The sequence below is a fragment of the Ranitomeya variabilis genome, chromosome 2, assembly GCF_051348905.1.
Source record: "Ranitomeya variabilis isolate aRanVar5 chromosome 2, aRanVar5.hap1, whole genome shotgun sequence".
NCBI classification, from domain to species: domain Eukaryota; kingdom Metazoa; phylum Chordata; class Amphibia; order Anura; family Dendrobatidae; genus Ranitomeya; species Ranitomeya variabilis.
In genome coordinates, this window is record NC_135233.1 from 186,453,937 (window position 1) to 186,598,115 (window position 144,179).

The 144,179-nt window shown below is 46.1% G+C and overlaps 1 protein-coding gene across 2 annotated transcripts; it reads right to left on the bottom strand.

The window, feature by feature from the left end:
* Positions 1 to 35,222: 35,222 nt before the first annotated feature.
* On the bottom strand, positions 35,223 to 110,292 carry GLA (galactosidase alpha). Of its 2 annotated transcripts, XM_077283313.1 has the most exons (7): positions 110,077 to 110,290; positions 80,694 to 80,868; positions 53,532 to 53,709; positions 48,593 to 48,684; positions 40,378 to 40,539; positions 38,950 to 39,147; positions 35,223 to 37,242 (listed from the first exon to the last, which is right to left on the bottom strand). In XM_077283313.1, the coding sequence occupies exons 1-7, from the start codon at positions 110,232 to 110,234 to the stop codon at positions 36,970 to 36,972; spliced, it is 1,236 nt and encodes a 411-aa protein (XP_077139428.1). In that variant the 5' UTR covers positions 110,235 to 110,290; the 3' UTR covers positions 35,223 to 36,969. The 2 variants fall into 2 exon arrangements, with proteins under 2 accessions (XP_077139428.1, XP_077139429.1); XM_077283314.1 differs by lacking the exon at positions 40,378 to 40,539 and having other exon boundaries at positions 110,077 to 110,292.
* Between the last annotated feature and the right edge of the window lie 33,887 nt (positions 110,293 to 144,179).

Genomic DNA, 144,179 nt, shown 5'->3' on the forward strand with positions numbered 1-144,179 from the left:
ATTTGGGAGAATGAGGGTTCTATTTCCACCAACAACTCAGGGAAACGGTTATCATAAATCTGAAGCCCCTGAACCTAGTAATCAAGTACTGACGATTCAAGATGGAGTCTACCAAATCAGCAATCCCGCTCATCGGAAAGAATTGAGTGATGGCTACAATAGATCTGAAGGATGCCTATTATCATGTGCCAGTGCCTCCAGACCACAGGAAGTTCCTCAGATTTGCAGTTTCCCATGGTCACCAGGTCAGCCATTAACCGTTCAGTGTCCTACCGTTCGGCATTTCATCAGCGCCACGGGTATTTACCAAGATTATGGCAGAAGCGGTAATCTTCATCTGACGTCAGGGGGTTTGCATCATCCCATACCTAGATGATTTTCTCATTATCTCTGTCCATCCATCTTCTGAATCTAGATGTGGCGAGATCCCTGGAAATCCTGGAATCTATGGGCTGGATTCCGAATTTGGAGAAATCGGATCTTCACCCTTAAGGAAGAAATTCCTGGAAATTCTGTTGTGATTCAGTGAAGAGAACATCATCCTTGCACAAGGATCGTCAGCTCAATCTGGTTCAGAGCATCTCCTGGTTCAGAACCCAGAGGGCTCTTACCCAGAGGGACTCTGTCTTTCCTGGGATCACTGACGTCATGCATCCAGGCAGTCTCCTGGGCTCAAGCCCATACACGAGTCCTTCAGTCCCATGTTCTGTTGTACACGCGAAAGCACCAAAAAGCGCTGACCAAAAGTTTCCCTTCCCGGTCATGTGAAGGCTTCTCTTTCATGGTGGCTAAACTACCGAAACCTTCGGCAGGGAGTCAGCTGGGAACTTTTAATTTTTATGCCCTTAAATCGGAGAGCTATGTCATACAAAATAGTTAATAAATAACAGTTCCCACATGTCTACTTTACATCAGCACAATTTTGGAGACAAAACTTTTTGTTAGGAAGTTATAAGAGTTAAGTTGACCAGTGATTTCTCATTTTTACAGCAAAATTTACAAAACCATTTTTTTTAGGGACCACATCACATTTGAAGTCACTTTGAGGGGTGTACATGACAGAAAATACCCAAAACTGACACCATTCTAAAAACTTCACACCTCAAGGTACTCAAAACCACATTCAAGAAGGTAATTAACCCTTTACGTGCTTCACAGGAACTAAAGCAATGTGGAAGGAAAAAATGAACATTTTACTTTTTTCACAAACATTTTACTTCAGAAACATTTTTTTTATTTTCACAAATGTAAAAAGAGAAATGAACCACAAAATTTCTTGTGCAATTTCTCCTGAACACGCCGATACACCACTGTTTGGGAGCACGGCAGGGCTCCGAAGGGAAGGAGCACCATTTGAATTTTCAATGCAGAATTGGCTGCTATTGAGATCAGACGCCATGTCGCGTATGGAGAGCCCCTGATGTGCCTAAACAGTGGAATCCCCCCACACATGACCCCATTTTGGAAACTAGACCACCCAAGGAACTTATCTAGATGTGTGGTGAGCACTTTGAACCCTCAAGTTTTTCACTAAAGTTTATAATGTAGAGCCTTGAAAATAAAACTTTTTTCCACAAAAATGATTTTAGCCCCCAATTTTTTATTTTCCCAAGGGTATCTGGAGAAATTAGACCCCAAAAGTTGTGCAACTTGTCCTCAGTACGCTTTTACCGACTGCTGGGGGGGAACCACTGTTTGGGCGCATGGCCGGGCTCGGAAGGGAAGGAGCGCTGTTTTGGAATGCAGACTTTGATGGAATAGTCTGTGCGCATCATGTTGCATTTGCAGAGCCCCTGATGTGCCTAAACAGTAGAAACCCACCACAAGTGACCCCACTTGGCAAACCAGACCCCTCCAAGGAACTTTTCTAGATGTGTTGTGAGAACTTTGAAAACCCAAGTGTTTCACGAAAGTTTATAATGCAAAACCATGAAAAAAATCATTTTCCACAAAAATGATTTTTTTAGCCCCCAATTTTTAATTTTCACAAGGGTAACAGGAGAAATTGGACACCAAAAGTTGTTGTGCAATTTCTCCTGAGTATGCTGATATCACATATATGGGGGTAAACCACTGTTTTGGGCAGACGGCAGAGCTCGGAAGGGAAGGAGGACCGTTTGACTTTTTCAATGCAGAATTGGCTGGAATTGAGATTGTACACCATGTCCCGTTTGGAGAGCCCCTGATGTGACAAAACAGTGGAAACCCCCCAATTCTAACTCAAAATAAACCCCAACACACCCCTAACCCTAATCTCAACCCTAACCACAAACCTAACCCTAAAACACCTCTAATCCCAACCGTAATCCTAACCCCAACTCTAGCCCCAATCCTAACTTTAGCCCTAACTTTAACTTTAGCCCAGCTCTAACCCTAATGGGAAAATGGAAATATATACATTTTTTTTATTTTATTATTTTTCCCTAAGGGGGTGATTAAAGGGGGGTCTGTGATAGACCCTATCACAGTGATCAAAATGAACCAATAGGAAAAATCTATTGTTGCCAGGTGCCGGCCAGTATATCTCTGCGGGAGCACTGCACATGTGTCCGCCATTTTCTTACCGGAAGAAGACGTTGGCTGCTGTGGGGGGAAGCAGCAGGATCCAGGGACACCGGGGGATTTGGGAACTCTATTTCTCTCTCCTCTGATGTGCGATCACATCAGAGGAGAGAGAAATTTAATTGGGAAATATGACTTTTTTTTTTTGTTTTGCCTGAAGAAGGGAATCCCAAAAGGACAGTTCCTTCGGTAAAGAAGTAACTGCAGCTCAGAAATGGAATTCCGGAAACAGGTAAGAGATCTCTCTGACCGGTTTAAAAAGAGGGGCTATCCACAGAGAGCCATCTCAGGGACCTTTCAATACGCCCTCCATCAAGACAGAAAAAGTCTCACGAAGAAGGTATGTGAACCATCCCGTCCCCTCTCACTTATCACCACATTTAATAACCAATGGTCGGATATTCGGGAAGTGCTAACCAACAACTGGGACATTCTTCTCAGTGACAAGAGGATCCTTAACCTGGTCTCAGGCTCTCCCCAGTTGGTGGCCAGGAGGACCAGAAACCTGCGAGATGACCTTTGTCATAGTCACTATGTACGGCCCAGTATCAGATTAAATAGGGGGACCAGGATGTTTGGATCATATCCATGTGGCAACTAACGTTTGCGAATTCATGATCGCACAAGATGGTTACTCTGTTTCTACGTTATCCTTTCAGATTCGGCCTAAAGAGTTTTTCAACTGTAGATCACAGAGCGTAGTATATGCCATTTTTTGTGGTTGCCCAAAAATATACGTTGGACAGACCACGCAAGAAATCAGGAGGAGAATGCAGCAACCCTTATCAAATATCTCAACAGCATGCAAAGATCGTGAAAAAGACAAGACTATCCTCTGTGGCAGAGCACATTTTGGACTTTCATGATGGTAGACCCACGGGTTTCAAGGTCATGGAACTTGAAAGGGCTCAGATAAATATCAGAGTTGGTAACATTGTAAACTGTCTACTCCGCTGTGAAACCAAGTGGATCTATAATCTTCAATGTTTGGCCCCTAAAGGCCCGAATGAAGAGTTTCTTTTTACAGGGTATTATAAACAACTATAATTGCTCACAGCGGTTTTGGCTGCCATGTATTTCACTCCTTTTTGGGTATTGCCCCATTTAGTGTTTATTTCCAAAAGGCCTTATTGTGGTTTCTGCTTTCTCCCTTCCCTATTTTCTTCAATAGGCTTCACTATTCATGTCTATCTTATTGTTTTTTGGGGGAGACTTTTTCCCTCTATATTCGTTTGGACTCATTATGGGCTTGAAAAACCTCCATTCCTTCCTTTGTTAATATACAGGTCCTTCTCAAAAAATTAGCATATAGCGTTAAATTTCATTATTTACCATAATGTAATGATTACAATTAAACTTTCATATATTATAGATTCATTATCCACCAACTGAAATTTGTCAGGTCTTTTATTGTTTTAATACTGATGATTTTGGCCTACAACTCCTGATAACCCAAAAAACCTGTCTCAATAAATTAGCATATTTCACCCGTCCAATCAAATAAGTGTTTTTTAATACCAAGCAAAAAAACCATCAAATAATAATGTTCAGTTATGCACTCAATACTTTGTCGGGAATCCTTTAGCAGAAATGACTGCTTCAATGCGGCGTGGCATGGAGGCAATCAGCCTGTGACACTGCTGAGATGTTATGGAGGCCCAGGATGCTTCAATAGCGGCCTTAAGCTCATCCAGAGTGTTGGGTCTTGCGTCTCTCAACTTTCTCTTCACAATATCCCACAGATTCTCTATGGGGTTCAGGTCAGGAGAGTTGGCAGGCCAATTGAGCACAGTAATACCATGGTCACTAAACCATTTACCAGTGGTTTTGGCACTGTGAGCAGGTGCCAGGTCGTGCTGAAAAATGAAATCTTCATCTCCATAAAGCATTTCAGCCGAGGGAAGCATGAAGTGCTCCAAAATCTCCTGATAGCTAGCTGCATTGACCCTGCCCTTGATGAAACACAGTGGACCAAAACCAGCAGCTGACATGGCACCCCACACCATCACTGACTGTGGGTACTTGACACTGGACTTCAGGCATTTTGGCATTTCCTTCTCCCCAGTCTTCCTCCAGACTCTGGCACCTTGATTTCCGAATGACATGCAAAATTTGCTTTCATCAGAAAAAAGTACTTGGGACCACTTAGCAACAGTCCAGTGCTGCTTCTCTGTAGCCCAGGTCAGGCGCTTCTGCCGCTGTTTATGGTTCAAAAGTGGCTTTACCTGGGGAATGCGGCACCTGTAGCCCATTTCCTGCACACGCCTTTCCACACCAGACTCAGTCCACTGCTTCCTCAGGTTCCCCAAGGTCTGGAATCGGTCCTTCTCCACAATCTTCCTCAGGGTCCGGTCACCTCTTCTCGTTGTACAGCGTTTTCTGCCACATTGTTTCCTTCCAACAGACTTACCATTGAGGTGCCTTGATACAGCACTCTGGGAACAGCCTATTTGTTGAGAAATTTATTTCTGGGTCTTACCCTCTTGCTTGAGGGTGTCAATGATGGCCTTCTTGACATCTGTCAGGTCGCTAGTCTTACCCATGATGGGGGTTTTGAGTAATGAACCAGGCAGGGAGTTTTTAAAAGCCTCAGGTATCTTTTGCATGTGTTTAGAGTTAATTAGTTGATTCAGAAGATTAGGGTAATAGGTCATTTAGAGAACCTTTTCTTGATATGCTAATTTATTGAGACAGGTTTTTTGGGTTATCAGGAGTTGTAGGCCAAAATCATCAGTATTAAAACAATAAAAGACCTGACAAATTTCAGTTGGTGGATAATGAATCTATAATATATGAAAGTTTAATTGTAATCATTACATTATGGTAAATAATGAAATTTAACACTATATGCTAATTTTTTGAGAAGGACCTGTATAAGGTTCATGACTATCTCTGTTTTTGCATCGGTGGTCAGATTCTGGTGGGCCTGATATTTAATGCGCTGTGAGCACGTTAGCCATGCATCTTTGGATAGTTCGTGCAACTGGGCACACGATCTGGTCTATCCGTATTCTCTATACTGTTTCCCCCTTATGGGGACTAGATTCTCCTTCAGACATATGGCTCTCCTACTCTCGCCACTCCGTTGATTCCACTGAACGTTAGAGGAATGGAAAACTAAAACATTGTTGATTGTAAAACCAGAATAAAGAATAAAGTTTGTTTTTTATGCCTCCATCTTACATTTTGTGTGAGCATCTTGTAGCCCACATGTTGCATATCGTAAAACACTTTATGGAGCCTTTGCAACTTGGGTCTCCTATTACGAATTATTTGGGGTATATTTTTCTAGCATTGGGCATATTTTCTTGTTTTTTTCTTTCTTGTTTATGTATTCGGTTTGTTATTTTTCATCTCAAATATTTATTATTTCCATTTTTTCTTTTATTTTTTATTTTATATTTTTTTATTTAATAATTTTTGTTTGCTTTTTATATGTGCAAAAATATATTTTTTTCATTTTTTTTTCAGTTTTTTCTTTTTCATTTTTGCTTTCATGGTTTTTTATATATTTTTTCTTCATTATGCATATTACCCAAAGCTTTTTTTTCAGGGGTAAATTTTGTGAATACAAGATTTTGTCATCTACCATGGTGCGCAAGCGTGGGTGAATGTGTCATCCTTCTTGCTGTAGGGCAAAACCTCAGGTTTCCAGGTGTATTAGGTAACCAGTTCTTATATTTGCGCTTGCACCATCTTGCTTTTCCTTTAAGACTACCTCTAGCACATTTGTGCTATTGGACGCTTAATACTTAAAATTGTGCTACTCCACTGCCATCTTTATCCAGCGCTTTGGCTTGCACACGTGCCGGGCACCACCTCTGACCCAGCACTCTTACCCGCGCATGCGCCGGACATCTTCGTTTGGCCATCTTGCTCCTCTCAACCTCTTCGGCCCAGTGCCCTTACCCGCGCGTTCGCCAGACATCTGTTTGGCCATCTTGCTCCTCTCAGCAGTGCTGTGAGTCCTCCATTTGGCCTCGGCCGTACTGCACCTTGGCACGAGGTGACTTCAAGGTCCACGACGCCGGCCCACACAGCTGTTTGCGGTTCAAGCTACTTAGGTATGCTATTTATATGTGTTGTATTTGTCCACATCATCACACCTGCTCCTGACGAAGCCACGTTGGTGGCGATACGCGTTGGGATCCAGTGCCCCCCGACCTCTGACACACACCTTACTGGTCATGCTCTCTAGGTACTTATCTTCCATCTTTGGGGGTCAGCATGTTCTCCAGCCTTATTTAAGGCTTTAGGCAATCTTTATGGCATTGTAAGCCTCAAACTCTGATCCTTTTGTGCCACACATTGATATGTAAGTAGGTTTTTACTGTACCTGCTCTTTTTACACATTGCACCTGGCACTTGCTAGAGTCTGAGCAACCATATTGACATCATCTGCAGCTGATGATTCAGACTTAGCATTTATTTTCACTGTGAGTTCTGGCACAGGATCCTGCGCTTCTTTGATGGTTGGGAAGACTAGTGCCCTCTTTCTTTCTTCCATGCCTGGGCAAGATCTGCTATATGATTGTTGATGTCATATTATTTATGCAGTGTACTGGTGTGTACTTGGGTTCGTGTCCAGCGGGTTGACCCTATTATGGGGATGTACAGTATATCTGGTTTTAAATGTTTTTAAATTTTAAAACTTAATTTTTGTATACATTTTTGGTGGTCCTGGTTTCTAGCATGTCTTCCTTCCAGTAAGGAGTGTCACCGAAAATTTTAATAATGCGAGGGTGACAGGAAACGAAGCGCAACATAAAGTCAGCCAATAATGCCAGACTGCTATCAGTCCTCACCAACAGGACAACTGACCATGCTGTCCTCCTCCTCCCTGTCCTCAGGCCATCCACACTGAACAGACGGTATGACAGCTGTGCTTGTAGTACCGTCTATATCACATGAAAGTAGCTCCTGTTCTTCCTCCTCTTCCTTATTGTCTACCAATCCACATTGGGATGACATGAGGCTGGGCTGAGTGTAATCACCCTGTATGGTTCCTTTTCCATGTCCTCGTGGTCCACCTGCAATGCATCCTCTTTAATTGTGAGCAGAGAGGTTTTCAGAATGCAGAGAAGCGGGATGGATGGTGACATTAATTATGGCGTTATCGCCGCTCACCATCTTGGTGCAGTCCTCAAAGTTTTTGAGGATGGTACATATGTTTGACATCCATGTCCACTCCTGATAATAATTTTTATTTATATAGCATCAACATATTCTGCAGCACTTTACATTATAGAGGGGACTTGTACAGAAAATAGACATTACAGCATAACAATAAACACAGATCAAAACAGATACCAAGAGGAATGAGGGCCCTGCTCGCAAGCTTACAAACTATGAGGAAAAAGGGGAGACACGAGAGGTGGATGGTAACAATTGCTTTCGTTGTTCGGACCAGCCATAGTGTAAGAATAGGGTGTTCATGTAAAGCTGAATGAACCAGATAACAGACTAAATATGTAACAGTACAGACACAGAGGGCTATTAAATGCATAAAGCATCTGAGAACATGATGCGAGGAACCTGATTATGGTTTAAGTTGTTTGAATGGGCCACACAGGGATAGTTAGGTTAATGCGTTGAGACTGTAGGCCTGAGGTCTTATGTGTGGAGTCTCATTTCGAGCGCAAGCAGACGAGAAATGTGAGAATTTAGTACTTTGGCCTGTGGGACGTTGGCTGCGTATTTCCACTTGCATTCCAATGACTGAGGTATAGACAACTGAAGGCTGCGCTGGGACAAGGACGTGGACTGGCTTGATGGTGCTGGTTGACTGTGGGCAACAACAGGTACAGGACACGAGGCATCTTCACATGCACCGTGGACTGGGGATTGGCTTCTACACAAAACAGTGGAAGAAGCAGTGGTGTCACCTGCAGAGTGTTCCTGGAGCCTGGGGTTTGGTCCACAAAGTCGGGTGCTTTGCTGCCATGTGCCTGATCATGCTGGTGGTGGTCAGGCTCGTAGTTTTGCTACCCCTGCTAATGCGGGCATGGCAGGTACTGAAAATGGCCTGTTTGAGGTTATCGTCAGTCTTTAAAAAATAACCAGACTCGGGAAGATCTAACAGTTGGAATGGCAACTTCCATCATGTTGGTGTTATGGGGAATGGATGCATGCCATCTGTCTGCGGCCACCACACTGCTTCTTCCTGCCTGGTGGGGTGCTATGCCTCCTTCCCCATGTGTGCCGCTGTCCTTGCTGTGCATGTCCTCCTGCCAGGTTGAGTCAGTTACTATGTCATCCACCACCTTGTCTTCCACATCCGCACCCTTCTCCACCTCCTGACTTTCTGGCAATTGTGTCTCATCATCGTCCACCTCTTGTGACACTTTCCCACCATAGCCTTCATGTGACCGTGGCTGGTCAAATTTTTGGGCATCGCTACATGCAATCTCATCTTGCCCCACTTCAAGTAGACCATCCAAGAGTCCGGAATCTTTAAAGGGAAAAGTGAACAGCTCTTCGGAGTGTCCAAGTGTGGGATCAGTTGTCTCAGGGCACTCGGCATGGTGGGAGGAAGGAGGATCAGGGTGAGTAATATGCAGTCCATATTCACGGCTACTCAGCTCAGACTTGACCGTGTGGAAGACGTGGTGGTGACTAAGTGACTGGAAGCATTATCCCCTATCCAACCAACAACCATTTCACCCTGCTCTGGCTTCATTAGTGGTGTGCTGCGGTCCCCTAGAAACTGGGACAGGAAGGTTGAGCAAGAAGATGTGGGTCTTTGTTGTGGCCCACTTTCAGATTGGCCACGGCCTCGTCCTCTGCATGCACCATCAGCATCACTAAACCCATAATCCTAATTAATTAGGAAATAAGCACTTCACTATGCAATATACCACATTTTCTACCAATACTGGTACAAAGTGACTATCAGCATCACGTCCACTTCCCCGTCCCTTGCCTTTCCCATTTTAAATGGACTACTGAAATATTTTAAAAGTTCAATACAAATTGACTAATTTTGAGAAAACTTATGTGTGATCAGTATGCCTGAAAAGCAAGTATTTGGAGACCACAGATAGACCGGGCGTCTGACTGAGATAACAGACTTTTTCAATATGTGGCTTGAATTTTGCTCAAATAATTTTAACCACAAAATACTGTATACACCAAGGGTAGCAGACAAAAAAAAACTGGAATGTATTGTTGTATTTTGGAGATGTGTTCTCGGAGCAGGGGAGCCAAAAACTCCTTCCCCATCATTCTTATGATTATGCCATTAATCTCGTTCCTGGTGCCAAGCTGCCCAAGAACATGCTCTATAATATCTCTGGTCCAGAGAGACAGGCCATGAAGGACTATATCATGAAAGCCTGGCTAGGGGTCATTTCAGACCATCCTCATCCACCATTGCCGCAGGATTCTTTTTCGTAAAGAAATAAGATGGGGGTTACGCCCTTGCCTGGATTTCCATGAACTCAATACAATCACTGTCCATGATCCTTATCTGCTCCCTCTCATTCCAGACCTCTTCAATAGTGATGAGCGAGTATACTCGTTACTCAGGTTTCCCCCGAGCATTCTTGGGGGGGGGTCTCCAATTATTTGGATGTGCTTGGAGATTTAGTTTTCGTCACCGCAGCTGCATGATTTGCGACTGCTAGACAGCTTGAATACATGTGGGGGTTGCCTATTTGTTAAGGAATTCCCACATGTGTTCAGCCTGTCTAGTAGTCGCAAATCATGCAGCTGCGGCGAGGAAAACTAAATCTCCAAGCACATCCAAATACTCGGAGAGCACCCGAGCATGCTCGAAACCCGAGTAACGAGTATACTCGCTCATCACTGCTCTTTAATCAAATTACAATATACAAACAAAGGTTGCACTCTATCATGCTAAGGCATGTCAATGTGAAATATATGAAATATAAATAGCAATACGGCTTTTGAATATTAGGAAAAAAATTTGGAGATGCTTAGCATAAAATTTGGCCAAATTATATCTGTCCATCAACCATCATCAAGGTGGTCTCAAAAACTGATGGGTACCTGTGTGTGTGAACACCTCTCTTAGGCCGGTGTCATACACAAGGTATAAAAAAATCGATCCATTTTTGATACGCAGAAATGTTCATGAACAGTGATCCATATGTCATCCTTATGCAATGCGAGGATGCGATTTTTTTTCTCAAAAAAGTATACATGTGACATCCATATGGCGAGATTTTCTCGCTGGCTTGCAAAATGTACATATAATGGATTCATGGGCTAAAATATTTGTGAAAACATATATACAGTTATATACACTGTGTTCCAAATTATTATGCACAAAGAGTTTAGGAGTGATAAGGTTAGAATTTTTTTGTTTGTCATTTAAACTCATTGATGGTGATGTGTGTCAGGGCTCTTTATATCACTGAAAGCAATTGCAGATACCTGTGCAAATTAGTTTGGCAGGTGTGTCCAAATAAAGGCAAGACTACTTAAGAAGGCTGTTCCACATTATTAAGCAGCCTACATTTTTGCCAAAATTAAAAAGAAAAAGGATGTGTCGGCTGCTGAGAAGCAACAAATTGTGGAGTATTTAGGTCAAGGCATGACTACAATCAACATTGCCAAGACACTTCATCGTGATCATCGCACAATCAAGAAGTATGTAGCCGATTCCCAGCACACACGTGTGCGTGCTGATAAGGAAAAATTGAGGACTCTTTCCAACAGGCAATTGCGTAAGGTTAAAAGAGCAGCTGCAAAAATCCCTTGTCATAGCAGCAGACAAGTTTTTGACGCTGCTGGTGCCTCCAACGTCCCCAGAACAACAAGATGCAGGGTCCTTCAGAGGTTTGCAGCTGTACATAAGCCATCCTGTCGACCACCTCTATCCACTGCACACAAGCAGAAACAGCTCCAGTGGGCCAAATGATGCATGAAGACTGACTTCCAAACTGTTTTGTTCACCGATGAGTGCCGTGCAACGGTCGATGGTCCAGATGGATGGAGTGGAGGATGGCTGGTTGATGGACACCCCATGAAAACACGGCTAAGGCGCCAACAAGGAGGAGGTGGAGTAATGTTTTGGGCTGGAATCATGGGGAGAGAGATTGTCGGCCCCTTTATAATCCCTGAAGGGGTAAAGATGAACTCCATAATCTATGTGGAGTTTCTAAAAACACTTCCTGCCATGGTTCAAGAGGAAGAACCGTGCTTTCCGCAGCAAGATCATTTTCATGCATAATAATGCACCATCTCATGCTGCAAAAAACACATCTGCATCTCTGGCTGCTATGGGCATAAAAGAGGACAAACTTATGGTGTGGCCACCATCTTCCCCTGGCCTCAACCCCATTGAGAACCTCTGGAGCATCATCAAAAGGAGTGTCTATGATGGCGGGAGGCAGTTCACATCTAAGCAACAGCTCTGGGAGGGTATTCGGTCCACATGCAAAACAATTGAAGCAGAAACCATCCAAAAACTGACAAATTCAATGGACGAGAGAATTCAGAAGCTTCTTTCGAACAAGGGGTCCTATGTGCAAATGTAACATCACCTAGAATAAAGTTTTCACTTGAAAACTGTTTGATTTCATTTTGTAATAAGCTGATAATGCTTATAACTTCACAACTGACCATTTTTTTGTTCAAAATAAAATAAAAAAGGTTGAAAACTCTGCTGTGCATAATAATTTGGAACATGCATTTTGAGTGTTTATTTATTTTTTTTTTAAAGATACTGTTTTCATAGGCAGTTTGTTCCAAAACATTGCAATTATACTAGAATAGTAGATGACTGGAAAATAACAATAAATTGAAGAAAGAGCAGCATCCGTATCCAGGTGAAGAAATACAAAAGTCTTTATTCTGCCATTACATGATGCAACGTTTCGGCCAGCAACCGGCCTTTGTCAAAGGCCGGTTGCTGGCCGAAACGCTGCATCATGTAATGGCAGAATAAAGACTTTTGTATTTCTTCACCTGGATACGGATGCTGCTCTTTCTTCAATTTTTTGTGAGTATTGGTCCAGTTGGATTCATGGACTTTGGAACACAGTGTATTTTTTATTTTTTTTTTCCTCCATACAGAGCTAGATAGCGGAATAGCCGGTAATTCAGTTGTCGGCTTTTGTTAAATCATTACCGAACCCAACAGGATATGAGACATGGTTTACATACAGTAAACCGTTGCATATCCATTAGATTTTTATATTTCCCTCACCAATAATGTTATTGTGTGTAAAATTTTGGAGCTGTAGGTGTTAAAGGGTTAATTCATGGAAAAAAACTGGAGTGGGCTCATGCGCAATTTTCTCTGCTAGAGGGAAAGCCAGTGATTGAGGGCAGATATTAATAGCCTAGAGAGGGACCATGGTCATTGCCCTCCCCTGGCTAAAAATATCTGCCCCCAGCCACCCCAGCATGCTTAGCATAAAATTTGGCCACCTTGACTATGGTTGATGGAAAGATATAATTTGGCCAAATTTTATGCTAAGCTTCTCAAATTTTTTTTCCTAATAATCAAAAGCCGTATTGCTATTAATATAAAAACTCAGAAACGCGTTGAATAAAGATCACTTTTTAACAATACATTTGGACTACATGATTCAGCAGCGCATAATTTGACCACGTTCTCCTACATTATACAGTATTTCATATTGACATGCCTTAGCATGATAGAGTGCAACCATTTTTTGTATATTGCACATGGAGGTAGCTCCTCCTGGTATGCACCTATTCACACTAGTCTGGATGTGCCAGTTTTTTTATTTAATCAAATTGTAGGCGTAAAATGGTTCTCTAAAGGCCCCGTCACACACAGCGACGCTGCAGTGATACAGACAACGATGCTGATCGCTGCAGCGTCGCTGTTTTGTCGCTGTGTGGTCGCTGGGGAGCTGTCACACAGACAGCTCTCTCCAGCGACCAACGATCAGGGGAACGACTTCGGCATCGTTGAAACTGTCTTCAACGATGCCGAAGTCCCCCTGCAGCACCCGGGTAACCAGGGTAAACATCGGGTTACTAAGCGCAGGGCCGCGCTTAGTAACCCGATGTTTACCCTGGTTACCAAAAAAAACAAACAGTACATACTCACCATCTGATGTCCGTCAGGTCCCTTGCCGTCTGCTTCCTGCTCTGACTGAGTGCCGCCGTACAGTGAGAGCAGAGCGCAGCGGTGACGTCACCGCTGTGCTGTACTTTCACTTTCACTTTGCGGCGCTCAGTCAGTGTGGAAAGCAGACGGCAAGGGACCTGACGGACATCAGATGGTGAGTATGTACTGTTTTTTTTTTTTTTTTACATTTACGCTGGTAACCAGGGTAAACATCGGGTTACTAAGCGCGGCCCTGCCCTTAAGGCCCCGTCTCACATAGCGAGATCGCTAGCGAGATCGCTGCTGAGTCACAAGTTTTGTGACGCAACAGCGACCTCAGTAGCGATCTCGCTATGTGTGACACGTACCAGCGATCAGGCCCCTGCTGCGAGATCGCTGGTCGTGTCGGAATGGCCTGGGCCGTTTTTTGATCGTTGAGGTCCCGCTGACATCGCTGAATCGGTGTGTGTGACACCGATCCAGCGATGTCTTCACTGGTAACCAGGGTAAACATCGGGTTACTGAGCGCAGGGCCGCGCTTAGTAACCCGATGTTTACCCTGGTTACCAGCGTAAATGTAAAAAAAACCAAACACTACATACTCACCATCTGATGTCCGTCAGGTCCCTCGCCGTCTGCTTCTTGCTCTGACTGAGTGCCGCCGTAAAGTGAGAGCACAGCACAGCAGTGACGTCACCGCTGCGCTCTGCTCTCACTGTACGGCGGCACTCAGTCAGAGCAGGAAGCAGACGGCGAGGGACCTGACGGACATCAGATGGTGAGTATGTACTGTTTTTTTTTTTTTGGTAACCAGGGTAAACATCGGGTTACTAAGCGCGGCCCTGCGCTTAGTAACCCGATGTTTACCCTGGTTACCCGGGTGCTGCAGGGAGACATCGGCATCGTTGAAGACAGTTTCAATGATTCCAAAGTCGTTCCCCTGATCGTTGGTCGCTGGAGAGAGCTGTCTGTGTGACAGCTCCCCAGCGACCACACAGCGACAAAACAGCGACGCTGCAGCGATCAGCATCGTTGTCTGTATCGCTGCAGCGTCGCTGTGTGTGACGGGACCTTTAAGTTGGACTTCAGGATGGCTTATAATCTCATCCGCATTAAAGAGGGGGATTAGTGGAAAACGGAGTTCAATACATCTGAAGGACACTGAGAATCTGGTCATGCCTTTTGGGTTAACGAACGCATCCGCCGCTGTTCCCAGAGAACCTGGGCAATAGTTGTAGCCCAATCATTAACCGTGGTAATGGCTTCTACCCATTTGGAAAATACATCCACCACCTGGGCGTAACTGCAGTTATGACTTCCTGTTGGTAATGGACCGAACAGTGGACCCTCGGCTGGCGAAACACGCTGCAGCACTGGCTTCAATGCCGATCCCATTGGGTTAACCTGAGCACATGCCAGGCATTGTTGGGTGACTTCCTCATTCGTTTTGGATATACCAGACCAGTATAGTTTGTGCCTCAGGAGGGACAGTAGCTTGTCTCGGTCAAGGTGTCCAAGCAATTATTGGTTTAGTCTCGTCAGCTCTGCCTGCAGATGTTGTGGTGCTACCAGCAGAGGAAGTTGTTGTGTACCGGTATCATAACACAGTATCCCCTGACTTATTGCCTAGGGATGCTGTGGAGCTGTGATGTGTGTCATTAGAAGAGGAGCTTTAGCCTGTTCCTGCTCAAATGACACAGGTCTATCTTTGAGTCAGACCTGTCTCACTGCAATCTGGAATGCAGGAATCTGTTCAGTACTTGGTTCCCGCCGAAGGACCCCGGATACTGCTGCAAACTTGGCCAATTCATTAACCTTGATGCTCCCTAAGGTCAAAGAAAAAAGATGGTTACACCCTTGCCTGGATTTCCGTGAACTCAATGCGATCACTGTCCATGATCCTTTTCCGCTCCTCTCATTCCACACCTCTTTAATCAAATTGTAGGGGCAAAATGTTTCTCTAAAATGGACCTCAGGGGGCGCATAATCTCATCCACATTAAAGAGGGGGATGAGTGGAAAACTGCATTCAATACGCCTGAGGGGCACTATGAGAATCTGGTGATGCCCTGGTGATGGGTTGACGAACGCGCCCGTCTTTTAGCACTTTATGAATTACATCTTAAGTCACATGGTAGGCAGATTCGTTATCTATCTGCATGACATGCTAATTTATTCACCTGACCTTGAGTCTCACCAGGTACATGTCAGGCAGGTCTTAGGGTATGTGCACACGTTGCGGATTCCATTGCGGATTTTTCCGAGTGGATTCTGCAGAATCCGCAGGTAAAATGACCTGTGTTTTACCTGCGGGTTTTCCGTGGATTTACTGCAGATTTTGTGCGAATTTCACCTGCGTTTTGACACCCTGCGGATTCCTATAAAGGAATAGGTGTAAAACGCTGTTGAATCCACACAAAGAATTGACATGCTGCGGAAAATAATCTGCAATGTTTCCGCACGGAATTTTCCGCAGCATGTGCACAGCAGATTTGGTTTTCCATAGCTTTACATGCTACTGTAAAACACATAGAAAACTGCTGCAAATCCGCAGCATCAAATCCGCAACGTGTGCACATACCCTTACATATACTCCGTGTCAATAAATTATATGTCAAACCTGAGAAGTATATATTCTCGGTTGAGGAGATTCCGGTCTCAGGAGCATCTCTCAAAATTAGAATATCATCAAAAAGTTAATTTATTTCAGTTTTTCAATACAAAAAGTGAAATTCATATGTTATATAGAGTCATTACAAATGTTTATTTCTATTTATGTTGATGATTATGGCTTACAGCCAATGAAAACCCAAATGTCATCTCAGTAAATTAGAATACTTTATAACAGCAGCTTGAAAAAATAAAAATCCAAAATGTTGGCCTTCTGAAATGTATGTTCAGTAAACGCACCCAATGCTTGGTTGGGGCTCATTTTGCATCAATTACTGTATCAAAGCAGCGCTGCATGGAGGCGATCAGCCTGTGGCACTGCTGAGGTGTTATGAAGCCCAGATTGCTTTGATAGCAGCCTTCAGCTCGTCTGCACTGCTGGGTCTGGTGTCTCTCATCTTCCTCTTGACAATAACGCATAGATTCTTTATGGGGTTAAGGTCAGGTGAATTTGCTGGCCAATTAAGCACAGTGATACTGTTGTTTTTAAACCAGGAATTGGTACTTTTGGCAGTGTGGACAGGTGCCAAGTCCTGCTGGAGAATTAAATTTCCATCTCCAAAAAGCTTGTCGGCAGAGGGAAGCATGAAGTGCTCTAAAATTTCCTGGTCGACGGCTGTGCTGACTTTGGTCTTGATAAAACACAGTGAACCTACACCAGCAGATGACATGGCTCCCAAAACTATTACTGATTGGGGACCTATGTGATCTGCTGGTATAGGTACCCTGTGTTTTATTAAGACCAAAGTCAGCGCAGCCGTCTACGAGGGAATTTTAGAGCACTTCATGCTTCCCTCTGCAGACAAGTTTTTTTTTGTCAAGAGGAAGATGAGTCACCAGACCCAACAAATCAGACGAGCAGAAGGCTGCTATCAAAGCAACCTGGGCTTCCATAACACCTCAGCAGGGCCACAGGCTGATCGCTTCCATTCCACGCCGCATTGATGCAGTAAATGATGCTAAATGAACCCAAACCAAGTACTGAGTGCATTTACTGAACATGCATTTCAGTAGGCCAATATTTCGGATTTTAAAATCATTTTTTCAAGCTGCTGTTATAAAGTATTCCAATTTACCGAGATAATGACTTTTGAGTTTTCATTGGCTGTAAGCCATAATCATCAACATTAACAGAAACAATCACTTGAAATAGATCACTCTGCATGTAATGACTCTAATATATGAGTAAGCATGCAATGATACTAATATGTTTCACTTTGTGTATTGAAAAACTGAAATACATTTTTTGATGATATTCTAATTTTGTGAGATGCACCTGTATGTGTTGTCTTCCACAGGTTTTTGCATGGATCCGATAAAAGTCAGGGCGCTATTGTATGTGTTTGTTGGTGACTTAGTGTGGTTGTCCTCTAGGAACATTAAGCTGAAGGTTCCGTCTTGGAAACTGGGTCCCAGGTTTTTTGGTCCTTATAAGACCGTAGCCATCGTCAATCCCGTAGCATTTTGCCTTGCTTTACCGCTTACTTTTACGATCCATAATGTACTTCATCGTTCTCCCCTCAAAAAATATGTTGCATCTTCTGTATCTTCACCTCTACCACCATCTCCTGTCATTGTCGATGGTAATTTAGAGTTTCAGATTGCAAAGATTTTGAATTCTTGTCTTGTTCATTGGTCGCTTCAGTATCTGGTATATTGAAATGGGCACGGTCCTAAGGAGAGGATGTGGGTACCTGCATCTGATGTTCATGCGGCCAGAGTGGTCCAGGTTTTTCACGTGGCACACCCTGACAAGCCTGGTCCTGGGGTTCTGGAGGTCTCTCGTAGAAGAGGAGGTACTGTCACGGGGTTACCGCAACAGTGTGGAACCAGAAGACCGCAGTGTCTGATTGCTCCTACTTTGGCTCCAGGTTTTCATGGGCCTTGGGCGAAAGAGTCCCGGTGAGCTCCTTTAACCCCTTTCTGACCTCGGACGGGATAGTACGTCCGAGGTCAGATACCCCGCTTTGATGCAGGGCTCCGGCGGTGAGCCCGCATCAAAACCGGGACATGTCAGCTGTTTTGTACAGCTGACATGTGCCCGCAATAGCGGCGGGTGAAATCGCGATTCACCTGCCGCTATTAACTAGTTAAATGCTGCTGTCAAACGCAGACAGCGGCATTTAACCGGCACTTCCCCCGTCACATGATCGGGGTCGGCGATGCTTCTGCAGAGTAACCATAGAGGTCCTTTAGACCTCTATGGTTACTGATCCCCGGTAGCTGTGAGCGCCACCCTGTGGTCGGCGCTCATAGCACACCTGCATTTCTGCTGCATAGCAGCGATCTGATAATCGCTGCTATGTAGCTGAGCCGATCGTGTTGTGCCAGCTTCTTGCCTCCCATGGAGGCTATTGAAGCATGGCAAAAGTAAAAAAAAAAAAGTAAAAAAAATGTGAAAAAAAAAAATAAAAAATAAAAGTTTAAATCACCCCCCTTTCGCCCCAATTCAAAATAAATCAATAATAAAAAAAATCAAACCTACACATATTTGGTATCGCCGCGTTCAGAATCGCCCGATCTAACAATAAAAAAAAAGGATTAACCTGATCGCTAAAGGGGCGTAGCGATAAAAAAATTTGAAACGCCAGAATTACGTTTTTTTGGTCGCCGCAACATTGCATTAAAATGCAATAACGGGCGATCAAAAGAACGTATCTGCACCAAAATGCTATCATTAAAAACGCCAGCTCAGCACGCCAAAAATAAGCCCTCACCCGACCCCAGATCATGAAAAATGGAGACGCTACGGGTATCGGAAAATGGCGCAATTTTTTTTTTTTTTAGCAAAGTTTGGAATTTTTTTTCACCACTTAGATAAAAGAGAACCTAGACATGTTAGGTGTCTATGAACTTGTACTGACCTGGAGAATCATAACGGCAGGTCAGTTTTAGCATTTATTGAAGCTAGTAAAAGAGCTAATCAAAAAACTAGTGTGGGATTGCACTTTTTTTGCAATTTCACCGCACTTGGAATTGTTTTCCTGTTTTCTAGTACACGACATGGTAAAACCAATGATATCATTCAAAAGTACAACTCTTCCTCCCAAAAATAAGCCCTCACATGGCCATATTGATGGAAAAATAAAAAAGTTATGGCTCTGGGAAGGAGGGGAATGAAAAACGAACACGGAAAAACGGAAAATCCCAAGGTCTTGAAGGGGTTAACTATCGTTATGACCCCAGCCTTTTTTTTTAAATTCTCAGATTTAAATATATATGGGAAGTTTTTTGGGGGGACTATCATTTACCTTGAATTTCGACTCTTGGATGCAAATTATATCACCTTGTTTTTTAATAATTTCTTCCCATAGGGAAAATCTTTTTTGAGAGCTATTTAATCCCCTTACATTATAGGTTAGTATTTTAATACTCATAGTAGGGGAAGGTTAACCAGTGTGATAAAAGATTTTTAATTATATTTATGTCTGTTAACCTGTTTGGCTAGTGTTATAGGAACCTGTAAAAAAAAATCTGTAAAGAGAAACTTATTAATAAAACTCATCTCTAAAGTTATCTAATCAAAACAACAGAACTTACCGTATATACTCGAGTATAAGCCAAGATTTTCAGCCCACTTTTTTGGGCTGAAAGTCCCCCTCTCGGCTTATACTCGAGTCATACCCAGGGGTCGGCAGGGGAGGGGGAGCGGGGGCTGTCTAAAAATACTCACCTAGTCCAGGCGCGGTCCCTGCAGGTCCCTGGCTTCCCCGGCGCCGGCAGCAGCAGCTTCAGCTTCTTCCTGTACTGAGCGGTCACATGGTACCGCTCATTATGGCAATGAATATGCGGCTCCACCTCCCATAGAGGTGGAGCCGCATATTCATTACTGTATTGAGCGGTAACGGTGACCGCTTAGTACAGGATGAAGCTGCGGCGTCGGGGAAGCAGGGACTGCACAGCGCCAGGACCAGGTGAGTATGCGGGGAGGGGAGCGCTGCGCTGCGCGATAATCACCTTTCCTCGTTCAGGGCGCCGCTCTGTCTTCAGCAGTGACGCTCAGGTCAGAGGGCGCGATGACGTGGTTAGTGCGCACCCTCTGCTGAACGTCAGTGCTGAGCATGGAGTGGCGTCGGAACGAGGTGCACTGCAGGTGACTATTGAAAGTGCCGGGGGCCTGAGCGACGGAGAAGTGAGTATGTAATTTATTTTTTTATTGCAGCAAATGGGGCAAGTGTCTGTATGGAGCATCTATGGGGCCATAATGTTTGTGCAGCACTATATGGGGCCATAATGTTTGTGCAGCACCATATGGGGCCCTGTTTGTGCAGCACCATATGGGGCCCTGTTTGTGCAGCACCATATGGGGCCATAATGTTTGTGCAGCACCATATGGGGCCATAATGTTTGTGCAGCACTATATGGGGCCATAATGTTTGTGCAGCACTATATGGGGGCCATAACGTTTGTGCAGCACTATATGGGGCAAGTGTCTGTATGGGGCCATAATTAACGTTTGTAGGGCACTATGGTATATGGGGCAAGTGTCTGTATGGAGCATCTTATAGGGCCATAATAAAGGTTTGTGCAGCACTATATGGGGCAAATATCTTTATGGAGCATCTTATGGGGCCATAATCAGCATTTGTGCAGCATTATATTGGGCAAATGTGTCTATGGAGCATCTTATGGGGCCTTTATAACCTTTATGGAGCATTATATGGGGCTCCTGATTCAATATGGATATTCAAAAACACTTAACCTACTGATGTCTCAATTAATTTTACTTTTATTGGTATCTATTTTTACTTTTGACATTTACCAGTAGCTGCTGCATTTCCCATCCTAGGCTTATACTCGAGTCATTAAGTTTTCCCAGTTTTCTGTGGCAAAATTAGGGGGGTTTGCTTATACTCGGGTTGGCTTATACTCGAGTATATACGGTATATTTAAAGCTTAAAAGTCCTCTTGAAGGAATCCTTGAAAAGGATTCTACTTCACCTGTGGGGAAAAGTCTGTGGAAATAAAGTTCTTAAAGGAAACTTTATTTAGAAGAAAATGTAATGTAATATATGTAATATATGTAATATCTCAAATATAACCATTAAAAAAAAAAACAACTTGTTAATAATAGCAGAATAGGAAGGTAATTCAAGTAATTTTATTAGGATCTGAAGAGGGACCGATTTTTGTCTGAACATTATTACCAATTGAGGTTAGAAAGTCAGATCCATTTTTTGGGGGTGAGAAGTGGTATTGTTTTACCTTTAAAGAGGACTAGACGTTTTAAGGGGAAACCTCATTTATAGGGGATCTCCTTGTCTCTCAAAGCTGCCGTAATTGGTTTGAATGCTTTTCTACCATCTACAGTAGCTTTAGAGAGATCCGTGAAGAGTTTCAGGTGTTGGTAGCGTACCAGGAATTTCTTCTCTGTTTTAATGTAATTTTGAACTTTTTCTTTTACATGAAAGTAGTGAAAGCGTAAGATAGTATCCCTAGGGAACTCTGCCGGTATATTAGACTGTTTTTGGAGACGATGTATTCTTTCAAGAGTTAAATCTTGATCAGAAAGAGTGGAACAAATTTTTTTAAATACGGTCTTGACATGGCCAGTAAGTTTATGATTTGATACATTTTCTGGAATTCCTCTTATTTTGAGATTTTTTCTTCTATTTCTATCTTCGAGGTCTGCCATTTTTAATTTTAATTTTTGCAATTCTGAAACAATATCTTGATTATCATTTGTTAATTTTTTTTAAATATTTTTTTCCACTTCAATCCTTTTATCATGTTGTTCAAATTTTTTATTAGATAAATCAAAGGTACGCTATTTTGAAAAATTAAAAATTGTTTTTCTAATTTAATGGATAGATCTTCTCCAATTATTTTAGCTAAATTAGACAGGTATTTTTCAATGGTATCTTTATCTGTAATAGGAAAGTCAAAGAAAGTTGTTGACTTTTTTAAAGCCAGGTTTATCTGGACTTATATTAGAGGAGTAATTCTCCTGAATCTTCTCCCGGAGAATCAAATTTTTCACCCCAACTGCCCGGATCTTTCCTTTTTGATTTTGAGACGTGTTAATGGATTCAGTATCTTTAATGGACAATGTGGATTCTGTATGATTATTCTTTTTTCCTAAAGAGGATGTTTGAGAAGATTGAAAGGATGTTTGAATATCCTATTTTTATAGGAGACCTGGACTTTAAAGGACTTAAAAGTATTTACGGAGTCCTCAGATGGATGACAAATAGTACCCTTGTTTTTAAAAGACTTGTTTGAGGTGGAGGAAGTAGATTTATTTTTAGTAATGTTAGAATTCATAGTGAAGGTAGATTCCCCTACTTAGAGTAGGCTCAAACAAAAAAAGTGAGTTTGAAAAATAAAAAAATAAGACTCAAAACAGAATAGTAGTTTTTGTAACTGACATAGGCCAACTATTAGGTAAAATTAGATTATTTCTGAAATTCAAAGAAGAGGCTTAAAATAGACAAAGACTTAGTAGTATGTTATAACAGCTTATTTAAAATCTGTATTAGGGCATGTGCACACGTTCAGGATTTTTCGCGATAAAAACGCATTTAAAATGCATACATATGCATCCTATCATTTAGAATGCATTCCGCAATTTTTGTGCACATGATGCGTTTTTTTTTCTGTGAAAAAAACTCATCGCTGTAAAACAAGCAGCATGTTCAATTCATTTTGCGGATTTTTCGCGTTTTTCACGCTATTTAATGCATTGGGAAAGCTCCGGAAAAAAACACGCAAAAAACGCATGAGGATTTCTGGCAGAAATGTCCAGGATTTCTTGCAGAAATTTCCTGACAAAAACCGAACGTGTGCACATACCCTTATTGTCTATGTATTTATTTAACTCTGCGACCTAAATTTATATTTTATACCTAAAGCTTATATCTGAATTAAATCCTTTAAATGAGTGAATAACCACTTTCAAAAATTGTTATTTTTAGAATAATTTTGTGTCAAAACCAAAGACACTAATATTTAATATGACTTATTATAAAACTAATAAAAATTCTGTTATCAGCCACTTTGTACTTTAGCCTTAAATATCTATTTAGGCATTGAGCGTTAGAGGCTAAGGCCTCTTTCACACTTCAGTTTTTTGGCGTCAGTCTAAAACCGCCATTTTCCTCAAATAACGGATCCGTTTTTATTTTCGACGGATCCGGTTTTTTCCCCATAGACTTGCATTAACGACGGATTGTGACGGATGGTCATCCGTTCTATCCGTCATGCGACGGATCCGTCGAAATTTGGCGGACGTTGTCTAGACATCGACGGACTTTGTAACGTTTTTTGTCGCCGCCTAATTAACGGTCCGCGACGGATCCGTCGCGTCCGTTATTTTATAGAATGGGCGCCTATGGACGACGGATCCGTCACGATCCGTTTTTTGGCGGATCCGTCGCCCCAATCCGTTTTTTTCAACTGAGCATGCTCCAAAAAGTTGATACTTTTCCTAGACAACCCCAAAACTATATAAACAGGACAGGTGAGCCTCATTTTTCAATGTGCCATGAAGAGAGAACACAGATCCTGCCAGCAAGAGAGAATACAGATCCCGCCAGCAAGAGAGATCCCGCCAGCAAGAGACATCCTGCCAGCGAGAGAGATCCCAGCAAGAGAGATCCTGCCAGCAAGAGACATCCTGCCAGCAAGAGACATCCTGCCAGCAAGAGACATCCTGCCAGCAAGAGAGATCCCAGCAAGAGAGATCCTGCCAGCAAAAGACATCCTGCCAGCAAGAGAGACCCTGCCAGAGACTGCTATGTGAGTACTGCCATCCAGCGTGTGTGTGTATGCCTGCCTTGCATGTGTTTTATTTTTCATACTGTGCTGGTATTTTTAATGGCTGTGCTGTGACGTGTGTGTGTATGCCGTGTGATGTGTGCCCGACCGCCTGCCTGCCTGACATGTGTTTTATTTTTCATACTGTGCTGGTATTTTTAATGGCTGTGCTGTGACGTGTGTGCGTGTGTGTGTGTTTGTAAATGCTGTGTGATGTGTTCTGCATTTTTTTGGTGATTTTTCATACATTAACATACTGTACTGGTATTTCAAATAAAGAGCAGTGTAGCTCCTACTGTCCAAACAAAAAAAAAAGAAAAAAAAAATTTGGAATAAAAATTACACAAAACTGTCCGTAGTATGATTTCAAGATAAATTTAAAACTGGTCTACATTCAATAAAGGTGTTTGAGGTTCTATATCTAAATGCAGAATGCAAACCTTTGGTATACAAAATGTTATCTGGTTATAACTAGGGTAACCATAATTATCATTTTTGGGTATTGGTATTTTAACTTTGAATGAGGGAATTTTTTTTATAAGGTTGAAACTGTCTCTGAAAGAAAGAGCTGAAGATCCTGTGGTGACGTCATCACTATCATAGGGCTTTCAGCATTTATCAGCTCCGCCTCCTGATCACATGACGATGAGGTCACATCAGGTCCTTCAGCTCTCAGCAGCTCAGTCCTGGTTGTGTGCAGCTCGTGTTTATCTGGTATCAACCAGCAGCAGATTTCTGGTTCCTGCTGTTCTGGTGAGATGTGGAGAGAGGGGCAGAATGTGGAGATGGATGGGCAGAATGCGGAGTCAGATGGGCAGAATGCGGAGACTGATGGGGCAGAATGTGGAGATGGATGGGGCAGGATGTGGAGATGGATGGGGCAGGATGTGGATTTGGGTGGAAAATATTTTGGCGGGGGGGCCCCATTTGGAAGTTCGCACCGGGGCCCATAACTTTGTAGTTACGCCACTTTATAGTAGCTTAGAACTGTCTTTATACTCGCAGATTCTAGGGACCAAGACGACGCAGGCAGACCCCCCAAAGTTTTGAAAACATGTAAGTATAAAGTCCCGAAAAGCTGCGTCTATCCTTTTGTATAGTAGCTTAGAACTCTCTTTATACTTGCAGATTCTAGGGACCAAGACAAACTCAGGCAGAATAACAATGTCTTCATCTGAGAGCCCCCCCTCACATCGTCAGCCACCTGAGGTTTTTTTTTTTTTATTCCTAAATTTTTTTTGGTACATCTCTGGTAATGTTTTTGAACCCTATATGTATTTATTCTGTTTTCACAGGAAGATGATGGAGGAGCAGCAGCAGCAGAGGAGCAGCTTCATGAAGGAGACGGGCAGGGTGGAGAAATGAGAGGAGCGGGAGCGCATAGTGTAAGTTTTGCAGATACAGATCCTCACATAAAACACACTACACTCAACACAAACATTCAGCACAGCACACACACGGTACATATGCTTCCATCCAAGCACATAATTTATTTCTTATTTATTTTTTTTTTATTAGTCTTCACAATCCGGGGCTCGACGTAGAGTTCCTCAGAGCACCTACCATAGCCGTCGGAATGCTAGGTGCGGCAGTCACCGAAGAGTAAGTTCCTTTTTTGGTTTGGTGTTTAGCAAACTGTAAAATTCATGTGTTATAATCTTTCCCTTTTTATTCTTTTTTTTTTTTTGTTAAAAGGCTTCACAGCGTGCTCCCGAACAGGATGAGGAAGAGGACGAGGGCATAGACGTGGACACCCTCATCCAAGCGGTCCAAAGTCGGGAGCCGCCATGCTGACCAGTACGTCACCCGACGGCTATGGGAGGAAGTGTGCAATGCTGTCATTGATAACTGGGAGGAACTCAATGCTGGGGCCCAGGATCTAGCACGTAAGTATTCACAGTTCATTAACGTGTGTTAGCATGATTTAATGTGTTGTATAGTAACCTTTTTTTGATTTCTCTTTCCAGGTAACAGGGTAATCGTGCGGTGGCGGTCACTGAGGGATCGCTTTAAGAGGGAGTTCAATAAGGAGATGCAGGCCCCGAGTGGATCTAGAGGACGCAGGAGCAGGTATAAGCATTCCAGAGCCCTGTCGTTCCTCCGCTGCTGAGCAGAAGGTAAATATTCAACACCACAAGTTTTCAGTCAAACTGTTAAAATGTGTAACCTTCTATTTTTTTTTTGGCAGCAAGGGCAATTGTAATATCAAGATACTAATTTTTTTGTTTGTTTCTTCTTTAACAGTACTGTCAGCAGCACTCGGGAGCCTGCATCAGAGTTGCACCCCTCTGGAGCGATCCCTCAGGGGTCCGCCACCGGGGACCACGTCGACCCTTCTGTGTCTGCACCTTCCCTTTTGTGTGATCCCTCGGCCCCATCCACCAGCGCTGGAGCAGCAGGGTGGACTTCGTCACTTGAAGCTGCAGGTGATGAGATGGAGTTCCCTTTACCCCACCCCTCTGACACTGCCGCAACATCTAGACCACCTTTGGGGTCAGGACGGCAGCGCCAGAGAGGTCAGGAAAGGAGCTATGCGCCTGAATTTTTGCATTTGAATGCAGCCTTCCAGAATGCCATCAAGCTTTTGGGTGAGCAAACGTCTGCTGGGTACAATATGCTTCACAAATGCATATTGGAACTCAGCAGTCGTCTGGATAGGCTGCAGTCAGATGCAAACCAGTCACCAAGACACTGCTTTTTTCAGTCAGTCCTCAGGCACATGGAGAATCTAACTCCTGACCTGCAGATGCATGTGATGCAAGGCTGCCACACTGCTCTAGCGCAGGCGATGTCCCAAGCCCCTCCACCCACCCTTCATGTTTCAACACCTTTCCCCTCTCAAGTCGCCGTCTATCCTCCCGTCCGTCCTCCTCCCGTCCATCCTTCTCCCGTCCATCCTCCTCCCGTCCATCCTACTCCTTCGCCATACCTTTCTTCCCCCCTCAGTATTTCCCAGTTCCTACCTTCCCCTTTCCATTCTTCCCCTTTAACTTCACCGTTCCCACCCCCACCAACACCTTCACCATACCTCACACAGACCACATCTGTACCTCAACTCCCTTCCCAACCTCATGTTTTCACCAGCCATTCCACTTCTGTTCCTCCCCGTGATGTCCTGTCCCCCCCTATCGACGTGGCCCGCCCTGTCAGCCCCTCCGCTACTATCTCCACCCCAAATTATGAGAACCTTTAAAAACTGTATGTAAATAAATAAAACTTTTTGTGGTTTAAAAACAATTTTGTCTGTTTTTTTTTTTAAAAAACTGTATTAAAACCACCAAGGTTATGGTAATAGTAAACATTACAAAATGTTTAAAGGGTACCGGTACAAAACATACAAAATACAGCAAGGTTAACCAAACAAAAAAATGGTATTTTTACAAGTTTGAAAAACATTTTTTTTAAACCATTTGATACTGCCAGTCAACTGATCCTGCAGGAGACATGAAATAGTCTGCAAAATTGTCCCGCATTCTGGAGACTGCTACAGGACTGCGAAAAGTTGTGTTGTGGTAGTCCGGCAAGGTGCTTTCTGAAACATTATCCTCCAGGGAAACATGTTCTTTTGATAAAACAAAATTGTGAAGTACCACGCAGGCCTTCACCACATCATCGACAGTTTCAGTCTGCAGTTTAATGGCAGTTAGTAGCACTCTCCATTTGGCAGTTAGGATGCCAAAAGCACATTCCACTACTCTGCGTGCTCTGGTTAAACGGTAATTGAAAATTTTCTTCCTCTGGGTCAGTCCACTACTTCCAAAGGGTTTAAGCAAATGTGGGGAAAGCTGGAAAGCGTCATCACCAACGCAAACAAATGGTAAAGGTGGACCGGTGGTTCCAGGGAGAGGTCTAGGGGGCGGAAAATCAAATGTCTCTCCATACAACCGACGCCCCATTGGTGAACTTTTAAAAATCTGTGAGTCATTTGCGCGTCCATACGCACCGATATCCACAGCGATGAACTTACAGTGTGCGTCGGCTATGGCCATCAAAACAATTGAAAAATATTTCTTATAATTGTAGAATTCTGATCCAGAGCCAGAAGGTTTGACGATCCTTATATGTTTCCCATCAACTGCGCCGACACAATTTGGGAACTGGCATATTTGTAGAAAATTTTGGGCAATCTCCAGCCACCTCTCCTGTGATGGCTCTGGAATATATTCCGCTTGTAAGCACTCCCACAGTGCCCGGCAGGTATCTCTGATGATCCCGGAAATGGTGGATATCCCAAGCCTAAATTGAAAATGTAGCGATGAGAACGACTCTCCAGTTGCAAGGAATCTGTTAACAAAACGAAAAGACAATAATTAATAAAAACTTCAAAAAACATAATTAAAGTTATAAGTCTGATGAATGAGAATAATTTAAAAAAAAGTAACTTACCGAATAGTCACCATGAGACGCTCCGCTGGTGATATGGAGAAGCGCATCTGGGTGTCTCGTCTCCGTATAGAATCTTCCACATGACCCAATAAAATTTCAAAATTTTCAGCCTTCATCCACACATAGTTGAAGAACTTCTGAGGGTTTTCCCTAAGTTCAAGGTAAAGTGTTGAATAAACACCACGGGTCATGCGTTGGGCTGTGATGGGATGGATCCACAGCCTTCTCTTCCGCCGCTGCCGCAGGATCCGCAGGCTTTCCTCCTTGTCCCGAACGATGACTGCCAACTGATTTGCCTCAAAAGTAAAATCCGCACATATCTTCGCTATGTTTGCCAGTACTTGCTCCATCGCTGCCACTTTCTCTAATAAACCCTTTCAAAGATGTGATGTAAATACACAGTATATATAGTTTTCCAGTAGTTTCCAGTAGCCAATCACATTGAGATCCTCCCCTTCTAAAAAACGGATCAGTCAAAAAACGGATCCAACGGATGGGAAAACGGTCGTGACGGTTCCGTTTTTGTGACGGATCAGTATAACTGATCCGTCAAAAAAACGGATCCGTCGGAACCGTTTTCACAACAATTTTGACGGATCCGTCGATCCGTCACGATGTCGGAGGTGACTGACGCCAAACAACTGAAGTGTGAAAGAGGCCTAATCCTAACAATTCTTTATCGGGCGGCAGCCGGTAATCAGCTAATCGCAATGGCTAAGCTAGGAGTGGGGGGAGGAGAAGAGACTCGGTGAGGCTAGCGGTCACGGGAATAGATTACCTAGGTCACCTCTCCCCTTCTCACCCTCTCTTGATCTTTATTGCTGATGCTTCAAGGAAAGGCACAGGAGAACATGATCCGCTGATTCACCATGCACTAAAGTAGTTACAGTGTCCGACGCTTCATCAAACTACAAGAAGCCGGCCGGTGTTTTCCAGTCAGCTGATGTGAGACGCTCAGCTGTCCAAGCAGGGCTTCGGTCCCACTGTTTTCAGGCTGCAGCACCACTAGATAGTGGATAGCAGCCAGAGATCAGCTATTGCCGCGCAAAGAGCTGATCACAATGAAAAAGATAGGGAGCGGTCCAATGACAGCAGATCTTCTCTTCTCTTTCTCACCTCGTCTCAATGCTCCGGCTTTGCTGCAGTCTCTCTGACAGGAAATCTTCTCCTCACTGAATGGCAGACACCTCCGCAGGGTTGCTGATCCTCCGCACACACAGGAATGCCGGCAGAAGCTCTCCCGCACTTCACTAACAGCTGATCAGAGACTACGGGGATCTCGGCTGGATATATCTTCCTTGATTTTCATTAAAATAATGGGTCACTCCTGTCACACAAAGCTATCATCTTTATTATCAGCAGAAGTGAAGTCCTGTAAAATGGTGGCTGTCAGTTAGCGATCAGCTGTTACTTCATACACCCGCAATGTCTATGTGACGCACTTTGTAAAATCTGATATCTCAGGAAAAAATAGACCGATTTTGATGAAATTAGCCTTAAAATGATCCTGGGACTTAGTATAACATCTCAGAACAAAAGTAAAAATGAATAAACACACTTTTAATCACGTTGCAAAAGAGGTGCCTTAGATCAGATATGAGGTAACCAACAAAAGCCTATAACTTAGGCTTCTTTCACACTTCAGTTGTTTGGCGTCAGTCTGCTCCGACAGTGACGGATCCGTCACAATTGTTGAGAAAACGGTTCTAACAGATCCGTTTTTTTGACGGATCCATTACTTGGGGGTTGTCTGGGAAAAGTATCTACTTTTTGGAGCATGCGCAATTGAAAAAGCGGATTGGGGCGACGGATGCGCCGAAATGACGGTCACGACGGATCCGTCGCCCATAGGCGGCCATTCTATGGAATGGCGGACGTGACGGATCCTTCGTGAACCGCCATTTCGGCGCAGACAAAGAACGTTATAATGTCCGTCAATGTCTAGACAACGTCCGCCAAATTTCGACGGATCCGTCGCATGGCGGATGGAACGGACGACCATCCGCCACAATCCGTCGCTAATGCATGTCTATGGGAAAATAGCGGATCCGCCAAAAAAAAATGTCGGAGCTGCTATTTGAGGAAAATGGCGGTTTCCGACTGATGCCAAAAGACTGAAGTGTGAAAGAGGCCTTAGGCAAAAACTAACCGATTTCAATAAAAATTGTCTCAAACTGATCCTGAATCATTAAGTAATAAGTCCAGAATAAAAAAGATGAATAACAAAATCTTCTTGTTGCGTTGTAGTAGCGTTGTTATGGTTTCCTTCAGAGCTCACTGAACCTGCGTCCTACGCCATTCAGGTCCAGGCCACGCTCCCCATGTGTGCATTATCTTAACCCCTTAACCCCTTTCTGCCATTGGACGTACTATTCCGTCCATGTGGGGTGGGCCCTAATTCCCAAGGACGGAATAGTACGTCCAGCACGATCGGCCGCGCTCACGGGGGGAGCGCGGCCGATCGCGGCCGGGTGTCAGCTGCCTATCGCAGCTGACATCCGGCACTATGTGCCAGGAGCGGTCACGGACCGCCCCCGGCACATTAACCCCCGGCACACCGCGATCAAACATGATCGCGGTGAGCCGGCGGTACAGGGAAGCATCGCGCAGGGAGGGGGCTCCCTGCGGGCTTCCCTGAGACTCCCGGAGCAACGCGATGTGATCGCGTTGCTGCGAGGGTCTCCTACCTCCTATCCCTGCAGGCCCCGGATCCAAAATGGCCGCGGGGCTGCATCCGGGTCCTGCAGGGATTACTTCCGGGTGCCGTGCAGGTGCTTGTAAGCCTGCACGGCTGTAAGTGAGATTGGTGATCTGAGAGTGCTGTGCACGCTGTCAGATCACCGATCTGTAATGTCCCCCCTGGGACAAAGTAAAAAAGTAAAAAAAAAAATTCCCACATGTGTAAAAAAAAAAAAAGAAAAGAAAAAATTCCTAAATAAAGAAAAAAAAAAATATATTATTCCCATAAATACATTCCTTTATCTAAATAAAAAAAAAATCAAACAATAAAAGTACACATATTTAGTATCAGTATCGCCGCGTCCGTAACGACCCCACCTATAAAACTATATCACTAGTTAACCCCTTCAGTGAACACCGTAAAAAAAAACAACAAAAAACCGAGGCTAAAAACAACGCTTTATTCTCATACCGCCAAACAAAAAGTAGAATAACACGCGATCAAAAAGACAGATATAAATAACCATGGTACCGCTGCAAACGTCATCTTGTCCCGCAAAAAACGAGCTGCCATAAAGAATCATCAGCGAAAAAATAAAAAAGTTATAGTCCTCAGAATAAAGCGATGCCAAAATAATTATTTTTTCTATAAAATAGTTTTTATCGTATAAAAGCGCCAAAACATAAAAAAAATGATAGAAATGAGGTATCGCTGTAATCGTACTGACCCGAAGAATAAAACTGCTTTATCAATTTTACCAAATGCGGAACGGTAAAAACGCCTCCCCCAAAAGAAATTCATGAATAGCTGGTTTTTGGTCATTCTGCCTCACAAAAATCGGAATAAAAAGCGATCAAAAAATCTCCCGTGCCCGAGCATGTTACCAATAAAAACGTCAACTCGTTCCGCAAAAAACAAGACCTCACATGACTCTGTGGACTCAAATATGGAAAAATTATAGCTCTCAAAATGTGGTAACGCAAAAAATATTTTTTGCAATAAAAAGCTTCTTTCAGTGTGTGACGGCTGCCAATCATAAAAATCCGCTAAAAAACCCGCTATAAAAGTAAATCAAACCCCCCTTCATCACCCCCTTAGTTAGGGAAAAAAAAAAAAAATTTAAAAAATGTATTTATTTCCATTTTACCATTAGGGTTAGGGCTAGAGCTAGGGTTAGGGTTGGGGCTAGGGTTGGGGCTAGGGTTAGGGTTAGGGTTGGGGCTAGGGTTGGGGCTAGGGTTAAGGCTACAGTTAGGGTTGGGGCTAAAGTTAGGGTTAGGATTACATCTACGGTTGGGAATAGGGTTGGGATTAGGGTTAGGGGTGTGTCTGGGTTAGAGGTGTGGTTAGGGTTACCGTTGGGATTAGGGTTAGGGGTGTGTTTGGATTAGGGTTTCAGTTATAATTGGGGGGTTTCCACTGTTTAGGCATATCAGGGGCTCTCCAAACGCGACATGGCGTCCGATCTCAATTTCAGCCAATTCTGCGTTGAAAAAGTAAAACAGTGCTCCTTCCCTTCCGAGCTCTCCCGTGCGCCCAAACAGGGGTTTACCCCAACATATGAGGTATCAGCGTACTCGGAACACATTGGAGAACAACTTTTGGGGTCCAATTTCTCCTGTTACCCTTGGGAAAATACAAAACTGGGGGCTAAAAAATAATTTTTGTGGGAAAAAAAATATTTTTTATTTGCATGGCTCTGCGTTATAAACTGTAGTGAAACAATTGGGGGTTCAAAGCTCTCAACACATCTAGATGAGTTCCTTAGGGGGTCTACTTTCCAAAATGGTGTCACTTGTGGGGGGTTTCTATTGTTTAGGTACATTAGGGCCTCTGCAAACGCAATGTGACGCCTGCAGACCATTCCATCTAAGTCTGCATTCCAAATGGCGCTCCTTCCCTTCCGAGCCCTCCCATGCGCCCAAACGGTGGTTCCCCTCCACATATGGGGTATCAGCGTACTCAGGACAAATTGGACAACAACTTTTGGGGTCCAATTTCTCCTGTTACCCTCGGGAAAATACAAAACTGGGGGCTAAAAAATAATTTTTGTGGGAAAAAAATGTTTGTTTTATTTTTACGGCTCTGCATTATAAACTTCTGTGAAGCAGTTGGTGGGTCAAAGTGCTCACTACACCTCTAGATAAGTTCCTTAGGGGGGTCTACTTTCCAAAATGGTGTCACTTGTGGGGGGTTTCAATGTTTAGACACATTAGTGGCTCTCCAAACGCAACATGGCGTCCCACCTCAATTCCTGTCAATTTTGCATTGAAAAGTCAAACGGCGCTCCTTCCCTTCCGAGCTCTGTCATGCGCCCAAACAGTGGTTTACCCCCACATATGGGGTATCAGCGTACTCAGGACAAATTGTACAACAACTTTTGGGGTCCAATTTCTTCTCTTACCCTTGGGAAAATAAAAAATTGGGGGCGAAAAGATCATTTTTTGTGAAAAAAATATGATTTTTTATCTTTACGGTTCTGCATTATAAACTTCTGTGAAGTACTTGGTGAGTCAAAGTGCTCACCACACCTCTAGATAAGCTCCTTAGGGGGTCTACTTTCCAAAATGGTGTCACTTGTGGGGGGTTTCAATGTTTAGGCATATCAGGGGCTCTCCAAACGCAACATGGCGTCCCATCTCAATTCCAGTCAATTTTGCATTGAAAAGTCAAATGGCGCTCCTTCGCTTCCGAGCTCTGTCATGCGCCCAAACAGCGGTTTACCCCCACATATGGGGTATCGGCGTACTCAGGACAAATTGTACAACATCTTTTGGGGTCCATTTTCTCCTGTTACCCTTGGTAAAATAAAACAAATTGGAGCTGAAGTAAATTTTGTGTGAAAAAAAAGTTAAATGCTCATTTTTATTTAAACATTCCAAAAATTCCTGTGAAACACCTTAAGGGTTAATAAACTTCTTGAATGTGGTTTTGAGCACCTTGAGGGGTGCAGTTTTTAGAATGGTGTCACACTTGGGTATTTTCTATCATATAGACCCCTCAAAATGACTTCAAATGAGATGTGGTCCCTAAAAAAAAATGGTGTTGTGAAAATGAGAAATTGCTGGTCAAATTTTAACCCTTATAACTCCCTAACAAAAAAAAATTTTGGTTCCAAAATTGTGCTGATGTAAAGTAGACATGTGGGAAATGTTACTTATTAAGTATTTTGTGTGACATATCACTGTGATTTAATTGCATAAAAATTCAAAGTTGGAAAATTGCAAAATTTTCAAAATTTTCGCCAAATTTCCGTTTTTTTCACAAATAAACGCAGGTAATATCAAAGAAATTTTACCACTATCATGAAGTACAATATGTCACGAGAAAACAGTGTCAGAATCACCGGGATCCGTTGAAGCGTTCCAGAGTTATAACCTCATAAAGGGACAGTGGTCAGAATTGTAAAAATTGGCCCGGTCCATAACGTGCAAACCACCCTTGGGGGTGAAGGGGTTAATGACCGCCAATACGTCTTTTAACTGACCTGAGATATAAGAGAATAGCCTCCCCATACAGGTGACAATCCCGCAGCTGTCGGCTGTACACTATAGCTGAAAACTTGCTGCATCAGCCCCGATCAGTGTTTGCACCATCCAAATCTGTTTAACCCCTTAGATGCTGCTGTCAATAGTGACTACATCATTATAAATGGTTAACAGAGTGTGGGGGCTTCCTCTTTATCCAAATTGGTGCCCTCAGATCATGATTGTGTGGTCCAGATGTTTGCCATGGCAATTCATGACCAAATAGTGGCCTTAGAGTCTGACTGCTGTAGTAATCTGTTCAGAAGTTAGCAGCATTTAGGTGGTAATAATACACATTTTCATTTCTGTCATACAACTTTGCATTAATTCCTGTAAAGCACCTGAAGGGTTAATAAACCCGACTGCAGTTTTCAATATGCCAGGGGGTACTGTTTTTAAAATGGTATCACCTTTGGGGGTTTCCCAATGTATGAGACCCCTAAAGTCACTTCAAACATGGATAAGTCCCTAAAAAAATAAATTTAGTAAATTTCCTTGAAGAAATGAAAAATTACTGGTACATTTTTTAAACCTCCTAAAATGCTAACAAAATAAAATAACATTTTACAAATTGTCCTGATGTAAAGCCGACATGTGGGAAATGTTATTTATTAATGTTTTGCCGTGGTATGACCATCTGGATTAAAGGGATAAACATTCAAATTTTGAAAATTGCACATTTTTTATCATTTTTCTCAAATTTTTGATATTTTTTATAAATAAACACAAAACATATTGACCTAAATTTACCATTATCATAAAGTATAATGTGTCATGAAAAAACAATCTCAAAATCACTGGGATTTGTTGAAGCGTTGCAGACTTATGAGCACATAAAGTGACACTGGTCAGATTTCAAAAATTTGGCTCCGTCACATGTAGGTCTGATCCGAAGAATGGAGGATAGTCATGCGTGTTACAATTCTTTGCTTTTGCTTACTTCAGTTTATGCACAATTCATTTGGCAGCATACAGGCAGAAAATCAGTCTGACTGCATAAACCCCAACACGGAGAGAAGAGACGAGGAGATCTGACGGATTTGGAACATTTTTATGAAATCATTCAGCTTAAGGACTTTTAGTGATGAATTTTTTTAAGTTGCTTAACTTTGCATTTAGGAAGCAAATGAATAATAAAAGAAAATTTTGTGTGACGGTGTACAGCAGAGGTGTCAAACTGCATTCCTCGAGGACCGCCAACAGGTCATGTTTTCAGGATTTCCTTGTATTGCACAGGTGATAATTTAATCACCAGCACAGAATGATTCCAGCACCTTGTGGAATGCTAAGGAAATCCTGAAAACATGACCTGTTGGCGGCCCTCGAGGAATGCAGTTTGACACCTCTGGTGTACAGTACATAGCCTGTAAAGAGGACGTATTATTTGCTAAATAAATTGAGTGAAATACCTTGTAAAAGTCCCTGAGCTCCCCTGATTCTAACGCTCTTTTCCGTTTTCTGCTGCGACGCTGCATTGCAGAGATATTCACATTTGTTGCTTTTGCTGTGCAGTAAGTGAAATCTCTGATCGTTTTTCAACTGGGTGTTTCTTCAGAGTCTTCTCTGGCAGGGTGTGCTTTTACCCCTCCCTCCCAAAAGCGGTCAACACTGCTCGGCAGCTGATCTAGCAGTCTCAGGTACGGCTGTGCTGTGATTTGACGTGTCTGGGAGGGAGGGGTGAAGGCTATGGAGAAATGCTCAGTAGCACTACAAGCAGAGATGTCACACACTGCGCTCTAAAAGCGTCAAATGTGAATATCTCTGCAATGGAGCAACACAGGACAAAACGGAAAAGAGTAGCAAAAGATTTTTACAATCCATTTGAAAGCACCCTGTCATTTCCTCAAATGCTTTTAACCAGCAGATATAGGGTAATCTGCGAGTAAACAGCGATACAATGCTGTCCTTCCGCCGTACTGAGAATGAACTTTATTCCTCCTGGGAGCCGCTGGCTTTCAGTCATAGACATGTGCCAGAATAGCTGCAGTCATCGCTCACAGCACTGTTAACAGCAGCTATAAGCATGCGGCGGCACACTAGACAGCTTGCTGTGCACATATGTGTTGATGACAGAGCTGTCAATCAAACTACAGTGGAGTTCTTACAGCCACCACTCATTGTGTCTGTCACCACTCCGGCCACACCTCTATGACTAAAAGCCTTCAGCGACTGGGAGGAACAAAATTCATTTTTCCAAGGTAGGCGCGTTTTTAATAAGGTGGCTGGAAAGCACTGTAACGCTATTAACCTGAAGATTAACCCCTTATCTGTAGGTGAATCGCATCTGAGGACATGACAGGTTCCTTTTAATTTATTTTTAAAGCAGGTGCCAGGTCCTCTTTATACAGTTGGACCTTTATTCACCCTCAACAATACGGTGCCCGAAGGGTTCACTGATAGCTGTATGACGAAAGTTGCATTAAAGCTCCCGTACTCGTATCGTGTGGGGAGCAGCTGCGTCACGTAACACTTGTCTTTACAAGCTAGTCCTTTCCAGAGCACGCCGCGTGACAAGGTGAACCGGCGAGCACCGCCTATCTCTTGGCGATTCGTCACAGACACTGCCACAGATCCTCCAGTAAGGGGCTTTTCCCACAATTCAAAGTTATCCACCTGGAAGAAGACATTTATATTAAGTTCCATTATTGAAAAAAATGCTAAATGTCTAATAAATGTTAAAAACAGCACACTCCATTCACACAACATCTGTGAGGCATGTGTGCCTGCCAGTGAGCCTTCTGTGAGGCAAGCCTGCCAGCGAGCCTTCGGTGAGGCAAGCTGCCAGCGAGCCTTCGGTGAGGCAAGCCTGCCAGCGAGCCTTCTGTGAGGCAAGCCTGCCAGCGATCCTTCGGTGAGGCAAGCCTGCCAGCGAGCCTTCTGTGAGGCAAGCCTGCCAGCGAGCCTTCTGTGAGGCACGCCCGCCAGCGAGCCTTCTGTGAGGCACGCCTGCCAGCGAGCCTTCTGTGAGGCACGCCCGCCAGCGAGCCTTCTGTGAGGCACGCCCGCCAGCGAGCCTTCTGTGAAGCACGCCCGCCAGCGAGCCTTCTGTGAGGCACGCCCGCCAGCGAGCCTTCTGTGGGGCACGCCCCCCAGCGAGCCTTCTGTGAGGCACGCCCGCCAGCGAGCCTTCTGTGAGGCACGCCCGCCAGAGAGCCTTCTGTGAGGCACGCCCGCCAGAGAGCCTTCTGTGAGGCACGCCCGCCAGAGAGCCTTCTGTGAGGCACGCCCGCCAGAGAGCCTTCTGTGAGGCACGCCCGCCAGAGAGCCTTCTGTGAGGCACGCCCGCCAGAGAGCCTTCTGTGAGGCACGCCCGCCAGAGAGCCTTCTGTGAGGCACGCCCGCCAGAGAGCCTTCCGTGAGGCATGCCCGCCAGAGAGCCTTCCGTGAGGCACGCCCGCCAGTGAGCCTTCTGTGAGATGATGCATGTGACTCTGTAGTGCAGAAGCTTTTCCCCTTATTTACTACGATACAGACGGTGGACCCAGGATCGCTTGCCCTCGGCCATTATTAGGACTCCCGGAGGGGCGGCTGGCTCAGTTTCTTTGGTGGTGCATGCTCGCTGAGAAATCTTCCGATTTATAGAGTGTGTTCTATACCAAATGTTTTGCTTTTTTTTTTCTTGCAGAAATAAAAGTTTTGTAGACAAAAGGTGTAGAAACACTTTGTAGAGCTAGGAGCTAATTATGTTAGATGGATGTTCCACTTCATACAAATAATCACTAATTCACTGGATGCTGATAATGTTAAGGCCCCATACACAGAGAGAGCTGCCGGTCATACAATACGCTGATAGAACGCTCTACCGACAGTCGTCTCTCCCGTACATAGACGTGCACATGTCCTCTCTATGAGAAAGCTGAAGGCAGACATCTCTGCTGGCAGTGGATCTCCAGGACACCAAGTGACCAGCATTTAGAAATCGGACATGCCTGATCTATATCGTCTCCGACAATCTATTGGCTAGTGCTCCCATATCAAATGAATTGGCCGAACATTAGATTGGCGTCAGTCCAGTCACTCAGGTCCCCATCAATCTCCCAAAGGGACGTTCTGTGTCCACAACCAAGGGGCGCTGAATAAAGCACTGGCCATACATTGCCCTGACGTATTACTGCCCTACAACGTGACTGGAGCAGCAGGACACTTGTGCGACTCGCAGCGATCTATTCAACCCCTCATTGGATGGAAGGGGCTTGCTGATAATCTGTATAAATCAGAAAACCCCTAGAAATGAAGTAAACAATGTAGTCCTATTAATCTGGTTTATATAATAACTGATGAGCACAGGTTGGTCTCACAGCGCGCTCCATGCTACATTACCTTCAGCACTCTGTATCCCTGAGCACCCAGGGGGTCTTGGTTAATTGCAATCACCTCCTGGTTTTGCAGAAGGGCTTTGGATCTCGGATTGATATCTCGCAAATCATTAGACATTAGTAATGGAGCCGCCATGACAGACCAGAGAGCCATTTGTGTGACTTCTTGCTCCCAACTTAAGCCAAAGTTACCGATCACAAGCTGCAAAATAACAAAAAAAGAAATCGTTATGAAGACAACACAATGATGAAAGGGAGAACAAGTCAGGTTGTAATGAGGAGATGTAGATGAAAAGATATCGGACATTTACAGAGATTTTCAGATTATTTCTGCTGTATTGTGGCAGCAATTTTTATAAAAGGGCCGACATGAAATGTATCATTTATGGTCAGTTTTTAAGCATATTAGTATCTCAGTAACCTGAAGCTAGTTGATTGGAAATCTGTCAGCAGGATTTCCCCTTCCCAAACTATTTATACAGCATGTGCATGTCACTCTGAGTCCAGAAACACCTTTACATGGCCGGTCTGTGCCTCCATTACGGAGAAATCTGTATTTGAATCAATATGCAAATGAGAACAATGTGCTTTTGACACGTGGAAGCACTTCCCAATCCTCTGTCACTCTAGCTCTATTTCACGCTGAGTGCCGTCTCCTCCTACTTGACTACTACTACTTGATCATTAGTTGTGTGGCTTCAAGCAAACGAGTGAACAGGCAAGAAGGAAGAGGCAGCGGCGGCGGCACCGAGTGTAAAATAAAGCCAGAGTAAGGCTAGTTTCACAATAGCGTTTATCCAGGCTGCGGACTTCCTCCGTGAAGCCCCACCCACTGCCGCACCTCTTCATTCACCTCCGCCTACGGCTGCATGTGGCGTACGCACCCTATCTTTAACATTGGGTACGCAGGCCATGCCGCCGTATGCCGATGCCGCCGCATGCGTCGTTTAGACAGTGCGACGACCTGCACCGAACGCAACATGTTGCAGTTTCGTGCAGATGCCGCACCATCAAAACGACGCATGCGGCGGCATCCGCATACAGCGGCATGGCCTGCGTACCCAACGTTAAAGATAGGGTCCGCATGCCACCGTAGGCGGAGATGAACGAAGAGGCACGGCAGTGGGCGGGGCTTCACGGAGGAAGTCCACATCCCTCTGCAGCCCGGATAAACGCTAGTGTGAAACCAGCCTAAAAGAGGCTTGGGAAGTGCTTCCACAAGTTGAAAGCACTTTAGCCTCATTTACATATTGATTCAAAGTAATGGACCTTCTAGGTAACGGTTTGCAGGACTGGTCTTAGTAACAGCTACATGCACATATGAATATATGGGGGAGGCGACATCCTGCTGACTGGTTCCTTGAAGGAACAAGAAATAGATTCTGGGAGATCTGAAGAGAGTGAATTACTTAATAAGCCGCTATGTGCTGACCATGTCGGGGTCGTTCCAGGCTCCCGGCCCGGCGGCAGGAACAAGCTCCTCCTGTAAAGCTGCAGTGAAATCCATCACAAACTTCACACTTGTCCAAGAGTCCTGAATATCATCAAAATTTCTCCAGGAGTTACAGTACTCAGCGACTTCAGTGTAATTCACCTACAGGGCAGAAAAGTGGAAGAATGGAAACTAATTCTGCAAACGATGGTGAGGGGTGCATGTGATCATCACTCAGGCTGATAAGGGAATGGCCGCTCCTCCTTACCAAAGAAGGTCCTAGCACCTCATACCTGGAAAACGAATATACGCAGCAAAGAAATCCAAGACGCAAGGATGGATGAATCACAAAGCAAAATAGTCGTTATTGTGTATATGCAAATTACGACGTAGTCGACCACCACACCGACAAAGCCACCCGCCACAATGACAACACTGCCTGCCTCAACGGCAATATTGCCTGCCACAATGACACCGCCTGCCTCAATGACAACACTCTAATAGACGTGTGCACAGCTCAATAGCGTGGTGCCAAGCAGGGCTGTGGAGTCGGAGTCGTGGAGTCGGAGTTAGTTTTGGTTGGAGTCGGAGTCGGTAGAAATGTACCGACTCCAGCTTTAAAAAAAATGTATTAATATTTCATAATTGAACTTTCATATGAATTTTATAAATGTTACTCAAATATATATATGTTCTATCAAACTATGAACAAGTGATAAGCAGTTCTGCTGGAGATAGAGACATTTCTTAGGGTACCGTCACACATTGAAATTTCCATCGCTACGACGTTACGATTCGTGACGTTCTAGCGATATCGTTACGATATCGCAGTGTCTGACACGCAGCAGCGATCAGGGACCCTGCTGAGAATCGTACGTCGTAGCAGATCGTATGGAACTTTCTTTCGTCGCTTGATTACCCGCTGACATCGCTGGATCGTTGTGTGTGACAGCGATCCAGCGATGTCTTCGCTTGTAACCAGGGTAAACATCGGGTAACTAAGCGCAGGGCCGCGCTTAGTAACCCGATGTTTACCCTGGTTACAAGCGTAAACGTAAAAAAACAAACCGTACATACTCACCCGTCGGTGTCCTTCAGGTCCCTTGCAGTCTGCTTCCTGCTCTGAGTGCCGGCCGGAAAGTGAGAGCTGAGCGCAGCGGTGCTGCGATCTGCTCTCACTGTACGGCTGCACTCAGAGCAGGAAGCAGACTGCAAGGGACCTGAAGGACACCGACGGGTGAGCATGTACTGTTTGTTTTTTTACGTTTACGCTTGTAACCAGGGTAAACATCGGGTTACTAAGCGCGGCCCTGCGCTTAGTTACCCGATGTTTACCCTGGTTACCCGGGGACTTCGGCATCGCTCCAGCGCCGTGATTGCAACGTGTGACCGCAGTCTACGACGCTGGAGCGATGATCATACGATCGCTGCGACGTCACGGATCGTGCCGTCGCAGCGATGAAAATTTCAATGTGTGACGGTACCCTTACTTCTTGTGTGTCACTGTTCTCCACTGCCCTTATCTAATCTTATACTTGGTTAACCTCATGGTGCCCCAACCCCCCTGCTTACAATGTATGAAACTGAAAGTGAAAATGTGTTGCAAATTCTTAGTAGTAAAGCTCCTCCTCTAGACTAGATGTTTACTAGGTGTGCGTCTTCCAAGCATCTCACAGCTGCTACTCAGAAGAGGAAGACTGTAAGAAGTATTGTCCTTTCAACAAACTTTGCATCAGTTAACAGTGAGTACATGAGGAATAACAGTATTACTGACCACTATATCAGTTGTACGACCTGGCAATAATTTTGTACAATTGTTTTTAGGAAAAACAATTGTCATTTGGATTGTGAATGCAGAATTAAAAACCTGAGAATGTCAAAGAAGTGTCACATTAAATCAGCTGTATTTGAACATTTCACCATCACTCAAGATAGAAAACATTATGTCTGTCAGTGTATGACAAATGATCCAGACGAAAATAAATGCTGTGAAGCCAAGATCAGTGCATATTCAGGCAAAGATAAAAATGCTCCTACCAGAGCTTCTAATCTAAAGAGACATTTACAGCGCTTTCATCCAGAAGTACTGGTGGATCAGAAAGACTGCATCCAAACCAATGAACTAGTGCCCAGCTCTTCCAGCCAAACAAAGGAGCAGAGAACTTTGCAGCCATCAGTTGCAAGATATTTTGTCAGTGACAAAGTTACTGTGACAATGACAGTAGATACATTTAAAAAAACAGATCAGAGCTTGTTGTAAAGGATAGTGTGCCTATTTCATTATTTTCAAGACCAGCTTTTATGTGTCTGAATGGGGAAATGGCCCGCAAGCTTGGTGTTTCTCTGGAGAGAGAGTATTAGAAAATTAGTAATCGAAGAAGCTTTTAAACAAAAGGAAGAACTTAAAAAAAACTCTCAAGGGACGCTTTCTGTTTCTTAAAATGGATGCCTGCACACGTCACAGAGTGAACTATTTTGCCATCAATGTCCGATTTGTTTGTGACAAAAATGAAATAGTTACCAAGACATTGGCAGTAAAAGACACCAAAGCTCATCACACCAGGGAGTTTCTCCAGGTCTTGGTGGAAAAGGTTCTGCAAGACTATGAACTTAAAAAAGAGCAAGTTCTTTCTGTCGTAACTGACAATGCTTCAAATATGATAAGTACTATTAAGCTAATGAATGAGAGTAATGATGGTGACCAGCAGCTAGAAGAACATTCTGGGTCCACAGACACAAATGTTTGAAATAGAGGAACACAGTATTGTAACTGAGGAGCAAACTGAAGTTGCTTCAGCTGAACAGCAACATGATAGTTTAGATGATCTTGTTGAAACTGTGTCAATACGTTCTTTCATTCATCACATGCGCTGTGTTGTGCATACGCAACAGCTGGCTATAAGAGACAGTCTGCAAGAAGGACATGCTGCTGCACTGATTGGCAAGGTGAGAAAATTGGCTAGTGTTGCCAGAACCCCTAAAATTGACTCAATTTTGAAGAGACGTGCTAGAAAAGGGGCAATTATTGATCAAGCCACACGATGGGGCAGTACTTAATGATTCAGCGCTTGGTTGAACTGAAAACCTTTCTTGTAGACATGGCTAACCCTCAACGAACGCTAAATGAAAGTCAGTGGAATCAGGTGACTGAGCTGGAAAAATTGCTAGAGCACCCATTTACAGTGACTAAAAAATTACAAGCAGAGGACTTAACTCCAGGTATTTTCTTAAAGGAGTGGAGAAACTGATGTTTCGCCTGTCCCAAAGAGGAGGGTTAATTGCAAGTGGCATTGCTACATCAATGAAACGGAGAGAGGAGCTACTATTACAAAATAACATTCTTTTGGCAGCTGTTTATGTAGACCCAATGCATCGGATTCTTCTAGATGGTCAACAGCTAACTAAAGGAAAAGAAGCTCTGTTTGAAATAGCAGTAAGGATGAAAGGGTTGCAGAACAGTCAGGAGGAACAAGAAGAATTTGGTCGTCCTGCCACATCTTCACCCTCATCAACTGATGAAGAATTTAATTTAAAAAAATATTTGGATCACAAGGACCGTGCAAAGCGTTCCCGCATAGAACCATTGTATTTCAGATACTAATAACAATTATCTTAGTTCACCCGTCATCGTGGGTGTAAATACTCACCCCCTCTACCACTCACAGTATGGTACGTATTTTTGTCCACAGTGTCCATCATCTTTCACGACTGTGTCCGGATTCACTTCTCCACAATTTTCTTTTTCCCATTGAACTTCGTTATTGCCATGCAATATTTGTATATACTTTATTTTATGTATTTTTCCATTTTTCCATTTATTAATTTTGTAATATCATATGTATTCACAGTAACCGATGAAGGTCGCTGTTTATGACCGAAACGTTTTACTGTTACTGTATTACCGCTTGGAATGGAATAAAACCACTTGCATAGAAACAGTTGAGTGCCAGGTTCTTGTTATATATGTCAACGACAACACTGTCAGCCACAATGACAACACTGCCTGCCTCAACAACAATATTGCCCGCCACAATGACACCGCCTGCCTCAACGACAACACTGCCTGCCACAACAACACCGCCTGCCTCAATGACAACATTGCCCGCCACAATTACACCGCCTGCCTCAACGACAACACTGCCCGCCACAATGACAATGCTGCATGCCTCAACATTGCCCGCCACAATGACACCGCCTGCCTCAACGACAACATTGCCCGCCACAATGACACCGCCTGCCTCAACGACAACACTGCCCGCCACAATGACACCGCCTGCCACACCGACAACACTGCCCGCCACAATGCCACCGCCTGACACACCGACAACACTGCCCGCCACAATGACAACATCGCCTGCCACACCGACAACACTGCCCGCCACAATGACAACACTGCCCGCCACAATGACAACATCGCCTGCCACACCGACAACACTGCCCGCCACAATGACGTCGACCACCACACCAATGCTGCCCGCGACAATGAGGTCTCGCCCGCCAAACCCATAAAGCTACCCACCTCAACAACAACGCTGCCAGTCACAACGACATAGTTGATTTAGGTCTCGTTCCTCAGTGGTCTTTACTGTCTGCACAAATCCCCTATACAATGTAAACTGCTGCGAGATACAATGGCATGTAAAAGTTTGGGCACCCTTGAAGATTTGTGTGCTCAGATAACTGACCAAGGTTTCAGACCTTAATTAGCTTGTTAGGGGTATGACTTGTTTACTATCATTGTTAGGAAAGGCCAGGTGTTCAAAATCTCCCAGCTTTATAGAAACCCAGCCTCCTCTAACCTTGTGCCACAAAACAGCAGCCATGTGTTCTCCTAAACAGCTGCCTGGCACTCTGAACATGAAAATGGTGGAGGCCACAAAGCAGGAGAAGGCTATAAGAATATAGCAAAGCATTTTCAACTTGCCCTTTCCTCAGGTCGAAATGTAATTAAGAAATGTCCGTTACCAGGAACAGTGTAGGTCAAGATAAGGTCTGGAAGACCAAGCTGTGATACTTGCAAAAGGGGGTGCTTCTAGGTACTAATGTTGCAGGGTACACAAACTTTTGCATCGGCTCATTTTCCTTTTTGTAATTTTGAGTGATATATTTTTGTTTGCTTAAAATACAAAGAAAATGCGTCAACTTTAACTTTAGGTCTTTTAGAGATCATTTCATCTTCAACTTACTTAACTGTTAACTAGAACAGTAATTTTGATCAGAGGTGCCCAAACATTTACATGCTGCTGTATGTTGGCATTATAGAAATTAGAAATGATCATCACAACGCCAAAGTTCTTGAGGTGTAATATCAATAAATGGCCACACAAGGGCAGCAAACTCTAATCTAATACAGTGCACTACAGGAGGAGAGTGAACAAGCCTGCACTGAACATAGGGATGAGCCGGCAAAATAACATCTGCATATTGCAGCTCGTAACGATATAGACACATACAGATACAATTACACACACCCTGTGACAGATCGGCTCACTCGGAGGTATACACAGGTACACTGTTTCTTTAAATCAAACTGGCTTACTATACACACGCGGCATAAACCAGTGCAAAGTGAAAAATAAACACGGCCCTTTGCCCAAAACAGGAAAAGAAAACAACATGGTGTACAGTATCTTCGGATGCTCAGGATAAAACAACTGAGTTCAGTACAGTTTAACAAAAACACTTCTCTAGGCCTGCTGGCTCCAGACTGAATACTGAATGACTCAGAAGGCTGACTATTTACCTTCTAATCCCAAGTCTGGGGAGGAGGCATTGTCAACAGCTGCCCACCCACTGTTCAGTTGTTCACTAAAAACCTAGCCCTTAAAATGGCCAATTAACCCCTCTCAGCACTTAGCATGCTGGAGCAAACTTCTAGGTTTCAGATCACTGAAGCAAATATTGATCACTGACCAACTGGGAAGAACTCTGGCTCTCACAGACCTGTTAGTTTTTCTAGAAGTCTCCTATTCTGCACTCATTACCTGTAGTAATTGCACCCAAGCAGAGCTCCGCCTGCGATTGTTAGCCTGTTAAATGCTGCTGTCAACCTCTGACAGGCATTTAACTCCCGCCAACAAGCGAGCGTGTGCTTACTTCCGCCAGTCAGCGTGCCCGTGATGTGATTGTGGGTCGCCAATGGGTTGTTATGGCACATGGCAGCCGGTACCTTCATAACTGTCATTACGGAGCTCCTTTGTCCGGGCTTCACAGGAGACCGTGATTTCTGCTATGTGCAGAGATGCTTAAGTTATTTGCTAAATAACTTTTGTAAATAAATAAGTTCAAATCACCCGTCTTTCCCGCCAGTGAAAATAAAGATATGAAAAATAAAATACACATTTGGTATCGCCGTGTTTCATCAAAGTCAGATCCATCAAAATCTAAACACAATTAACCCGATCGGTAAACACCGTAAACGGCAAAAATTAAAGAATGCCAAAATTAAATTTTTTTAGTTGCTACAATTCCACAAAAAATGCTGCAAACAGTCATATCTATCCCAAAATGGTACTAATAAAAACGTCATCTCGCCCCGAAAAAAAAATAAACAGTCATACAGCTTCATTGGTCAAAAAACAAAAATGTTCCAGGTCTCGGAAAATGGTGAAAGCGCCCCAAATTTTTTTTTTGCAAACTTCAGATTTTTTTTTTCACCACTAAAATACCATATATACTCGTATATAAGCCGAGATTTTCAGCACATTTTTTTGTGCTGAAAATGCCCCCCTCTGCTTATACACGAGTCATTGCCAGACAGCCGGCGGGGTAGGGGAGCAGGAGCCGGCGGCTGTGACATCATACTCACCCTCCTCGTGCGATCCTGCACGTCCCTGCATCTCCATTGTCCGGCGCCGGCTGCTCTCCTCTCTTCTGCTCAGCGGTCATGTGGTACCGCTCATTAAGTTAATGAATATGTATGCATCTCCACTCCCATAGGCGTGGAGCGCATATTCATTACCTTAATGAGTGGTGCCACATGACCGCTGAGCAGAAGAGAGGAGAGATGCCGGCACTGGACAATGGAGATGCAGGGACGTGCAGGACCACGTGAGGAGGGTGAGTATGATGGGGGAGGACGCAGGGCCATGCATACAAGGGGGAGGACGGGGGAGGACGCCGAGCCTTGCATAGAAGGGGGAGAGCATCTAGCCATGCATACAAGGGGGAGGAAGGGGAGGACACCCAGCCATGCATACAAGGGGGAGGAAGGGGAGGACGCCAAGCATTGCATGCAAGGGGGAGGACGCCAAGCATTGCATGCAAGGGGAGGACGGGGGAGGATGCCGTGCCATGCATAGAAGGGAGAGGACGCCGAGCATTGCATACAAGGGGGAGGACGCCGAGCCTTGCATAGAAGGGGGAGGACTCCCAGCCATGCATAGAAGGGGGAGGACGCCTAGCCATGCATAGAAGGGGGAGGACGTCGAGCATTGCATACAACGGGGAGGACGCCGAGCCATGCATAGAAGGGGGGAGGACACCGACCCATGCATAGAAGGGGGAGGACACCGACCCATGCATAGAAGGGGGAGGACGCCGAGCATTGCATACAAGGGGGAGGACGCCGAGCCATGCATAGAAGGGGGGAGGACGCCCAGCCATGCATAGAATTAGGAGACCAAGGGAGCCACACATAGCAGGACAGGGATGAGGGGAAAATGCATACCTGGCTTATACTCGAGTAAATAAGCTTACCCAGTTTTCCGTGTCAAAATTAGGTGTCTTGGCATATACTGGGGGTCGGCTTATACTCAAGTATATACGGTAATAAAAAACTGGACATGTTTGGTATCCCCGTAATCGTACTGATGAGAACCATATCACATGGTCATTTTTACCACAAAATGTACACCGTAAAAACAATTCCCAAAAAACAATGTCAGAATTGTGTTTCTTTTACAATTTCACTGCATTTTGAATTTTTTTCGAGTACATTATGTGGTAAAATGAATGGGGTTGTTAAAAATTACAACTTGTCCCACAAAAACGAGCCCTCATACATCTATGTGGAAGCAAAAATAAAAGAGTTATGGCTCTGGGAAGAAGGGGAGGAAAAAACGGAAACGATAAAGCGAACATGAATGGGAGGCCCACGTTGCCCGTCACGTCCTTAATCCACCACTGCCATCACTGACAGCTATGGCTTCCATATCTCACGCAGGCTGTGTCACATTAGAGGAGACATCTTTCTTTTGCATTATTTTTCACATACCTTTGTTAAACGACGAGCATAAAATGGCCACTCACAAGAATACATTATATTTCTCCCTGTACGGTTCAATGCTATGGACATGCGGCGGTAACCTGCAAAAATATAAGAAAAAGGCACTGGTTGGTTATAACCCCACAGCAGAAGCTTCATGTGACAGGTAAGAAACACAGAGCTGGAGAAAGTACAGTGTTCAGTGAGTCCCTATGTCCGGGGCCATGTCCTAGCGACATAATCCTGTTCCAGCATCGGTCACTGCAGAGCCGCACAATAACGACATTCTGCTCCACATCTGCTATCTGGGGGCTAGAAGGCGGAAATCTCCAATACCTTGTCTGGTCAAAGGGGCGTCATCTCCCCCGAATCAATCGTCTCGCTGATCATATTATATTGCCCCGGTGAGCGTGTGACATGCTGCCAATCATGCTCCTCATGACCATGGGATGTGGTATTAGGATTAGTGAGACGATTGGTCTGAAGAAAGAAAACAAACCCTCAAATAGTTGCAATGATTTGCATATCTCTGGCCAAAATAAGGCTTATGGAAATGAAACAGAAAACAAATGAAAGGAGCTTGTTGGAAGCAACAAGGGGGCTTGGCATGTGGGACACGGGGAATCCAGTAAAATGAAGCTCCAGCTCAAAAAAATGGTAGGAGAAAGCTGATGGCAAAGATGGCACCCACTGCAGAGGGGAGTGAAGTATCAGAATCAGCACAGTCCCCGGACATATTAGATTGGTAGGCACTTCACCAAAATCAGTTATAAAAAGAAATCGGTTTTTTTAATCATAAATCCAATAGCTCATGTGAAAGTGTGAAACTGTGTAATATATCTTATCAGAGAAATCTGCTTCTTTCTCATTCTGGACTGATCATTTATACTCAATACATGAGTAAAATCTGCCTCAGTGAATACAGATGTTTCCATTACTGAGACAATAGATTCCAGTTGTTGCTTATAAAAAATTCTATGGAGACTACTGTTTCAGGAGAACTTGCAGAAGTATGTCCCCGTCTCTCTCCAGCTCCTCACACCTCAGGAGACCATGCAGCAGAATGTCTGTCTCCAGCTCCTCTCACCTCAGGAGAACTTGTATAGCTTAACCCCTTCCCGACATCTGACGGTATAGTACGTCACATGTCGGGACCCCCGCTTTGATGTGCGCTCCGGCGGTGAGCGCACATCAAAGCCGGGACATGTCAGCTGTTTTGAACAGCTGACATGTGCCCGCAATAGGCGCGAGCAGAATCGCGATCTGCGCGCGCCTATTAACTAGTTAAATGCCGCTGTCAAACGCAGACAGCGGCATTTAACTACCGCATCCGGCCGTGCGGCCGGATATGAGCGCATCGCCGACCCCCGTCACATGATCGGGGGTCGGCGATGCTCCTCCATTGTAACCATAGAGGTCCTTGAGACCTCTATGGTTACTGATTGCCGGTGGCTGTGAGCGCCCCCCTGTGGTCGGCGCTCACAGCACACCTGCAAATCTGCTGTGTAGCAGCGATCTTATGATCACTGCTGCATAGCAGAGCCGATCGGGCTGTGCCTGCTTCTAGCCTCCCATGGAGGCTATAGAAGCATGGCAAAAGTAAAAAAAAAAAGTTTTTAAAAATGTGAAAAAAATAAAAAAAATATAAAAGTTTAAATCACCCCCCTTTCGCCCCAATCAAAATAAATCAATAAAAAAAAAACCCAACCTACACATATTTGGTATCGCCGCGTTCAGAATCGCCCGATCAATAAAAAAAAAGCATTAACCTGATCACTAAATGGCGTAATGAGAAAAAAATTAGAAACGCCAGATTTACGTTTTTTTGGTCGCCACGACATTGCATTAAAATGCAATAACGGGCGATCAAAAGAACGTATCTGCACCAAAATGCTATAATTAAAAACGCCAGCTCGGCACGCAAAAAATAAGCCCTCAGCCGACCCCAGATCACGAAAAATGGAGACGCTACGAGTATCGGAAAATGGCGCAAGTTTGTTTTGTTTTTTGCAAAGTTTGGAATTTTTTTTCACCACTTAGGTGAAAAATAACCTAGTCATGTTAGGTGTCTATGAACTCGTAGTGACCTGGAGAATCATAATGGCAGGTCAGTTTTAGCATTTAGTGAACCTAGCAAAATAGGCAAGCAAAAAACAAGTGTGGGATTGCACTTTTTTTTGCAATTTCACTGCACTTGGAATTTTTTTCCCGTTTTCTAGTACACGACATGCTAAAACCAATGATGTCGTTCAAAAGTACAACTCGTCCCGCAAAAAATAAGCCCTCACATGGCCAAATTGACGGAAAAATAAAAAAGTTATGGCTCTGGGAAGGAGGGGAGCGAAAAACGAAAACGGAAAAAGCTCCGGGGGTGAAGGGGTTAATGTCTGTGTTGGCCTCTAGCTCCTTCCACCTCAGGAGAACTTGAAGAAGGATGTCTGTGTCTGCCTCTAGCTCCTCCCACATGAGGAAAATTGGAGCAGGATGTCTGTCGGCCCCTAGCTCCTCCCCCCTCAGGAAAACTTGCAGCAAAATGTCTGTGTCAACCTCTAGCTCTTCCCACCTCAGAAGAACTTGCAGCAGAATGTCTGTGTTGGCGTCCAGCTCCTCCTTGCAGCAGGATATCTGTGTCGGCCTCTAGCTCCTCCCACCTCAGGAGGACTTGCAGCAGGATATCTGTGTTGGCCTCTAGATCCTCTTACCTCAGGAGAACTTGCAGAAGGATGTCTGTCTGTGTCTGCCTCTAGCTCTTCCCACCTCAGAAGAACTTGCAGCAGGATGTCTGTGTCGGCATCTATCTCCTCCCACCTCAGGAGAACTTGCAGAAGGATGTCTGTGTCGGCCTCTATCTCCTCCCACCTCAGGAGAACTTGCAGCAGGATGCCTGTGTCAGCTTCTAGCTCCTCCTACCTCAGAAGAACTTGCAGAAGGAAGGATGTCTGTGTCAGCTTCTAGCTCCTCCTACCTCAGAAGAACTTGCAGAAGGAAGGATGTCTGTGTCGGCCTCTAGCTCCATCTACCTCAGAAGAACTTGCAGAAGGAAGGATGTCTGTGTCGGCCTCTATCTCCTCCCACCTCAGAAGAACTTGTAGCAGGATGCCTGTGTTGGCCTCTAGCTCCATCTACCTCAGAAGAACTTGCAGAAAGATGTCTGTGTTGGCCTCTATCTCCTCCCACCTCAGGAGAACTTGCAGAAAGATGTCTGTGTTGGCCTCTATCTCCTCCCACCTCAGGAGAACTTGCAGAAAGATGTCTGTGTTGGCCTCTATCTCCTCCCACCTCAGGAGAACTTGCAGAAAGATGTCTGTGTTGGCCTCTATCTCCTCCCACCTCAGGAGAACTTGCAGAAGGATGTCTGTGTTGGCCTCTAGCTCCTCATCCCCTTATCATAACATTTTATAATCACCAGTGCTCTCCTAACTCAATAAAGTGAACATCTTTTATCAATGTATACAGGTTTTACCCAGGAACTGAGGGGGAAAGATAAGTCCCAGAGGAGAAAGAAGCAAAGTTCTCTCATCAAATAAATTCCAGTTTTGCATTTTCATGTGCACTATTAATTTATGAAATAACAATTATGAGGATGGTTAAGGCTAGTGCACACAGAGCATTTGTTTTCAAAATGGTTTTTCATGCATAAAAAAGATGCGTTTTACACTACCAACAAAATGAATCAGATTTCTGACATTTCATGCATATGCTGTTTTTTCCTTGCGCATTTTAAACCATGTGACTCTTTAGTAAATTCTGTGTGTTTGCAGTCTTTTTACTCACTGAAATGAAAGCATAAAAAAAGTAAAAACGCATTAAAAATGCAAGTATTGTATGCTGTATTTTTCCCCACAAAGACACGTTTTTAGTGCAAATACTCCTTCATCCGACGTGTCTGGGGATGAGACCACGCTTTTACTGGTTCTCGACCTGTCACTGGAATTATTTTTCATTTACATGGATTAAAACCTTGTGCAATTGCTACCGCTCTGCTTGGGAATCGCTTTCCTTCATTCTGTCCCGAAGTTGTGCCCCAGGTAATAAAGAAGCAGATCCTCTGTGTGCGTTTGCTTTTCCTCCCTTGTTCTGTGCTTCTTTATGATCTGGGGCAGAACTTTACAATGCACGGGAATAAAAGGAAAACTCAATCAGCAGAACAGCGGCAATTTCAGGGGGCCCAGTTCACATTCACAACCCCAGTGCAGGCTTCTCTTTACAGCCCCTTTTACAGTCTCTTTTACCGGCGGACATCCTGAAGAATTTGTCGTCTACAACATTAAAATGATTCAATATTTCCGCTCTGTCGCCGTCTAGAACATTAGAATGATACAATATTTCCGCTCTCACCGTCGTCTAGAACATTAGAATAATATAATATTTCCGCTCTCTCACCGTCTAGAACATTAGAATGATACAATATTTCCGCTCTCTCGCCATCTTCTAGAACATTAGAATGATACAATATTTCCCCTCTCACCGTCGTCTAGAACATTAGAATGATACAATATTTCCCCTCTCACCGTCGTCTAGAACATTAGAATGATACAATATTTCCGCTGTCTCACTGTCTTCTAGAACATTAGAATGATACAATATTTCCCCTCTCACCGTCTTCTAGAACATTAGAATAATACAATATTTCTGCTCTCTCACCGTCTTCTAGAACATTAGAATGATACAATATTTCCGCTCTCACCGTCATCCAGAACATTAGAATGATACAATATTTCCCCTCTCACGTCATCCAGAACATTAGAATGATACAATATTTCCCCTCTCACCCTCGTCTAGAACATTAGAATGATACAATATTTCCGCTCTCTCACCGTCTTCTAGAACATTAGAATACTACAATATTTCTGCTCTCACCGTCGTCTAGAACATTAGAATGATACAATATTTCCTCTCTCTCACTGTCGTCTAGAACATTAAAATGATGCAATATTTCCGCTCTCACCGTCTTCTAGCTGCTCCAGACTCCCATAATTACAACCATCAAATTTGAGCAGATCGACTCCCCAGTCAGCGAAGGTTTGTGCGTCCAGCTCATAAAAGCCCTGGCTCCCTGGATATCCAGCGCACGTCTGTTTCCCCACATCCTGGTATATTCCCAGCAGTAATCCACGAGCATGGACCTAGGGGAATGACGACAAGCAGAGTGGTCTCTGAACATCTTACAAACTACGGTATGTCTCTTGCAATATAAAATAAAAGTTGTCGAATTGTGGAAATCACTGGATAAACAGACATGTTACTGATAAGTAAATGATGAAAGAATGGAAACATTTTCATAACATGTCAATTTATCCAGTCTGGAGTCTGGGCCTCCTGCAGTAATCCCGACACGTCCAGCCTCGGCTGCTGTCACTGAGGTCATTAATTGTCATCTGAGGAAGGTCCTCCTACTGAATGCACTTGGCCATATCATCAAGATCTGCTGCTGGCAGCTCCTGTGTGATCACTGACCAATGACATCCTATATCAATGGAAGAAACGTCCAGATGCGCTGCAGCCACGGAAACTCATTTAATGCTGAGCTATCAAAGTACCTCAAAAGACTAGAGGGATCCAGCCCGGCTGCCATATATTATGCCACTTCACACCATAATCCCAGGAGAAGGACAATATAGTCATCGATTCTGTACGGCAACTGAAATGAGATGTAACATACAGAGCTCAAGGCATCAAACCGTGCCTCACAAACCACCAGAAGGCGTATGTACAACAGTGGGTTAGGAGCCAGACATCCAGCTACAGGTGCTCCATTGATCTCATGCCTAGCGCTCTCCAAGGCTAGCTGGAAAATGGCCTGGAGACCACATGGCTACCACCATGCAGAGTACTCCATAAGGGAATGTCAACGTATCCCAGCTGCAGTTTTTCAACATGAGAATGCCAGACCATATGTTGGTTCTGCTACTGCGAGCAGCCTGTATAGCTTATACGTGCTTGCATGGCTGCAGCTCCTCTGGACTTGTCTCCATCGAGCACATGGAGGACGTCATTGGTCGGGGATTACACAGGAGCTGTCGGCAGAGGATCTTGATGATTTCCCCAAGTGCATTCAGCAGCCGAACATAAATAACCTCACTGATGGCAGCCAGGGTGTGTTATTGCATAGAAACTTGATTTCAGCTCACCCAGTTGCTCTATGCCCATCCACCTGAGGCTCAGACACCGGCCTCGCCCTGGCCTCACATCAAGGAAAATAGAAAAAATTGGAGTCCGGCTCAACATGACTGGATTTTCCTTTTGTTTTTTCAAGAGAAATTATAGCGCATACTAATTTCCCCCACTGTGTATATAATATATGAATGTCTACACTGAATAGAATAAAAGGCCTTATATTCAATTTATGTATATAAATATATGGAATAGAAGCTTTGTAACATCATTTATTTTATTTTTGTTAGCCATTAAGAAGGATCATAACTACAAGATTATCTTGTTTTCCACACAGAGCAGTAAGGAGTAAAAAAAACAAGTAAAACAAACCAGAATGTTTTATACTACCTTCCTCACAGTACCCCCCTTTTACACGGATGACGGCCTCAAACCCTTTACCATTTTCTCTAGGAGCTTCACTGGATCGTCACCTGGAATGTTTTCCAACAGTCTGGAAGGAGTCCTGAGAGGTGCTGAGAAGTGATGAGAGAGCATGCTGGGATAAGGTGTTATCCGAGCACGTGCGTGTGCTAACCGCGTGTCTTGAACGTGCTCGAAAAATAGGTTTGAGTCCCCACGACTGCATGTCTCGCGGCTGTTATACAGGTTTAAAACAAAAAAAACATTAAAACAACCAGGTTGTTGTAATGCTTTTTGTTTTAATCATGTTCAAATAAATTTGGATTTTAACTGTTCGGAGAGCCAGCTATCCATCCTTTTCCTTCAGCTTGTTTGCTGTGCTCACCAACAGGATCAGTCCCCCCAGGTACATATCGACAACCTCTACTCACAACCTCAACCTCAGTCCTCCGTGTTGTGATTCCCAGTCCCCCCTCTTTCCTCTGTGCTGGGTAATCCCACTAAAGTACAGACCATATGGGATGGCATTTGGTTACAAAACACTGGGTAGACATCCTGGGTAATCCCACTAAGAACAGACCACATGGGATGGCACATTGTTACAGAATGCTGGGTAGACATGCTGGGTAATCCCACTAAGCACAGACCAGATGGGATGGCATGTGGTTACAGAACACTGGGTAGACATCCTGGGTAATCGCACTAAGTACAGACCACATGGGATGGCATGTGGTTACAGAATGCTGGGTAGACTTGGGGGCAATCCCACTAAGCACATGTTATGATCCGGTGACCTTGGAGCCGCATGAAACTTTCTCTGGAGTAGGTGGAAACTATACTGACCGCAGATCCTGAACTAACACCGCAACTAGAAGTAGCCGTGGGGTGTGCCTAACAAACCCTAGACACCTCGACACAGCCGGAGGACTAAATACCCCTATAGATGGAAATAGGAATACTACCTTGCCTCAGAGCAGAACCCCAAAGGATAGGCAGCCCCCACGAATATTGACTGTGAGTAGGAGAAGAAAAGACACACGCAGGCAGAAAACAAGATTTAGCAAAAGAGGCCACTCTAGCTAAATAGGAAAGGATAGGACAGAATACTAAGCGGTCAGTATTAAAACCCTTCCAAAAATATCCACAGCAGATAATACAAAAAGTTCCACAATCTAACTAAAGACATGGAATGTATATCTGCCACTCCAGAGAATCCAACAAGACTGAGAAAATACTGACACAATCTAAGCTGGACAAGAAAACACAAAAGAATAGCACTGAATCATGAAGCACACAGCATGTGTGCCACAGAAAAAAAAACAGACACTTATCTTTGCTGATTTGGCAGAAAGGCAGGAGGAACCAGGGAGAGGTCCAACACCTCCCAACAACAATTGATAACTGGCAAGGACTAATGGATCCTGCACACCTAAATACCCCAGTCAGAACTGCAATCAGCAGAAACACCTGACCAGGACTGCAACTCAGGGACAACTGCATTACCACCTACCACCACCGGAGGGAACCCAAAAGCAGAATTCACAACAGTACCCCCCCTTGAGGAGGGGTCACCGAACCCTCACCAGCGCCCCCAGGCCGATCAGGACGAGCCAGATGAAAGGCACGGACCAAATCAGCAGCATGGACATCAGAAGCAAAAACCCAAGAATGATCCTCCTGGCCATAACCCTTCCATTTGACAAGGTACTGAAGCCTCCGCCTCGAAAAACGAGAATCCAAAATCTTCTCAACCACATACTCCAACTCCCCATCAACCAACACAGGGGCCGGAGGATCAACAGAGGGAACAACGGGCACCACATATTTCCGCAATAAAGATCTATGGAAGACATTATGGATAGCAAAAGAGGTCGGAAGCGCCAATCGAAAAGACACCGGATTAATAATCCCAGAAATCCTATAAGGACTAATAAACCGAAGCTTAAACTTAGGGGAAGAAACCTTCATAGGAACATGACGGGAAGACAACCAAACCAGATCCCCAACCCGAAGCCGGGAACCAACACACCGACGACAGTTAGCAAAACGTTGAGCCTCCTCCTGAGACAACACCAAATTGTCCACCACATGAGCCCAAATCTGCTGCAACCTGTCAACCACAGAATCCACACCAGGACAGTCAGAAGGCTCAACCTGCCCAGAAGAAAAACGAGGATGAAAACCAAAATTACAAAAGAAAGGCGAAACCAAAGTAGCTGAACTAGCCCGATTATTAAGGGCAAACTCGGCCAATGGCAAAAATGCCACCCAATCATCCTGATCAGCAGACACAAAGCATCTCAAATAGGTCTCCAAGGTCTGATTAGTTCGCTCGGTCTGGCCATTTGTCTGAGGATGAAATGCAGAAGAAAAAGACAAATCAATGCCCAGCCTAGCACAAAAGGCCCGCCAAAACCTGGGAACCTCTGTCGGACACAATATTCTCCGGAATACCATGCAAACGAACCACATGCTGAAAAAACAACGGAACCAAATCTGAAGAGGAAGGCAATTTAGGCAAAGGCACCAAATGAACCATCTTAGAAAACTGGTCACAAACAACCCAGATAACCGACATCCTCTGGGAAACCGGAAGATCAGAAATAAAATTCATAGAAATATGCGTCCAGGGCCTCTCAGGGACCGGCAATGGCAAAAGTAACCCACTAGCACGGGAACAACAAGTCCCACAGGACTGCACAAAAGAACGCACATCACGTGACAAGGAAGGCCACCAAAAGGACCTACCAACCAAATCTCTGGTACCAAAAATACCAGGATGACCAGCCAACACGGAACAGTGAACCTCAGAAATCACTCTACTAGTCCATCTGTCTGGAACAAACAATTTCCCCACAGGACAGCGGTCAGGTCTGTCAGCCTGAAATTCCTGAAGAACCCGCCGTAAATCAGGGGAAATGGCAGAAAGGACCACCCCTTCTTTCAGAATGCCGACCGGTTCAAGGACCTCAGGAGAATCAGGCAAAAAACTCCTAGAAAGGGCATCAGCCTTAATATTCTTAGAACCCGGAAGATACGAAACCACAAAATCAAAACGGGAAAAAAACAAGGACCATCGAGCCTGTCTAGGACTCAGCCGTTTGGCAGACTCGAGGTAAATCAGATTCTTATGATCAGTCAGGACCACAATACGATGCTTAGCTCCCTCAAGCCAATGTCGCCACTCCTCAAACGCCCACTTCATAGCCAACAACTCCCGATTGCCGACATCATAATTGCGTTCCGCAGGCGAAAACTTGCGGGAGAAGAAGGCACACTGTTTCATCAAGGAACCCACAGAATCCCTCTGAGACAAAACGGCCCCTGCCCCAATCTCAGAGGCATCAATCTCAACCTGAAACGGAAGGGAAACATCCGGTTGGCGCAACACCGGAGCAGAAGTAAATCGGCGTTTAAGCTCCTGAAAGGCAGAGACAGCCGCAGAGGACCAATTCGCCACATCAGCGCCTTTCTTCGTCAAATCGGTCAAGGGTTTAACCACGCTGGAGAAATTAGCAATGAAACGGCTATAAAAATTTGCAAAACCCAAAAATTTCTGAAGGCTCTTCACGGATGTGGGTTGAATCCAATCATAAATGGCCTGAACCTTAACCGGATCCATCTCCATAGATGAGGGAGAAAAAATGAAGCCCAAAAAAGAAACCTTCTGCACCCCAAAGAGGCACTTAGACCCCTTCACAAACAAAGCATTGTCATGAAGGATCTGAAATACCATCCTGACCTGTTCCACATGAGACTCCCAATCATCGGAAAAAATCTAAATATTGTCCAAATATACAATCAAGAATTTATCAATATAAGTCCGGAAGATATCATGCATGAAGGATTGACAAACCGATGGAGCATTAGTGAGCCCGAATGGCATCACAAGGTATTCAAAATGGCCTTCGGGCGTATTAAACGCAGTTTTCCATTCATCACCCTGTTTAATACGAACAAGATTATATGCCCCCCGAAGGTCAATCTTAGTAAACCAACTAGCCCCCTTAATCCTAGCAAACAAATCAGAAAGCAAAGGTAAAGGGTATTGAAACTTGACCGTGATCTTATTCAAGAGGCGATAATCAATACAAGGTCTCAAGGAGCCATCCTTCTTAGCAACAAAAAAAATCCCGCTCCCAACGGTGAAGAAGATGGCCGAATATGCCCTTTCTCCAAAGACTCCTTAACATAACTCCGCATGGCAGTATGTTCAGGCACAGACAGGTTGAAAAGTCGGCCCTTAGGAAACGTACTGCCTGGAATCAAGTCAATCGCACAATCACAGTCCCTGTGCGGTGGAAGGGAACTGGACTTGGGATCATCGAATACATCCTGAAAATCAGACAAAAACTCTGGAATTTCAGAAGAGGAAGAAGAGGAGATTGACAGCAAAGGAACATCATTATGAACCCCCTGACAACCCCAACTAGTCACAGACATAGACTTCCAATCCAACACAGGATTATGTACCTGCAACCATGGAAAACCCAGCACGATAACATCATGCAAATTATGCAACACCAGAAATCGACAATCTTCCTGATGGGCTGGCGCCATGTGCATGGTCACCTGTGTCCAAAACTGAGGCTTATTTTTAGCCAAAGGTGTAGCATCAATCCCCCTTAAAGGAATAGGGTTCTGCAAAGGCTGCAAGGGAAAACCACAACGCCTGGCAAACTCAAAATCCATTAAGTTCAAGGCGGCGCCTGAATCCACAAACGCCATGACAGAAAATTATGACAATGAGCAGATCAAGGACACCGATAACAGAAATTTAGGTTGTACAGTACTGATGGTAAATGAACTAGCGATCCTTTTTGTCCGCTTAGGGCAGACTGAAATGACATGAGAAGCGTCGCCACAATAATAACACAACCTATTCTGACGTCTGAGTCCTTGTCGTTCTGTCCTAAACAGAATCCTATCACACTGCATTGGCTCAGGAATTGGCTCCGAGGACGACGCCACAGCGCGCACAGTTCTACGCTCCCGCAAACGCCGATCTGAATGGCCAGAGACATAGAATCACTCAGACCGGAAGGCGTGGGAAACCCCACCATAACATCTTTAACGGATTCAGAAAGACCCTTTCTGAAAATTGCCGCCAAAGCATCATCATTCCATTTAGTCAACACAGACCATTTTCTAAATTTCTGACAATACAATTCTGCCGCCTCTTGACCCTGAGACAGGGCCAACAAGGTCTTCTCCGCTTGATCCACAGAATTCGGTTCATCATATACAGGTCCTTCTCAAAAAATTAGCATATAGTGTTAAAATTTCATTATTTACCATAATGTAATGATTACAATTAAACTTTCATATACTATAGATTCATTATCCACCAACTGAAATTTGTCAGGTCTTTTATTGTTTTAATACTGATGATTTTGGCATACAACTCCTGATAACCCAAAAAACCTGTCTCAATAAATTAGCATATCAAGAAAAGGTTCTCTAAATGACCTATTACCCTAATCTTCTGAATCAACTAATTAACTCTAAACACATGCAAAAGATACCTGAGGCTTTTAAAAACTCCCTGCCTGGTTCATTACTCAAAACCCCCATCATGGGTAAGACTAGCGACCTGACAGATGTCAAGGAGGCCATCATTGACACCCTCAAGCAAGAGGGTAAGACCCAGAAAGAAATTTCTCAACAAATAGGCTGTTCCCAGAGTGCTGTATCAAGGCACCTCAATGGTAAGTCTGTTGGAAGGAAACAATGTGGCAGAAAACGCTGTACAACGAGAAGAGGTGACCGGACCCTGAGGAAGATTGTGGAGAAGGACCGATTCCAGACCTTGGGGAACCTGAGGAAGCAGTGGACTGAGTCTGGTGTGGAAACATCCAGAGCCACCGTGCACAGGCGTGTGCAGGAAATGGGCTACAGGTGCCGCATTCCCCAGGTAAAGCCACTTTTGAACCATAAACAGCGGCAGAAGCGCCTGACCTGGGCTACAGAGAAGCAGCACTGGACTGTTGCTAAGTGGTCCCAAGTACTTTTTTCTGATGAAAGCAAATTTTGCATGTCATTCGGAAATCAAGGTGCCAGAGTCTGGAGGAAGACTGGGGAGAAGGAAATGCCAAAATGCCTGAAGTCCAGTGTCAAGTACCCACAGTCAGTGATGGTGTGGGGTGCCATGTCAGCTGCTGGTGTTGGTCCACTGTGTTTCATCAAGGGCAGGGTCAATGCAGCTAGCTATCTTTATGGAGATGAAGATTTCATTTTTCAGCACGACCTGGCACCTGCTCACAGTGCCAAAACCACTGGTAAATGGTTTACTGACCATGGTATTACTGTGCTCAATTGGCCTGCCAACTCTCCTGACCTGAACCCCATAGAGAATCTGTGGGATATTGTGAAGAGAAAGTTGAGAGACGCAAGACCCAACACTCTGGATGAGCTTAAGGCCGCTATTGAAGCATCCTGGGCCTCCATAACATCTCAGCAGTGTCACAGGCTGATTGCCTCCATGCCACGCCGCATTGAAGCAGTCATTTCTGCCAAAGGATTCCCGACCAAGTATTGAGTGCATAACTGAACATTATTATTTGATGGTTTTTTTGTTTGGTATTAAAAAACACTTTTATTTGATTGGTCGGGTGAAATATGCTAATTTATTGAGACAGGTTTTTGGGGTTATCAGGAGTTGTATGCCAAAATCATCAGTATTAAAACAATAAAAGACCTGACAAATTTCAGTTGGTGGATAATGAATCTATAGTATATGAAAGTTTAATTGGAATCATTACATTATGGTAAATAATGAAATGTAACACTATATGCTAATTTTTTGAGAAGGACCTGTAATAATCCTAAAGCCTGAAAAAAGGAGTCTACATTAAGCAAAGCAGGATTCCCAGATTCCAGGGAAAATGCCCAATCCTGTGGATCACCACGCAGCAGGGAGATGACGATTTTAACCTGCTGAATGGAATCACCGGAGGATCTAGGTCTCAAAGCAAAAAACAGTTTACAATTGTTTTTAAAACTCAAAAATTTGGACCTGTCACCAAAAAACAAATCAGGAGTAGGAATCTTTGGTTCTAAAACAGGAGTCTGAACAATATAATCAGAAATACCCTGTACCCTAGCAGCAAGCTGGTCTACACGAGAAGCTAATTCCTGAACATCCATGCTAGCACAAGACTCCTCAGCCACCCATAGATAAAGAGGGGAAAAAAGACAAAACAGACTGCAGAAAAAAAAAATGGCTCAACACCTTTCTTCCCTTCTTCTGAGATGCATTTAGCTCATTATTGGCCAGTTGTACTGTTATGATCCGGTGACCTTGGAGCCGCATGAAACTTTCTCTGGAGTAGGTGGAAACTATACTGACCGCAGATCCTGAACTAACACCGCAACTTGAAGTAGCCGTGGGGTGTGCCTAACAAACCCTAGACACCTCGACACAGCCGGAGGACTAAATACCCCTATAGATGGAAATAGGAATACTACCTTGCCTCAAATCAGAACCCCAAAGGATAGGCAGCCCCCACGAATATTGACTGTGAGTAGGAGAAGAAAAGACACACGCAGGCAGAAAACAAGATTTAGCAAAAGAGGCCACTCTAGCTAAATAGGAAAGGATAGGACAGAATACTAAGCGGTCAGTATTAAAACCCTTCCAAAAATATCCACAGCAGATAATACAAAAAGTTCCACAATCTAACTAAAGACATGGAATGTATATCTGCCACTCCAGAGAATCCAACAAGACTGAGAAAATACTGACACAATCTAAGCTGGACAAGAAAACACAAAAGAATAGCACTGAATCATGAAGCACACAGCATGTGTGCCACAGAAAAAAAAACAGACACTTATCTTTGCTGATTTGGCAGAAAGGCAGGAGGAACCAGGGAGAGGTCCAACACCTCCCAACAACAATTGATAACTGGCAAGGACTAATGGATCCTGCACACCTAAATACCCCAGTCAGAACTGCAATCAGCAGAAACACCTGACCAGGACTGCAACTCAGGGACAACTGCATTACCACCTACCACCACCAGAGGGAACCCAAAAGCAGAATTCACAACAGCACAGACCAGATGGGATGACACGTGGTTACAGAACACTGGGTAGACATCCTGGGTAATCTCACTAAGTACAGACCAGATGGAGTGGCACATGGTTGCAAATGCTGGGTAGACATGGGGGTAATCCCAATAAGCACAGACAAGATGGGATGGCACGTGGTTACAGAACACTGGGTAATCCCATTAAGAACAGACCAGATGGGATGGCACGTGGTTACAGAACACTGGGTAGGCATGCTTGGTAATCCCATTAGGTACAGACCAGATGGGATGGCACGTGGTTTCAGAACGCTGGGTAGACATCCTGGGTAATCCCACTAAGTACAGACCAGATGGAATGGCACGTGATTACAAATGCTGGGTAGACATGGGGGTAATCCCAATAAGCACAGACCAGATGGGATGGCACGTGGTTACAGAACACTGGGTAATCCCATCAAGAACAGACCAGATTGGATGGCACATGGTTATAGAACACTGGGTAGGCATGCTTGGTAATCCCATTAGGTACAGACCAGATGGGATGGCACGTGGTTACAGAACACTGGGTAGACATGCTTGGTAATCCAATTAGGTACAGACCAGATCGGATGGCACGTGGATTCAGAATGCAGGGTAGACATGGGGGTAATCTCACCAAGTACAGACCAAATGGGATGGCACGTGGTTTCAGAACACTGGGTAGACATGGGGGTAATCCCATTAGGTACAGACCAGATGGGATGGCATGTGGTAACAGAACGCTGGGTAGACATGGGGGTAATCCCACTAAGTATAGACCAGATGGGATGGCAAGTGTGTCATGTCCTCCTGCAAGATCTTGGGTTAGGCAATCTTAACGTACTGTGAATCAAAGCTTTTCCATTTAGCTTATGTGTTTGGTTCTCATATTAAATGGACTTAATTTCGGTTGCACTGAAGAGGTTAACGACTCTTTGGAGTCTTGGCCCTTGGGAGTCAGTTTTTTCAGGGTCTGTCTGAACGGTTAAGACGCATTGGCGCTGTAAGAAACTCCAATGTCGTTGGAGGCTGCCATGGCTCTTGGCATACAAATAGACAGACGCCTCTGGGATAGACCAGTAGTGACCCCAACCCTGTTCTTCTTAGAACTCTGTGTGCTCTGAAGAACCTAAGCAGTTAGGAGGACTTCTCCCCGTAATGGGTCTCTTGCAGTTTGTCGCAAGACGGGGGTGGGGTGGGGTGCTTTTACTATATCAATAAGGGTCATTTTATAGGGGTTTGTCCATCTATACTTAAACACCAGAAACTCTAGTAAAACTTCTGACCCCAGGTTGTGTGGAGGATGACAACCTGCATGTATACATCTCCTCCACAGGTGTCTCAGTTTCTGCAGAAGTGGTTATAGGTACGGAAACTGAGACAATGTCTGTCCAACTGGATAGTGGAGCAACAGCCAATATGGTGGATGCTTGGTTCCCTCAAATCCATGGTCTCACCTGTAGTAAACTGACGAAGTCCATCCCCATATTTGTGATAGATTCTACACCTCTTGGTCAAGGAAGCTTTACGCAAGTAGCGCATAAAGTAAACCTTCCGGTAGCTGCTCTTTGCAGGGAACTCCTTTCTTGTTACCTTATGGAAGGCCTCCCTACTACTATTGTGTTGGGTCTTCCCTAGTTGACTAAGCATAATCTGGTCATAGACTGGCAGGCCAGAGATAATTAAGTGGAGTAATTTTGCAAGAATAATTGCTTAGGTACTGTTCTCTCTAATGTCTCCATTAAAAACATTCCATATTTTCTCTCTGATGTTGAAGAGGTGTTGTCTAAAAAGGGTGTCAAGAATTGACTCACCATTGTGTATGACTGTCCTGTGTAGTTGCCCAAAATCAGATTATACAATCTGTTAGTTCCTGAAAGACAGACGTTGAAAGAATATATCTCTGATAGTCTTGCCAAGGGACATATTAGACTCATCTTCGCTTGTAGCAGTGAGGTTTTTCTTCATTAAAAAGATTGGGGCCTAATTCCCAGCTTTGACTTTCGAGAGTTAAACCAGATTACTATTTGGGATCCATATTCCCTCCCACTCATTCCTGATTTGTTCAGTCAGATTATTTGGGCAAAATAGTTCTCCAAGTTGGATCTCAGGGGAGCCAATAATCTAATTAGGATTAAGGAACGGGACGAGTGGTAGACTGCTTTTAACAATCCAGAAAGGCATTATGAAAATATTGTCGTGCCTTTTGATTTGACTAATGCTCCCGCCTTGTTTCTACATTTTGTTAATGACATCTTCTGTCACTTTATGGGCAGATTTGTAGTAATGTATCTTTTTGAAATTTTAATCTACTCGCCCGATCTCAAGTCTCATCAGGTACGTGTCAGGCAGGTGTTACAAGTTCTACAGGATAATAAACTGTATGCTACGTTGGAGAAGTGTGTATTTGCCATACAGGAGGAGGTTCAGTTCTTATGCTTCCTAGTGTCAGCTTGCTTGCTTCCGCACGGATCCTGATAAGGTCAGAGCAGTCCTGGAATGGAACCTCCCAGAAAATCTGAAAGCATTACAAGGCTTTTTGGGATTTGCAAACTAGTATTGGAAATGTATCCGAAACTTCTTGTCTACTGTCAAACCCCTTACTGACATGACAAGGAAAGGTACAGACTTCTCGAGGTGGTCCGACTGCGCTCGGCAGGAATTTTCTTCTTTGTAGAGATGTTTTTCCACTGCGCCAGTACTCATACAACCCGATGCTACTCAACCATTTATTGTCAAGGTTGATGCTTCAGAGGTAGGGATCAGGGCTGTATTGCCTAAAGGGTCGTCGCCTAGTAAACGGCATCTATGTGCCCTCTTCTCTAAATAATGGTCATCGGCCGAAAGAAACTATGATATAGGCAATAGAGAACTTTTGGCCATTAAGTTGGCTTTTGAGGAATGGCATAATTTTTGGAGGGAGCAGTTCACAGAGGGCGCCCTCGGAAGAATAAATTGAAATACGTTGGGGTAGTGTTAGGATTCCTGGAGTGGACCCACAGAATCACTGTGATGACTGTTCCCAGGCGAGCTGACCAGTTGGAAGCGACCCCTATACAGGGACCGTTAGGGGCAAGCCTAGGAGGGAGATACACCGCAATAGCTTGAGAATCAGGGTACTCACCGAGGACCAGACGGGTAGAGCAGCCACAGAGAAAACCTGGAACTCACAACACGGCAGGGTTCATGCAGAGGGTACCGGATCCTGGACGGAGCAGAGCTCGCAATTGAGGAGTATAGGGACGGAGCAGAGCATGCACGCACTGGAAGCATGCAGGGACAGAGCAGAGCACGCACTGGAAGCGAACAGAAACTGAGCAGAGCACGCACACACTGGAAGCGTACAGGGACTGAGCAGAGCACGCACTGGAAGCGTACAGGGACTGAGCAGAGCACGCACTGGAAGAGTACAGGGACTGAGCAGAGCACGCACACACTGGAAGCGTACAGGGACAGAGCAGAATACGCACACACTGGAAACATACAGGGACCTGACGTACAGAAACCTAAGTGGACCTGGAGGGAGCACGGAAAGGCACAATAACAATCAGGCGCTTTCTCTAGCAGGAAGCGACCTGATATACCCGGAGGCCGCTGCCCAGGCAGGACAGCGCTTCTGGGTCAGTACAACCCGACATCATAAGGAAGCCAGGAGTGCGCGCGACCGCAACCTAAGCCTAGCATGCATGCGCAGGGAACGGGATCCCCAGAGCGGCTGAGGACCCGTAAGAGAAGGACGTGGCGAGGGACCCGGGAAGCAAGATTAGTATCTGCATGCGTCGTAATAGTACCCCTCCCTCCCTTACAGGGAATCTGTCACTCCAATTTTCGCCTATAAGATGCGGCCACCGCCATCAGGGGCTTATCTAAAAACAGGTTATATTATACTCACCCAGGGGCGGTCCCGGTTCGGTCTGGTCCGATGGGCGTTGCGATCCGGGTCTGGCGCTTCCCATCTTCATACGATGACGTCCTCTTCTTTGCTTCCTGCCGCGGCTCCTGCGCAGGTTACATTGGGGGCTTAGCTACGAAATTACAGAATGCTGTAGATAAGCCCCAGATGGTGGTGGCCGCATCTTATAGGCGAAAATTGGGGTTACAGATTTCCTTTAAGGCTGGAAAGAAATCTACTCAAGATACGAGGAGTGTTGATGTTCTCCCGTGGTTCCCATGACCTCTCCTCAGGCCATACCCCTTCCGATCAATCAAGAAGGTTCTCCCCCTAACCTTTCTCCTGGCTAGTATGTCTCTTACTTTAAAAACATTATCAGGGCTAACAGGTGGCGGAGAAGAACCAACAGAAGAATGATGGCGGCTAAGGTCCACAGGTTTAAGGAAAGATACATGGAAGGAGTTGGGGATACGGAGAGAGGCAGGCAACCTAATCTTGTAGGCTACGACATTGATTCAAGCCAGGATCTCAAAGGGACCAAGGTAACGAGGACCCAATTTATAGGAGGGAAAGCCAGACCTTATCGCCGGGCTGATAAAGGGGAGCATCCAAACGCCTTTTGTCAGCATGCTTTTTCATCCTAATGTAAGACCTCTCAAGTGCATCCTTGGTCTCCTCCCAAATCTTAGAGAATTCCAAGGACAGGGAGTCGGCAGCCGGCACAACCGAACCAGGGAAAACAAGAAGAGGCAGGTTGGGATGTTGACCAGACACAATGAAGAATGGGGACTTGGTAGAAGACTCACTGGAGTGATTGTTATAGGCAAACTTGGCCCAAGGGAGGAGGTAAACCCAATCGTCCTGGTGGGCATTAGAAAAATGTCGGAGATACGATTTCAAGACCTGGTTAATCCGCTCCACCTGACTGTTGGACTGGGGATGATAGGCTGAAGAGAAATCTAAAGTCACGTTCAAAAGTTTACAGAGCTCTCCAAAACCAGGAGGTGAATTGGACTCCCCTATCTGACACGATGTGTTGCGGGAAACCATGGAATTTGAAGATGTGATGAATAAAAATTCTTGCCAACTCGGGAGCTGAGGGCAAACCAGGTAGCGGGACAAAGTGGGCCATCTTAGAAAACCGATCCACAACCACAAGGATAGTTGTGCAATCCATGGAGCGAGGAAGATCGGTGACAAAGTCCATGGCAATATGCCGCCAGGGAACCGAGGGCACAGGAAGAGGATGCAGGGCCCCAGAGAGTAGTTGACTCTGAATCTTGTTCTGCGCGCAGGAAGGACAGAAGGTTGAAAATTCTTTGACATCCTGGCGCAGGGATGGCCACCAGTAGTGGCGAGAGATGAGGAAGTACGTTGTCTTAGTTCCAGCATGACCGGCAATTTTAGTAGAGTGTCCCCTCTCCCTGTCCTTCTCAGAGACGAATGTCTTACCCTGTAAGGTAAGGTAGCAAACCTCAGGGGAGCAACAGAGATAATTTTGTATGGATCAATAATGTGGGATGGTTCCTCTTCAAAATCAGCCGGCTGGAAGGACCTTGACAGCGCATCAGCCTTAACGTTCTTTTCGCCAGGTCGGAAGTGAAGCGCAAAAGCAAAACGGGTGAAAAATAGGGACCACCGAGCTTGCCAAGGATTGAGTCTTTGGGCCGACTGAATATAAGCCAGATTCTTTTGGTCGGTGAATATTATGAAGGGGTGTACCGCGCCTTCCATAAGATACCACCACTCCTCCAATGCTAACTTGATGGCTAGTTGTTCTCTGTCACCCATGGAATAGTTGCATTCCGAAGAAGAAAATGCCTTGGAGAAGAACCAGCAAGTGATCAACTGACCGAACGACGACCTCTGGGAGAGCATAGCCCCGGCCCCTGTGGAGGAAGCATCCACCTTGAGAATGAATGGTCTATTAAAGTCTGGGAGATGAAGTACTGGCGCTTGTGCGAAGGCTTGCTTCAGGGTCAAAAAGGCGTCCTCGGCTTCCAAAGACCAGACACTGGGATCAGCTCCCTTGCGGATAAGTGACGAGAGGTGCATGGTCCACGAGGAGAAGTGAGGGCACAAACTGCCTGTAATAGTTCGCAAAACCGAAGAATCTTTGGATGGCCTTCACCTCGAGGGGTCGCGGACAGTTGAGGATGGTGGACACCTTCTCGGGATCCATCTTTAAACCGGAACCAGAGATGACGTACCCCAAAAAAGGCAGGGATGTCTGTTCGAAGATACACTTTTAGTACTTAGTGTAGAGACAGTTCTCTCTCAAACGAAGTAACACTTGACAAACGTTCCGTCTATGGGTAGGCAGATCCAGTGAAAAAAAACGAGAATGTCATCGAGGTACACCACAATGCAGGAATACAAGAGATCCCGGAAGACGTAATTTATAAACTCCTGAAACACTGCAGGAGCATTGCAGAGACCGAAGGGCATGACCAAATATTCGTAGTGCCCATCCCATGTGTTGAATGCAGTCTTCCACTCATCTCCAGCATGGATGCAAACCAAATTGTAGGCCCCACGGAGGTCAAGCTTAGTAAAAATTATTGCTCCTCGTAGGCAATAAAAGAGCTCAGGGATGAGCGGCAGTGGGTATTTGTTCTTGATAGTAATTTCATTGAGCCCTCTGTAGTCAATGCAAGGACGAAGTGAGCCAAAGAAGAATCCAGCGCCAGCTGGAGAAGACGACTTTTGGATAAAGCTTTTGGCCAGATTCTCCTTAATATACTCCGACATTGCTTGCGACTCAACTGGAGAGAGCGGATAGATTCTACCCCTGAGAGGCATAGAGCCATGAATGAGTTCAATAGGGCAATCATATGGCCGATGTGGGGGAAGACTCTCCGCCTCCCTCTTGCAAAAGACATCCGCGAAGTACCAATACGCGACTGGTAATCCAGCTGGACCGGAGATGGGATGACAAATTTTGGCAGGGCGAACTGATAACAGGCATTGATCATGGCAGTGAGGGCCCCAACGAAGAACGTTCCCTGAGTGCCAGTCCAGGATAGGTTCATGCACCCTCAGCCAAGGTAGGGCCAAGAAGAATTGCATGGGACAAATTGGGCAAGACATAGAACGCGATTCTCTCGCGATGCAGAGCCCCCACCTCCAACTCCACCTCTTCTGTAACCTTCATGACGGTCTCTTGTAAAGGCCTTCCATCCACAGAGAAAATCAGAAGCGGCTCCTTCAGAATCATGACCGGAATCTGGTGCTTCTTGACCTCCTCCAGACTAATGAAGTTGCCTACCGTGCCCGAATCCAAATATGCCAACACCGTGTAGCGCTCATTCACAGAAGTTATCTGGACAGACATAGTTAAAGCTAAAGAGAAGTCACACACACCCAGGGAGGCCTCTCCTACCTGACCTAGGTGGAGTTTCCCGGCCGAACAGGGCAGGAACGGAGTAAATGCGAGGCACTATCACAATAAAAACATAGCCCTTGTGCAACCCTCTCTTTCCGATGCTGATCTGCCATCTTGACCTGATCCACCTGCATAGGTTCAGGTGCGGGAAAGGAAAAGGACGCCACAGATCACGTGCTGAGAGATCTATTAATGGAAGAAACCGGACGATGGTACCTCCTCTCTTGGACGGACTCCGGGGAGTGCTCCTGGAAGCGTAGGTCAATACGTGTGGCCAGAGAGATCAAATTCTCAAATTCTCTAGGGAGGTTGGAGTATCCCGACCCGCCAATTCATCCTTAATTCGACCTGACAACCCACGCCAGAATGCTCCGACCAGTGCCTCATTATTCCACCCCAGCTCCGAGAACAGAGTACGAAAACGAATAGCATATTGCCCAACCATAAGGGAGCCTTGGTGGAGATTAAAGAGAGCCTCAATGGCCGAGGCTACAAGACCAGGCTCGTTGAACACTTTGCGAAAGGTCTCTAAAAAGGTAGACAATTGAGAGGATATGGGATCATCATGTTCCCACAAAGGATTTACCCAGGCCAGAGCCTCGCCCTCTAAATGTGAAACCACAAAAGCCACTTTTGCCCAACTGGTGGGATATTGGTGCGGCAATAACTCAAAATGCAGGCGGCATTGATTCAAAAAAACCCGACACAGCTTGGGGTCACCATTATACCGGGGTGGTTTATCAAGACAGGGTGGAGGATGCGGAGAGGGATCAGGGTTACCACACTGAGCTTGGGCAGAGGCTGCGGAGGCAGACTGAAGGGAGAGCAGACGGTCATACACTGAAGCCATATAACTTAATATGTGAGTCTGGGTGTCACGCTGCTGAACTAGCTCCTGTTGGAGACTGGCGAGCTGGAAAGCATCCCAGGATCAGAGGCCAGTAAAGCAGACAACCGAGATTCCATGGACTTCATGAACGACTTTATATGCGCCTGATTCTCCCGCAAGTACACCAACTCCTTCTGAGCGTCAGCCGAGGCACCATGGCCTGATTGTTCTGTTATGATTGCTGGAGTGGACCCACTGTATCGCGATGGGTACTGTTCCCAGGTGAGCTGACCAGGTGGAACTGACCCCTATACAGGGACCGTTAGGGGCAAGCCTAGGAGAGAGATACACCACGATTGCTTGTGCCAGAGGTGCAACTCAAGGACAACGAGGAGAATCAGTGTACTCACCGAGGACCAGACGGGCGGAGCAGCCACAGAGAAAACCTGCAACTCAGGACACGGCAGGGTTCACGAAGAGGGTACCGGATCCTGGATGGAGCAGAGCTTGCACTGGAGGAGTATAGGGACGGAGCAGAGCACGCACGCACTGGAAGCGTGCAGGGACAGAGCAGAGAATGCACTGGAAGCATACAGAAACGGAGCAGAGCATGCACACACTGGAAGCGTACAGGGACAGAGCAGAGCACGCACTGGAAGCGTACAGGGATTGAGCAGAGCACGCACGCACTGGAAGCGTGCAGGGACAGAGCTGAGCACGCACACACTGGAAGCATACAGGGACAGAGCAGAACATGCACACGCTGGAAGCGTACAGGGACCTGACGTACAGAAACCTAAGTGGACCTGGAGGGAGCATGGAAAGGCACAATAACAATCAGGTGCTTCCTCTAGCAGGAAGTGACTTGATATACCCGGAGGCTGCTGCCCAGGCAGTACAGCGCTTCCGGGTCAGTACAACCCGGCATCATAAGGAAGCCAGGAGTGTGCACGACCACGACCTAAACGGCCTAGCGCGCATGTGCGGGGAACGGGATCCTCAGTGCAGCTGAGGACCCAGAAGAGAAGTCGGAACGCGGCGAGGGACCCGGGAAGCAAGGTGAGTATCTGCGTGCGCCGTAATAGGTAGAAAGCAGGTCCTATTTTGGCTCTCCACCTTGGTAAGGATAATGTTATCACTTTATTTGATCCTATTGCCCTTATAGGCTGGTAATGTTTACATGCACTCAGGCACTTTGTAGCTTTATATCTAGGGGTCATCATATTGTCCATACTTATTTATTTTATGAACATGAGCACTTTAGAAATATAATATAGTAATGGCAATTGAACTCTTGGCCCAGATAATTTAAATGAGTCACATTACCTTTAGGATTTTGCAGTGATTGATTTCATTGATACCATGTGTGGGTTTCTGAACTAGACCTGTTTAATTTGACAGGATGCATCCTCATCAATTTTGAAATTATTGTTTGAATTTTGTATTATAAATAAAGTATTCTTATACATTCCTTTGCCTGTCCAGTATTTTGGAAGGTTTGGTTTATAAATATCTCTCACCTGTCCGTTGTTCTGTGCCACACTGTAATCCATGTCTGGGGGATTAATAGTTTTCAATCTAGACGGTGCCGTGAGAATTCCTCACCGTGATCTGCTGTGAAGCCACTGAGCTGAACTGCGGTGACCTCATCACTGACTTTTTCCCACGGTGCTGAGATCACCGCAGTTCAGCCCTGCTGGGAACTCAGCCTCACTGACCGGCGGTAACCATGATGATGTCACCACTGGTCAATGATGCTGTGCTTCCAGTAGCTGATTCATCAGTGGTTCTCAGCCTGGATGGTCGCATTAGTTTTAAATAAAAATGGAAAAATGTTTTTTGTTCTATTTCTAATAAAATACTTTATTTTTGCTGTGTCTTTATTTACCAGATAACTATAAGATTATAGACGTTTCTCCATTACTAAGCCGTGGGCTTGATGTCACCTTTGTATTGTCAGGTGACATCAACTCCACAAATATGAACCCTACTTGCCACCGCTACAGGGGAAGTGGTAAGAGCTGGGCAACGCGATAGAATTGGTGCTATTTTTAGGCTGGGGGGGGTCAATATCCATGGCCCCTTATCAGCCTGAGAATACCAGCCCCCAGCTGTAAGCTTTAGCAAGGCTGGTTGTCAAAAATGAAGGGAACCCCACACCATTTTTTTAAAATTATTTATTTCAGTAATTTTAAAAACCAGCATGGGGACCCCTCTATTCTTGATAACCAACCTTGCTGAAGTTGACAGCTGAGGGTTGCAACCCCCAGCTGTGAGTTTTGCCTGGCTGGTTTAAAAAATATGGGGGAAACCACGCCATTTTTTTCATTTATTTATAGCGCAGGCGGCAGGTGAGTAATACTCCCATCAGCTGCTCCTGCTAACACTCTTATTAGCGGCAGCAGGAGTAGGCTGATGGGAGTAATTGTCCCATCAGCCGCCGACTGCTGTCATTGTTATCACTTGAATATAACTCATCATGTTCCCCTGCTCGCGCTGATTGTTTGTCTTACGTGTATATCTGTACCAGGCCTCCTGGGTGAGGGGACAGCTTAGTACATTAACAGGAGCATACTAAGGTCGGAGACTGGGGCTTCCCCACCTTTAACCCCTTTGAGACGAAGCCTGTTTTCACCTTTAAGACCAGGCCAATTTTTACAATTTTGACCAATGTCACTTTATGAGGTCATAACTCTGGAACGTTTCAACAGATCCCGGTGATTCTGAGACTGTTTTCTCGTGACATATTGTACTTTATGATAGTGTTAAAATTTCTTCGATATGACTTGCGTTTATTTGTGAAAAAATGGAAATTTGGCGAACATTTTTAAAATTTCTCAATTTTCAAACTTTTAATTTTTATGCCCTTAAATCAGAGAGTCATATCGCACAAAATGGTTAAGAAATAACATTTCCCACATGTTTACTTTACATCGGCACAATTTTGGAAACATAATTTTTTTAGGAAGTCATAAGGGTTAAAAGTTGACCAGCGATTTCTCATTTTTACAACAAAACTTGCAAAACCATTTTTTTTTAGGGACCACCTCACACTTGAAGCGACTTTGAGGGGTATACATGACAGAATAATACCCAAAAGTAACACCATTCTAAAAACTGCACCCCTGCACTACATTCAAGAAGGTGCTTCACAGGAATTTTTGGAATGTGGAAGGAAAAAATAAGTATTTACTTTTCTTTCACATAAATTTTCCTTTAGACCTAATTTTTTTTTTTTACTTTTGCAAGGGTAACAGGAGAAAATGGATCATACATTGTGCAATTGCTCCTGAGCATGCCGATACCCCATATGTGGGGGAAATCTACTGTTTGGGCACACGGCAGGACTCGGAAGGGAAGGAGCGCCATTTCACTTTTTGAATGTAAAATATGTTGGAACAATTAGCGGTTGCCATGTCACGTTTGGAGAGACCCTGATGTGCCTAAACAGTGGAAACCCCCAGCAAGTGACACCATTTTGGAAACTAGACCCCTTATGGAACTTATATAGATGTGTATTGAGCACCTTAAACCCATAGGTGCTTCACAGAAGTTTATAGCGTGGAGCCATGTATTAAAAAAAAAAAAAATCACTTTTTTCTCAAATAAATCTTTTTTAGCTCCAGATTTTGCATTTTCGTAAGGGTAACAGGAGAAATTGCTCCATACAATTTGTTTTACAATTTCTCCTGAGTACGCTGATGGGGGAAAACCACTGTTTGGGTGAACGGCAGTGCGCCATTTGACTTTTTGAATGCAACATTTGTCCTGTTTGGAGAGCCCCTGATGTGCCTAAACAGTTGGAACCCCCCCACAAGTGACATCATTTTGAAAAGTAGACCTCTTTGGGACCTTAGCTAGATGTGTATTGAGCACCTTGAACCCACAGGTGCTTCACAGAAGTTTCTAATGTTAAGCCGTGAAAAAAATAAATAAATAAATATCACATTTCTCACACAAAAATCTTTTCTAGCTACAAATATTGTATTTTCACAAGGGCAAAATAAGAAAATGGACTCCAAAGATTGTTGAGCAATTTCTCCTGAGTACACCGATATCCCATACGTGGTCGAAAACTACTTTTGAGGCACAGTGCAAAGCTCAGAAGGGAAGTAGCACTATATTACAGTGCAGATGTACCCCCCATAAGGGACCCAATTTTGGAAATTTTAACCCTTTGGGAATTTATCTGCAGATATAGTGACGATTTTGACTCCATGGGTGTTTTCCAGAAACAAGCAGCAGTGGATGTTGCTGAGTGAAAACTGCAAACTGCCGTTGTAGTGAACAGTACGCTGTAGTTAACAGTACGCTGTAGTCACCAGTACATTATACCCAGCCCGTGCTTCTGGAGACACGGAAATGCCAAACATGTGGGCACTAAATGTGGTTTACGTACACTGGGGCTCAAGGGGGGCATTTGGATATGGGAGCAAAGAATTTGCTGAATTTGTTTTGGAGGGTTATGGAGCCATTTCGCTTTTCCGTGCTACCAGTAATGTGGAAGCCCCCTATATTTCCGATAACAGATGACAGATCTGAGTGGGGACTTGCTTTTTATGTGGATTGAGTGGAAGCTTTTATTGGGAACATTTTACATAACTTTAGGGATCACATTTATCCGGCGCTCTACGCGGAGCACTTACTTTGTGATTTCCATCTAAATCTCTGAGTGACATGATTCAGATGAAACCCCCAAGGGATCCCTTCACTATAGTGAGGCAGCAGAGTTACTGTGGACTCCATCTGGCCTCTGTTCCGTGGTTTCCTTTTTTTCAGAAGTGCTTAAAACTGTGGCCGACGGCACTTTTATGCAATCCTAAAAAGATGGACACCGCCGGATCACAGGTCAGACGGCATCCACAGTGCCTCCATCTGCCTCATTATAAGGAATTTTTCACCTGGGGATCTGTCTGAATCACGTATTTCAGAGATTTGCACAGAAACCCCGGGGTAAGCGCTCAGCTCAGAGCGCAGGATAAATGTGAGCTGAGCCTTACTTGCGATCCTTGGGAGGAAGAATGAAAAAAAAAAAATCTACAGCAGGTGAAGAATTGGTTTTATTTTTTACACCGTTGCTCGTGCGGTATAAGTAATTAGGTGACTTTATTCTTCGGGTCGGTGCAATTACAGCGATACCAGATTTATATTGGATTTTTATATTTGGCTGCTGTCACACACTTAGGCTGCGTGTCCACATTCAGGATGGCCGGCGGTATCGCCGGAGCGGCGAAGCCGCTCGGCGCTAAGCCCCGCCCCCTTCTGGGACGCGATGATGCCGGATGTGTTAACTGTACACATCCGGGATCATCGCCCCCCTCCCATAGGGCCCTGTGTTATGCCTTGCGGGGACGCTGCGTCCCCGCAAGGTGTACGGACATGCTGCGATCTGAAAAGACGCGCAGCATGTCCGGAGTCGCAGGCCCGCCGCGTGCGGGTTTCCACGCATAGTGGACACGGGATTTCAAAAAATCCCCTCCACTATGCTGGAACATCTGGACGCTGCGTGTTTGACGCTGCAGCTCTGCGCAACTTCAAACAAGCAGCGTTTACTGACCGTGGACACACCCTAACAGATGCTTTTTATTGTGAAAACTAGTTTTTGCATCACCATATTTTGAGAGCTATAATTTTTTTCATATTTCGGCCGACAGAGTCATGAGAGGGCTTGTTTTTTGCAGGACGAGCTTACGTTTTTATGGGTACCATTTTCGGGCACATGACATTTTTTTTTATCACTTTCCATTCTGATTTTTGGGAGACAGAATGAACAAAAACCAGCAATTCAGGAATTGCTTTTTTTATATTGTTCCGCGTATGGTAAAATTGATAAGGCAGCTTTATTCTTCAGGTCAGTACGATTACAGTGATACCTCATTTATATAATTTTTTTGTGTTTTGGCGCTTTTCCACAAACTATTTTAAAGAAAAAATAATTATTTTTTCATTGCCTTATTCTGAGAGCTATAACTTTTTTATTTTTCTGCTGATGGAGCTGTATGGCAGCTTTTTTTTGGGAGACAGTATGACACTTTCAGAAGTATCATTTTTATTTACATCCGTTCTCTTTTATCATGTTTTATTGTACTTTTTGTTCGGCGGTATAATGATAAAGCACTGTTTTTTGCCTCGGTTTTTATTTATTTTTTTACGGTGTTCACTGAAGGGGTTAACTAGTGGGACAGTTTTATACAATGGGTCATTATGGTAGTGGCGATACCAAATATGTGTACTTTTATTGTTTGTTTTTTTATTTGCATAAATAAAAGTATTTATTGGAAAAATACGTATTTTATTATTTTTCTTTATTTGGGTTTAAAAAATATATATATATATTTTTACACATTATAATACATGCTTTTTTAACTTTATTACATTGTCCCAGGCTGGGACATCACTATATAATGTCAGATCGCTGATCTGACACTTTGCACAGCAGTATCAGATTAGCGATCTGACAGGCAGGGAAGGAGGCTTCTCAGTTCCTGCTCCCAGCAGGCGCTGACAAGCCACCTCCCTGCAGGACCCGGAAAGACCCCGTGGCCATCTTGGTGTCGGGGGTCTCCACGGAGACCATCAGAACAACATGGTCTCATAAAAATTAGACTTACAATTCAAGCAAGAAAAACAATACGTAGCGTGTTACAATTAACAAAAATGCTGTCATGAATTAGCATATAACACGGAGACAATGCAATAGAATGACAATGGGTCCATATACGGATAAAGTGAACCAGGTCACACCAATATTTTAGTGATTGAGACATCACATATATAGTGAAATCAATAATTGAGAAAATTAAAGTGCAATTGCTGATAAGTATTGATACAGATTTTTTTTTTTAAACACAATTGGTATTGATCTGGGCAAAACAATCTCAGATGGTTATAGTGAGGACAATGTTATTTTCATGTCTATGTCTAGCAAAGCTCCAAGCTATTAGCTAGCAATGTATGTCAATAAGTGTCAAGTGACAGCAATAAAATGAGAAGAAAGATTTTATAAATTGCATAAGGGTATACTTACAAAGCAACCAGTGCCTAGTCAATATATGTAACAGGCTACCACCCCGACGACGCTGTTTCGCCTGAGCTTTTTCAAAGGGACACCCTTATATATTGCATTGTCTCCATGTTATATGCCAACTCATGCCAAGATATTTGCCTATTGTAACACGCTACTTATTGTTTTCCTTGTTTGCACTGTAAGTCTAATTTTTAATATATACAGTATAGACCAAAGGTTTGGACACACCTTCTCATTTAGAGATTTTTCTGTATTTTCATGACTATGAAAATTGTACATTCACAGCGAAGGCATCAAAACTATGAATTAACACATGCGGAATTATATACTTAACAAAAAAGTGTGAAACAACTGAATTTATGTCTTATATTCTAGGTTCTTCAAAGTAGCCACCTTTTGCTTTGATGACTGCTTTGCACACTCTTGGCATTCTCTTGATGAGCTTCAAGAGGTAGTCACCGGGAATGGTTTTCACTTCACAGGTATGCCCTGTCAGGTTTAATAAGTGGGATTTCTTGCTTTATAAATGGTGTTGGGACCATCAGTTGTGTTGTGGAGAAGTCTGGTGGATACACAGCTGATAGTCCTACGGAATAGACTGTTAGAATTTGTATTATGACAAGAAAAAAGCAGCTAAGTAAAGAAAAACGAGTGGCTATTATTACTTTAAGAAATGAAGGTCAGTCAGTCTGAAAAATTGGGAAAACTCTGAAAGTGTCCCCAAGTGCAGTTGCAAAATCCATCAAGCGCTACTAAGAAACTGGCTCACATGAGGACCGCCCCAGGAAAGGAAGACCAAGAGTCACCTCTGCTTCTGAGGATAAGTTTATCTGAGTCACCAGCCTCAGAAATCACAGGTTAACAGCAGCTCAACTTGGAGACCAGGTCAATGCAACACAGAGTTCTAGCAATAGATACATCTCTACAACAACTGTTAAGAGGAGACTTTGTGCAGCAGGCCTTCATGGTAAAATAGCTGCTAGGAAACCACTGCTAAGGACAGGCAACAAGCAGCAGAGACTTGTTTGGGCTAAAGAACACAAGGAATGGACATTAGACCAGTGGAAATCTGTGCTTTGGTCTGATGAGTCCAAATTTCAGATCTTTGGTTCCAACCACCGTGTCTTTGTGCGACGCAGAAAAGGTGAACGGATGGACTCTACATGCCTGGTTCCCACAGTGAAGCATGGAGGAGGAGGTGTGATGGTGTGGGGGTGCTTTGCTGGTGACACTGTTGGGGATTTATTCAAAATTGAAGGAATACTGAACCAGCATGGCTGACACAGCATCATGCAGCGGCATGCTATTCCATTCGGTTTGCGTTTAGTTGGACCATCATTTATTTTTCAACAGGACAATGACCCCAAACACACCTCCAGGCTGTGTAAGGGCTATTTGACCAAGAAGGAGAGTGATGGGGTGCTCGAGATGGTTTGGGGTGAGCTGGACCGCAGAGTGAAGGCAAAAGGGCCACCAAGTGCAAAGCATCTCTGGGAACTCCTTCAAGATTGTTGGAAGACAATTCCCGGTGACTACCTCTTGAAGCTCATCAAGAGAATGCCAAGAGTGTGCAAAGCAGTCATCAAAGCAAAAGGAGGCTACTTTGAAGAACCTAGAATATAAGACATAATTTCAGTTGTTTCACACTTTTTTGTTAATTATATAATTCCACATGTGTTAATTTATAGTTTTGATGCCTTCAGTGTGAATGTACAATTTTCATGGTCATGAAAATACAGAAAAATCTTTAAATGAGAGGGTGTGTCCAAACTTTTGGTCTGTACTGTATGTCTCATTAAAAGTACAATTTTGTAACTTTGCATTCAGGCCTCCGTTTTCCAGGATTGATTTCCTGGGGGGGGTGTTTATATTTGATATTTTAGTGGCGTTTTCCACTTATACCATAGACATATCGTGTTATTGGAACAGTTGTGGTTAGAACTCAGCGCTATATGGAGCCGAACAAAAACAAGAGTTCAAATCACCTCACTTTGCCCCATTAAAAATAAAATGAAAGAAAAATTACACATTTGGTACCGATGTGTTTGTAAAAGTCTGATCTATCAAAATATAAAGTAAATAAATGAAAATAGAAGAGCCAGAATAATGACTTGTTAGCCGCTGCAACACTGCAATCAGGGCCGTGGAGTCGGAGTTGTGGAGTCGGAGCCCATTTTGGTGGAGTTGGAGTCGGTGTCATGGAAATTGAGTAGACGGAGTCGGAGCTTTGGTTAACCAACTCCACAGCCCTGATTGCAATAACATGCAACAAGAGGCGATCAAAATATCGTATGTACCCCAAAATGGTATAAAAAAAACCATCAGCTCAGGAAGCAGAATAAGCCATCACCGGCCCCAGATCCCGGAAAGTCTCATTTCTGCAGGTATTAGATGTGTGGCTGTAACTCACATAGTCGGCCAGCTTCTTGATGCCTCCAGAGAATCTGGTGGGATCTGCTAGCAGCCTGTTGTCCTCGTCCCGGTGTGTGGCCGGCCAGCAGTCATCAATGCACAGGTATTTGTATCCAGCTTTCACCCATCCGTCTGCCACCATCATATCTGCCATCTGCATGAAGAGCTGGTCACTGGAAAACATGGGGATGGTTACAATAAGTAGTGCCACCACAAATGGCATCTACAGGTGGTGCTGTCACCATGAAGACAAGGAGAAGGTGCCAAAAAACCTGATGACTTGTCCAACCGACTGCGGAAGATCAAACCTGGACACGAGAGCAACGTAGGAAGAGTTTATGCCATGACATAGATGAAGAATACAATATATACAATCTCTAGATAAAAACTAAATAGCTGTAAATAATCCCCCCCCCCCCATTATTCCTACAATAAATCACACAAGGCCTATTATTATAGGCATGGTCTCTGACTATTTCATGTAAACCCTCAGAGGACAAAGTGAAAAATGTGAAAACCCAAAGGGATTCTTTATTAAACAACCCTCTACGACGATAGGCGAGACTCGGGGATTTCATGTGATTTTCAATTTTAGATAAGACTGATCTTTATTGTGTAAACCAAACTTTAAAAAAATATTTTACAAACATTTTTTGGGTATTTTTTACGCCTTTATAATGTTTTACTTTGTCATCTAGAGATTGTATTTATTGCTTTCTTCATCTGTATTATGGCGTAAACTAATAAATGTCCATGGTCTTTCTGCAGCTTCTCACCACTGTCTTCATTGTGACAGTGTCACCACGTTTTTTTCTCATTTTTTTATCTCACAATTGTTTTATTGAGCCGTTCAGTCTATACAAGGACTACCACTTCACTACTACTCTCATCAGTGCTGTGCCTGACCTGCACACCTCCACCAGGTGAGCAGATCCCATCTACTCCTCCAATTCTCATCACCAGGACTTCACCATGGAGCCTCCTATTCTGTCTTTTCAATAGTACAATAGCTGTTTTCTATTCATTAAGCGGCCAATGGTCGGTGGTGGAACAATGGTTTAAGGCACACATGCCAAACTCTGGTCAGTGGGTAAATTTGTCCTGCTGGGTTATTAGATTTGGCCAGTGACATTGGCACTGCCCCCTCCCCAACATTGCACCTATAACGGTATCTTGGATTTCACACTCACTGTGCCGAGCAGTGAAGAGCTGAAGACACTCTACAGAGACCAAGGTAGAAGTATTTTATTTATTGTGGGATGCATTATACTGTATGGAGGATTATGTGAGGTCCATTATACTTAATGGAAAACTATGCATGGCCTATTATTCTATATAGAGAAATATGTGGGGCCCATAATTCTATATGAAGGACTATGTAGGACAATTATTCTTCATGGAGGACTAGGTGGGGCCCATTATACTGCATGAAGGACTATCTGGAGACCATTATTCTGCATGGAGTACTATGTAGAACCATTATACTGCATGGAGGACTATGTGAGGCCCATTATACTGCATGGAGGACTATGTTTGGCCCATTATTCTGTATGGAAGTCTATGTGGAGTCAATATTCTGTAAAGAGTCATAAGGAAAACTTCCTCCATTGTAGAAATTTTTAAATAAAATAACAAGGTTGGCCTGTGACTTTGTCCAAGTTTTTAGTTTTTAATTTTGATGTGCAGCCCCGATAATTGTGTGTACCACCCAGTGGTTGTATGATGTGAGCCCCCTATTATTGTGTGCGGCACCCTGTAGCTGTGTGATGTGTGCCCCCCTTTATTGTGTGCGGCAACCTGTGGTTGTGTGATGTGCGCCCCCATAAATGTGTTTGGAACCCTGTGGCTGTGTTATATGCTCCCCTCATTTCCCCATTATTGTGTGAGGCACCCTGTGGCTGTGATGTGCCCCCCATTATTGTGTGCAGCACCCTGTGGCTGTGTGATGTGCACCCATCATTATTGTGTGTCACCCTGTGGCTGTGTGCCGTGCACCCACCATTATTGTGAAATTAAAACAATTGCTCAATTGCAAATAGACCCTAACTAAAGATCCTTAGACAAAATATAACTTTTAATTATTAATTATAATAATGAAAAAATTGTGCTTATTAAAAATGCACAGTCCACAATAGTTATTGATGTCCTGATTTGATGTAATGCTGGTATTCATCAATGTAATACCTCCTCAAGCAGTGTGATTATAAACTGCTGGGGGGTATTACTACAGTGGTAGATATTGGGAAGTATTTCTCTATTAGTATATAGATTTAATAATGATAGATGATCTCACATGAGGGTAGGTATTGTCCAATTCCTCCCTTTATGCGAGTTATAGTAATTCATTTCACATGAAGGATTCCCAGACTATGAGAAATAAGATTCTCTGGTCTGATGAGATGAAGACAGACCTTTTTGGTGATAATTCTAAGCGGTATGTGTGGTGAAACCAGGCACTGCTCATCACCTACCTAATACAATCCCAACAGTGAAACATGGTGGCGGCAGCATCATGCTATAGGGGTGGTTTTCAGCTGCAGGGACAGGATGACTGGTTTTCATTGAAAGAAACATGAATGCGGCCAAGTACTGAGATATCCTGGGTGAAAACCTCTTCCACAGTGCTCTGGACCTCAGACTTGGCCGAAGGTTCACCTTCCAACAAGACAATGACCCTAAGCACACAACTAAAATAACAAAGGAGTGGCTTCAGAACAACTCTGTGACCATTCTTGACTGGCCCAGCCAGAGTCCTGATCTAAACCCAATTGAGCATCTTTGGAGACCTGAAAATGGCTGATCACCATCCAACCGTTGGAGAGGATCTGCAAGGAAAAATGGCAGAGGATCCCCAAATCCAGGAGTGAAAAACTTGTTGCATCATTCCCAAGAAGACTCATGGCTGTACTAGCTCAAAAGGTGCTTCTACTCAATACTGAGCAAAGTATCTGAAAACTTATGACCATGTGAGATTTCAGTTTTTCTTTTTTCATAAATTTGCAAAAATTGCTACATTTCTGTTTTTTCAGTCAAGATGGGGTGCTGAGTGTGCATTAATGAGAAAAAAAATGAACTTTTTTGAATTTATCAAATGGCTGCAATGAAACAAAGAGTGAAAAAGTCATAGTTACTCACCGATAACGGTGTTTCTCGGAGCCCATGACAGCACTACGGAGAGAGGGGATCCGCCCTTCAGGGACAGGAAACCTACAGATAAAAGGGCGGTACCTCTCCCTCGCATCAGTTGGTTTACAGAGCATCGGAGGACCTCCAGGTTAGTTTACAACAGAGAAAATACCATATTATAACATTTCTTAAAAAAGGAACCCCGTGCCTAAATTGTAATATATAAACTATATAAATCATATGTAATTAAAGGTGCTCACCAGACTCGTGATGGGAGGGAATAAGCGAGTGCGGTCATGGGCTCCGAGAAACACCGTTATCGATGAGTAACTATGACTTTCTCGGTCCCCCATGACAGCACTACGGAGAGAATTGCAGAGACAGCTTAGGGAGGGACCACCGCCTCAAGAACCCTTCGACCGAAGGTCAGGTCAGACACAGAGGCTAGATTTAATCTATAGTGCCTAAAAAAGGTTGACGGTGATGACCAGGTGGCCGCCTTACAGATCTGTTCTATTGATACCTCTGACCTCTCAGCCCATGAGGTAGCTACTGCTCTTGTGGAATGCGCTCTTATACCGTCCGGGATCGCATTCCCCGTGGATGAATATGCCAACGCTATCGCCTCTTTTATCCACCTTGCCAAAGTACCTTTAGATGCCCGGAATCCTTTTCTGGGACCCTGAAAACAGACAAACAGAGAGCCTTCCTTCCTATACTCCCTGGTGGAATCTAGGTATTGGACTAGGCATCTTCTGACATCTAGATTATGGAAGTTCTGCTCTTTCTCATTTCTAGGTTCGGGCAGAAGGACGGCAGGGATATTTCCTGTGACCTATGGAATTTTGACGCCACTTTTGGCAAATAGGCCGGGTCAGGTCTTAGAGTGACTCTATCATCCATGATTTTTGTAAAGGGGGGGTTAGAGGACAGGGCTTGAATGTCGCTTATCCTACGCGCAGATGTTAAGGCTACCAGAAGAATGGTCTTAAGAGATAGTATTTTAATGGGAATCATGTCTATTGGTTCAAATGGAGGACCAGATAATGCTGAGAGGACTAAATTTAAGTCCCATGGGGGCATTTTTTGGGTAACTACAGGTTTTGCTCTTGTTACCGCTTTAATGAATCTTATTATCCATGGGTTGGCTGCAATATTCTGGTTATAGAGTGCACCCAGGGCTGCTATCTGCACTTTAAGAGTACTAGCCGCTAACCCTTGTTCCAGACCTTTTTGTAGGAACTCAAGTATTTTATTAATTGAGGGTCCCTCCTGGATTTTAACTTTGGATACAGACAAGAATTTTTTCCATGTTTTCCCATATATTTTAGTAGTAATAGGTTTTCTACATTATAATAATGTTGCAACCAAGTTGTCTGAAAAGCCTCTTTTTATTAATAGTTCCCGTTCAAAAGCCAGGCTGTCAAATGCAAGTTCGTCTCCTGTGGGTGGAAGATCGGTCCTTGCTGTAGTAGGTCTGGCAAATTCGGTAGAACCCATGGGTCTGAGACCGATAGCATCCTTAGCCAGGAAAACCATGTCCTTTTTGGCCAGAATGGGGCAATAAGGATCATTTTTGTTTTGTCCTCTCTGACCTTCCGAATGACTGCCGGAATCAGAATGGTTGGTGGAAAAGCATATGTTAGTTTGTGTGTCCATGGAATCAGAAAGGAATCCAGAGCCTGGGGATTCCCTTCCGGGCTTAGAGAACAAAATTTGCTTACTTTTTTGTTTTTGCACTTGGCGAACAAGTCTATTGTTGGGGTTCCCCACATTCTCGTGATCTGGTTGTAGACAGACTGATTCAGGGACCACTCGCCTTGTCTCAACTGAGTTCGACTCAGGTAATCTGCTTTCTCGTTTTTTGAACCTTGAATATGCAGTGCAGAAAGGGATAGTAGATTTGTTTCTGCAAGGCTGAAAATTTTGGCGGAGGAATTCATCAGTAACCGAGACCTTGTTCCTCCCTGGTGATTTATATAGGCTACTGTCACTATATTGTCCGAGAGAATTCGGACATGATGTCCCCGAATGTAGGCAAGGAATGATAGAAGAGCCTGATGCACCGCCCAGAGTTCTTTTTGATTTGAGGATGCTGACAGTTCCTGAATTGACCAGTTGCCCTGAGCCACTTTGTCTGCCATGTGGGCCCCCCACCCCCTGGGACTTGCATCGGTTGTTATCACCCGAGATATTTTTGGTACCCAAGGAATCCCTTTTGAAATATTCTGGTTCTTTCCCCACCAGAGAAGGGAATGAATAACGGAGGAATTTAGAATGACCCTGCTTTCCAAATTGTTTTTTAATATTAACTGCCATTCTAGTATGTGCCACTGAAGCTCCCTTGTGTGGAATTGTGCAAAGGGTATTGCCGGCAGGCATGAAGATAGAGTCCCCAGCAGTGACATTGCCCTCCTTAGAGTCATGGAGGGGTTTTGCAGTGTTTGTGCTATCATGGTTAATATTTTGTCTTTTTTGGGGCCCGGGAGTCGGCATTCTTGAACCTGGGAGTCTAACGTCAGCCCTAGGAACTCCTGCACTTGAGAGGGTTCCAACTTTGATTTTTTATATTTATGAGCCAACCCAAGTCCGTTAGAATAGTCATTACTCGGTCTCTCTGTTCTCTGCAACTTTGAGCCGAGTCGCTGGCAATAAGAAAATCGTCCAAGTAAGGGACTATGATAATGTTTTGTTTCCTTATGTGGGCCATCATCTCCGCTACTATTTTTGTGAATATCCGCGGAGCAATAGAAATCCTGAACGGGAGGGCCCTGTACTGGAAGTTTCTTATTTTTCCCTTTATGGACACCGCCATCCTGAGAAATTTTTGAGATTGTTCGTGGATGGGCACATGGTAATATGCGTCGGTTAGGTCCATCACAACCATGTAGCAATTTGGAAAAAGAATTTTTATTGTAGATTTTATTGTTTCCATTTTGAACTTGTGATTTCTTACATAATTGTTTAGATTTCTTAAGTTTATAATCGTCCGAAAGGACCCGTCGGGCTTCGGTACTAGAAACAGAGGGGAAAAAACCCTTCCTCCATTTCTTGAGGAGAGATCTCCTGAATCACGGCTTTCTGCAGTAGGGAAATATTTTTTTTCTGTAATGCCGCTTGTTCTGCTGCCGAAGACCTCGTCTTTGTCACTACGTAACTTCGGGGGGGGGGGGAAGGAAATCTATTTTTAGACCAGATTGTATGAGTCTTAAAATCCAGGTGTTGTTGGATATTTTTTCCCAGGCAGGAAGAAATGAAGTGAGCCTTCCCCCCACCGTAGGGAAAATGTCATTTGGAGGTTTTTTTTTATCACGGGAGGTATTGCCAAAGAGGTAACCTCTATCTCGTCTTCTCCCTTCTTCCCATTTATTCTGTTCTCTGGGAGGTCTCCGCCGAAAAAATTTACGGTTCCGAAAGGACTGTTTAAATGGGGCTGGCCCCAGATTTGGAAACCCCTTCTTTTTGTCTCCTGCTTTCTGGAGGATGTCATCCAGGGTTTCCCCAAATAAGAAATTTCCCTCACATGGGATAGAACACAATTTCAACATTGTTTGGAGATCCCCTGGCCAGCTCTTAAGCTATAGGGTCCTTCTGGCTGCGTTGGAGAGGGCAGTGGCCTTGGATGTTAAACGTACTGAGCCCGCTGAGGAGTCCGCTAGGAATGCTGCTGCTGCTCTAATTGCAGGGATTGAGTCTAGCAATTTACTTCTGGGTGACCCGTCCTTGATCTGGCTTTCCAGCTGGTCAACCCACACCATCAAAGACCTGGAGGTGCAGGTCGCTGCGACTGCAGGTCTCAAGCTACCCCCAGCCGATCCCCAAGCCCCTTTAAGAAAGGTATCCGCTTTCTTGTCTAAGGGGTCTTTGAGGGTACCCATATCCTCAAACAGGAGCGCAAATTTTTTCGAGGCTTTGGCCACTGCTACGTCTAATTTGGGTGCCTTGTCCCAAGAAGTGGACGCCTCGTCATCGAAGGGATACTTTCTTTTAAGCGAGGGTACTGCAGAATTTCTCCTGTCCGGTTTTTCCCATTATTTTTTGATCAATGTCTGGACATTGGAATTTAACGGAAAAGCTCTCCGCTTTTTCTGTCCCAGACCTCCGAACATAATATCTTGAGCCGTTTTATCAGGTCTGGGATCCTCGACCCCCATAGTGGCTCTGACGGCTTTAACTAAAGCGTCCACTTCCTCTAGTGGGAAGCAATGACGGCCCGAATCTTCATCGGAGGAAGATAGGGAGGATTTGGAATCGTCAGAGTCCGCGTCCTCAGACGAGGATCGGACAGAGTGAGAATATACCGTCTCCTTCACCTTTTCCTTCCCTTTTTTGGAAGATAACAGGGCATTCTGAACTTCAGATCTAATTATAGTTTTAAGTTCAGATGCGAAGTCAGGGGTTTCTTCACATAATAAACGCTGAATGCAAGATTTACAAAGCTTTTTTCTCCAGGTTACCGGCAAAGCTTTGTTACAGGTGGGGCAGACCCTATTTTTCTTTTTCTCCAGTCTCTTCTTACCCTAGTAAGGGAGAAGAGGGAGCCCTATTATAAAAAATGTATACTTTCACAGAGATCACTCACCATTCGGATGTGGAGGCAGGTACCGGTTCTGGATGAGGGCCCGGGTCTGGCAGTGGAGCCTCTTGAGGAGGGGAGTTAGTCCCTGCAGCAGATCTGCTGCGCTGTGTGGATCGACTGCTTGATTCACTTCTTCTGGAGCTCTTTGGGTCCCCCTTCTTAGGCTATGTTCACACGATCCTTTTTTTTATCCTTTTTTTTCAGGTCCTTTTTCCATGCAGGGTACAGTCCAATGTTACTCTATGGAAAACAAAAACCGCTGTGCCCACTATCCTTTTTTTCTCAGGCAAATCCGCGAGGATTTGCCTGCAGAAAAAAAGAAGTACCATGTCACTTCTTTCTGCGGATTCAGCTCCTGTTTTCAACATGCACCAATAGGAAAGTGCTGTTGAAAACCCGCAGAGGAATCTGCAGAAGAAACTGCAGGAAAATCAGCAGTGCAGTTTTGCACTGCGGGTTTTCCAAATCAGGACCTGAAAAAAAAAAGGATCAAAAAAAGGATCAAAAAAAGGATCGTGTGAACATGGCCTTATGGTGCTGCTGCCTGGGCTGCAGCTACTGTGGATCGCTGTCCTCCATGGTTAAAGGGAGATAGTGCGACAACTGTGTGTGCACCATCTCCCTTTTTTGAATCCGGCGCCACCCCCGGCGTTCTGCCTCACTTCTGGTCCTGCGCACATCCCAGGGAGAGGAGAGATTACCGCGCATGCGCGCGGAGATGACCCGGAAGTTAACGCCGCATTTCCGGAGCGGCGGCCATCTTTCTTCACCCGGAGCGTGCAGCGGTCGGCACAGGAGCTCCGGGTGACCAGCGCCCCTTCCTCCCTCAGTCTGGCGGCGGCCTCTCCCCCGCACACCCTGAAGAACCCGTCGGTTCCAGCGGTGGCGGCTTCGGGTGCCGGACAAGCCACGGCAGGAGCCTCCTCGCTGCCGGAACCCGACTGTCCGGTCCCGGTCCACTGGATACGACGTCTTCGTGCAGGTACTGCCGAAAAGAGGTTCCCCGTCAGGGACAGGAAACCAACTGATGCGAGGGAGAGGTACCGCCCTTTTATCTGTAGGTTTCCTGTCCCTGAAGGGCGGATCCCCTCTCTCCGTAGTGCTGTCATGGGGGACCGAGAAATTTAAAGGGGTATGAATACTTTCCGTACCCACTGTAGATCTATACACTAATAGAGAAATACTTCCCAATATCTACCACAGTAGTAATACCCTCCAGTTTATAATCACACTGTTTGAGGAGGTATAAGGCTATGTGCACATGTTGCATATTTGCTTGCAGAAATTTCTGCAAGGTGTTTGAATCTCTTGGCAGAAAAACGCAGCTGGACATACGCACTTTTTTTATGTGTTGTTGTAAATCCATAGAGCTAATATATATTTAAAAAAAAAGAAAGAAAAAAAGAATTGTGATGTAATTTCCTTGTTCAACCTCTTCAGGCAGATACCCTCATTAATATTAATAATTAATAATAAAGACACACACACACACGCCTATGTAGGGTAGGAGCATTAACATAATTAACCTACATAAGCTGTAATATTCTGGGAAGGAGAAAATTGCCAAAGGTTCCCAGGCTATTAATATCAGCTCACAGCTGTTTTCTTAGCCTTTACTAGCTAGTTTACAGGGGAACCCCAGAAAAAAAAAATTGACATGGGGTCCCCCCAAAAAATTGAACCACCAAAGGCTAGGCGCTAGCTGCAGGCTGATATTAATAGCCTAGGAAGGGGCCATGGATATTGGCATCTCCCCAGGCCAAAAATATCAGCTCTCAACCGCCCCAGAAATGGCGCATCGTATAGAAGCGCCAATTCTGGCACTTAGCCTCGCTCTTCCCACTTGCCCTGTAGCGGTGGCAAGTGGGGTTCATATTTGAGGGGTTGATGTCAACTTTGTATTGTCAGGTGACATCAATCCCACAGGTTAGTAATGGAGAGGTGTCTATAAGACACCTATCCATTACTAATCCTATAGTTACATGGTAAATAAAGTCCTTTATTTGAAATAATCAAACAGACTCCTTTATTGGATCTAAATTTATCATACTTACTGAATGCCTAATCCCCGACGCCCTTGTCTTCTGCAACAAAAATACAATAATAAACCAACATATAATACTATCCTGTCCGACGTAGTCCATTTATTACCGAGTGTCCCACAGCGATCTCACAAGTAGAACAGTCACACCGGGAGATGTGACCGCTCTACCCAGCCTCCGGCGATACACTGATAGGAGATAATCGCTCCCGCAGTGTATCCCCACCGTGAGAATTCACTGGAGTTCATCAGCTCCAGTGCTCTCACTTACGGCACTACCACTATGTGAGAACTTTCCCATGCAGCGGTGCTGTAAGAGAGAGCACTGGAGCTAATCAGCCGATTAACTGGTGAACTCTCACGGTGGCTCAGTGATACACTGACAGGAGGTGATCGCTCCCGCAGTGTATCGCCTGTGGCCGGGTGACATCGACGTGGGACATTCGGTATTAAATGGACTACGGCGGAAAGGTGAGTATATATTGGTTTATTATTTTTGATTGTTTGCAGGAGACACCGGTATCGGGGATTAGGTGTTCGGTGAGTATGTAATGTGTATGTCAATATGCAAATGTTTGATTATTTTTTTTTTACAATTGAACACAGTAGCCGGGTAATGAGACTATTCTCCCATCATGGACTCATGCTGTCTCTGTATATGTGACAAAAAACGTAGCTGGATGGGAGTAGTAGTCATATCAGACGATGTCTGGGTACACACGTCGCATGGGTACACACGTCGCATGGGTACACAGACAGACACAGATTCTCCGCACACACACACACACACACACATTCTCTGCCTACACAGAGACTCACAGACATGTTCTCCGTCGACAAACACATTCTCCACCCACACAGACACACATTCTCCACCCACACAGACACACATTCTCAGCCCACACAGAGACACACACACACACATTCTCCTCCCACACAGAGACACACATTCTCCAACCACGCACATTCTCCGCCCACGCACAAACGCATATACTCTCTGCCCACAGACACACACATTCTCCGCCCACACAGAGACACACGTACATATTCTCCACCCAGAGACACCACACACACGTTCTCCGCCCACAGACACACGCACATTCTCCGTCCACACAGACACACGCACATTCTCCATCCACACGAACACATTCTCAAGCAGAGATACACATTCTCTGCCCAGAGTCACACACACAATGTTCTCCACCCACACACACAATGTTCTCCACCCACACACACAATGTTCTCCACCCACACAATGTTCTCGCCCAGAGACACACACAATGTTCTCTGCCCAAACACACATTCTCTGCCCACACAGAGACACACGCACATATTCTCCACCCACACACACAGAGACACACAATGTTATTAACCCACACACAGAGAAACACACACAATGCTCTCCGCCCACACACAGACACACACATTCTCCGCTTACACACAGACATTTTCTGGCCACACACACACACACACACACATACATTCTCCATCCACACACCAATTCTCTGGCCATACACACATTCTACACCCATACAGAGACAGACACACACACACGTTCTCCACCCACACACAGAGACACACATTCTCCGCATACACACGCACATATTCTCCGCCTACACACAGACACACATTCTCGGCCCACACACAGAGACACAAACACACAGACACACACATTGTCTGGCCACACACAGACACACAAATATTCTCCGCCCACACACATTCTCCGCCTACACAGAGACACACACACACACATTCTCTGCCTACACACACAGATACACATTCTCTGGCAACACACACACACGCACACATTCTCTAGCCACACACAGACACATACACACACATTCTCCGCCTACACACATACGCACATATACTCCGTTCACACACACACAGACACACACATATTCTCCGCCTACACACATTCTCCACACACACGTTTTCTCTGGCCACACACAGACACACACATTCACCACCCATACACAGAGAGACAGACACACACACACACACACACGTTCTCTGCCCACACACAGAGACACACATTCTCTGCATACACAGACACACGCACATTCTCCGCCTAACAGACACACGCATATTCTCCGGCCACACACATATTCTCTGCCTACAAACACACAGACACACGCACATTCTCCGTCTAATAACAGACACACACATTCTCCAGCCACACACACACGAACATATTCTCCGGCCACACAGACACACACATTCTCTGCCTACACACACACAAAGACACACACATTCTCCGGCTACACAGAGACACACATTTTCCGGCCACACACAGACGCACACACACAAATTCTCCGGCCACATACACACATTCTCTGCCTACACAAAGACACACACATACACATTCTCCGGCCACACACACACACAAACATTCTCCGCCACATACACACATTCTCCGGCCACACACACACACACACACACACACACACACACACACACACACACACACTCTCCACCTATACATACAGACAAGTAATGGTAAACTGACTGAGCGGAGAACTAGTCTGAACTGGTGCATAACCAAAAACAACTTACATAGCAAATAGAGAAATGGCTGCACTCAAGTGTACTAAAGCAAATGAATGTGCGATACATGAAATGTGAATAGCATAATGGCTTGTGAAATCTATGAAAAACACATGAGATGCTTAGCACAAAATTTGGCCAAAAAATGTGAGCCCATCCACCAACATCAAGGTAACCTCATGGATCGGATGGGTCCCTGACCTGACTGCCTAGTGTGAACACTTACCTCTGGCTAATATCATGGTAAAGCCTGCATTTATAGGAAGGTCGGAACCAAATGTGTTTGGATGTAATTAAGATCACAGCATGGTGAAGGGCGGGGCGTTCAAGTCAGAAAAAATAGTATATAGGAAGTAATGGTAAACTGACTGAACAGAGAACTAGTCTGAACTGGTGCATAACCAAAAACAACTTACATAGCAAATAGAGAAATGGCTGCACTCAATTGTACTAAAGCAAATGAATGTGTGATACATGAAATGTGAATAGCATAATGGCTTGTGAAATCTATGAAAAAACACGAGATGCTTAGCACAAAATTGAACACTTACCTCTGGCTAATATCACACTAGGCAGTCAGGTCAGGGACCCCTCCGATCCATGAGATTACCTTGACGTTGGTGGATGGGCTCACATTTTTTGGCAAATTTTTGTGCTAAGCATCTCATGTGTTTTTTCATAGATTTCACAAGCCATTATGCTATTCACATTTCATGTATCACACATTCATTTGCTTTAGTACAATTGAGTGCAGCCATTTCTCTATTTGCTATACACACAGACACACAAATATTCTCCGGCCACACACAGACACACACATTCTCTGCCTAAACACACACAGACACACATATTCTCCGCCTACACACGCAGACACACACACACACACATTCTCTGCCTAAACACACACAGACACACATATTCTCCGCCTACACACGCAGACACACACACACACAGATTCTCGGCCTAAACACACAGACACACACGCACATTCTCCGCCCACACACACAGAGACACACACATTCTCCACCTAAACACACACAGACACACATATTCTCCGCCTACACACGCAGAGACACACACACACGCACATTCTCCGCACACACACATTCTCCAGCCACACACACACACACATATTCTCCGCCCACACAACCTACAAAAAGATTTCCTTGGCCAAAACGGAATGTAACCCCTTAGGCCAATTATGTGTACCAAAAGTGCTCAAAAAGAGCAAAACAAACTTGGGTCTATATGATAATAACGATGTATAGTGGCAATATTAAGCCCCATAATATAAGAAATCTGTACCAAAGATCCCAAGAAAGCGAGAAGGGGGTTATTTTAGTGAAAAAATAAAATTTTATTAAACATATCTACTATATAATTGTCTAAGGGTCACTTCCGTCTGTCTGTCCTTCTGTCTGTCACGGTTATTCGTTCGCTGATTGGTCTCGGCAGCTGCCTGTCATGGCTGCCGCGACCAATCAGCGACGCGCACAGTCCGGAAGAAAATGGCCGCTCCTTACTCCCCGCACTCACTGCCCGGCGCCCGCATACACCCCTCCGCTCACCGCTCACACAGGGTTAATGCCGGCGGTAATGGACCGCGTTATGCCGCGGGTAACGCACTCCGTTACTGCTGCGATTAACCCTGTGTGACCACCTTTTTACTATTCATGCTGCCTATGCGGCATGAATAGTAAAACGACCTAATGTTAAAAATTATTAAAAAAAATAAAAAATCGTTATATACTCACCGTCCGTCGGCCCCTTGATCGACAACAGGCCTGCCCGACGCTCCGGTGACCGCTCCATGCTGCGATTTCGCGAGATGATGACGTAGCGGTGTCGCGAGACCGCTACGTCATCATCTCGCGAGACCGCAATGCACTCCTGGGACCGGAGCGCGCGAGGAGTGTCGGTAAAGGCCTCGCTTGGATCCGGGAGCTCCGGAAGGTGAGTATATAACTATTTTTTTATTGTATTTCTTTTTTTAACAGAGATATGATGCCCACATTGCTATATACTGCGTGGGCTGGGCAATATACTACATGGGCTGTGCAATATACTCCGTGCGCTGGGCAATATACTACATGGGCTGTGCAATATACTCCGTGCGCTGGGCAATATACTCCGTGGCTGTGCTATATACTACGTGGCTGGGCCATATACTACATGGGCTGTGCAATATACTCCGTGCGCTGGGCAATATACTACGTGGCTGTGCTATATACTACGTGGCTGGGCAATATACTATGTGACTATACAACGTGGGCTGTGCAAAATACAACGTGGGCTGCGCAATATACTACGTGGGCTGGGCAATATACTACGTGGGCTGGGCAATATAGTACGTGGGCTGCGCAATATACTACGTGGGCTGCGCAATATACTACGTGGGCTGCGCAATTTACTACGTGGGCTGCGCAATTTACTACGTGGGCTGCGCAATTTACTACGTGGGCTGCGCAATTTACTACGTGGGCTGCGCAATTTACTACGTGGGCTGCGCAATTTACTACGTGGGCTGCGCAATTTACTACGTGGGCTGCGCAATGTACTGCGTGAGCTGTGCAATGTACTGCGTGGTCTGCGCAATGTACTGCGTGGCCTGCGCAATGTACTACGTGGCCTGTGCTATACACTACGCATACATATTCTAGAATACCCGATGCGTTAGAATCGGGCCACCATCTAGTATCATATGAAAATAGGACAAGATTACAAAAAGAAGGTATATATAAGTGGAACACAGCTAAAAGACTGTTGGCACCATAGAGATGACAACATGTGGTGCCAAAAGTGAGAAAATTAAACGTGTCTCAATGGGCACAGCCGCGCACAGTATCTAAGGAAATAGACAGTAGTAATAATGTTCAATTGGTAACCTGCCATTGTATAATTAGTTGCATATTTAAATTTACACCATCAGCAGGGTCAGGAAAACTAAGATCCAATTAATATCCTACTGTAAAGGATAGCTATTTCAGGGTATTACAGGTGTCTAATGGTTAATGACAGTCGGTATTCTCTAGTTTCTGATAGTAACCCGGTATGACCCAGCATAAGCGATTATTTTAAACTGGCAGTTAGTTCTGTCTAAAGTTCCAGGGTAGAAGGTAATAGACTATAGTACTTTACTTTGGGACATAGTGTTCCTTGTGTGCCACTGTGTCCGTGAGACGCGCTGTGCCTCGACGTGCGTTTCACCGCCCACAGCTTCATCAGACCCGTGGGCGGTGACCCGTAGAAGCGCTAAGCGCGAAACAGCCGTCGTCAGCACTGGCTCACACACTCCTTCCTCTGTTCTCCTGGCCATGAGGTTTTAAACGTTGAAATAAAGCAAAAGTTTTAAGGATCGGTGAGTGCTATCCGTTTTTTGTATTTTTTGCACATTCTTTATGATGTTTTTTCTTGGATAAGCATCCGGTATCCTATGATATAGTTGACGAATGTGTGCCACATATGTGATTATCAGACTTTGCTGCAAAGTGGTGCCGTCACCTTTTCTTTTCTTTTTAAACACACATTCTCTGCCTACACACACAGACACATATTCTCCGCAGACACACATTCTCCACCCACACCCAGAGACACACACTCTCCGTCAAACACACACATTCTCCGGCCACACACACACAGACACACATTCTCCGGCGAGACACACATTCTCCACCCACACACAGAGACACACACACATTCTCCGCCCGCACACACACACTCCACCTACACCCACATTCTCTGCCAAACACACACACAGACACACATTCTCCACCCACACTTTCTCCATACACACACACACACACACATTCTCTGCATACACAGCCACACGCACATTCTCCGCCTAATAACAGACACACATTCTCCGGGCATAGAGACACACACATATTCTCTGCCTACAAACACAGACACACACACCCATTCTCCGCCTACACACAGAGACACACACACATATTCTCCAGCCACACACACAAACATATTCTCCGGTCTCACAGAGACACACACACACACACACACACACACACACACACACATTCTCTGCCTACACACACAAAGACACACACATTCTCCACCTACACACACACACACACACACACACACAAATTCTCTGTCTACACTCACAAAGACACACATATTCTCCGACCACATACACACGCACATTCTCCGGCCACACACACACACACACACACACACACACACACACACACACATTCTCCACCTATACACACAGACAAGTAATGGTAAACTGACTGAGCAGAGAACTAGTCTGAACTGGTGCATAGCCAAAAACAACTTACATAGCAAATAGAGAAATGGCTGCACTCAATTGTACTAAAGCAAATGAATGTGTGATACATGAAATGTGAATAGCATAATGGCTTGTGAAATCTATGAAAAACACATGAGATGCTTAGCACAAAATTTGGCCAAAAAAATGTGAGCCCATCCACCAACGTCAAGGTAACCTCATGGATCGGATGGGTCCCTGACCTGACAGCCAGAGGTAAGTGTTCACACTAGGCAAATATCATGGTAAAGCCTGCATTTATAGGAAGGTCGGAACCAAATGTGTTTGGATGTAATTAAGATCACAGCATGGTGAAGGGCGGGGCGTTCAAGTTAAAAAAAAACACAAGGTGCTTAGCACAAAATTGAACACTTACATCTGGCTAATATCACACTAGGCAGTCAGGTCAGGGACCCATCTGATCCATGAGATTACCTTGACGTTGGTGGATGGGCTCAAATTTTTTTACCAAATTTTGTGCTAAGCATCTCATGTGTTTTTCATAGATTTCACAAGCCATTATGCTATTCACATTTCATTTATTACACATTAATTTGCTTTAGTATAATTGAGTGCAGCCATTTCTCTATTTGCTATACACACAGACACACACCCACACACATTCTCCGGCCACACACACATTCACCCGCCACACACACACATTCTCTGCCTATACACACAGGCACACACATTGTCCGCCTACACACACACATACGCACATATTCTCCGCCCACAGACACATTCTCCGCCTACACAGAGACACCCGCACATTCTCCACCCACACACGCAGAGACACGCAAACACATTCTCCGCCTACACACACACACACATTCTACACCCACACAAATTCTCCGGCCACACACACACATAATGTTCTCTGCCCACACAGAGACACACACACACATTCTCCACCCAGAGACACATGTACATATTCTCCGTCCACACAGACACACACATTCTCTGCCCACACATGCAGAGACACATTCTCTGCCTACACAGATTCTCTCGCCACACAGACACACATTCTCCGCAGACACACACCCATTCTCCGCCCACACCCAAACACACACTCTCCGCCTACACCCACATTCTCCGCCAAACACACAGACACACACATTCTCCGCCTACACAGACACACATATTCTCCACCTACACACACACAAAGACACCCGCACATATTCTCCACCCACACACGCAGAGACACACACATTCTCCGCCTACACACATTCACCAGCCACAAGCACATTCTCCGCCCACACGCAGACACATTCACCAGCCACACACACATTCTGCGCCCTGTGAGATAGCGCTCACTAACTCATTGGGCTCCCCACATCGCCTCGGTCCCTTGACCCCTGGACTTCATGCCCTGACGCCCATTTCACTGATTCATCTGGTAAATCGGACGGCTTTTTCATCCTGGACGTGCTTTTTTTTTTCCTCTTTTCCCCTCTTTTTGCAATTGTTTTCAACGTTCCTCCATTTCTTATACAACCAGGGAACTGCTCACTTTTCTACGTGCTAAGAGGGATATATAGTTCTATATCAGGATTTATTGTGATCTTGCATTAAGTTCCTTTTTTTTCTGTCTCCCTGGGGACGCCCGGTGTGAGACTTCATGTGATTTAAGATTTATTGGCATTGATATTGTTTTCCAGGGCTGATTATCCATGTGTGCACACACATATATATGCTGCACTTTGCCTTGACATTGTAATGTTATGCCATAGTCATATGGGACTTCTGGCTATGCGTTTTGTCTTTTAATGGTTTTATTATGTCTACTAATAAATATTGCACATAATTTCAACATTGTCTTGTGATTTTGGGTGTGCGCCTTGTATGCACGGATCTTTTTCGCCTCCTCTCCACACACTAACGTGTTGGGGGACACTCGCTTGACCGTGATATTCAGGCTCACAGAAACGGTTACTTCACATAAGCAGGCAATCCGGTTTATTTAAACTCCGCATAAACCAGATAGAGTACAGTCCGTTCGTTTCTTTACATCCACGAAACATTATAGGACATCATTCAGTTCATATAGCAGATACACTTCTCTGCTTTTATTACAACCCCCTTGTCTGATGTTATCTTCCCGGAGCTCCTGCTCCACACACTGACCTATCAGTCGTCTCTCCTGGGGAACTGCCTTACGGGGATCACTGTCCTTGTGACCAGGGCACTCCCGACAGTCCAGGCCCACCAAAGTCAGTAGCTCCTCAGCACAGCGCCGTCACTGACTGCACACAGACCACTCTGTAGTGTCCAGCCTGGACACATAGAAGTCTGTCCATGCTGACAGACTCCCAGACAACCTCCCATGTGCCAAACACACCTCCATTATGTAGTTTGTAACAACACCCACAGGTAAGGTATGGATCACATGGGCTGGTCACGTGATCCTGACATCACTGCAGGTCCTCAAACACCTGCACTTCCCGCAGGAAAAAGGGGTACAGTGAGCACCCTCACCCAGAGGTGAGGATGTGGGTAGCCAGACCCTCGTATCACTCATAGCTACCCGCAACCCGGACCCAGATTGACTAAACATCTTAGTGCTCATGTGCACCAAAGACCAAATACTCCGGGTTGCATTGCAGGGAGCAGCTCCCCATATCAAGGGAGGCTTACAGCGCAGAAGACCTCCTCCTCTGTGACACATACCGGACACTCTCTCACTATCCCCATTACCAGGGCCGGATTTAAGAGGTGGGTGGCCCAGGGGCCATTATGGAGGCTTTTCAAGGCGTTGCAATATGTAATGCAAAAACACAAAATGAAATGAACGCAAGTTTATTTACAGAAATCATTTATGCAGAGTAATTCAGGTAAAATCATTCATTTTTTACAATCCAGGCACTTTCCTTGACTTTCGTGCTGCAAAATCACTAATGAGGTCACTAAAGTCGAATTCACGCAGTAGATCTGACTCGATGCTAATGATAGCCAAATTTACAAGTCGTTCCTGCTTCATGGATGTCCTTAAATCGGTTTTCAACTAATTTGAGTTTTAAGAAGGAACGCTCACCACTGCAGTTTGTTACCATCAAAATTAGATATATTCTTAGAGCTATCTCAATATTTGGGAAAGTGTCCTGCACACCCTTTTCCATGATAAGCTTGTACATGAAAAGTTCAGTGCTGATATCTTTTGGCTCCTCATCTGTGAATAAATTGTCAAATGTTACAAACTGACACAGTTCATCGATAAATGTGATGTCCAAGTCATCTGAAAAAGACCTGACGAGTTGCTCTGCTGTGGCCTTAAGCTCGTCTGAAGACAGTTCTTTCAGATGGCTAAAAAAAGCTAAATTTGCTTGATATATCTTTATATGCTTGAAGACGTTGGTCAAGAGAAGCGATAAACTGAACAATGATAGGCAAGTAAGTTTCTGTTCTGTATTTTTCAGAAGGGCTGAGTTGTACTTCTTCCGTATGGCCATAATCCAATGGATTGAGACACACGTTTCGGCACCTGTGTCGAGTTACCGTTTGAACATGCTCAGATGAATCAGACAGCTCTTCGCCTTGCTTCTCATAAATTTTGAAGGAGTCACGCTTTGATGCGACATAGTTTTTTTAAGCTGGACAGTGATGCCACAGCAGTGTTTAGATCGAGTTTTGCATGTTGTAGATTTTTACTAGCCATATCTGTTCTTTGTAGGATATCATTCCAGAAGGTGGTGTTAATACCAATTTCAAGCGGATTCATTTATCTTAACAGTCCATCTGCTTCACACCGTACACAGCTTTTTTTCTTCAAAGTCATCAGCAATCTGTTTATGTACATCTTTAATCTGCTGATAGTCATGCTTAAGGGCCTTAGTAGCATCAGCTCTGCAAGACCAACGCATTGTTGTGACACCTTTGAGAGTCAATGCTGCTGCGGAGTCAATATTTTTCAAAACCTCAGTCGGGAGCTGATGCCGATGCGTTGAAACTGAAGAAGAGGAACAGCTTTTCAAGGAAGTCAAAAAAATGTACAGCACTCGAGCAGCTTTCTACAGCATTTTTTAGCAACCTGATTTAAAGAGTGTGCCGTACAAGGAATCCAGGATGCAAGATTGTTCTTCTCTCTCACTTTGGCTTGCAGACCGTTGTATTTGCCACTCATTGTAGATGCATTTTCAGAACTTTGACAGTGGCAATTTCCCAGGTCTAGGTCATGTCTCTTCAAAAATCCCATCAAGGCATTGAACATGTCTTGAGACCATGGCCTTGAATGTTACAAAGCGTTCCATAGGGCCATCTTTCTCCATATACCTCAATACAAGGGTTAGTTGGTCAACGTGAGCTGCATCGGGTGTGGAGTCCAAAGAGATGGAGTAGGATTTTGATTTGTTAACTCAAGAAATAATTTCTCTGAGGACTTGTTCGCCCATTACATTGATAATTTCTTCCATAATTGTAGATGACAGGTAGTTTGTATGACCCTTGCCGCGATTGGCTTGAGTTTTGATATGCTGTGCAAGAAAGTCATCGTACTGGGCGATGAGTTCAAGAATGCCCAGAAAGTTTCCATTTCTTGGTGATCCAACCAATTCGTTATCTCCTCTAAATGCTAAGCCACGCTCGGCAATAAACTGAATAACATATACTACTCGTTTCAATACTGACCTCCAATAATGCTCCTGAGCCTCGACCTGTTGTTATCTCCGTATCAATTCGCCCAATCGCTTTTAACCTCATATTGAAGGCAATTGTAGAGTTCAGATATTCGGCTGACTGCTCATGACTTTTTATACGTTCTTGTGAATGTTTCCAATCACAGAATCCATTAGACGAAAGCTGAGAAGACTCAGATGCTGTAATAAAGCACAGCAGTCAATTCATCCTTGAGAGGGAGAGAAGCATAACCAATTCCTCGTTATGTCTTCTCCATTATGATTTTGACGACGGAAACGCCCAAGTGTGCACATTTTTGGAATTTTGCGGTTCTTTCTAGGTTGCTGAACCAAGTGTGCAATGAACAAACTTTCATCACAGTGCTGGATTGTTGCTACACCCCTTTTCAGACCGTAATCTCGCATCTGTTCTGAAATAATGGATGGCCAAATTCCAATGTCATCGCCCCCTGGTGGGCCCTCAACTTCACCTTCTTCAAAAGATGTGCCACTATCAGTCTCCTTTTCTTTGTGTTCTTCAGTTGTAGACATTACTACTTCAGCCTTTTCTTTGCCAGGATCAACAACCATTTCCACTGAAGCATTGTCAGGTTGATCAGATTCTACAAGGTCATTACTCCTTTCCAACACTTGCCTTGAATAAACAGTGAAGAACTCGTCCAATTTTCTTGTCTTCGCTATCTCTTCTGTTGATTTCATTGTTGCTTCTTTTGCCTTACGTCTTTTAGAAGCCCCAGACTCCCAAATTCTTGTGCGATGTCTGTGCCTATTTCCTTCACAATTGTCCAAGATGGTAAACTAAAAGTAAAAAAAAGACCTTGTCAACCCACGAAGCCCTGAAAGGGAATTAAAGATGTACTTATGTATATTGTAGAAATTTGGGATGTCTATATCAAGGACTGCTGCTGGGCTCTAAATGTCAGAGGCTGCTGCTGGGCTGTGTATATTAGAAGCTGCGGCTGGGCTGTATATATGAGGGGCTGCTGCCGGGCTGTATATATCAGAGGCTGTTGCTGTGCTGGCTGTCTATAGAATAGAGGCTGAGGGGCTGTATAAAGTGTATACACAGCACTATACTGTAAACAGGTCCACACTGCAGTATATACATACATTATACACAGACACACTGTAATGCAGGATATAGTGTGGACCTGTATGTACAGTATGGTACTGTGTAGGACAGGAGCTGCCAGAAAGATACAGAGACACACACAGACACAGAGATCATACTCACCCACCGCGACACTGTTAAGACTCAACCACTTCACCTCTGGATCTTCAGTGACTGAAGATCCAGAATGAAGTCCTGCTGCGCTCCGCAGTGGAGAATCATCTTCTCGCGCCGACATCGTGGCTCCGCCTCCTTCCTCGAAGGTAGCTGAACAAACTCTCATCTGATCTAATCCAAGGGAGCAATCATATAGCTGAATAGGTAGTGCCTAGAAGCTTCTGTTGGGATCGGAGAAGGATGCCGCATGCCATAAGCTAAGCATTAGGTACAGGGAGGGTACTAAGGAAGTCTGGCTAAGCTAGCCAGGTCAGTGAATGCTGATGCAGGTCAGGTGCCATGACTCTGCGCCAACCACGGAGATGTAGGACTGTAGCCAGGTCCCTACACTTTCAATAGTTTCTCTTTTGTTAAATGTTCCTTATCATTAGAAACGGTTCACAGCAAAGAGACGTGTATTTTACATGTTTTGAGATATTTATCCCTATATTGGTGGGAGGCCCCTGCTTGGTGGGTGGCCCAAGGTCCGGGCCCCTTGGGCCCCCCTAAATCCGGGCCTGCCTATTACGCCTCCATACGTGTCCTGGGGAGCACATACAGCACCCCCTAGCTGTAACAGGAGTCACTGCATCACAGCCCCCACACACACATATTCTCCGGCCACACACACACAGAGACATACACATATTCTCCGGCCACACACACATAATGTTCTCTGACCACACAGAGACACACACATACTCCACCCAGAGACATACAGACACACACACATTCGCCGCCAACACACAGAGACACACACATATTCTCTGCCTACACACGCAGAGACACACACACACATATTCTCTGCCTACACACACACACAGACACACATATTCTGCAGCCACACACAGACACACAGATTCTCCGTCCACACACACAGACACATTCTCCGCAGACACACATTCTCCACCCACACATTCTCCACACACATTCTCCGCCCACACCGAGAGACACACACTCTCCGCCCACACACATTCTCCGCCCACACCCACATTCTCCGCCAAACACACACAGACACTCATTCTCAGGCCACACACACATATTCTCCACCCACATACACACACAGACACACACACATATTCTCCGCCTAGACAGAGACACATTCTCCGCCTACACACACAGACACACGCACATATTCTACACCCACACACGCAGAGACACACACACACATTCTACACCCACACACACACAGACACACATATTCTCCGGCCACACACACAGGCACACATTCTCCAGCCACACAAAGAGACACACATATTCACTGCCCACACACACAGACACACACACACATTCTCCACCCACACACACACACAGGCACACATATTCTCCGGCCACACACACAGGCACACATTCTCCAGCCACACAAAGAGACACACATATTCACTGCCCACACACACAGACACACACACACATTCTCCACCCACAGAGACACACAAACATATTTTCCATACACACACACACACACACACACACACACACACACACACACACAGATTCTCCACCTATGCATACAGACAAGTAGTGGTAAACTGACTGAGCAGAGAACTAGTCTGAACTGGTGCATAACCAAAAACAACTTACATAGCAAATAGAGAAATGGCTGCACTCAATTGTACTAAAGCGAATGAATGTGTGATACATGAAATGTGAATAGCATAATGGCTTGTGAAATATATGAAAAAACACATGAGATGCTTAGCACAAAATTGAACACTTACCTCTGCCTAATATCTTACTAGGCAGTCAGGTCAGGGACCCATCCGATCCATGAGATTACCTTGAAGTTGGTGGATGGGCTCACAATTTTTGGCCAAATTTTGTGCTAAGCATCTCATGTGTTTTTTCATATATTTCACAAGCCATTATGCTATTCACATTTCATGTATCACACATTCATTCGCTTTAGTACAATTGAGTGCAGCCATTTCTCTATTTGCTATACACACAGACACACACACACACACATTCTCCGCCTACACAGACACATAGGCACATTCTCCGCCTACAGACACATACGCACATTCTCCGCCTACAGACACACAGAGAGACACACATTCCCTGCCTAAACACACACAGACACACACACATATTCTCTGCCTACACATGCAGAGACACATACGCACATTCTTCGCCCACACGCACACATTCTCCGGCCACACACATACACACATTCTCCACCCAGAGACACATGTACATATTCTCCGTCCACACACATATTCTCCGCCCACACAGAGACACACACATTCTCCACCCACACACACATATTCTCCACCCACACACACACACATATTCTCCGACCACACACACACACACACATATTCTCCGACCACACACACACACATTCTCCACCCACACACACACACATTCTCCACCCACACACACACACATTCTCCGACCACACACACACACACACATTCTCCGACCACACACACACACACACATTCTCCGACCACACACACACATTCTCCGACCACACACACACACACACATTCTCCGACCACACACACACACATTCTCCGACCACACACACACACACACACATTCTCCGACCACACACACACACACACATTCTCCGACCACACACACACACACACATTCTCCGACCACACACACACACACACATTCTCCGACCACACACACACACACACATTCTCCGACCACACACACACACACACATTCTCCGACCACACACACACATTCTCCGACCACACACACACATTCTCCGACCACACACACACACATTCTCCGACCACACACACACACATTCTCCGACCACACACACACACATTCTCCGACCACACACACACACATTCTCCGACCACACACACACACATTCTCCGACCACACACACACACATTCTCCGACCACACACACACACATTCTCCGACCACACACACACACATTCTCCGACCACACACACACACATTCTCCGACCACACACACACACATTCTCCGACCACACACACACACATTCTCCGACCACACACACACACATTCTCCGACCACACACACACACATTCTCCGACCACACACACACACACACACACACACACACACACACACATTCTCCGACCACACACACACACACACACACATTCTCCGACCACACACACACACACACACACACATTCTCCGACCACACACACACACATTCTCCGACCACACACACACACATTCTCCGACCACACACACACATTCTCCGACCACACACACACACACATTCTCCGACCACACACACACACACATTCTCCGACCACACACACACACATTCTCCGACCACACACACACACATTCTCCGACCACACACACACACATTCTCCGACCACACACACACACATTCTCCGACCACACACACACACACACATTCTCCGACCACACACACACACATTCTCCGACCACACACACACACATTCTCCGACCACACACACACACATTCTCCGACCACACACACACACATTCTCCGACCACACACACACACATTCTCCGACCACACACACACACATCCTCCGACCACACACACACACATCCTCCGACCACACACACATCCTCCGACCACACACACATCCTCTGACCACACACACACACACAATTCTCCGCCCACACACTCTTCCTCCTTCTGACATTTCCCTTTGTCAAATTGCAGCGTTTTTGGTAGCAAATGTGCAGCAAATATGGAAACCTTTTAAGGCTACTTTCACACTAGCGTCGCTATGCGTCGTTTTGTAGAAAAAACGCATCCTGCAAAAGTGCTTGCAGGATGCGTTTTTTTCTCCATTGACTTGCATTAGCGACGCAGTGCCACACGTCGCAACCGTCGTGCGACGGTTACGTCGTGTTGCGTCGGACCGTCGCCACCAAAAAACATTACATGTAACGTTTTTTGGTGTGTCGCGTCCGCCATTTCCGACCACGCATGCGCGGCCGTAACTCCGCCCCCGCCTCCCCGCACATCACAATGGGGCAGCGGATGAGTTGAAAAACAGCATCCGCTGCCCCCGTTGTGCGGCGCATTCACTGCTTGCGTCGGTACGTCGCAACGACGCAATTCGTCGTGCGTCGTACGACGCTAATGTGAAAGTAGCCCAACACCTGCATTTTTGCTTCAGATTTGACTGACTCAATTGAAGTCAATGAGTAAAATATGATGCAAAAAGAATTAACATGCCATAAGAACTAAAACGCTGCAAATACGGACGGAAATTTACTGATTATGTGCACACTTCTGGATTGTCATTGAATTACATTGCTTTAGTATTCCATTGCGTTTTTGGAGCATTTACACACGTGCAAAAAACGAATCGGGTGCACATAGCCTTACATTGATGTATACCAGCAATACATCAAATCAGGACATCAATACCTATTGTGGACTCTGCATTTTTAATGAGCACAATTTTTCATTATTATAATTAATCATTAAAAGTTATATTTTATTATCTAAGGATCTTTAATAAGGTCTATTTGCCATTCAGCAATTTGGTAATTATTGTAATAAACTCTACGCTGATTCTGGTTGAACTATATCGGTCACCATTATTGTGTGCGGCACCCTGTGGCTGTGTTACAGGTGCTTCTCACACAATTAGAATATCATCAAAAAGTCCATTTATTTCAGTTCTTCAACACAAAGTGAAACTTATTATATAGTCATTACAGAGTGATCTATTTCAAGTGTTTATTTCTGTTAATGCTGATGATTATGGCTTACAGCCAATTAAATCCCAAAAGTCATTATCTCAATTAGAATTAACAAAAACCACATAAAAAGGCTTCCTAAAGGTACCTTCACACTAAACGATATCGCTAGCGATCCGTGACGTTGCAGCGTCCTGGATAGCGATATCGTTGAGTTTGACAGGCAGCAGCGATCAGGATCGCTGGTCGTTGGTTAAAGTTCAGAACTTTATTTGGTCGTCAGATCGCCGTGTATCGTTGTGTTTGACAGCAAAAGCAACGATGCCAGCGATGTTTTACAATGGTAACCAGGGTAAATATCGGGTTACTAAGCGCAGGGCCGCGCTTAGTAACCCGATGTTTACCCTGGTTACCATCGTAAAAGTAAAAAAAACAAACAGTACATACTCACCTTCGCGTCCCTCGCCGTCCACTTCCTGCACTGAGTGCCGGCCGTAAAGTAAAAGCACAGCACAGCGGTGACGTCACCGCTCTGCTGTTAGGGCCGGCGCTCAGTCAGTGCAGGGAAGCGGACGCCGGGGGACGCGAAGGTGAGTATGTAGTTTGTTTTTTTACATTTTACACTGGTAACCATTTACTGAACATACATTTCAGTAGGCCATATTTGTGAACCCCACTTGCCACTGCTACAGGGCAAGTGGGAAGAGCCGGGCAAAGCGCCGGCATTGATGCAGCTAATAGATGCACCTTTTCTGGGCAGATGCGTTGTGCTATTTTTAGGCTGGGAGGTCCTATATCAATGGCTCCTTACCAGCCTGAGAATACCAGCCCACAGCTGTCAGCTTTACCAAGGCTGGCTGTTGAAAATGAGGGGGACCCCACACTGTTTTCTTTTTATTATTTTTTTTTTTTTTTATAGTGCAGGCAGCGCCGATGAATACTCTCATCAGTCGCTGGTGCTGTCATTATTATCACTTGAATACAACTCTTATCATTCTCCCCTGCTAGCCAGTAGAGCAGGGGAGAATGATTAAGAGCGATCCTCAGCACCTGGTGCCAGGGTACAGTGCTTCTTTCCTGACGCCCGTCCGTGTAGCACTGATGCGGCACACAGTTGCCACACGTGTGCCGCAAGTATTACACACACAGACACTCTTCTCCGATACCGGAAATATCAGGACGAGTGAATCTGGCCTTACAGAGATGACAGTAATAAAGGGGATCTACCGAAGTCTATAAAGGTGAACCGAGGAGCGGACCAGTGCACTCACATGATCCTTAAAGTGAACACGAAGGTGTATAAATCCATAACTGGGTTCAACATCGGGGTTTAGAGTTGTTTTGTTACGTTTGTAAGCTGCTGTGCTGCATCACCAATAGGCCGCCCCTGGCATTCATCGGATGGCTCCAGTCTTCCAGGTAAATGCTCAGGAGTCGCACTAGGCAGGTGCACAATTAGGTTATAGTATCGTAGTCCACATTTTCAACACAGCGGTCCAGCTCAGCTCTGACCTTGTGTGTGAATTAACCTGTCACATTTTGTTGGTTGGTGGAAGCGTAACCAGTCTGAGTTTCACAGTAAAAGTTCATTTGAACAAATGTAGAGTTTACCGCTTTTCTTATCCACGGCAATGCTAGAAGTGTATATCCTTAAGAGAGCGATTCACCAGGACCAGACTTTCGTCAGGGGCGTCTGGTCCAAAAACGCGCGTCGGGGTTTGGCGCAGCAGCTCCCTGGTATGTATGTACCCTTAGCCACACATGTGCTCCCTGCATATTTATGAGCACTCTATGGCCTCCACCACAGGATGTGATCCCGGTGAATCACCCTCTTAGGGATATACACTTCTATGAGCATTTCCATGGGTTCATCGCCCTGAATTTGGGCACCTCACACTACCTAGGTGTTATATCCCCAAACTCCTTGGTTAGTGTTTACCTTTATGTACTCAAGATACACGTGTCTGTGGTGAACCCTTCTCCAGCCTCGGCGGTTTTCACATGCTCCCCTTCACACTATAGGTGAACTATTCTATGCGTTTTTGGTGATCACCGACACTTCAGCATTGTCATGGTCTTGGTCACGTCTTCCTCGCTGCACTTTACTGATACATTTGTGGGGACAATATACTTCTGTACAACACCTGCCTATCTGAGCAGTCAGCCACATGAAAAGTGTGAAGCGGAGGGCGACTTTTCTTATTTCCTGACTCTGTCACCTGACCTGTCACTTAGAGCACCGTACACACCGGGCTTCCTGGCCGCGCCCTCACCTGATGCAGCCGGTGGGATTGTTCACACAGTCCGTGTCGCACATGAATCTCTCCCAGTGCAGCCAGCCCATCGGGGGAGTGCGCGCCAGGCCATTGTCCAGACCGAGCACCGCGGGGACACAGAGCGCAGCGCCCGCGCCGAGCAGCAGCCACAGCATCGCTTCCAGCTGAGCGCACACTGCACGGTCCAGTCCACACAGCCAATGAGCGCGCTCCTTCCGGGACAGAGCCCTCCCCTGTGGGCGGGGCAGGAGTGCGCTGCTGGGTGAGGTCATGTGTTCTGATGTCTGTGCAGTGACGTCACATCGCTGTTCTACTACTTGTAGGTCCTTGCTAAGAAAAAACCTAAAAGGTACAAAGCAAAGCACATATCATTATGGACGTAGATGTAAATGACCACTATGGGTGTATAAGTATACTACGTGCTTGTATGGACAAACATTGGACATAGTCGGTAAACAAAACATAAAAAAAAAACGAAAACAAAAATCCAGCAATTAAAGTGAATAATTTATTATGACATAGACCAATATAGTAGAAGTGGGAAATACCGGAAGACTATGGGACACATCACAAGGGACAAATTAAATGTGCAGTAAGTACAAATTAATAAATGATAAGATGTTAACAAATCAACTTAAAAGAAAGAAAAGAAATTAAGTAGCAGGTAACAGGAAAATTAAAATAAAAAATGACCAATGCAAAAAAATTGGTCATGCCTAAAAATTATTATGTGCTGTGCAATAAAAAAAAGTGATTATGTGCAACAATATGTAAAGTGCAGGAAAATAAAAGTTAATGATGCTGCTGAAATGGATCAATGCAAAAAAATGGCAAAATAAGAATAAAGTGAAAAGTCAGGGTATATACTGTATGTATAAAGTGCTAGTGTATTAGGTTAATAGTCCTGATAATCACTGAGAATTCAAATCATAGTCAAGTGTATATACAGATCGCCATACAAGTATATCATCCATAATTACCTGAATAAGTGCAGTGTCCCTTGGATGCGCCCATCCGGATGCGCGTTTCGACGTCAGCCTTCGTCAGAGTAGGTCCTCTATAATGAGGAGAGAGCGTTCTGTGATTGTCACCAGGCCTCTATAATGAGGAGAGAGCGTTCTGTGATTGTCACCAGGCCTCTATAATGAGGAGAGAGCGTTCTGTGATTGTCACCAGGCCACTATAATGAGATGGGAGCATGCTGTGATTGTCACCAGGCCTCAATAACAAGGTGGGGGCGTGCTGTGATTGTCATCAGGCCTGTATAATGAGGTGGGGGCGTGCTGTGATTGTCACCAGACCTGTATAATGAGGTGGGAGCGTGCTGTGATTGTCACCAGGCCTGTATAATGAGGTGGGGGCGTGCTGTGATTGTCACCAGGCCTGTATAATGAGGTGGGAGTGTGCTGTGATTGTCACCAGGCCTGTATAATGAGGTGGGGGCGTGCTGTGATTGTCACCAGACCTGTATAATAAGGTGGGGGCGTGCTGTGATTGTCACCAGGCCTCTATAACAAGGTGGGGGCGTGCTGTGATTGTCACCAGGCCTCTATAATGAGGTGGGGGCGTGCTGTGATTGTCACCAGGCCTGTATAACAAGGTGGGGGCGTGCTGTGATTGTCACCAGGCCTCTATAATGAGGTGGGGGCATGCTGTGATTGTCACCAGGCCTCTATAACAAGGTGGGGGCGTGCTGTGATTGTCACCAGGCCTCTATAATGAGGTGGGGGCGTGCTGTGATTGTCACCAGGCCTGTATAATGAGGTGGGAGTGTGCTGTTGTAAGGAGTTAAAAGCACCAGAAGAGTCTGGAGGCGGTTACCTTCTCGGCTCTGTGCCCGGAACCTTTGAGCTGTGCCGCAGGTTCCCTAGGGGAGAGACTTGTAGACTGGGACAGGAGGGAAGAAGCAGCCTGAGAGCAGGAAAGGGACGCATGCAGGGTAGAGAGCAGTTTGCAGAGCAGCGTGCAGAGCCGGGTGCAGCTGCGCTCCAGAAGAGAGAGAGAAAGAGACTGCCCAGAAAGACTGCATCTTGTAGAGACTGCCCAGAAAGACTGCATCCAGTGAATACTTAAAGCGGACTCTGCTGTGACTTTAGGGGGGCGCTTTGAGACCCGTTGAGAGACTACTACACCCTGGCCCCTGACTCCTGGTACAGAGACTTAACAGTGCAGAGCCCCTGTTTTCCTGGTACAGAGACTTAACAGTGCAGAGCCCCTTGTTTTCCTGGTACAGAGACAACCGTGCGGAGCCCTGATTTTCTGGCTGTGCTATAAAAGTTAAAGACTCAGAGCCTGTGCATACCACATTAACTCCTGAAACCCCAGGCAGCAGGCTCTCAGAGACTACTCTGCTCACGGACCACAGAGGGACGACAAGTGCCACTGATTCTCGGCGCCTACGTTGGAGAAGACGACCCTCCAAGCAAGTCTTCATGAGACTGATAAGTGTTCTTTTCTCAAGAAATCCTGCTTAATTCTGTTTTATTGTTTAACTCCCGTATTCTTGCATTGTTTTATTGCTAGTTATTTTCCATTGCTTCCTCCCTGCGAGGAGAACCTAATTCCTGTTATTAAACCCCTCAACTGTTGGTCTGCCTGTTCCGTGGTGACATACTCAGTACCTGCACGTTATTACATTTGGCGTAGTCGGCAGGATGTCACACGGTAGTGCGGATAGGGCAGACCAAGCAGCGGGGGAAGTTCCCAGGTCTAGCATTTCCCTGGGAGCCATGTTGAATAATTTGCCAAGGTTCACTGGGAACAATGTAATGTTGTGGAGTTGGACAGAGCGTATCCGGGGAATGATGCGGATGCACCCCATGACACCAGCCCTGGAGGCAGAAATTGCATTGATGGCTCTGGAGGGGGAGGCGCGGGATTCTGTCATGCATAGGTTCCCCCGGGAGAGAGATACCCTGGACAAAGTGCTGCGCATACTTGAGGAAACGCATGGGGACCCCACTGACGTAGGGGAACTTCGCATGCGACTGTTTCACCGGGTACAACGGGAGGGGGAGACCGTGACCCAATTCATGAACGCCCTACAAGAGCTTCACACTGCTATCAGACAAAAGGACGGTGTAGGGGTAGGGTCAGTTGATGTGGTGCTCAGAGATCAGCTAGTGACAGGACTGCGTGACACAATGATGAAACAGGCACTGCGAGAGCGCATGCGAGTAAAGCCAGACATGACTTTCTCTGAGGTTGGCAGTGAGGCGCGTGTGCGAGAACAAGAACAGGGAGTGACGGGGCTGGTAGGAAGGGTGCAGAGCGGGGAGGTAACCACCACCGCAGGCAATATTCCCCAGTGGGTGGAGGACCTGAGAATGGAGATTAGACAGGTCCGTGAAGAAATGGCGGCCTCCAGAAGAACTCTGGCAGAGGGGCCCGGCCCTCTGGTGCGAGACAGAGAAGCTGCCCCCCGAAGGGAGGGTGAAACTACCAGGAGGAGAAGCCCTCTTACATGCTACACTTGTGGAGAGTCCGGCCACATTGCTCGATGGTGTCCCCGGCGGAGCCGACCATCCCCGCATCCTCCTTTAAACTAGGTGGCTCTGGGCTTGAGGGGCGCCGCTCAGAGCGTGAAGAACAGAGGAGGAGGAGTAAAAGTCCCCACAGCCTTGTTTCCACGTGCCCTCTGGTCTGGGCAGAAATCAATGGAAGAGCAGTGCGATGCTTGATAGACACCGGCTCGCAAGTGACCACCATGCCTGAGAGATATTTCCACCATCACTTCACAGAGGCGCTACGGCCCGAATGGGGTCCTGTGATCAAACTTATGGCGGCCAATCACTTGCCCATCCCGGTCGCAGGGGTGGTATGGATGAACATAGAGGTCTGCGGAAAAGACCTCGGGAGGAGAGGAGTGGTATTGGTGGATGGAGAGGTAGCTAAAGACCATACCGTGACCCTGGGCATGAATGTGTTAAAATACCTCGGAAGCCTCGTTTTCAACGAGTCCCCGGAACAGTTCCTACAACAATGGAGCGACCAAACTCCCCAGAGAAGGGTCTTCCAACAACTGATACGGACCGCCCAGGTCCGGGAAGCATACAGCGACGGAAAGGAACTCGGCAAAGTCGTCGTCCCCGCCTCAGTCAATCGAGTGTTGCCCCCTGGACAGACAGTGCTTCCCCTGCCTGTACGAGCTGGCATCCCGCTGGAGGGAGTCGAAGTCCAAATTGAGCCCAGCAGAGCCGACCAGCTGCCGTCAGGAATATTGGTCGCACGGTCCCTGGCTACTGTGCGGGATGGAACTGTCCTTGTGCGCTGCATCAATTTGGGGGAGACAGATATAACTTTGCCCCCTAGAAGCAAAGTCGCTCAAGTCCTTGGCCTTCCAGACGAATTGGTCCCCACTGAGGCGGTACAGCTGACAGCCAGGCCAGAAGATCCGTGGCTGGTGACCGTCAAGGCGGAGGCAGCTCCGGACCCCAGGTTAATGCAAGAAGGGCGCCAGATACTGGAACGCATGAGGGCGGAGCTCTCGGAACTTACTCCGCAGCAGGTACCTCAGGTAGAAGCTGTATTGGGGAAATTTCAGGATGCGTTCGCCAAAGATGAAGATGACTTTGGACGTACCACGGCCATTACACACGAGATACCCACCGGGGATGCGGCGCCAATCCGGGAACGGTACCGCCAAATACCTCCACAGATGTACCAGGAGGTGAAGGGAATGCTGTCACACATGCTGAAGAAGGGAGTTATACGTGAGAGTCAGAGCCCGTGGGCTGCCCCTATCGTCTTGGTGAGAAAGAAAGACGGGTCCCTGCGGTTCTGTGTGGACTATCGGCGGCTCAATGCTTGCACAGTGCGGGACTCGTACCCACTGCCCAGGATAGAGGAGTCCCTGACGGCACTAGGGAATGCCAGATATTTCTCCACGTTAGACTTGGCCAGCGGCTACTGGCAGGTGCCCATGTCTGAGCAAGACCGAGCCAAGACGGCCTTCATCCTTCCGATGGGACTGTATGAGTTTGACCGGATGCCCTTCGGCCTAGCAAACGCCCCAGGAACATTTCAGCGACTCATGGAGAGATGTCTGGGAGACCTGAACTTTGAAGCCACTTTGATCTACTTGGATGATATCATCGTCTTTGCCCCCACCTTTGAGGAGCATCTGCAGAGATTAGAGCAAGTTCTGAGTCGGCTACAGAAGTATGGCTTGAAAGTGAAACCCCAGAAATGTCACCTCTTCCGTACCGAGATTGAATACTTGGGACATGTTGTCTCCGCTGAAGGGGTGAGGCCTTCCCAGGAGAAGATCGCTGCGGTACAAGAGTGGCCAACTCCAAAAACGGTGAAAGATGTGCGTGCATTCCTGGGACTCACGGGATACTTCAGACGCTTTGTAAAAGACTTTACCCGCCTTGCTAATCCACTCCAGGAGTTGTTGAGGGGAGTGCCCTCTTGCGCCAAAAACAGGAACATACAGTGGGGGAAGCATCAGGAGGAGGCATTCTTGGCTTTGAAGAAGGCATTGACGGAGGCCCCCGTGCTGGCCTGCGCTGACTTCACACAACCGTTCATCTTGCACACTGACGGGAGCCTGCAGGGCCTCGGGGCTGTACTGTCGCAGATGCAGGACGGGAAAGAGCGCGTCATCGCATACGCCAGTCGGTCTCTGCATGACTCAGAAAGGAATCCAGAAAATTACAGTTCATTCAAGCTGGAGTTGTTGGCGCTGGTGTGGGCAATGACTGAGAAGTTCGCGGAATATCTGGCTGGCTCAGAAGTTCATGTACGCACCGATAACAATCCGTTGGCCCATCTCGAGAATGCCAAGTTAGGCGCCCTAGAACAACGTTGGGTAGCCCGAATGGCCAAGTTCCGATACAGAATTTCGTATAAAAGAGGAGCTGAGAATGTACATGCGGATGCCCTCTCTCGAGTAAACTATCGCAAACCAGCACCCAGCCAGGATGAAGAACTGGAAGATGTAGAGGTTCCAGGTTTTGGAAAGACTGCCAGGACGGTGGCAGCGGCGCGGGAAATTGAACAGGAAGAGGCCTGTGTGAATTTGCTGGAGCAGCCCCGCGATGAGTGGGTCCGAGTACAACAGGAGGATCCGGAGCTAGCTCAGTTGAGAAGGTGGGTCGTGTCTGAACAAATGCCCAATCAACGTGAGAGGAGGTCCATGTCACCTGAAGTACTGAAGATGCTACGCCAGTGGGAGAGGCTCGAGTTGCGGGATGGTATCCTGTACCGGAAGGTATTCCTGCAAACAGAACTCAGTCTTGTATGGCAGACAGTGATTCCCTCGTCCATGATAGACCAGGTGGCTAAGGAAGCACATGAGAAAGGAGCACACTTTGGGCCAGAAAAGACTTTCCAGTGGTTACAGCGCCTATTTTATCACCCCCACTTAAGGAACACTGTGGATAAAGTATGTCGGCAATGCAGAAGTTGTGAGCTGGTCAAACCACCAGAACAAAGAGCTCCCACAGAGACGGTGAGGTCTTCTGGCCCCATGGACCTACTGGCAATAGATTACTTGACAATTGGACCAGCACATCAAGGCTATGAGCATTGTTTAGTGATGATAGACCACTTTACTAAATTTGCCGTAGTGACGCCCACGCGGGACCAAACTGCCGAGTCTGCGGCTCACGCAATCTGCAAACACTTCATTCAGGTGTACGGGTGTCCCAAGCGCATCCATTCTGATCAAGGGGCCTGCTTCCTCGGACGAGTGATGGAGGAGCTGCACCAGCTGTACAAAATAGATAAGTCCCGGACCACCCCTTATCATCCACAGGGGAATGGGGCTTGTGAAAGATTTAACCGCACTCTGATTCAAATGCTGAGGACTCTGGAGGAGGACCAGAAGGCGAAGTGGACTGAGTCTGTCCCTGAATTGGTGTGGGCATATAACAATCGTAAACACAGCACTACCGGATTCACCCCCTACTCTCTGTTCTTTGGCCGACCCGGGAAGGGACTGGCAGAGCTGGCGCTGGAACCCGAGGAGGACTACCCACGGACGGGGGTGTACTCCTGGGTTCAAGAACATCGTCGTCGGCTGCGGACAATTCAACGTCTAGTGCAGGACCGGCTACAAGAATTGAAGCATCCCCTGGTACCTCCTAAAAAGGGGACAGCCCTGTGGCCTGGAGACCGAGTCTTATTGAGGGAAAAGCGCCCACACAACAAACTGGAGTACCGATGGGAGAAAAGGCCGTACCGAGTGAAGCGGCGGCTCGGCAACGGGGGTCCCGTTTATGAGGTCCAGCCCGAAACGGAAGAAGGGACTCCCACCCGCACGCTGCACAGGAATATGTTGCGTCCATGTTTGTCTCGAGATCCTGAATCAGTCCAATTGGCTCCAGCACCCCCACCGGCTGCGCCAGTGATCAATGTAGATGTGGAAAATGAGGAAGACTTCGAATCTCCTCCAGTGAACCCAGGAACAGGGCTGGTGCCAGATTCTACCAACGTATCGGAGGAAGCCTCGACTCCTCCCACAGCAGCTGACACCACCGCCCCTGCTGGTTTTAGACGCTCTGATCGTTCAACGGCTGGTGTACCCCCTGTTCGCTACAATCAGGATGAGTTCATCTGGCAGCAGATTGTGCAAGGACTAGAAGATTGCCAACAGGAGCTCCTGAAGATCTCGCCCGTGGAATGGCGAGCAGAAAGAGGGGGGGGAATGTAAGGAGTTAAAAGCACCAGAAGAGTCTGGGGCGGTTACCTTCTCGGCTCTGTGCCCGGAACCTTTGAGCTGTGCCGCAGGTTCCCTAGGGGAGAGACTTGTAGACTGGGACAGGAGGGAAGAAGCAGCCTGAGAGCAGGAAAGGGACGCATGCAGGGTAGAGAGCAGTTTGCAGAGCAGCGTGCAGAGCCGGGTGCAGCTGCGCTCCAGAAGAGAGAGAGAAAGAGACTGCCCAGAAAGACTGCATCTTGTAGAGACTGCCCAGAAAGACTGCATCTTGTAGAGACTGCCCAGAAAGACTGCATCCAGTGAATACTTAAAGCGGACTCTGCTGTGACTTTAGGGGGGCGCTTTGAGACCCGTTGAGAGACTACTACACCCTGGCCCCTGACTCCTGGTACAGAGACTTAACAGTGCAGAGCCCCTGTTTTCCTGGTACAGAGACTTAACAGTGCAGAGCCCCTTGTTTTCCTGGTACAGAGACAACCGTGCGGAGCCCTGATTTTCTGGCTGTGCTATAAAAGTTAAAGACTCAGAGCCTGTGCATACCACATTAACTCCTGAAACCCCAGGCAGCAGGCTCTCAGAGACTACTCTGCTCACGGACCACAGAGGGACGACAAGTGCCACTGATTCTCGGCGCCTACGTTGGAGAAGACGACCCTCCAAGCAAGTCTTCATGAGACTGATAAGTGTTCTTTTCTCAAGAAATCCTGCTTAATTCTGTTTTATTGTTTAACTCCCGTATTCTTGCATTGTTTTATTGCTAGTTATTTTCCATTGCTTCCTCCCTGCGAGGAGAACCTAGTTCCTGTTATTAAACCCCTCAACTGTTGGTCTGCCTGTTCCGTGGTGACATACTCAGTACCTGCACGTTATTACACTGTGATTGTCACCAGGCCTCTATAATGAGGTGGGGGCGTGCTGTGATTGTCACCAGGCCTGTATAATGAGGTGGGGGCGTGATGTGATTGTCACCAGGCCTGTATAATGAGGTGGGAGCGTGCTGTGATTGTCACCAGGCCTGTATAATGAGGTGGGGGCGTGCTGTGATTGTCACCAGGCCTGTATAATGAGGTGGGGGTGTGCTGTGATTGTCACCAGGCCTGTATAATGAGGTGGGGCCGTGCTGTGATTGTCACCAGGCCTCTATAACAAGGTGGGGGCGTGCTGTGATTGTCACCAGGCCTGTATAATGAGGTGGGGGCGTGCTGTGATTGTCACCAGGCCTCTATAATGAGGTGGGGGCGTGCTGTGATTGTCACCAGGCCTGTATAATGAGGTGGGAGTGTGCTGTGATTGTCACCAGGCCTCTATAATGAGGTGGGGGCGTGCTGTGATTGTCACCAGGCCTGTATAATGAGGTGGGGGCGTGCTGTGATTGTCACCAGGCCTGTATAATGAGGTGGGAGCGTGCTGTGATTGTCACCAGGCCTGTATAATGAGGTGGGGGCGTGCTGTGATTGTCACCAGGCCTGTATAATGAGGTGGGGGTGTGCTGTGATTGTCACCAGGCCTCTATAATGAGGTGGGGGCGTGCTGTGATTGTCACCAGGCCTGTATAATGAGGTGGGGGCGTGCTGTGATTGTCACCAGGCCTGTATAATGAGGTGGGAGTGTGCTGTGATTGTCACCAGGCCTCTATAATGAGGTGGGGGCGTGCTGTGATTGTCAACAGGCCTGTATAATGAGGTGGGAGCGTGCTGTGATTGTCACCAGGCCTGTATAATGAGGTGGGGGCGTGCTGTGATTGTCACCAGGCCTGTATAATGAGGTGGGGGCGTGCTGTGATTGTCACCAGGCCTCTATGATGAGGTGGGGGGCGTGCTGTGATTGTCACCAGGCCTGTATAATAAGGTGGGGGCGTGCTGTGATTGTCACCAGGCCTCTATAACAATGTGGGGGCATGCTGTGATTGTCACCAGGCCTGTATAATGAGGTGGGGGCGTGCTGTGATTGTCACTAGGCCTCTATAATGAGGTGGGAGTGTGCTGTGATTGTCACCAGGCCTCTATAATGAGGTGGGGGCGTGCTGTGATTGTCACCAGGCCTCTATAACAAGGTGGGGGCGTGCTGTGATTGTCACCAGGCCTCTATAATGAGGTGGGGGCGTGCTGTGATTGTCACCAGGCCTGTATAATGAGGTGGGAGTGTGCTGTGATTGTCACCAGGCCTCTATAATGAGGTGGGGGCGTGCTGTGATTGTCACCAGGCCTGTATAATGAGGTGGGGGCGTGCTGTGATTGTCACCAGGCCTGTATAATGAGGTGGGAGCGTGCTGTGATTGTCACCAGGCCTGTATAATGAGGTGGGGGCGTGCTGTGATTGTCACCAGGCCTGTATAATGAGGTGGGGGTGTGCTGTGATTGTCACCAGGCCTCTATAATGAGGTGGGAGCCTGCTGTGATTGTCACCAGGCCTCTATAATGAGGTGGGAGCATGCTGTGATTGTCTCCAGGCCTGTATAATGAGGTGTGGGCGTGCTGTGATTGTCACCAGGCCTGTATATTGAGGTGGGAGCGTGCTGTGATTGTCACCAGGCCTGTATAATGAGGTGGGAGCGTGCTGTGATTGTCACCAGGCCTGTATAATGAGGTGGGGGCGTGCTGTGATTGTCACCAGGCCTGTATAATGAGGTGGGGGTGTGCTGTGATTGTCACCAGGCCTCTATAATGAGGTGGGAGCCTGCTGTGATTGTCACCAGGCCTCTATAATGAGGTGGGAGCATGCTGTGATTGTCACCAGGCCTCTATAATGAGGTGGGGGGCGTGCTGTGATTGTCACCAGGCCTGTATAATAAGGTGGGGGCGTGCTGTGATTGTCACCAGGCCTCTATAACAAGGTGGGGGCGTGCTGTGATTGTCACCAGGCCTCTATAATGAGGTGGGGGCGTGCTGTGATTGTCACCAGGCCTGTATAATGAGGTGGGAGTGTGCTGTGATTGTCACCAGGCCTCTATAATGAGGTGGGGGCGTGCTGTGATTGTCACCAGGCCTGTATAATGAGGTGGGGGCGTGCTGTGATTGTCACCAGGCCTGTATAATGAGGTGGGAGCGTGCTGTGATTGTCACCAGGCCTGTATAATGAGGTGGGGGCGTGCTGTGATTGTCACCAGGCCTGTATAATGAGGTGGGGGCGTGCTGTGATTGTCACCAGGCCTCTATAATGAGGTGGGAGCCTGCTGTGATTGTCACCAGGCCTCTATAATGAGGTGGCAGCGTGCTGTGATTGTCACCAGTTCTGTATAATGAGGTGGGAGCGTCCTGTGATTGTCACCAGGCCTGTATAATGAGGTGGGAGAGAGCTGTGATTGTCACCAGGCCTGTATAATGAGGTGGGAGCGTCCTGTGATTGTCACCAGGCCTGTATAATGAGGTGGGAGCGTGCTGTGATTGTCACCAGGCCTGTATAATGAGGTGGGAATGTGCTGTGATTGTCACCAGGCCTGTATAATGAGGTGGGAGTGTGCTGTGATTGTCACCAGGCCTGTATAATGAGGTGGGAGCGTGCTGTGATTGTCACCAGGCCTGTATAATGAGGTGGGAGTGTGCTGTGATTGTCACCAGGCCTGTATAATGAGGTGGGAGTGTGCTGTGATTGTCACCAGGCCTGTATAATGAGGTGGGAGCGTGCTGTGATTGTCACCAGGCCTGTATAATGAGGTGGGAATGTGCTGTGATTGTCACCAGGCCTGTATAATGAGTTGGGAGCATGCTGTGATTGTCACCAGGCCTGTATAATGAGGTGGGAGCGTCCTGTGATTGTCACCAGGCCTGTATAATGAGGTGGGAATGTGCTGTGATTATCACCAGGCCTGTATAATGAGGTGGGAGCGTGCTGTGGTTGTCACCAGGCCTGTATAATGAGGTGGGAATGTGCTGTGACTATCACAAGGCCTGTATAATGAGGTGGGAGCACGCTGCGATTGTCACCAGAACTGTATAATGAGGTGGGAGAGCTGTGATTGTCATCAGGCCTGTATAATGAGGTCGGAGCATGCTGTGATGGTCACCAGGCCTCTATAATGAGGTGGGAATGTGCTGTGATTGTCACTAAGCCTGTATAATGAGATGGGAGAATGCTGTGAATGTCATCATTCGCCTGTATAATGAGGTGGGAGAGAGCTGTGATTGTCACCAGGCCTGTAAAATGATGTGGGAATGTGCTGTGATTGTCACCAAGCCTGTATAATGAGACAGGAGCGTGCTGTCGTTGTCACCAGGCCTGTATAATAAGGTGGGAATGGGCTGTGATTGTCACCAGGCCTGTATAATCAGGTGGGAGTGTGCTACGATTATCACCAGGCCTGTATAATGAGGTGGGAGCATGCTGTCATTGTCACTAGAACTGTATAATGAGGTGGGACAGTGCTGTGATTGTCACCAGACCTGTATAATGAGGTGGGAGTGTGCTGTGATTGTCACCAGACCTGTATAATGAGGTGGGAGCATGCTGTCATTGTCACTAAAACTGTATAATGAGGTGGGACAGTGCTGTGATTGTCACCAGACCTGTATAATGAGGTGGGAGCGTGCTGTGATTGTCACCAGGCCTGTATAATGAGGAGGAAGCGTGCTGTGATTGTTACCAGGCCTGTATAAAGAGGAGGAAGCGTACTTTGATTGTCACCAGAACTGTATAATGAGGTGGGAGTGTGCTGTGATTGTCACCAGGCCTCTATAATGAGGTGAGAGCCTGCTGTGATTGTTGCCAGGGCTGAACAATGAGGTGGGAGTGACCTGTGGTTGTCACCAGGCCTGTATAATGAGGTGGGAGCATGCTGTGATTGTCACCAGGCCTGTATAATGAGGTGGGAGTGTGCTGTGATTGTCACCAGGCCTTTTGTAATGAGGTGGGAGCATGCTGTGATTGTCGCCAGGCATCTATAATGAGGAGGGAGCGTGCTGTGGTTGTCACCAGACCTGTATAATGAGGTGGAAGTGTGCTGTGATTATCACCAGGCCTGTATAATGAGGTGGGAGCATGCTTGATTGTCACCAGGCCTCTATAATGAGGTGGTGTCATTCAATAGGAAGAAGTTCTAATTACTCCAGCTACACATACAGAGCTCTCAGCTGCAATTTCCTGTGCCTGCCAGCAGAAGGCTGGAATTCTAAGCCATTCACCTGTTATGATCCGGTGACCTTGGAGCCGCATGAGACTTTCTCAGGAGTAGGTGGAACCTGTACTGACCGCAAACCCTAAACGGTCACCGCAACTAGAAGTAGCCGTGGGGTGTACCTAACACATCCTACACACCTCGACACAGCCGGAGGACTAAATACCCGTATAGATGGAAATGGGAATTCTATCTTGCCTCAGAGCAGAACCCCAAAGGATAGGCAGCCCCCCACAAATATTGACTGTGAGTATTAGTGGAAAGACACACGCAGGCAGAAATCAGGATTTAGCAAAAGAGGCCACACTATCCAAATAGGAAAGGATAGGACAGAATACTAAGCGGTCAGTATTAAAACCCTAAAAATATCCACAGCAGATAATACAAAAATTCCACCATCTAACTAAAGACATGGAATGTATATCTGCATCTCCTGAGAATCCAACTAGACTGAAATATCCAAACACAGTCTAAGCTGGACAAGAAAAAACATTGAATAGTACTGAATTGTAAAGCACACAGCATGTGTGCTGTAGAAACAAAACCAGACACTTATCTTTGCTGATTTGGCAGCAGGGCAGGAGGAACCAGACAGAGATGCAAAACCTCCAAGAACAATGGACAACTGGCAAGGGCTAATGAATCCTGCACACCTAAATATCCCAGTCAGAACTGCAATCAGCAGGGACACCTGCCCAGGATTGCAACCCAGGGACAACTGCATTACTACCAACAACCACCGGAGGGAACCCAAGAGCAGAATTCACAACACTCTCCCTCCCTCCCCCATGCTATATAGTTATAATGGGAGACCAGTGTGTCAGCCTGAAGAATTTTTATGGCTTGGTTCTGCAAACACCAGACTCCTTAAACTCCTCATTTCCCCCTCCCACTAATACCAGCCAAAACTGGTACAGCAAGCATGGGACTCTATTGTTCTTTTAAGGTTATGTATATTAGGAACAGTCCCGGCTAGAGATATAAGGATTGTATATTCCGGATGTTCATCAAGAGATCTGTAACTCACTGAAATCGCTAGAAGCTAAACCCAACGAGTGCAAGGAGTGGGTTTCTCAGTAAACAAGTTGTGTAACTACGTCTTGTTTACACTTAAAAGAATACCCTCCCCAACGTGATCATTGTGTCGTTCATATACGAGGTTCATACAGCGAGCTATGTATAAAAATGGTTTGTCATAACACTAAGAAAGTTAGAATTCAGCCCCTGAGTGAGGTCACCACAGGGGGAGTGCCTAGGTTTTGGGCTGGGAGATAACTAAGCGGTACATCAGTCTTCCAGAGTCTTTTGTCCGGGGTCTAGCTGCTAGACAGATGTGTGACATGCATCTTGATGTGTCCCCCTGAGCACATGGTCAGCCAGGAGATGAAATGATCTGAAAGAAATGTAAGTGTTTTTTCAACTTTAAACCCATTTTATTTGTAATTGTACTGTACATACGATACTTGTCTTCTTTATAATATCTTTTTAGACTTCTGTAAACACTGGCTAACTTGTTTGGAGTAAAATATAAATTTACTAGCTTTGTCTCTCCTTGCTCTATAACATACAGTCATGTCCTCTGAAGAGCATTACGCTACTAATTTGGGTTGGCTCCGTAGCCTTTAAATATTAAGAAATCGGAGCTGGTGGCAGCGGATTTGTCCTGTGCATTTGGGAGGCTTTGTAGCGACTGGCGGCGTTGAAAATTATTGTTCCCGCCTGAGTGGGAGTAGTTATATCGCCCTCGCTGTAGTGTGCCCATTAGCCAGTACAAAGTAAGGTAGCCTTTCTGGCGACTAATTATCCTAGGTGCAGTACCCTGTCTGACCTGAGGGTAAGGGGGGCCCCAGAGAGGTGCAAGTTCCAAACCGGAACTGGGAAGTGGGATATAGATAAATCTCCTTCAGAAAGAACAAGGGGCAACCAAACAACCCCGGTTCATGACAAACTGGTGTGAGTGGTGGGAATGATAAGGGTATGCTCCCCGCCAACCGAGACAGGTAGGAGCCTGCTGTAATTGTCTCCAGGCCTCTATAATGAGGTGGGACAGTGCTGTGATTGTCACATGGTCTCTATCAGGGGCGTAACTACCGCGGTCGTAGGGGTCGCAATTGCGATGGGGCCCGCAGTGCTTAGGGGCCCGCCCAGTCTAGCAGAGTGGGCGGGCCCCTAAGAACTCTGAGCTACAAAATGGGCCGCCGACCCTTTAAATAAATCTTCTTTACAGACCCTGGTGCGCGTGCACTCTCTCAGTGCGTGCGCGATCACGGGTGGGACTGCACTTGTCCCGCAGCAGAGCCCCTCCACCGCAGAGAGCCGCACACCACAACTATGGCTGCCGCTGCTCTGTGCGCACAGGGCCTGTGATGAGGTCACAGGAGGGGAGGAGTCGGAGTCACATAATCAAGGGCTTCCGTGTAGTGCAGGACAGTAGTGCAGTGCTGGTTGTCATCGTGCTTGAGGAGGGTAAGCTTTTGTGTGAGGTCAGGAGGGGTTTGTGTGGATGTAGCAGAGCCGTGTGTGTATGAGGTGTACAGAGCGGAGCCGTGTGTGTATGAGGTATACGGAGCGGAGCCGTGTGTGTATGAGGTGTACAAGGCGGAGCTGGGTGTGTATGAGGTGTACGCAGCGGAGCTGGGTGTGTATGAGGTGTACGGAGCGGAGCTGGGTATGTATGAGGTGTACAAGGCGGAGCTGGGTGTGTATGAGGTGTACTGAGCGGAGTCACGTGTGTATGAGGTGTACGGACCAGATCCGCGTGTGTAGGAGGTGTACGGAGCGGAGCTGGGTGTGTACGAGGTGTCCGGAGCCGTGTGTGTACGAGGTGTCCAGAGCCGGGTGTGTACGAGGTGTACGGACCAGAGCCGCGTGTGTATGAGGTGTACGGAGCGGAGCTGGGTGTGTATGAGGTAAATGGAGCGGAGCCGGGTGTGTACAAGGTGTACGGACCAGAGCCACGTGTGTATGAGGTGTACGGAGCGGAGCTGGGTGTGTGAGGTGTACGGAGCGGAGCCAGGTGTGTACGAGGTGAGCGGAGCCGTGTGTGTTTGAGGTTTACGGAGCGGAGCCGTGTGTGTACGAGGTGTACGGAGCGGAGCCGCATGTGCAAGGTGTACGGAGCTCAGCCGCGTGTGTAGGAGTAACTATGTGTGGCCATTATACTGTAGGCAATATCATGTGTGGCCATTGTACAGTATGGAGCACTATGTGTGGCCATTGTACAGTATGGAGCATCATGTGTGGCCATTGTACAGTATGGAGCACTATGTGTGGCCATTGTACAGTGTGGAGCACTGTGTGGCCATTATACAGTATGGAGCATCATGTGTGGCCATTATACAGTATGGAGCACTATGTGTGGCCATTGTACAGTATGGGGCACTATGTGTGGCCATTGTACAGTATGGAGCACTATGTGTGGCCATTGTACATTATGGAGCACTATGTGTGGCCATTGTACAGTATGGAGCACTATGTGTGGCCATTGTACAGTATGGAGCACTATGTGTGGCCATTGTACAGTATGGAGCACCATGTATGGCCATTGTACAGTATGGAGCGCTATGTGTGGCCATTGTACAGTGTGGAGCACTGTGTGGCCATTATACAGTATGGAGCATCATGTGTGGCCATTGTACAGTATGGAGCACCAAGTGGGGCCATTGTACAGTATGGAGCACTGTGTGGCCATTATACAGTATGGAGCATCATGTGTGGCCATTATACAGTATGGAGCACCATGTGTAGCCATTGTACAGTATGGAGCACTGTGTGGCCATTATACAGTATGGAGCATCATGTGTGGCCATTATACTGTATGGAGCATCATGTGTTTGTCCATATTTTTTTGTTTATAATTATTCTTTATGGAACAGTGTGATCAGCAGTGCTAAATGGGTGTGGTTGGGACGTGGATTTGGGTGTGACTAGTTGTGAAATGGGTGTGCTCAGAGGCGTGGCCTAAAATTTGTCATGACCCGCTGCACGCGCCGCAAACTTTGTCCCTCTTTCTTTTCTTTGAAAGTTGGGAGGTATGGAGCACACATGTCATGTACTCTGCGGGCAGGAGCTTAGAGGTGTGGGACCCATGCACCAATTTATGGGATGCAGATTTCCGGCTGGGTGCGGCCATCCCATAATGATCCCCCATAGCCACAGAGCAAATATTATAGCCATATGCATAGTGGAGCAGAGTCTGGCTAGCTGCAGACATCCCATAATGATCCCACATAGCCACATAACACATATTATAGCCATACACATACCCAGCCCACGACTAAGGCTACTTTCACACTAGCGTTTTTTTGCATACTTCGCAATGCGTCGTTTTGGCGAAAAAACGCATCCTGCAAAGTCGTCTGCAGGATGCGTTTTTTCCCCATAGACTAACATTAGCGACGCATTGCGACGTATTGACACACTTCGCAACCGTCGTGCGACGGTTGCGTCGTGTTGTGGCGGACCGCCAGCAGCAAAAAACGTTACATGTAACGTTTTTTGTGCCAACGGTCCGCCATTTCCGACCACGCATGCGCGGCCGGAATTCCGCCCCCACCTCCCCGCACCTCACAATGGGGCAGCGGATGCGTATAAAAACAGCATCCGCTGCCCCCGTTGTGCGGCGCTTGCACAGTATGCGTCGGTACGTCGGGCCGACGCAGCGCGAGGGCTCCGTACCGACACTAGTGTGAAAGTAGCCTACTTCTGTAATGGTGCATGTATTACTAACGCAGATGACGTTTGTGTGTCGCCATTTCTAATTCACCTATATATTTTGATTTGGGGGGGGGCCATTTGAAAGTTCGCATCGGGGCCCATAACTTTGTAGTTACGCCACTGGTCTCTATAATGATGTGGGAGAGTGCTGTGATCGTCACCAGGCCTGTATAATGAGGTGAGAGTATGCTGTGATTGTAACCAGGCCAGTATAATGAGGTGGGGGCGTGCTGTGATTGTCACCAGGCCTCTATAATGAGGTGGGAGCGTGCTGTGATTGTCACCAGGCCTCTATAATGAGGAGGGAGCATGCTGTGATTGTCACCAGGCCTCTATAACGAGGAGGGAGCATGCTGTGATTGTCACCAGGCCTCTATAATGAGGTGGGAGCGTGCTGTGATTGTCACCAGGCCTGTATAATGAGGTGGCAGCATGCTGTGATTGTCACCAGGCCTCTATAATGAGGTGGGAGCGTGCTGTGATTGTCACCAGGCCTCTATAATGAGGTGGGAGCGTGCTGTGATTGTCACCAGGCCTGTATAATGAGGTGGGAGCGTGCTGTGATTGTCACCAGGCCTGTATAATGAGGTGGGAGCGTTCTGTGATTGTCACCAGGCCTGTATAATGAGGTGGGAGCGTGCTGTGATTGTCACCAGACCAGTATAATAAGGTGGGGGCGTGCTGTGATTGTCACCAGGCCTCTATAATGATGTGAGAGCGTGCTGTGATTGTCATCAGGCCTGTATAATGAGGTGGGAGCGTCAGTGATTGTCACCAGGCCTGTATAATGAGGTGGGAATGTGCTGTGATTGTCACCAAACCTGTATAATGAGATGGGAGCGTGCTGTGATTGTCACCAGGCCTGTATACCTGTATAATGAGGTGAGAGAGATCTGTGATTGTCACCAGGCCTGTATAATGAGGTGGGAGCGTCAGTGATTGTCACCAGGCCTGTATAATGAGGTGGGAGCGTGCTGTGATTGTCACCAGGCCTGTATAATGAGGTGGGAATGTGCTGTGATTGTCACCAAACCTGTATAATGAGATGGGAGCGTGCTGTGATTGTCACCAGGCCTGTATAATGAGGTGAGAGAGATCTGTGATTGTCACCAGGCCTGTATAATGAGGTGGGAGCGTGCTGTGATTGTCACCAGACCAGTATAATAAGGTGGGGGCGTGCTGTGATTGTCACCAGGCCTCTATAATGATGTGAGAGCGTGCTGTGATTGTCATCAGGCCTGTATAATGAGGTGGGAGCGTCAGTGATTGTCACCAGGCCTGTATAATGAGACAGGAGCGTGCTGTGATTGTCACCAGGCCTGTATAATAAGGTGGGAACGGGCTGTGATTGTCACCAGGCCTGTATAATGAGGAGGAAGCGTGCTGTGATTGTCACCAGGCCTCTATCATGAGGTGGGAGCGTGCTGTGATTGTCACCAGGCCTGTATAATGAGGTGGGAGCGTGCTGTGATTGTCACCAGGCCTGTATAATGAGGTGGGAGCGTACTGTGATTGTCACCAGACCAGTATAATAAGGTGGGGGCGTGCTGTGATTGTCACCAGGCCTCTATAATGATGTGAGAGCGTGCTGTGATTGTCATCAGGCCTGTATAATGAGGTGGGAGCGTCAGTGATTGTCACCAGGCCTGTATAATGAGGTGGGAATGTGCTGTGATTGTCACCAGGCCTGTATAATGAGGTGGGAGCGTGCTGTGATTGTTAGGGACGCTGCGGCTTATGCCGCTGTCCCCTGACTGCTGCGCCTTCCCCCCTCACTCTGGTATTCGGAGATCTCCCTTTAAGTGAAGCTGAAGGAATATGGGGTTAACTCCCCGGGAGGGGGCGTGGCTTATTCCCTGCTCTTGGCGCCGGGAAGCGCTGAAGCCACATCCGTCCCAGGACCCGGACCTGTTTGGGCTGCCGGACCATGGACCCGCTGGAGAGTGCGGTGAGGGACAGGATCGGCAGGGAAGGCAGCGCCTGGTTAGCAGCTTTGCTGACCGGGAGCGACTCCTTCCCTGCCATGGTACAGGCGGCGCCGCCGGAGGGTCGGCGCTCTCGCAGAGCCACCCGACCTCCGGCACGGCTGAGCCCACCAGTACATTCAAAAAAGAGCGCGCGCAGCTCTCATGCGCGCGCATCTTCTGCTCGGGGCGCAAGGGAGACTGGGGGAAGTGCTTTACAGCAGGTGGGGGAGACACAGGGGACGGCGTCGAGCGGTATAAGCTTTATACCCCCTTCTGCCCCGGGCACACCGAGAGGGAGTTCAAGTCTGCAAGCGCCAGCAGTGTCAGCCGGAGCTGTGCAATTAGTTAGAAGCGGCATGGGGGGGGTCCAGGGATCGTCTGCTTCCTCACAGGACTCAGGCACAGCAGGAAGGGAGACTGAGGCTCCGCAGGGAGGCATTCCTCCACTTGCAAGGAGCACGGGGGTAGGTATTGCCAATATGGACAGGAGCAAGGATACGGCAGCTGTAGCGCAGCAGAACATGGGGGCACAGCACATCATATTAGCACAAGGTCAGCATAGTGCATACTCCCAGGCTAGTGTGGGGGGCGAATCACAGTTTCCACCTTACCCACTCATCTTTAGTACCCCGTATTCACAAATGCCGGGCGGGCAAATTACTCCCCCTCAAGCGTCGGTAGTTGAACACCAGGACGCCTCAGCTTCACGATCGCTGATGGCAACCGGTGCTCGTGCCCCAATTCAGGGTGCTGGCACCCCGGCTCTGGACAATAGACAGAGTGCGGGTATCCGCTCCGCGCGCAGATCATCATCTTCATCGTCGTCATCCCCCAGAGAGCATCGCAGAAGCGGACGTAGGAAGCGCGAGCGTCGCGTTAGCACACGGCGTTCATATAGATCTAGGTCCAGCCGGCGTAGTAGACGGTCTAGAGCCTCGCGGTGGCGCTCGCCTTCTTCATCCGGTAGTTCCTCAGGCAGGTCACGTAGGCAGGAGTCTTCTCGTCGCAGGTCTATACATCGCATGGAGCGTCAAGGTCCGATGACTCCCGTGGCACGGGAAGCAAGCTGTCCGGATAGCGGTGCACCGATTGGTGAGTACCCCTTTATCGGGGCATGGGGAGGGGAGAGAGCCAACACCAACCCTTCAGATACAGTAGCCAATACAATCGCAGGAAGCAGGATTTATGTCAATCCAAAATTGCTACAACCAGCGGGATTGTCCAGGCAGCCCCCTCCCCCCCGTCCGGATGTGTATAAAGATGGCCTATTCTGTGGAGTCCCTCCTTTAGGGGCCCACTTGGATAGCGCCATTAAGGAACAAATCTGGGCCAATGATTTCATTGACATATGGTCTCTGGTTTCCACGGATCAGCACTCGATTGATAGAGAGAGACGGTTGGGTGATAAAACATATGAACGGAAGCCAAAAGTTGCAAAAACCATTAATAACTGGTTGCAAGCTTTTGCGGTTATGGGATGCGTCATGGGGGAAAGGCATCCCGAAAGGTGCTCCGAGCTATTTATATACTTAGATAGCACCTATAATTCTTATAAGGCACATGGGGGATCGGCATGGTGGAAATATGATGAAGATTTCCGCCGTCGATTGGCCGCCAATCCTCAATTGGGCTGGGGTATGAAAGCAACGGATTCATGGCTCCGCTTGATGATGGCTCAGAGAACTACCCAATCCTTTCACGGGCCCGCTGCCGGGTCCAATAACAACGCGGCAGCAACAGCCATTCGTAGACCAGGTTCATGCTGGTTATTTAACGATGGGCACTGTAAATTCTACGGACTATGCAAATATAGACATGAGTGTTCATCATGCGGAGGCCCCCACCCAGTGGCAAAATGCACACGACCGCCCCAAAAAGCTATCTCCGGAAAAAACCCCTCTACAGGCGAGGTTAACGACGCCGGTGAGCGTAAAAAGAATGGGGCCATGGTTGGACAAATACCCCAATAAGTCGGCCGCGGCCCAGCTGCGTGTCGGTTTCTCCTTTGGTTTCCTCATTCCGTTTAATTGGTCACCAGAACCACAATCATCCCCTAACTTACAATCAGCAAAGGAATTGCCCAACGTCTTAGCGGAGAAGCTGGGGAAGGAAATCAGGTTGGGTCGTTTTCGTGGTCCTTTCAATTCCCCCCCTTTTCCTAACTTACGGGTTTCACCCCTGGGTATAGTCCCCAAAAAAGAAGTAGGTAAATACCGATTAATTCATCATCTTTCATACCCCAAGGGGAGGTCTGTCAACGATGGTATACCCAGTGATGAAACTGCCGTCACTTATATTTCATTTGACAAAGCGGTTGACCTCGTCAGAAATGCTGGGCCGGGGGCCCTTATGGCCAAATCGGACATAGAATCTGCTTTCCGGCTGCTCCCGGTACACCCGGATTGTCACCACTTACTTGGGGCTAAATTTGAGGATCTATACTATTACGACACATGTCTTCCCATGGGGTGTTCAATTTCCTGTTTTTATTTTGAGTTATTTAGCACGTTTTTAGAATGGGTCGCTCGCAAGATTACCCGGCTGACCGCCATCACGCATTATCTTGATGATTTTTTGATAGTCGGGCCAGCGGGCTCAGACGTGTGCGCCACAGCCCTTGCCCAATTCAAAGATGCCATGGCACATTTTGGGGTCCCACTTTCCCCCGAGAAAACGATAGGGCCAGTATCAGTGATCACATTCCTCGGGATCAAAATCGATTCTGTCGCCATGGAGTTTAGGTTACCAAAGGAGAAAATTGACAAGCTGCTGGATCTCATCAGCGGGTGTATATCAGTTGGTAAGGTTACATTAACTCAATTGCAATCTCTGCTTGGATCCTTAAATTTCGCCTGTAGGGTCATGCCAACGGGCAGCATCTTCTCGCGCAGATTGATGTTAGCCACAAGAGGGGTGAGTCAAAGACATCATAGAATCAGGATTACAGCACAGCTACGTTCTGATTTAAACACATGGAAGCTGTTCCTCAGCAGTTACAATGGTAGGACTTGCTTTCAGGAGACAGAATGCTCTAACGTGGCCTTGGGATTGTTGTTTACATCGTCTAGTCACACGGGTTTCAGTGCTCGCTTTGGTGACAAATTGTGTACTGCGAATTGGCCGGCTTTCTGGATTTCCAGGAAGTGGAACGAAGATCCTACATTGACCGATCTTCTCCCTGTGGCGGCCGCCATGGAGGTCTGGGGTCCACAATTGGCCAACAAGCGTATTCGTTTACAACTTGTAACCACTGGCGGGGCGCATGCCATCAATTATCTAGCATCTCCTTCACCGCTGGTTTTAGACCTGATTAGGTTCATAGTATTAAAATGCTTAACGTTTAATGTTTGGTTCAAAGCGGATGCACTATCTGTCAGCAATGAGAATGTCTATGGTTCACTAACTGGGTTTTACTCGCAGGATTTACGAGGACGGTGTCTTCAGGAACCCTTGGAGGAGGTGGATTGCCCACATTCGATCTGGGATGTCCTGGGGACCTGATGCCCTTAATACACTCATCGATAGCCCCGTCGACTTGGAAAGCCTATGGTAAGGCGTGGGAGGAGTGGTGTCTTTTAGCAGACGGCAAACCAGTGGGGTCTTCGGAGGATGCTCGAATGCAGGTGACAATGGCATTTCTATCAAAAATGCATGCCATGGGAGTGTCTGGTTCAGTGGCGTGTAACCGCTTGTCGGCGTTAGCGTTCCATTTCAAGCTGCGAGGTTGGCCAGATTCCACTAAACACTTCCTAATCAGTCAGTTACTGAAAGGATGGCGACGGGCGGACAAACACAGTGATAACAGGCGTCCTATCTCCTTCAAATTGCTAGTGAGTTTGGTTAAAGCTGTGGAATCTGTTTGCGATTCTAAATACGAAGCTGCACTAATTTCGGCTGCTTTTGGCCTAGCATTCTTCGGGGCCATGCGGGTTAGTGAGATTGTTCCTACTGCCCTGAACAAACCAGGTGGCCTTAGGTGAGAAGACATACTAATTTGCGACGATGGTTTAAGAATAAGAATATGCAAATCCAAAACTGATCAGGATGGCAGGGGTACTTGGTTCCCAATATTTGCCATCAACAAGGGCATTTGCCCATTAGCGTTAACCAGGAATTACATGCGTTTTAGAAAGGATGGTTCCCAATTTTTCATTCATGAGAATGGGCTCCCCCTAGTGTCGGGCCAATTCTTAGCTATATTGAGACGAACGTTGTCCCTATTGGGATTGCCCGCGGCAGAATTTGGGACTCACTCATTCCGGATAGGTGCAGCAACAGAAGCATCTAGAGCGGGTTTATTTGAATCAGAAATCCAAAGGGTGGGCAGATGGAGATCCCGCTGTTTTGCTAGATACATCAGGCCTGATTTATTGTTATAAAGTTTTGGTTGTTTTCGGGACTATATCCGGGAACAGGTTTGGTATTTCATTGGGGAACTTCCTGGGGTTGTTGGGTTATTGGTTGTTGGCTAACTGTACATTTTTATTCCTAGATGGAGTGCGTCCCAGCGTCTGGATAGTGGGCCACTTGTACATTTACTGGGCTGCACGACGTGCCGAGTTGTGCCCAGGAGGGCGATCTTTGGGATTCAACGACGTCGACGTGATATGGCGTGGCATGAGAGGCATGATGTGGTCCCAAGTTCTTCCGGAGATTGTTCACATTTCACGGGTGGCCTCATCCCCCACCATTGTGGTTATTCATGCCGGAGGAAATGACCTGGCTTCGTTTCCGCTGGCCGAACTACTTACGCTGATCAGATCGGACATGGACAAGTTCCCGAGTTTCTTCCCGTTGATGCGTCTAGTTTGGTCCGAAATAATCCCAAGGCTGGTTTGGCGGGGTGCCAGAGAATTGAATGCTATGGAGAGATCCAGACGCACGCTAAATCAGAGGATATCACGATTTGTAAGATTTAAGAATGGGGTAGTTGTTCGGCACCATCGATTGGAAGGGGACAATTCCGGTTTTCTGCTTCCAGACGGAGTCCATTTGAACGAGGCGGGCTTAGACATCTTCCTCAATGGCATTAGAGAAGGAGTGGTTCAGGCGATGCATTCGTTGGGGGGGTCGTAGCTCTCGATGTTCGCTCCTCCTTGGCGGAAGGGTGGAGTTTTGTTGGTGGTGAAGATACCTGCCCGGGAGCCCGGTTGGCAGTGATCTCCCTACACCCCGTTTGTTGGCAGACAGTGCCTGTTTAAGCTGCGACCAAAATATTTACCCAAAGGAAAAGATGGAAATGGTGTGACTATATTTCCCAATAAAAGTTTTAAAAGTTTCTTACAACTGTTGTGTGTTCACTTAATGGGAGCAAACGGTCATGGGTCGTAGCAGTCTCACCAGGCCTGTATACCTGTATAATGAGGTGAGAGAGATCTGTGATTGTCACCAGGCCTGTATAATGAGGTGGGAGCATGCTGTGATTGTCACCAGGCCTGTATAATGAGGTGGGACAGTGCTGTGACTATCACCAGGCCTGTATAATGAGTTGGGAGCATGCTGCGATTGTAAACAGGCCTGTATAATGAGGTGGGAGAGAGCTGTGATTGTCATCAGGCCTGTATAATGATGTGGGGGTGTGCTGTGATTGTCACCAGGCCTGTATAATGAGGTGGGAGCGTGCTGTGATTATCACCAGGCCTGTATAATGAGGTGGGAATGTGCTGTGATTGTCACCAAGCCTGTATAATGAGACAGGAGCGTGCTGTGATTGTCACCAGGCCTGTATAATAAGATGGGAACGGGCTGTGATTGTCACCAGGCCTGTATAATGAGGAGGAAGCGTGCTGTGATTGTCACCAGGCCTGTATAATGAGGTGGGACAGTTCTGTGATTGTCACCAGAACTGTATAATGAGGTGGGAGCGTGCTGTGATTGTCACCAGGCCTGTATAATGAGGTGGGAGTCTGCTGTGATTGTCACCAGACCTGTATAATGAGGTGGGAGTGTGCTGCGATTATCACCAGGCCTGTATAATGAGGTGGGAGCATGCTGTCATTGTCAACAGAACTGTATAATGAGGTGGGACAGTGCTGTGATTGTCACCAGGCCTGTATAATGAGGAGGAAGGGTGCTGTGATTGTCACCAGGCCTGTATAAAGAGGAGGAAGCGTACTGTGATTGTCACCAGAACTGTATAATGAGGAGGGAGCGTGCTGTGATTGTCAGCAGACCTGTATAATGTTGTGGCACTGTGTTGTGATTGTCACCAGGCCTGTATAATGAGGTGGGAGCATGCTGTGATTGTCACCAGGCCTGTATAATGAGGTGGGACAGTGCTGTGACTATCACCAGGCCTGTATAATGAGTTGGGAGCATGCTGCGATTGTCAACAGGCCTGTATAATGAGGTGGGAGAGAGCTGTGATTGTCATCAGGCCTGTATAATGAGGTGGGAGCGTGCTGTGATTATCACCAGGCCTGTATAATGAGGTGGGAATGTGCTGTGATTGTCACCAAGCCTGTATAATGAGACAGGAGCGTGCTGTGATTGTCACCAGGCCTGTATAATAAGGTGGGAACGGGCTGTGATTGTCACCAGGCCTGTATAATGAGGAGGAAGCGTGCTGTGATTGTCACCAGGCCTGTATAATGAGGTGGGACAGTTCTGTGATTGTCACCAGAACTGTATAATGAGGTGGGAGCGTGCTGTGATTGTCACCAGGCCTGTATAATGAGGTGGGAGTCTGCTGTGATTGTCACCAGACCTGTATAATGAGGTGGGAGTGTGCTGCGATTATCACCAGGCCTGTATAATGAGGTGGGAGCATGCTGTCATTGTCAACAGAACTGTATAATGAGGTGGGACAGTGCTGTGATTGTCACCAGGCCTGTATAATGAGGAGGAAGGGTGCTGTGATTGTCACCAGGCCTGTATAAAGAGGAGGAAGCGTACTGTGATTGTCACCAGAACTGTATAATGAGGAGGGAGCGTGCTGTGATTGTCAGCAGACCTGTATAATGTTGTGGCACTGTGTTGTGATTGTCACCAGGCCTGTATAATGAGGTGGGAGCATGCTGTGATTGTCACCAGGCCTGTATAATGAGGTGGGACAGTGCTGTGACTATCACCAGGCCTGTATAATGAGTTGGGAGCATGCTGCGATTGTCAACAGGCCTGTATAATGAGGTGGGAGAGAGCTGTGATTGTCATCAGGCCTGTATAATGAGGTGGGAGCGTGCTGTGATTATCACCAGGCCTGTATAATGAGGTGGGAATGTGCTGTGATTGTCACCAAGCCTGTATAATGAGACAGGAGCGTGCTGTGATTGTCACCAGGCCTGTATAATAAGGTGGGAACGGGCTGTGATTGTCACCAGGCCTGTATAATGAGGAGGAAGCGTGCTGTGACTGTCACCAGGCCTGTATAATGAGGTGGGACAGTTCTGTGATTGTCACCAGAACTGTATAATGAGGTGGGAGCGTGCTGTGATTGTCACCAGGCCTGTATAATGAGGTGGGAGTCTGCTGTGATTGTCACCAGACCTGTATAATGAGGTGGGAGTGTGCTGCGATTATCACCAGGCCTGTATAATGAGGTGGGAGCATGCTGTCATTGTCAACAGAACTGTATAATGAGGTGGGACAGTGCTGTGATTGTCACCAGGCCTGTATAATGAGGAGGAAGCGTGCTGTGATTGTCACCAGGCCTGTATAAAGAGGAGGAAGCGTACTGTGATTGTCACCAGAACTGTATAATGAGGAGGGAGCGTGCTGTGATTGTCAGCAGACCTGTATAATGTTGTGGCACTGTGTTGTGATTGTCACCAGGCCTGTATAATGAGGTGGGAGCGTGCTGTGATTGTCACCAGACCTCTATAATGAGGTGGTGTCATTCAATAGGAAGAAGTTCTGATTACTTCAGCTTCACATACAGAGCTCTCAGCTGCAATTTCCTGTGCCTGCAAGCAGAAGGCTGGAATTCTAAGCCACTCTCCCTCCCTCCCCCATGCTATATAGTTGTAATGGGAGACCAGTGTGTCAGCCTGAAGAATTTTTATGGCTTGGTGCTGCAAACACCAGACTCCTTAAACTCCTCATTTCCCCCTCCCGCTAATACCAGCCAAAACTGGTACAGCAGGCATGGGACTCTATTGTTCTTTTAAGGTTATGTGTATTAGCAACAGTTCCGGCTAGAGATATAAGGATTCTATATTCCGGATGTCCATCAAGAGATCTATAACTCACTGAAATCGCTAGAAGCTTAACCCAACGAGAGCAAGGAGTGGGTTTCTCAGTAAACGAGTCTTGTAACTACGTCGTGTTTACATTTAAAGGAATACCCTCCCCAACGTGGTGCATCTTCTGATCATTGTGTCGTTCGTATACAAGGTTCATACAGCGAGCTATGTATAAAAATGGTTTGCTATAACACTAAGAAAGGGGAGAATTCAGCCCCTGAGTGAGGTCACCACAGGGGGAGTGCCTAGGTTTTGGGCTGGGAGATAACTAAGCGGGACATCAGTCTTCCAGAGTCTGTTGTCCAGGGTCTTGTCACGGGGGTACTGGGTAGACTAAGGCCGGCGTCACACTGGCGAGTTTTACGGACGTATGAGCGCATAAACTACGTCCGTAAAATACGCATAACACACGGCCCAATGATTCCCTATGTCCCAGCTCCTATCAGCCGTATTTTACTGATCCGTAATATACGGTCTTGTACGGCCGTAGAAAATCGCAGCATGCTGCGTTTGTCACCGTATTGCGCAAAAAAATCGCCAATGAAAGTCTATGGGGCGAGAAAAATACGGATTCCACACGGACCAGCAGTGTGACTTGCGAGAAATACGCAGCGGTGTTAGTGAAAAGCCGGTAATTCAATTGCCGGCTTTTCATTTCTCCTTCCCAAACCCGACAGGATATGAGACATGGTTTACATACAGTAAACCATCTCATATCCCCTTTTTTTTTGCATATTCCATACTACTAATGTTAGTAGTGTGTATGTGCAAAATTTGGGTGCTGTAGCTGCTAAAATAAAGGGTTAAATGGCGGAAAAAATTGGCGTGGGCTCCCGCGCAATTTTCTCCGCCAGAGTGGTAAAGCCAGTGACTGAGGGCAGATATTAATAGCCTAGAGAGGGGGTCCACGGTTATTGGCCCCCCGGCTACAAACATCTGCCCTGTCATGAATCCCAATGGCTAGGGATAGCACAGGACAAGCAAAGTACAAATATATTACGGACGAGCTCTAGGGTGATGGAACCTGGGCTGACCGCTGCCCTACGCCTGACAAACGCAACTAGAGATAGCCAGGGAGCGTGCCTACGTTGGTTCTAGACGCCACGCACCAGCCTAAGAGCTAACTAGCACTGCAGAGAAAATAAAGACCTCACTTGCCTCCAGCGGAATGAACCCCAAAAGATATAGTTGCCCCCCACATGTATTGACGGTGAAATGAGAGGAAGGCACACACATAGAGATGATATATATAGTTTTAGCAAATTGAGGCCCGCTGTAAACTAGAAAGCAGAACGATACAAAAGGGGACTGAGCGGTCAGCAAAAAACCCTAATCAAAAAAAACCATCCTGAGATTACAAGAACCCATGTGCCAACTCATGGCACATGGGGAGAACCTCAGTCCACTAGAGCTACCAGCTAGCATAGAGACATAATAAGCAAGCTGGACAAAAAACCAAACAACTGAAAATCAGCACTTAGCTTATCCTGAAAGATCTGGGAGCAGGTAGGCAGGAACCAAACAGAGCACATCTGAATACATTGATAGCCGGCAAGGGAAATGACAGAAAGGCCAGGTAAAATAGGAAACACCCAGCCACTGATGGACAGGTGGAAACCAAAGGCCGCAACCCACCAAAGTCACCCAGTACCAGCAGTAACCACCAGAGGGAACCCACAAACAGAATCCACAACAGTACCCCCCCCTTGAGGAGGGGTCACCGAACCCTCACGAGAACCCCCAGGGCGATCAGGGTGAGCTCTATGGAAGGCGCGGACCAAATCAGTCGCATGAACATCGGAGGCGACCACCCAGGAATTATCCTCCTGACCATAACCCTTCCACTTAACCAAATACTGGAGTTTGCGTCTGGAAACACGAGAATCCAAGATCTTCTCAACAACATACTCCAATTCTCCCTCCACCAGCACCGGAGCAGGAGGCTCAACCGAAGGAACAACGGGCACCTCATACCTCCGCAACAACGACCGATGGAACACATTATGAATAGCAAACGATGCTGGGAGATCCAAACGAAAAGATACAGGGTTAAGAATCTCCGAGATCCTATAAGGACCGATGAACCGAGGCTTGAACTTAGGAGAAGAGACCTTCATAGGGACAAAACGAGAAGACAACCACACCAAATCCCCAACAAGAAGTCGGGGACCCACGCGGCGACGGCGATTAGCAAACTGCTGAGTCTTCTCCTGAGATAACTTCAAATTGTCCACCACCTGATTCCAAATCTGATGTAGCCTGTCCACCACCACGTCCACTCCAGGACAATCCGAAGGCTCCACCTGACCAGAGGAAAAACGAGGATGAAACCCCGAATTACAAAAAAAAAGGAGAGACCCACGTGGCCGAACTAGCCCGATTATTAAGAGCAAATTCGGCCAGTGGCAAAAAAGCAACCCAGTCATCTTGATCAGCAGAAACAAAACACCTCAAATAAGTTTCCAAGGTCTGATTAGTTCGCTCCGTCTGGCCATTCGTCTGAGGATGGAATGCAGACGAGAAAGACAAATCAATGCCCATCTTGGCACAAAACGTCCGCCAAAATCTAGACACAAACTGGGATCCCCTGTCAGAAACGATATTCTCCGGAATCCCATGCAAACGAACCACGTTCTGAAAAAATAAAGGGACCAACTCAGAGGAGGAAGGCAACTTAGGCAAGGGCACCAAATGAACCATCTTAGAAAAGCGGTCACACACAACCCAGATAACGGACATTTTCTGTGAAACCGGGAGATCAGAAATAAAATCCATGGAAATGTGCGTCCAAGGCCTCTTCGGGATGGGCAAGGACAACAACAACCCACTGGCCCGAGAACAGCAAGGCTTAGCTCGAGCACACACTTCACAAGACTGCACAAAGGTACGCACATCCCTAGACAAGGAAGGCCACCAAAAAGACCTGGCCACCAAGTCTCTAGTACCAAATATTCCAGGATGACCAGCCAACACAGAAGAATGGACCTCGGAGATGACTCTACTGGTCCAATCATCCGGAACAAACAGTCTTTCTGGTGGACAACGATCCGGTTTATCCACCTGAAACTCCTGCAATGCACATCGCAAGTCTGGGGATACGGCGGACAATATTACCCCATCCCTAAGGATACCAGTAGGCCCAGAGTCTCCAGGAGAGTCAGGCACAAAACTCCTGGAAAGAGCATCTGCCTTCACATTCTTTGAACCTGGCAGGTATGAAACCACGAAATTGAAACGAGAAAAAAACAATGACCAACGAGCCTGTCTAGGATTCAAACGCCTGGCAGACTCAAGGTAAATGAGATTCTTGTGATCAGTCAAGACCACCACACGATGTTTAGCACCCTCAAGCCAATGACGCCACTCCTCAAATGCCCACTTCATGGCCAAAAGCTCCCGATTACCCACATCATAATTGCGCTCGGCGGGCAAGAATTTTCTAGAGAAGAATGCACATGGCTTCATCACCGAGCCATTAGAACTTCTCTGTGACAAAACCGCCCCCGCTCCAATCTCGGAAGCATCAACCTCAACCTGAAAAGGAAGTGAAACATCTGGTTGACACAACACAGGAGCAGAAGAAAACCGGCGCTTAAGTTCCTGAAAGGCCTCCACGGCCGCAGGAGACCAATCAGCAACATCAGCACCCTTTTTAGTCAAATCAGTCAAAGGTTTAACAATACTGGAAAAATTAGCAATGAACCGACGATAAAAATTAGCAAACCCCAAGAACTTCTGAAGGCTCTTAACAGATGTAGGTTGTGTCCAGTCACAAATCGCCTGAACCTTGACGGGATCCATCTCAATAGTAGAAGGAGAAAAAATGTACCCCAAAAAAGAAATCTTCTGGACTCCGAAGAGACACTTTGAGCCCTTCACAAACAGAGAATTGGCACGCAGAACCTGAAACACCTTCCTGACCTGTAGAACATGAGACTCCCAGTCATCAGAAAACACCAAAATATCATCCAAATACACAATCATAAACTTATCCAGATATTCACGGAAAATATTGTGCATAAAGGACTGAAAGACTGACGGAGCATTGGAGAGTCCAAAAGGCATTACCAAATACTCAAAATGGCCCTCAGGCGTATTAAATGCGGTTTTCCACTCATCACCCTGTTTTATCCGCACCAGATTATACGCACCGCGAAGATCTATCTTAGTGAACCACCTAGCCCCCTTAATGCGAGCAAACAAATCAGTCAATAATGGCAATGGATACTGATACTTGACTGTAATCTTATTCAGAAGGCGATAATCTATACAAGGCCTCAGGGAACCATCTTTTTTTGCCACAAAAAAAAAACCTGCTCCCAGAGGGGACGAAGATGGACGAATATGTCCCTTTTCCAAGGACTCCTTAATATAATTCCGCATAGCAGTATGCTCTGGCAGTGACAGATTAAATAAACGACCCTTAGGGAACTTACTGCCAGGAATCAATTCTATAGCACAGTCACAATCTCTATGCGGAGGGAGCGAATTGAGCTTAGGCTCCTCAAAAACATCCCTATAGTCAGACAAAAACGCAGGGATCTCAGAAGGAGTAGATGAAGCGATAGAAATCGGAGGTGCATCATCATGAACCCCATGACATCCCCAGCTTAACACAGACATTGTTTTCCAGTCCAGGACAGGATTATGAGTTTGTAACCATGGCAGACCAAGCACTAGTACATCATGTAAATTATAAAGTACAAGGAAGCGAATCACCTCCTGATGAACGGGAGTCATGCGCATGGTCACTTGTGTCCAATACTGCGGTTTATTCATAGCCAATGGTGTAAAGTCAATTCCCTTCAGAGGAATAGGAACTTCCAGAGGTTCCAGACTAAAACCGCAGCGTTTAGCAAATGACCAATCCATAAGACTCAGGGCAGCGCCCGAATCCACATAGGCATCGACGGAAATGGAAGACAGTGAAAAAATCAGAGTCACAGACAAAATGAACTTAGGCTGCAGAGTACCAATGGCAAAAGATTTATCAACCCTTTTTGTGCGTTTAGAGCATGCTGATATAACATGAGCTGAATCACCAAAATAGAAACACAATCCATTTTTCCGCCTATAATTTTGCCGTTCACTTCTGGACTGAATTCTATCACATTGCATAGTCTCAGGTGCCTGTTCAGAAGACACCGCCAACTGGTGCACGGGTTTGCGCTCCCGTAAACGCCGATCAATCTGAATGGCCATAGCCATAGACTCATTCAGACCTGTAGGCGTAGGGAACCCCACCATAATATCCTTAATGGCCTCAGAAAGACCATTTCTGAAGTTTGCAGCCAGGGCGCACTCATTCCACTGAGTAAGCACCGACCATTTCCGAAACTTCTGACAATATATCTCCGCTTCATCATGCCCCTGAGAGAGGGCTAATAAAGCCTTTTCAGCCTGAATCTCCAGGTTAGGTTCCTCATAGAGCAATCCCAATGCCAGAAAAAACGCATCCACACTGAGCAATGCAGGATCCCCTGGTGCCAATGCAAATGCCCAATTCTGAGGGTCGCCCCGCAGGAAAGATATTACAATCTTGACCTGTTGAGCAGAGTCTCCAGAGGAGCGAGATTTTAAAGAAAGAAACAATTTACAATTGTTCCTGAAATTCAGGAAGGTAGATCTATCTCCAGAAAAGAACTCTGGAATAGGAATTCTAGGTTCAGACATGGGAGTGTGAACAACAAAATCCTGTATGTTTTGAACTTTTGCCGCGAGATTACTCAGGCTGGAAGCCAAACTCTGGACATCCATGTTAAACAGCTAAGATCAGAGCCATTCAAGGGTTAAGAGGAGGTAAGAAGCAGCTAGACAGCAATTAAGGCTAGGCAGCAAAACTCTGAAGGGAAAAAAAAAATTAAAAAAAAATTTCCCTTAAACACTTCTCTTTCTCCTGCTTCAGCCCAAACAATTAACACTTTGTGGGCCGGCTATACTGTCATGAATCCCAATGGCTAGGGATAGCACAGGACAAGCAAAGTACAAATATATTACGGACGAGCTCTAGGGTGATGGAACCTGGGCTGACCGCTGCCCTACGCCTGACAAACGCAACTAGAGATAGCCAGGGAGCGTGCCTACGTTGGTTCTAGACGCCACGCACCAGCCTAAGAGCTAACTAGCACTGCAGAGAAAATAAAGACCTCACTTGCCTCCAGCGGAATGAACCCCAAAAGATATAGTTGCCCCCCACATGTATTGACGGTGAAATGAGAGGAAGGCACACACATAGAGATGATATATATAGTTTTAGCAAATTGAGGCCCGCTGTAAACTAGAAAGCAGAACGATACAAAAGGGGACTGAGCGGTCAGCAAAAAACCCTAATCAAAAAAAACCATCCTGAGATTACAAGAACCCATGTGCCAACTCATGGCACATGGGGAGAACCTCAGTCCACTAGAGCTACCAGCTAGCATAGAGACATAATAAGCAAGCTGGACAAAAAACCAAACAACTGA

Coding starts and splice junctions, on each gene's coding strand:
- GLA (XM_077283313.1), bottom strand. CDS start 110,234: ATGCTGTGGCTGCTGCTCGGCGCGGGCGCTGCGCTCTGTGTCCCCGCG. Junction 53,710..80,693: donor TCAAGAAGCTGGCCGACTAT/GTGAGTTACAGC, acceptor TCATTCCCCTAG/GTCCATGCTCGTGGATTACT. Junction 37,243..38,949: donor AGGGATACAGAGTGCTGAAG/GTAATGTAGCAT, acceptor GTCTTCTTCCAG/GTGGATAACTTTGAATTGTG.